The 144,179-nt window shown below is 41.5% G+C and overlaps 2 protein-coding genes and 1 long non-coding RNA gene across 7 annotated transcripts; 2 read left to right on the top strand and 1 right to left on the bottom strand.

Annotated features, from left to right (window-relative positions):
• Positions 1–41,435: 41,435 nt before the first annotated feature.
• Positions 41,436–46,751, bottom strand: LOC103279149 (uncharacterized). Its single transcript, XR_506600.3, has 3 exons — positions 46,611–46,751; positions 41,932–42,104; positions 41,436–41,807 (listed from the first exon to the last, which is right to left on the bottom strand). It is a non-coding gene; the product is annotated as an uncharacterized LOC103279149 (long non-coding RNA).
• A 1,745-nt stretch (positions 46,752–48,496) lies between these two features.
• Positions 48,497–59,631, top strand: ggct (gamma-glutamylcyclotransferase). 2 transcript variants are annotated; one of them, XM_008112758.3, is made up of 5 exons: positions 48,497–48,689; positions 51,662–51,845; positions 52,332–52,477; positions 55,997–56,132; positions 59,461–59,631. In XM_008112758.3, the coding sequence occupies exons 2-5, from the start codon at positions 51,678–51,680 to the stop codon at positions 59,605–59,607; spliced, it is 597 nt and encodes a 198-aa protein (XP_008110965.1). In that variant the 5' UTR covers positions 48,497–48,689; positions 51,662–51,677; the 3' UTR covers positions 59,608–59,631. The 2 variants fall into 2 exon arrangements, with proteins under 2 accessions (XP_008110965.1, XP_003222235.1); XM_003222187.4 differs by having other exon boundaries at positions 48,497–48,697.
• Positions 59,632–62,158: 2,527 nt separating this feature from the next.
• Positions 62,159–127,580, top strand: nod1 (nucleotide binding oligomerization domain containing 1). Of its 4 annotated transcripts, XR_009999909.1 has the most exons (13): positions 62,159–62,325; positions 76,542–76,849; positions 83,646–83,820; positions 85,335–87,138; positions 91,060–91,143; positions 91,717–91,800; positions 93,705–93,788; positions 100,010–100,093; positions 108,684–108,767; positions 115,943–116,026; positions 121,201–121,284; positions 124,466–124,947; positions 125,014–127,580. XR_009999909.1 is itself a non-coding variant. In XM_003222200.4 (12 exons), the coding sequence occupies exons 2-12, from the start codon at positions 76,637–76,639 to the stop codon at positions 124,536–124,538; spliced, it is 2,853 nt and encodes a 950-aa protein (XP_003222248.2). In that variant the 5' UTR covers positions 62,159–62,325; positions 76,542–76,636; the 3' UTR covers positions 124,539–124,993. The 4 variants fall into 4 exon arrangements, 3 of the variants coding, with proteins under 3 accessions (XP_003222248.2, XP_016849884.1, XP_008110966.1); XM_003222200.4 differs by lacking the exon at positions 125,014–127,580 and having other exon boundaries at positions 124,466–124,993; XM_016994395.2 differs by lacking the exons at positions 124,466–124,947; positions 125,014–127,580 and adding an exon at positions 123,645–124,459.
• Positions 127,581–144,179: the final 16,599 nt, after the last annotated feature.

Genomic DNA, 144,179 nt, shown 5'->3' with positions numbered 1-144,179 from the left:
GATTATCATGATGAAATGCCATGGCTTTAAGGACTGTCATCCTAACAGCAGCAAAAACAGAGGCAGCATGTGGATTTCACAGCAGTGGGAAGGAAGATGGAATCCACACTGAGTTTTTGTCCAAGCTTTCAACAAGCCATCCTTCAGCACCTTGGAGAGTGCCATTAAACTGTGGGCTAAAACCCAGAGGGATTTATCATCACCACAATGTAGGAGGCACCAGCTGCTTAGAAGACAGCACATCTTAATGCTTCTGATTCACTGGCATGGTCACATTTCTACTGTTTTCTTCTTCAGACAGAATTTCAATTGAGATGCTAAAAATATACGAGGGGGCAGGAAAAACTGGCCATGATGAAAACAAGATTCTCTGGGAAGCACGAAGGAGGGAATTTCAGTCATAATGAGGCACTAATTATATTTCATCAAGATAATTGACAAAAATCACCGTGATTCATTATTTTTGGCAGATTTGGTAAGCAGATGGCCCTCCCATTTCTCAAACACTTTTTCCTGCCTTTCCAGATAATTATGTCGATTTCTGTCAAACTGTGACATTCTTTCATTGGCAATTTCATTTCTTCTCCTATTATTTCCCCCAGAGCAATCTCAGCTCTAGTGGAATAATAACAATGTCTCCAAAAGGGTCACTATTGAAATACATATAATGTCTCTGATTTGTCTAGCTGTTTGTCCAAAAATAACAGCCAAGTTCCCATTAGCTTTCTCTCTCCAGCAGCCTCCTGTGCCGAAATCTCTAGAGGATCAAGAGAGGATGGTGATGAGTGGAACTTGAAATAAATAGCTGGACTGAAGGAAGGAGTGGGTGCTCATGTCTTGGGTTTGAATGTTTGCAGATTACAAACAATATCTCAACCAGATTCAATGAAGAGGTCCCTGAGAGGGGAAAATGGGCTTTGGCTCCATAATTCTCACTCTTATCATAGACTGATACTTTTAGGGTAATTTCACTGCACCCCGTTCCCATGGATCTCTTTCTGCTTCCTCCCAAATACAGTCTTACCTATCCTTACCTATTATACTAGGAATTTCTAGATGGAATAAAGCCTTTTCTTACTTTTTCTCTCTAAAGGATGCATCTGCATTGTAATAGGAGCTGTGCTGGCACAATGGGTTAAACCCTTGTGCCGGCTGAACTGCTGACCTGAAGGTTGGGTTGCTGACCTGAAGGTTGCCAGTTTGAATTCACGAGACAGAGTGAGCTCCGATCTGTCAGCTCTAGCTTGCGGGGACATGAGAAAAGGTCCCAGCATCTGGGCATCCCCTAGGCTATGTCTCTATAGATGGCCATTTCTCTCATTGTACAATGAATGCAGTTTCACACCACTTTAACTGCCATCACCTAATGCTATGGAAACAAGGAATTGTTGTTTTACAATGCCTTCCTTCACCAAACTACAAATCCCAGGATTCCATAGCATTGAGCCATGACATTTAAAGTGAGGTCAAACTGCATTAGTTTATTTATTTATTTACAGTATTTATATTCCGCCCTTCTCACCCCAAAGGGGACTCAGGGCAGATCACAATGCACACATACATGGCAAACATTCAATGCTATTAGACATACGATATATATAGACAGACACAGAGGCAATTTAAAATATTCCAGCTTCCGGCTTCATGAGGGTATGTTCAATTCCGGCCACAGGGGGAGCTGCTGCTTCATGGTCTACTTGTGACACCGAGTCCTTGATGGAGTACTTCTTCATTCATTTCCGCATACTGCTGGAAATTTTTATGGTGTTGTAATGTTATGGTGCCCCTGGTGGTGGCACAGTGTGTTGAAGCACTGAGGTGCTGAACTTGCAGACCAAAAGGTCCCAGGTTCAAATGAGTGCCCGCTGTTAGCCCCAGCTCCTGCCAAACTAGCAGTTCGAAAACATGCAAATGTGACTAGATCAATAGGTATCGCTGCGGCAGGAAGGTAACGGCGCTCCATGCAGTCATGCCGGCCACATGACCTTGGAGGTGTCTACGGACAACGCCGGCTCTTCGGCTTAGAAATTGAGATGAGCACCATCCCCCAGAGTTGGTCATGACTGGACTTAACGTCAGGGGAAAACTTTTACCTTTTAAAATTAGTTAAATTAGCCTCCCGGCATAAAGCAGTACCTAAATTTTCTACTCGACAGATGCAACTGTCTTTTGGGCTGCTTAGGTCAACAGCGAGCTAGGCTATTAAATGGTCAGGAGGTCAATCTGATCCAGTTTCGATCTCATGACCTCTCGGTCAGTAGTGATTTATTGCAGCTGGCTACTAACCAGCTGCACCACAGCCCAGCCCTTTAGTTGAACAGTGTTGCAGCGGCTTAATCACACCATTCTGTATCAGTGCTGGTGCAGAAGCAACACTGGAAATATGTGGAACTTTATAGACAAAATTCTCTGTCTCATTGCAGAATCACCCCACAGCAATGTTACTTTTTGAATTTTCACCTGCCTTGAAAAGTTTAATGCTTCTTGTGCCTTGTTTATGTCTTCTCTCCAGTGCAAAGGCCACACTTTGCCGCCTGCAGTGAAAGAGGAAATATTGGTGGTCCTACCTGCTCAATTCTAAGCAGAAACTGAATAAATGAGATTATCAGTTGAATCTCATTTCCCCAAATGCATGAGGCAGCATTCTGCATGGCACTGAAGGGCAGCACACTAACATAGAGCACAAATTGGTAGCATCCAGAATTATGGTTCACAGTTCCTCACATTTAAAATTGCTATTAGTACATGAGTCACCTTATGGCAATCCCATGAACTTTATAAGGTTTTCTTAGGCCAGGAATTCTCAGAAGTGGTTATACCAGCTCCTTCCTCTGAAATATAGCTGTCAGTGCCTGGTATTCCTTGGCAGTCTCCCAACCAAGTACTGACCACGGCTCATACAAAAAGTTTAAAAACAACCAAGGAGGGGATACTATTAAAAGTTCACTTAGAACAGTGTTAGTTCACCTCATTCTGCAATAGATCAGAAAATGAGGTGAAAAGGTTACGGACGAGATCAACATGAATACAGATTTATTTTAGGTAGGCACTGGCGCGGGATAAAATTAATGTGCAGGAGAGAAACTACATTTGCTGTATAAGTGGTGCTGGGAATCTGCTCCATGTCATAAAGCCGGTGGAACATATATCATGTCTTATAACAGACTTCAGCCCACAGTAAATAGGTCTGTTCTATATCACACTAGAAGCAGAATTTGCTTGATAGCGTGAACAGGTCTTTTGCTAGCTTTTAGCTGACATATTTCTACAAACAATCCAGGGACTGTGGTTTTGGCCTATAACCCAGTCAATTACATAGTTTAGGCTTCAAACTTATACATGAAGAGTATAACATTTTTTTCTGCACCTCTAAAAATTCAATTTTTGAAAAAGAATATCCACCAAAAATGACAAAATATATAGTTGCCATTGAAATTGCTACATTTATTTATTTATCAAGTCAAAAATAAACCGAGGGTACAGTTGTAATATATTTGAAAAGATAAACAAAGTTAAAAACTTGGAATTATAGTAAATGTCCTTTGACCAGTAGCTGGCCATTTGGAGCGCGTCTGGTGTTGCTATAAGAAGGTCCTCCATTGTGCAAGTGGCAAGGCTCAGATTGCATTGTTACTTTCCTGGTAATCCTCAGAACTCGATATTCTGGTCTGTTCTTAAGGTGAAAAGCACACGTCTGCATTTTAGATGGATTAGGAATCAGCAGGTTTTCCTTGTAATAGGCAGTAAGAGCAGCTAAAGTTTCGGAGAGCTTCTGTTCAACCATTTCAAAGCTCCCTGCTTGACACAATCGTCAGCCTATATACTACATGAGTTATTGCAATTGCAGTAAGACAATACAACTGATTAACACAGACAATTAACAGTCAAACAGAACCCTTGGTTTTTAGTTTTGCAAACATTTTAAAGTGTTTCTCCAGTTTACTGGAACAGGAAGCCATCAATTTGCTGTGTCTGCTGCTGCTACGTGTGCTATTTTACCACTGCAGTTACTTAAAAGTTCATGGTTTCCTATGAAATTAGAATTCATTAGAAACCCTTGGATGCCTCCAGTAAATGAGAGCTCTTGCATTCTGGGCTCTGTTCGGATGGGCTCGCAGAGTGTATGACTGGCCCAAAGTAACCTGGTAAGTTTCGTGCTTGCACAAGGACCACAACCTTGATTTCTCAATTCCCTTTCCAACATTCTAACTCAGGGGTCCCCAATCTTTTTAAACAGGGGGCCAGTTCACGATCCTTCGGACCGTTGGAGGGCCGGACTATAGTTGGCCACCAAACAATAACAACAACAACAACAACAACAACAACAACAACAACAACAACGACAACAAAAGAGTGTTGGAAGAGACCCTTTGGGCCATTTAACCTGACCCCCTTTTGCCTTTGTGCACCAAAAGCACAAGCAAAGCACCCCTGACAAATAGCCTCCCAGCCTCAATGATGATGATAATAATAATAATAATAATAATAATAATAATAATAATAATAATAATAAAGAGGGTTGGAAGAGACCCTTTGGGCCATTGAATCCAATTCCCTTCTGCCTTTGTGCAACGAAAGCACATTCAAAGCACCCCTGACAGATGGCCACCCAGCCTCAATGTTAATAGCAACAACAACAACAACAACAACAACAACAACAATAATAATAATAATAATAATAATAAAAAGAGGGCTGGAAGAGACCATTTGGGCCATTGAGTCCAATTCCCTTCTGCCTTTGTGCAATGAAAGCACATTCAAAGCACCCCTGACAGATGGCCACCCAGCCTCAATGTTAATAACAATAATAATAATAATAATAAAAAGAGGGCTGGAAGAGACAATTTGGGCCATTGAGTCCAATCCCCTCCTGCCTTTGTGCACCAAAAGCACAAGCAAAGCACCCCTGAAAGATGGCCACCCAGCCTCAATGTTAATAGCAATAATAATAATAATAATAAAAAGAGGGCTGGAAGAGACCATTTGGGCCATTGAGTCCAATCCCCTCCTGCGTTTGTGCACCGAAAGCACAAGCAAAGCACCCCTGAAAGATGGCCACCCAGCCTCAATGTTAATAATGATGATGATGATGATGATGATGGTTGTAAGAGAAGGAGAGACCCCTTGGGTCATTTAGCCCAACCCCCTTCTGCCCTTGTGCTGTGGGGGCCGGATAAATGGCTTCGATGGGCCGCATCTGGCCCCCGGGCCTTAGTTTGGGGACCCCTGTTCTAACTAATAAGGAGAGGCATTTGCTACAGATGTATATGTTGGTTGGTGTGAAAAAGTTGCAGCCATTCCACTCCGTTCAGGTACAGAGCCACGTGATCTGCTCTACAACTGCTAATGCCTCTAGAAGAGGATACTATCTCATCCCTGTTGGCAAAGTAAGATTCAGCAATAATATTCTATAAGCAGAATGAAATACTATCTCACTCCTGGAAGCAAGGGGCTGATGAATGTAGAAGAAGATCCTTGGAACTGTTTTGCAGTTTGAAAGAATTTTCAGACTTTTTTCTGGAGGCCTTTCTGATAGCTGAAAGCTATATGGTGGTATCCCAGTTTTGTGTAGGCATCTTTTATATGAAGTTGCCTCTGAAGCAAGTAGGATTATGTTTCCTGTCTTACGTGTGCCTATGATCCAGAGTCACCTGCAGAACAATAGCATGCCACTCAGGTTTGCAGAACAAAAAATACAGGAACTTTACTGATTCCAAATGATCAAAAACAGTAGTATTTACAATGATCCCTCTGCTCACTTACAGAAGTCTAGTCATAAATAGACCCTTCTCAGTTCACAAATCCGCTTCAGAGAAGAATACAGTCCTGGTTCTTCTCCCTCTTTTCTCAGCAGCAAACAGGCCTCAAAATAGCAAGGCCTCTCTGAGTACACTGCTCTACACCAGCAGTACTCAGTCAGCACTAAAAACTTATCCAAACTGGTTCTTCAGCAGCAGAACAGAAACAGTATCAAATCAATCCCCAGGTCTTTGCGGGCTCAGCCAATTGGCTTCATGCAGTTCATTTTCCAATTAACATACACAGCACAGTGCCTTTTTGCAAACCATGACACTTTGAATCAGGGTGCATTGTACCCAAGATTTTGAAGTATCCAAAAAGTTGGTTTGACACCAGAAATTTGGCACCTGAAGGAGAAAACCCCACAATCATCTCTTCCCATTCCAAGGAATAAAAATGCAAAAACAAAATTGTTCAGCCTGCTTATAGCTGCGCCAGTTATGTTCTCCCACAGTCTTAATTCCTAATTGATGTGAGTAGGTTCACATGAAATGTATATTTTTTCATAGAAACCAGATTTCAGGATGCACTGCCCCAAGGATCTACCCAGATTCCTTCCTGACCTGTTTTTAGGTGCTGGGTCATGCCATTTCCCCAAACATTTGGAATGCATATTGCCAGAAAATCATTTGGCTTTTATTTGTTGTTTGCTGCTGGTATTTGATTGATGGAGTTGTTAATGTTGTTGCTGGCTAATGTGCTGTATCAATGCATTTATGTTTGGTTTTATTATGAACACTGTGAACCATCTCAAAAGCTCTCTATGGACAGAAAGATAATAGCATTTCATATAAATATGGTTTTATAATATGCATCGTAGTATAACAAATGAGATCTGCAACTCAAATGCCGCAGTAGAGTCTCACTTATCCAAGCCTCGCTTATCCACTGTTCTGGATTATCCAACGCTTTTTTGTAGTCAATGTTTTCAATACATCATGATATTTTGGTGCCAAGTTCGTAAATACAGTAATTACTACATAGCATTACTGTGTATTAAACTACTTTTTCTGTCAAATTTGTTGTATAACATGATGTTTGGGTGCTTAATTTGTAAAATCATAACCTAATTTGATGTCTAATAGGCTTTTCCTTAATCCCGCCTTATTATCCAACATATTCGCTTATCCAATATTCTGCTGGCCCATTTATGTTGGATAAGTGAGACTCTACTGTAACTCAAAATTAAATCAGTGGGATTTACTTTTGAGTAGCTATATATAAAATTGTGCTGTCAGCCAGCCAATTTCTTTTCCAAAATACACATTTTTCTCTCTCTTTCCCATCTGGTTTTCCTCCCTCTCTCCTGTCAGAGTCAGCCTACTCAGTTTTCTTTGGCTTGTTTTGAGTGTTCCCCCACCTCTACATTTCTTTTCATATTTTATTTATATTTTTAGTCTATATGCAGCCCTGGACTTCCCAGAGCCTATCTTGTTAGGATGGTGCCATTTTGACTTTACATTAAAAAAAAACCTGAGGTTGCTCTTAATGTAACTTTGTGCCTGTGTGTATATGCCTTCAAATTGTTTGTCAATTTATGGCAACCCCTTGAATTTCATATAGTTTTCTTAGGCAAGGAATACTTACAAGGATTACCTTGCCAATCACTTCCTCTGGAATATAGCCCACAGCACCTGCTATTTTTTGACAGCCTCCCATCCAAGCACTAACCAGGCTAACCCTGCTTAGCTTCCATGATCAGATGGGATATGGTGCTTTTGGAGTATTTAGATGATATATAATATTATCCACTGTGTTTTCTCTTCTCTAGACATAAAATGCTTTAAAAGTGTGGTACCTAGTAGAGGTAAATGTTTTCCCCTGACATTAAGTCTAGTCGTGTCTGACTCTGCGGGTTGGTGCTCATCTCCATTTCTAAGCGGAAGAGCCGGTGTTGTCCGTAGACACCTCCAAGGTCATGTGGCCGGCATGACTGCATGGAGTGCCATTACTTTCCAACCAGAGCAGTACCTATTGATCTACTCACATTTGCATGTTTTCAAACTTCTGAGTTGTCAGAAGCTGGGGCTAACAGCAAGAGCTCAACCTGCTCCCCGGATTCGAACCGTCAACCTTTTGGTCAGCAAGTTCAGCAGCTCAGCAGTTTAATCTGCTGCACCATTGGGGGCTCCAATATCTACGCTTTTTAATGTTCAATTTTTACACACACTAAGACAATATACTTGCTATTCTGCACATATAACGGAAATCTGTTGTAACTTCACAGGTTAAATTCCAGGAAACTCAACTTCATCAGCATAGTACTGATGCTTGAAGCCACTTTGCCATTGGCACACTATTGAAGGACACAAAAGGACACTGTTTTTCATATTTATGGCCTGTGCAGAATTTCCCAGTAAATTGTAACTCTGGAATGTACAATCTTTAAATAGCCAAATGCTCTTGGTTTGGGAAACAGACACGTGAGAGTGGACGTGGGCAAATGCAAGAATTAAAGCCAAAAGCTGTTCTCGCAAGGTGATAAATAAATCTGCTTGTAGAAGAGATGAATAAAATGGAATATGCAGAGTTTGTGCTTTGATGTGGGAAGAAAATGTGCATTTCACCCTCGTACACTGAAGAAATGGTTTTTTGGGTGGGTGAGATTGAAAGCGGGAGAAAGAGAATGTGACCCTCGTAAAGCTGCCAAAAATGCCGAAACATGATGATTTAAGGGAACAGCATACAGTTAGCCACCTAACATTTGATTTAAGAGTCAGCGGGATCACTTTTAATTAGTGTGAAGATCAAGTTACTTCTGAAGTTGTTGGCTTTGTACTTGGACAAATTCCAATCAGCTTAGGAAATTATACTGAGACAGACCACCAATTGTGCAGCTGCTTTGAAGAAAACTCCACAGTTGTGTTGTTCTTTCTCTGCAGCCTTGTTCAGAAGCAACATGTCCAAGGTAAGCTCCAGTTATCTACCGTATTCATGATGATGATGATGATCATTATTATTATTACTACTACTACTAGCTTGTGTACCCGGTGTTGACTGGGTTATTTGAAAAAGTCAATTTTTAATTGTATAAAATACATAAGGTTGTGGCTGGACAACAACACACATCATGCCCAGTTAACCCCGAAAAGCTCCATCAGTATTTTACATTTGTTATGTTGGGCAAGTTTGCTCTAGATCAGTGATGGCCAACCTATGACACGCGTGTCAGCACTGACACGCCTAGCCATTTTTGCTGACATGCTGCCGCATGCAGATTGATTGGATGACTAATGACTTTTGTGGCCAAATTTGGTGTGATTTGGTCCAGTGGTTTTGTTGTTTACTCCATTGGAATTATGCACATTACATTTATATATACATATACATATACATATATATATACACACACACACATACATATACCATGTTTCCCCGAAAATAAGACAGTGTCTTATATTATTTTTTACTCCCAAAGATGCGCTAGGTCTTATTTTCAGGGGATGTCGTATTTTTCCATGAAGAAGAATTCATATTCATTGTTGAACAAAAAAAATGAACATTGATTCTATACTGTACAGTAGTTGTCATCACAAACCAACATAACTAAACCAGACAAACTGTAACAAATTTCTTATTACTACCATTATTTCCATATACAACTGGTATGTAAGCTGCCCCGAGTCCCTCTGGGGAGATGGAGGCGGGGTATAAAAATAAAATAAAATAAAATAAAATAATAATAATAATAATAATAATATACATTTACCAATCCTGCATGCTATGGTATTTTGTTTGGTGGGTGCCGGGCATGCTTCCAAACAAAAACTTTGCTATATCTTACTTTCAGGGGAGGCCTTATATTTAGCAATTCAGCAAAACTTCTACTAGGTCTTATTTTTTGGGGATGTCTTATTTTCAGGGAAACAGGGTATACACACACACACATATATATAATTCTATTATTATTCTATTATTATTGTAGTATATTATTACTATTATATTATTATTATATTATTCATTATTCATGACTACATTGATACTACAACCGAGAGAAATCAGCATGGAAATTGCAAGAGGTACCATAGATTGTTGTACATGGAAATAATGGTAGCAAATAGTTTTTGATTTATTAAATACAGTTATAAATTACAATTATGCATTTTTGTTATTTAAACTATATATATTGTGAAATTATGGTTTTTTTCTCAAAGTGACACACCACCCAAGTCATGCTAGGTTTTTTTTGGTGAATTTTGACACACCAAGTGCAAAAGGTTGCCAATCATTGCTCTAGATGCATCATTGGTGGGGTTCAATGTGCTCTCTGGCTGTAGGGTAAACTACAACCCCCACTATGGTAAGTCAGTCTCCTCAAACCCCTCCAGTAGGATGGGTTAGTCATTGAGGTTCTGTGTGTCAAGTTTGGTCCAGGTCCATCATTGCTGGAGATCACAGTTTCTCTGGTTGTGGGTGAACTACAACTTTCAGAAAGGAAGGTCAGTTCCCCCCAAACCCCTCCAGTAATCAAATTTCGGCATTTCAGGTATGTGTGCAGAGTTTGGTCCAGATCCATCAGTGTTTGGGTTCACAGTGCTCTCTGGATGTAGGCGAACTACAACTCTCCCAAATCAAGGTGAATTTTCCCCAGACCTGCAGTATTTTTTGCTGGTCATGAGGGCTCTGTGTGCCAAGTTTGAATCATAGAATCATAGAATAGTAGAGTTGGAAGAGACCACATGGGCCATCTAGTCCAACCCCCCGCTAAGAAGCAGGAAATCGCATTCAAAGCACCCCCGACAGATGGCCATCCAGCCTTTGCTTAAAAGCCTCCAAAGAAGGAGCCTCCACCACAGCCCGGGGGAGAGAGTTCCACTGTCGAACAGCCCTCACAGTGAGGAAGTTCTTCCTGATGTTCAGGTGGAATCTCCTTTCTTGTAGTTTGAAGCCATTGTTCCGTGTCCTAGTCTGCAGGGCTCCCTATGACTTCCCTTCACATATTTGTACATGGCTATCATGTCTCCTCTCAGCCTTCTCTTCTGCAGGCTAAACATGCCCAGCTCTTTAAGCCGTTCCTCATAGGGCTTGTTCTCCAGACCCTTAATCATTTTAGTTGCCCTCCTTTGGACGCTTTCCAGCTTGTCAACATCTCCCTTCAACTGCAGTGCCCAAAATTGGACACAGTATTCCAGGTGTGGTCTGACCAAGGCAGAATAGAGGGGTGGCATGACTTCCCTGGATCTAGACGCTATACCCCTATTGATGCAGGCCAGAATCCCATTGGCTTTTTTAGCTGCTGCATCACATTGTTGGCTCATGTTTAACTTGTTGTCCACGAGGACTCCAAGGTCTTTTTTGCACACACTGCTGTCAAGCCAGGCGTCCCCCATTCTGTATCTTTGATTTCCATTTTTTCTGCCGAAGTGAAGTATCTTGCATTTGTCCCTGTTGAACTTCATTTTGTTAGTTTCGGCCCATCTCTCTAGTCTGTCAAGATCGTTTTGAATTCTGCTCCTGTCTTCTGGAGTGTTAGCTATCCCTCCTAGTTTTGTGTCGTCTGCAAACTTGATGATCGTGCCTTCTAACCCTTCGTCTAAGTCGTTAATAAAGATGTTGAACAGAACCGGGCCCAGGACGGAGCCCTGCAGCACTCCACTTGTCACTTCTTTCCATGATGAAGATTGTGGTGGAGGAAACACATAAAATCTAGGATGAAATTGGTCCTGAAAAAAAAGCCTTCACCTGGGTGGTGGGCAGTATGGTGTTTGTGGAAGACATTGGCAGGGCTCTTGTACGTATTCATGGTGTGTTCACTATAACCTGCAATGTCATTGGAGGAAGGATTTTTCGTGTCTCCTGAGTAGTGGGAGCTATAGCTGTTAGTGGAGGCAGAGCTTCTCTGTGTAAGTGGACACTCCAGCCACATACACACATACATATTTTCACTTTTATCATGTGTATAGATTATTTATTTATACCCCACTTTATCTCTCCAAAAGGAGGCTTAACATAAAAGCATTAGCATACAATTTAAAATATGACAATATGCAAACATTAAAACAGAATTAAATATAAACAACATGTAAAATTCCCAGTTCACAACCTTTAAAACACATTCAAAGTTAAAAACCACAGCACTCCTTGAATTGATCTTAAAAACCTACATCTTTAAAAGCCTGGATTTTATTGCACTACAGACATTTCATAGTCTTCCTCTTAGATGTTGTTGCATTATTTTTAGCAGCAAGTTCCACTGTTTAAAAACAATTAAAAACAAAATTACATTTTGATGAATATTTCCTGTTCCTATCTGTTTCTTTATTGTTTAAGTGAATATTTCCCTTTAAGTATCGAAATGCTCAAAAGTAAATACAGTAGAGTCTCACTTATCCAACATTCGCGATTATCCAACTCAGTCTGTTTTTGTAGTCAATGTTTTCAATACATTGTGATGTTTTGGTACTAAATTCATAAATGCAGTAATTACTATGTAGTATTACTGCATACTGAACTACTTTTTCTGTCAAATTTGTTGTATAACATGATGTTTTGGTGCTTAATTTGTAAAATCCTAACCTAATTTGATGTTTAATAGGCTTTTCCTTATTCCCTCCTTATTATCCAACATATTTGCTTATCCAAGCTTCTTCCGGCCTGTTTATGTTGGATAAGTGAGACTCTACTGTAACAGTGCAGACAAGATATACTCATGCTATGTATGCCCCCGGTGGTGCAGCGGATTAAACCGCTGAGCTGCTGAATTTGCTGACTGAAAGATTGGTGGTTCAAATCCATGGAGCGGAGTGAGTTCCCGCTGTTAGCCCCAGCTTCTGCCAATTTAGCAGTTCAAAAACATGCAAATGTGAGTAGATGAATAGGTACCTCCTTGGCTGGAAGGTAAAGGTGCTCCACGCAGTCATGCCGGCCACATGACCTTGGAGGTGTCTATGGACAACGCTGGCTCTTCGGCTTAGAAATGGAGATAAGCACCAACCCCCAGAGTCAGACATGACTAGACTTAATGTCAGGGGAAAACCTTTTCCTTTACCTATGTATATTGTCCTGACAAATAACAAATGATGGAGGTAAGATGTTTTATTATTAAGGCCCCTTCTACACTCCCATCTAAAATCCAGATTATCCTCTTTGAACTGGATTATATGGCAGTGTAGACTCATATAATCAAATTGGATAATTTGGATTATATGGCAGTGTAGAAGGGGCCCATGGGTCCATACAAATAGGGTAAATGTATTGTGGCATTTCTTGCTGTAAACCTCTGATTTTAAAATAATCTAAATAACTTTTCTGTTGTATAGGGTTATTATTCTGGCTATTCCAAGCACCAATTGAAACATTATATTCCCATCATCAAGTCAAAAAATGTGTGAATAATACATTCCCGCCTCTTCTTCTTTAAATCCTTTTGTTAGTTGCGGTGTTATAACATATTCTCACTGTAACTATCAATGTGAAAAAAAAAACAGGCATGAGAAAATTTCATCTTTAAACTATAAGTCCAGCTCAGCAAAAACAGCCTATTTTGTTTTAAATGTGAGAAGGGCCTTAGTACAGATCCAAGAAATCATGACTAGCAGCCCACGCATAAGAAAGAAAAAACAGAAATAGAAATGTGAAGGGGACGTCATTTTTTCCTGTCACTCAAGAGAAGATCACATTCAAATGCCTACTTAGTCATGTAACTTGTGTGGCCTGGGATAAGTCATTTTTACAGCATTCCATGAGTATAAATGCAATGAATCAGCTCTTTGGTTTAAGTGCTCTGTGATTTAAAAGAAGAAAAAAACATTTGCAGAATGATGGCCCAGTAATCTTCTCTTGGAAGAAATTTGCTTAGTATTGTTTTACTAAAGGGTCTGATAGACATTTCTGGGTAATGATTATTCTAGCTTCTGGACACTGTCTTGGGCTCTACTGTATGAGTTTAGGACTGGAATTTAAAAGAGATGAATGAGAACAAAATTATGAGGATAATCTAATCTCAAAAGACTGTTGTTTTGTGAGGTATTTCTTGAGTTATGTTTTCATAGTAATATCTAGAGTTGTGCAATTTGGATAAACCATGGCCCGTTTCGTGTCCCAACTTTCAGTGAGGACCCCAATCCATTGTTGGGAGCCTTTCAAATACGGGAGGACAGACGTCTGTTTTCGCTCTGGGCATACCAAAAAATCCATTTCCTATCAGCCTATTATGTGGGGGCTTCAAGGGCTCCCCTTCCCATAATTTTAGGCATTTAAGCTGTTGGTTTCTACTCTAGAGAAGAGGCACTTAGCTGCAGGCAAGTTGTGTGCTTTAAGGAGGCTTCTCACCTGTTTATACTCTAGAGGAGAGGCATTTTAAGGAAGCTCTTTGTTTAAAGCTGTTTTTCTACTCTAGAGGAGAGGCGCTCGGCTGCAGGCAGGTATACACTTTAAGGAGGCTTCTCACCTGTTTATACTCTAGAGGATAGGGACTTTAAGGAGTCTTCTTGTTTAAAGCTGTTTTTCTACTCTAGAGGAGAGGTGCTTGGTTGCAGGCAGGCACACACTTTAAGGAGGCTTCTTACCTGTTTATACCCTAGAGGAGAGGAGTTCGGCTGCAGGCATGCGCTTTAAGGAGGCTTCTTGTTCTTAAAACTTTTTTTCTACTAAGCTGTAGGACAGGCAGACCCGCGTGCTTTCTCTCAATAACACCAGCATGCCAAGCAGTTTTCCAAGAGCTGTTTTAAGGAGGCCCAGGGAAAGAAGAGCTATGACCTGTAGCTCAGTAGAGCTATTCTTCCTGCACTATCTTAAAAATCCCATTTTCGGTGTTTGCAATCTCCTTTCTGCTTGCCGGTTTTGCTTCCTTAAAGCTGTTTCTACTTCTACTCTAGAGGAGAGGTAGGCTTCTCTTTTTGTTTGGTGGAATTGCTATTATTAATTAGTAATTAAGAATTTTCTGAAGGAGAGGAAGGAAAGGAGAAAAAGAAGGTAAAAGTGTGACTCTCTGTCTCCAAGCTCTCAAACAGAGGCATGCGCACACCACTCACCATCCCTCAGGTGCCCAACTCCCAATCAGTCCCACTAAATAAAAAGAATCAGGAAAATAAAGGAAAATCAAAAAGATTCATCTGTGATGCTAAATAGGGAAGGAGGAACCAAGATCAGCTCCCGCTTGCTTTTGTGTCAGGCTAGTTTTCGTACCGGGAGGATCCTACCAGTTATATGCTCCCAAAGGACCAAAGGTACCGAAGGAAATGGAGGAAATGAAATCCATGCACAACCCTAGTAATACCCTGAGGAAGAAAGTTATTCCCAACCAAAACCATCCAAAGCATTTAGCTGCATGAGGCCTTCCCCATGCCCTCAATTCACATATAAAATCTCACCAGTATTATATCAGTACTAGCAATTGCATTCTTCATGTGGTAGGGTTGCTTATGGAGGGCACAACAAGTTATGTAGTACATAGCTATTTTCCTTTTCTGAGCTCCTACAACATTTGCCACCTCAAGTGGCTGCTTCATTTTGTTTAATATGAATGTTAAACAAAACATTTGTATTGATTTTGTCAAGTTTTCGTGTTGTCTCCCTCTTCCCTATGGAAACTTGTTGATGCTAGCCAATGGGTCTCAACCTGTGGGTCCCCAGGTATTTTGGTCTACAACTCCGAGAAATCCCAGCCAGTTTACCAACTGTTAGGATTTCTGGGAGTTGAAGGCCAAAACATCTGGGGACCCACAAGTTGAGAACCACTGTGCTAGACCCTCGTCTTTTATTAAGCAAGTTTGAATTTAGCTTCTGAATTGAAGTGATGCAATTTGAACTCATTGGAACTGGATGCATCTTATTTTTTTTTTATTTGGAGTGGACACTATTTTTTCACTAGGGACATGGAAGAGGTATGATCTGAGAAAATGAATAAATAACACGACACACAATTTCTGTCTTTCAGAGGAGTTCTGTGCACAAAGCACACATTTCTGTGAGTGACAGAAATGATCTCTTGGGGAGTTCATTGAGAGGTTGTTGCAAAGGAAGGGACAATCTAGTGTTCTATATTTGTTCTTTTTACATCTTGTTCTGCAGAGCACATCACAGGTTTTTGTGATCATATCTTCACAATGATCTCTTGTTCACATAATACCATATTTAGGAAGGAAATAATTTTAAGAAGCTTCTCTGAGAAGCTCCCAAGAGCCTCTGCTAAACTCAGCTCCAGCTGTAAAATGCATTATGTTGAAGAGTCACTGACCCATTACAACATCAAAAGCCTGGCAGACTGATGGCCAAACAAAGGCTGCACTCTGTGCTAACATACCTGAAAATAAGCTGCACTGAATGCAGAATGCCTTCATTTTTTTTTAAAGATCAAGGTGCATCAATACTGCAGAATTAATGCAATTTGACACCACTTTAACTCCCATGGCTCACTTCTATGGAAACTTGGCAATTGTAGATGGGTGAGATACCAGACTCTTTGGCAGAGAAACAGAAAACTAGAACTTCTGTGATTCCATCTCATTGAGCCATGATAGTCAAAGTGGTGCCAAACTGCATTTCCATAATTCTACTAGGTAGATGTAACTGAGGCCACTTCTACACTGCCATATAAAATCTAGATTATCTGCTTTGAACTGGCAGTGCAGACTCAGATAATCCAGTTCAAAGCAGATAATGTGGATTATCTCCTTTGGTTGCCAAAGACTGGCAAATAGATGGGATAATGGGTAGTGTTCCCTTGGGAAAGCTTTGGGAGTTTGTACTTCCCAAATTCTGAACAGCCCAGAATCTGTTAAAAGTGTTTTGTTCGGTAGATTTCCTTGCGGTGTCAACGTTGCTTCTTGGAGAGAAGTTTCTCCATTCTAGCTCTGGTTCCCAAGTCAAGTTTTTCCAGTTCCAGCCAGGCCGTGCTGTGCCGCGACTCTCGAGTAGATCTTGACTTTACTTCAGTTGTTATTCCTCGTTCCTGTTTCAAGTTTGTCTCAGCTTCAAGAACTTTGCTGCCTTGTTTGCTACAAAGAATTTCCAGTGGATAGAACTCTGTTTCCTGCCAGCCTGGTTTCCCCGTTTAACTCCATGGACTTTGATTTCTTGGAAGAGCTATCGAGTTCTCATTGTGGATTATAATATCGGACCTTTTCCTTCACTCAATTGAAACCGTCATCAACTTTCTAAAAAGAACTATTCCTCACTCAGACTCTATACCTAATTTCCTTTGGATTTATAATTGTTATAATAAAGATATAGTGTGTTATATTGGCTCTTGTCTGGTTTTCGAGTGCTCACGCTGCCTTGGGGTGCAACACTGATGGTCTTTGGTGACCCCACTGACACCCCCTCGTGACCTCCCCCAGGGGTCCCAATCCCAGGTTGAGAAACGCTGTCCTACATGCAAGGACAGGTGGAATATTTCCAAATAAAGCATACCTAATGGGAATATGTCAAGAACTCAAAGACAGGTCTGGGAATTAACTGGCCACCTGACCTACTATTTTGTATCTGACACTATACCCAGTCACCAGTTTCCATATGTATATCAAACAGGTTCGACTAAAAAAAAAAATCACTACAGATACCACGAGCTTGAATTTCCTCCTGTCTGCACTAAAAGTTTTCAAATGGAGGTATTCTTATGGACAAGACTACACAGTATAACCAAATGAATGAGAAGACTGAACGGCTTTGAAGAAAATCTTGTTACTTAAAACTGTTGAGAGAAAAAAAGACTTATGACTGGACTGAAACTTCACACCTTTCAGCAGAATGTTTTGTTTTGGGATTTGTTTTTTTTAGCACTGTGATAAAAATAACCAGTGCACACCATAAAAAGTTCTCTCACTCAGCAGTGAGTCAACTATAATAGAATTACCATTATGCATCTCAGCAAAAGCTGTAAAAGAGAATCAATGTGTATGCAATTTCACCATTATCTTTGATCCAAGCTGCTATGTGATTCATTTATACCTTATAATGGATCCTGGATCCTAGTTATTTCAAAGCACTACAGGCAGGGGAAAGGCAGGATTCAAAGAGAATTGCATTTTCAATGAAGAGAAATCAATACTAAGGTTCTTCTTACAGCTTTTTGAAACTTTGTTATGCTTGCCAAATAGGTTCTTAAAATATCAGAATGAAGAAATATTTTGCCAGTGATATTTCTTTTGTGTTTGAAGGCTGGGAGAAGAGTATGGAACATTTCTTCAATTCAGAGCCATATTTTTGGTGTTTATTTTCTGATCCAAGCCATCCTTGATATTCTGGTGCAAACATACATCAAAACGTACACATTTTTTCCCAATCATATTCATAGGAGGGGCAGATTCTTCAACCATATCCCATATGCATGGAGTAGTCTTCTCTGTCAAACAGCTAATGCCATAGTAGATAGGGAACTCTGTCTTCAAAGCTCTTCTGCCACTAGAGACGGCTGAATAATAACATAATAATAATAACTTTATTCTTATATTCTGCCACCATCTCCCCAAAGGGACTAAGGGCAGCTTACATGGGGACCAAGCCCAACATAAACAGAATTACAAAGTAAACACAATTAAAAACATAAATCAAATAAACAACATAATTAAAACAAAGAAAAAGCATCATAAAAATACATCAACCGACATCAACAACCAGTAACCAGAAAAAGTGGGCATGTTCAGATTCGAGAGGGAGAATCCTTTGTTGAGAGGTGTTAGCTGGTCCTGATTGTTTCATGTCGGGAATTCCTCTGTTTTCTGTTGTTCTTTATTTACTGTCCTGATTTTAGAGTTTTCTATTACTGGTAGCCAGATTTTGTTCATTTTCATGGTTTCCTTCTCTCTGTTTCTCCCAGGTAGGAAGAAGCCAGACCTTGAAGCTGCAAGGCCATTAAATGCTAATCAAGGTGATTAATGACAACAGTCACACTTGCCTCCAGCAGACAAGAGTTCTTTCTCCCACCCTGGATCTTCCATAGATATATAAATCTCCCTTGCCTAGTTTCTGACAGACCTCAAAACCTCTGAGGATGCCTGCCATAGATGTGGGAGAAACGTCATGGCCATACACTCCTGAAAACTCACAGCAACCCAGTGATTCCAGCCATGAAAGCCTTGACAACACAAACCCCCAAATTTCCTGTATGATCTGGCAACCATATTAAGGCAGGTGCTTTCTTATGTGCCAGCAACTATGCAGGGTTACATCTTTATTTGTTTATATATTTAGCTTAAGGGAAGGAAATGGCAATGATCATACCTTTTATAACACCCATATTTACATTGTCAACATACATAATTAGCTGGAGCAAGATACAACTGTTGGGTGAGGTTAGCATCTTAACTGTGTGGTCTGGTGGTGAAATTCAAATTCTATGCTCAAGCAGCAAGAACATTGGAAACAACACTAGCTGAAGAAACAAAAGCCAAATTAACAACATCAGATTATATTCTTAGCAGCTTCTCTATCTTGCTTCCAATTTCTACCAATCAAGAGATTTACTGATGATTCTCTTACATTTGATATGATAAAACATAGTCAGTGCATAGTAATAGCCAAAAAAAACCCAAACAAAACACCATAGCATCACAAACCTGATGTGTATGTGTGCACATGCATACACATCCTTCACACACAGGGCCGGCCCCACTCATGCGGCAGCTGACGCCGCCGCCTCGGGCGCAGGCCCGGGGGGGCGCCGTCAGGCTGGGCGGGAGGCGGGGCACCGCCCTGACGGTGCCCCGCCTCCCGCCCAGTGCGCCCTGGCCCGTCTGGCCTGCTAGAAAAGGCCAGACGGGCGAGCGGGGGTAACGTGGGAGGCGGGGCCAGCTCTGACGCCGCCCCCCCGCCCAGCGTGCCCTGGCCCCGCCTCCCACGTTGCGTGGGAGGCAGGGCCAAGGCACGCTGGGCGGGGGGGGGGGAGCGGCGTCAGAGCTGGCCCCGCCTCCCACGTTACCCCCGCTCGCCCGTCTGGCCTGCTACACAAGGCCAGACGGGCGAGCGGGGGTAACGTGGGAGGCGGGGCCAGCTCTGACGCCGCCCCCCCCGCCCAGCGTGCCCTGGCCCCGCCTCCCACGTTGCGTGGGAGGCAGGGCCAAGGCACGCTGGGCGGGGGGGGGGGAGCGGCGTCAGAGCTGGCCCCGCCTCCCACGTTACCCCCGCTCGCCCGTCTGGCCTGCTACACAAGGCCAGACGGGCGAGCGGGGGTAACGTGGGAGGCGGGGCCAGCTCTGACGCCGCCCCCCCGCCCAGCGTGCCCTGGCCCCGCCTCCCACGTTGCGTGGGAGGCAGGGCCAAGGCACGCTGGGCGGGGGGGGGGGGGAGCGGCGTCAGAGCTGGCCCCGCCTCCCACGTTACCCCCGCTCGCCCGTCTGGCCTGCTACACAAGGCCAGACGGGCGAGCGGGGGTAACGTGGGAGGCGGGGCCAGCTCTGACGCCGCCCCCCCGCCCAGCGTGCCCTGGCCCCGCCTCCCACGTTGCGTGGGAGGCAGGGCCAAGGCACGCTGGGCGGGGGGGGGGGGAGCGGCGTCAGAGCTGGCCCCGCCTCCCACGTTACCCCCGCTCGCCCGTCTGGCCTGCTACACAAGGCCAGACGGGCGAGCGGGGGTAACGTGGGAGGCGGGGCCAGCTCTGACGCCGCCCCCCCGCCCAGCGTGCCCTGGCCCCGCCTCCCACGCTGCGTGGGAGGCGGGGCCAGGGCACGGGGGGCGGGGCCAACTCTGGCCCCGCCCCCTCACTATTCGCCCTGGCCCCGCCTCCCACGCAGCGTGGGAGGCGGGGCCAGGGCACGCTGGGCGGGGCCAGGGCGCCGGTGGCGGGGGCGCTTTTCAGCGCCCCCGCTTTACATCAAAAAATATCTCCGGCCGGCCCTGTTCACACATTACAGTTCTTGTAAGGCAATGTGTTTATGTTTACCTGTCTGTGAGACAGATAGCAAAGTAACAGGTGTAGCAAGTTTCCTACTTATCACTGCTGCTATACGCTTTGTTGGTGGTCTGAACAGTATATGGGTGAGGAGTAAAATTGATATTCACCCATATGAATGTCGGATAGCGACTTGCTGGCTGTAGGGATATAAGGAAAAATGGAGTGTGGTTATCCCAGCAAGAGTAGACAGTGCCTTTGACTGGGGGCCCTTCCAGACAGGCCCTAGTTATATGGCTGTGTGGAAGGGTCCTCAGTCACCCAGGGCCCTTCCAGACAGACCCAATATCCCAGGATCTGATCTCAGGTTTTGGTTTATCCCAGATTATTTTGCAATGGGGATTCATATAATCCAGTTTAAAGCAGAAAACCTGGGATTAGATCCTCAGATCTAGGGCCTGTCTGGAAGGGCCCCCAGTCAAAGGCACTGTCTACTCTTGCTGGGATAACCACACTCCATTTTTCCTTATATCCCTACAGCCAGCAAGTCGCTATCCGACATTCATATGGGTGAATATCAATTTTACTCCTCACCCATATACTGTTCAGACCACCAACAAAGCGTATAGCAGCAGTGATAAGTAGGAAACTTGCTACACCTGTTACTTTGCTATCTGTCTCACAGACAGGTAAACATAAACACATTGCCTTACAAGAACTGTAATGTGTGAACAGGGCCGGCCGGAGATATTTTTTGATGTAAAGCGGGGGCGCTGAAAAGCGCCCCCGCCACCGGCGCCCTGGCCCCGCCCAGCGTGCCCTGGCCCCGCCTCCCACGCTGCGTGGGAGGCGGGGCCAGGGCGAATAGTGAGGGGGCGGGGCCAGAGTTGGCCCCGCCCCCCGTGCCCTGGCCCCGCCTCCCACGCAGCGTGGGAGGCGGGGCCAGGGCACGCTGGGCGGGGGGGGCGGCGTCAGAGCTGGCCCCGCCTCCCACGTTACCCCCGCTCGCCCGTCTGGCCTTGTGTAGCAGGCCAGACGGGCGAGCGGGGGTAACGTGGGAGGCGGGGCCAGCTCTGACGCCGCTCCCCCCCCCCCCGCCCAGCGTGCCTTGGCCCTGCCTCCCACGCAACGTGGGAGGCGGGGCCAGGGCACGCTGGGCGGGGCCAGGGCGCCGGTGGCGGGGGCGCTTTTCAGCGCCCCCGCTTTACATCAAAAAATATCTCCGGCCGGCCCTGTTCACACATTACAGTTCTTGTAAGGCAATGTGTTTATGTTTACCTGTCTGTGAGACAGATAGCAAAGTAACAGGTGTAGCAAGTTTCCTACTTATCACTGCTGCTATACGCTTTGTTGGTGGTCTGAACAGTATATGGGTGAGGAGTAAAATTGATATTCACCCATATGAATGTCGGATAGCGACTTGCTGGCTGTAGGGATATAAGGAAAAATGGAGTGTGGTTATCCCAGCAAGAGTAGACAGTGCCTTTGACTGGGGGCCCTTCCAGACAGGCCCTAGATCTGAGGATCTAATCCCAGGTTTTCTGCTTTAAACTGGATTATATGAATCCCCATTGCAAAATAATCTGGGATAAACCAAAACCTGAGATCAGATCCTGGGATATTGGGTCTGTCTGGAAGGGCCCTGGGTGACTGAGGACCCTTCCACACAGCCATATAACCCAAAATATCAAGACAAATAATCCACAATATCTGCATTGAACTGGATTATCTGAGGCACATTGCCATATAATCAAGTTCAATGTGGATTTTATACAGCTGTGTTAAAGGGGCCAGAGATCCCTTCAGTCCAGTCGTGACCGACTCTGGAGGTTGGTGCTCATCTCCATTTCTAAGCCGAAGAGCCGGCATTGTCCGTAGACACTTCCAAGGTCATGTGGCCGGCATGACTGCATTATTTTTAGTAAGATAGGATAAAAAATGCCAACATATTTTAGCTTGGAAGTCTTCATTGTCATCTCACTCGTTCAGTCATTTTCGACTCTTTGTGACCTCATGGACCAGTCCACGCCAGAGCTCCCTGTCGGCTGTCACCGTCCCCAGTTCCTTCAAGGTCGAGCCAGTCACTTCAAGGATACCGTCCATCCATCTCGCCCTTGGTTGTCCTCTCTTCCTTTTTCCTTCCTTTTTCCCCAGCATCATGATCTTCTCCAAGCTTTCCTGTCTTCTTATGATGTGGCCAAAATACTTCAACTTTGCCTCTTATATCCTTCCCTCCAGTGAGCAGCCGGGCATTATTTCCTGGAGGATGGACTGGTTGGATCTTCTTGAGGTCCAAGGCACTCTCAGGATTTTCCTCCGGCACCAAAGTTCAAAAGCGTCTATCTTCTTTCGCTCAGCCTTCCTTATGGTCCAGCTCTCGCATCCATAGGTTACTATGGGGAATTCCATTGCTTTCACTATGCGGACCTTCGTTGCCAGTGTGATGTCTCTGCTCTTCACTATTTTGTCCAGGTTGGCCATTGCTCTCCTCCCAAGAAGTAGACGTCTTCTGATTTCCTGGCTGCAGTCTGCATCTGCAGTGATCTTTGCACCTAGAAATATAAAGTCTGTCACTGCCTCCACATTTTCTCCCTCTATTTGCCAGTTGTCAATTGGTCTGGTTGTTGGAAGTCTTAATGCCAGTAAATAAAAATTAGAGACCTCTTCACACAGGCTATTTTTTGGCAGTGGCAGCAGGTATTTAGCAGTTTTGCCATGGAGCCTACCAGCTCCCATCACACCCCGGAGAAGTACATTTGGGCTGGCTCCGTGGTGAAATTGCCCCAAAAAACCCTGCCGCCACCAAAAAAATAGCCAGTGGTGAAAGACAGGAGACATGCCATCTTTCCATAAAAATCTATGAGTTGAGCTGGCTGCCTGATGCTTCCCCCAATGTGATGAGGCAGGTGGGAAGCCAGGATGGTGCAGGGCATGGGGCAACATGTCCCTATGTTCTCTGGGTTGGCACCACTGTAATTGCAGCAATTTGTGGTGCGTGTGAGGTGGTCCTAGGAGATGCATTTTAACCATTTAGAATGTGGAGTGGAAGGCTCTGGAACAAAAGTTGAACTATCATAGGGAAGGGATTAAGGGCACTTCAAAATCTTGAGAGGGCCAAGAGTAGGATTCCAGAAGAGCCAGGTTAGACCCTAGGCCTTCAGATTCCCTATATGCTCTTCCTTTCCACATATCTGAATGAGGTTTCTCACTGTCCTTACTGTAGAATGTTCAGTTTCAAAATTCACTTGCTGAGAAAAATAATGCATTAAAGGGGACAAATAGTATACATATCTATTATATGTAAGGAGATACTACAGACTTCTGACTGCAGTGACCTTGAGGCTTGTATTACACACACATCTCCAGTGATGAGATGCCAATGGTTCCTTTTAAATTTGCCAGCACATGACAAGGCTTTACTCTCCAACTATGAGCTTATAATAACAATGGTCGTTACACTTTCCCCATTATGGCTCTTAAAAGTGATGTCAAAAGAAATATTGTGAGCATCTGCCCTGTAACACAAGAATTTGGGAAGTGAGGTATTGTAGGGCTAATGGTAAAAGCTTACATTTACAGAAAGTCAATGCGCCCTAGATTTTATAATTGCTTTGGTCCGCCAATCTCATAAGTGAAACATAATCATATAAAGTAATGATTCCTTGGAACGGCTAGGCGCTCTGGCAGCAACAGCAGTGCAATAATAACCCTTATTGTGATCTTTATTAGGGATCTGGGGAAAAGATAAACAGGAGATTGATTAAAGTGACAAATAATCAAGTCATCTATCCATTTATGGAAAGGCTTTGAAGGATGGAACACTCGTCTGAATCCACTGTGTAAGAAATTATTAATAATGTAGATGATATTTCTGTTCTTAATTAAGGAGACTGTGATATAAAATGTTTATAAGGTTCCTTTCAGGACTACATGATGTGAACTTACCAAAACACACACACTCTTTTCTCTGTTTTGGAAAAAAAAGAATCTACAGCGTTTCTTGGGTCTGGCATCTTCAAGATATTTTTGGGCTATAACTATTCATTTTACCAGAGCTATATAAGAAAATGGCTAATCTTTACCACTTGTTCAATACTTATTAACAATTAAAGTAATTAATAAGTGATCTATTGGCTCTACAGGCCAATGGACTCTCCACCATAGACATCAGAAGGGCTGCAAGACCAAGAACAAACCACAAGAGTAAATACAAAGATCCACCTAGAGAAAAAGTGTTCTTTTCATATACTCATAGAATCATAGAATCATAGAATAGTAGAGTTGGAAGAGACCTCATGGGCCATCCAGTCCAACCCCCTGCCAAGAAGCAGGAAATCGCATTCAAAGCACCCCCGACAGATGGCCATCCAGACTCTGCTCAAAAGCCTCCAAAGAAGGAGCCTCCACCACAGCCCGGGGGAGAGAGTTCCACTGCCGAACAGCCCTCACAGTGAGGAAGTTCTTCCTGATGTTCAGGTGGAATCTCCTTTCCTGTAGTTTGAAGCCATTGTTCCGCATCCTAGTCTGCGGGGCAGCAGAAAACAAGCTTGCTCCCTCCTCCCTATGACTTCCCCTCACATATTTGTACATGGCTATCATGTCTCCTCTTAGCCTTCTCTTCTGCAGGCTAAACATGCCCAGTTCTTTAAGCCGCTCCTCATAGGGCTTGTTCTCCAGACCTTTGATCATTTTAGTTGCCCTCCTCTGGACGCTTTCCAGCTTGTCAACATCTCCCTTCAACTGCGGTGCCCAGAATTGGACGCAGTATTCCAGGTGTGGTCTGACCAAGGCAGAATAGAGGGGGAGCATGACTTCCCTGGATCTAGATGCTATACCCCTATTGATGCAGGCCAAAATCCCGTTAGCTTTCTTAGCAGCCGCATCACATTGCTGGCTCATGTTTAACTTGTTGTCCACAAGGACTCCAAGATCTTTTTCACATGTACTGCTGTCGAGCCAGGAGTCTCCCATTCTGTATCTTTGCATTCCATTTTTTCTGCCGAAGTGAAGTATCTTGCATTTGTCCCTGTTGAACTTCATTTTGTTAGTTTCGGCCCATCTCTCTAGTCTGTTAAGATCGTTTTGAATTCTGCTCCTTTCTTCTGGAGTGTTGGCTATCCCTCCCAGTTTGGTGTCATCTGCAAACTTCTAACCCTTCGTCTAAATCGTTAATAAAAATGTTAAACAGAACCGGGCCCAGGACAGAGCCCTGCGGCACTCCACTCGTGACTTCTTTCCATGATGAAGACGACACATTGGTGAACACCCTTTGGGTTCGTTTGCTTAGCCAATTACAGATGCACCTAACTGTAGTTTTGTCTAGCCCACATTTTACTAGTTTGTTTGCCAGAAGGTCGTGGGGGACTTTGTCGAAGGCCTTACTGAAATCCAGGTACGCGACATCCATGGCATTCCCTGTATCGACCCAACTCGTAATTCTGTCGAAAAAAGAGATCAGATTAGTCTGGCATGACTTGTTTTTGGTAAATCCATGTTGACTATTAGCAATGACCGCATTTGTTTCTAAGTGTTTGCAGACCACTTCCTTAATGATCTTTTCCAGAATCTTGCCTGGTATCGACGTGAGGCTGACCGGACGGTAATTATTTGGGTCGTTTTTTTTTCCCTTCTTGAAGATAGGGACCACATTTGTCCTCCTCCAATCTTCTGGGACTTCTCCTGTTCTCCAAGAACTCTCAAATATGATTGCCAGTGGTTCTGAAATAACTTCAGCTAGTTCCTTCAGTACTCTTGGATGTAGTTGATCTGGCCCTGGCGACTTGAATTCGTTTACGGAGGCCAGGTGTTTCTGGACAACTTGTTTCCCTATTTGGGGTTGGATTTCCCCTAATCTTTCGTCCATTTCATGTTGCTGAGGTTGAAGATGTCTTTCTTTTTGTGAGAAGACCGAGGCAAAGAAGGCATTAAGTAGTTCTGCCTTTTCCCTGTCCCCTGTCGCCATCACCCCATCTTCTCCTCGCAGAGGCCCTATCGCCTCCTTGTTCTTCCTTTTTCTACCAACGTAAGCAAAAAAGCCTTTTTTGTTGTTTTTAGTGTCCCTGGCAAGCCTGAGCTCATTTTGCGCTTTAGCCTTGTGAACCTTTTCCCTACAGGAGTTGGCTATATGTTTGAATTCTTCTTTGGTGATTTCTCCCCTTTTCCACTTCTTGTGCATGTCTCTTTTGAATCTTAGCCCGGTTAGAAGTTCTTTGGACATCCATTCCGGCTCCCCCCCCCCCCCCCCCATACTGACCGTATAGGGAAGCTGATGAAGAAACACAACTTACAAGCTACAGACCCACTAAGGAAATCCAACAAATGCTATGTTCAGCAAAGAACATGAGGGATCTTCTCACCTCTGCAAGAGTCTACCATATACCATGCAACTGTGGACAAGTCTACATAGGGACCACCAATCGCATGAAAGGCACTGCAGACTAAGTCTGCCAGAGAAATCAGCCATAGCAGAGCACTTGATGAGCCAACCTGGACACAGCATATTATTTGAGAACACAGAAATCCTGGGCCACTCTAACAACTACCATGTCAGACTACACAGAGAAACTATTGAAATCCAGAAGCATGTGGACAATTTTAACAGAAAAGAGGAAACCATGAAAATGGGCAAAATCTGGCTGCCAGTAATTTTAAAAACTCTAAAATCAGGATAATAAATAAAGAACAACACTCAGAAAAGCAGGGGAATTCCAGACAGGAAACAATCAGGGCCGGCTAACACCTTCCAACAAAGGATCATTGCTAATCAAGGTGGCTAACTGCAACATTCACATTTGCCTCAAGCAGACAAAAAATCTTTCTCCCACTCTGGACATTATTCCACAGATCTATAAACCTCACTTGCTTAGTTTCCAACAGACCTCACAATCTCCAAGAAGGCCTGCCATAGATCAGGCGCAATGTCAGGAGAGAATGCTTCTGGAACATGGCCATGCAGTCCGGAAAATTCGCAGCAACCCATGAAAGCCGTTGACAACACATATTAACGATTAGTTACACCAACCTCTCACATTCCCTCCAATGGGTGGTAGATGTGGTTCCCTCCCTCTTCAGTTTATCATCACAAGAATAGTTTTGAGGTAGCTCAGGCTCAGAAGGTCATCCAGGGAATGTGATGGTTCAGTGAATGCTGAGCAGGCTTAATTTTTGCTCCGGTAGCTGCTATCACAAGGAGCAATGGAACAGAGATTCCATCTAAACTTTAAGAAAAACCTCCTGATGGCAAGTGGTGTTTGACAATGGCATATGCTGCCTTGGATGATGGTACTGTATCCTTCTTTTGAGGTTTTTAAACAAAGGCTGGATGACCATCTGTAATGAGGATTTTATCTGTTCCTATATGGCGGGGGAGAGGGGGTCAACTGAATGGCCCTTGTGGTCTCTTCTGACTGTATGACTCTCTTTATTCATGCAGGGATTCCCTAAAATATATATACAGTATATACACAGTACAAGGGTTCCCTGAAACCTCTAATTTTATAAAGGTTCCCCGAGGTTCCCCCAGAGAGAAAAAGATTGAGAAAAGCTGTTCTAAACACTTCATAAGTGCTGGTTCTTGTCTCCTGCAACTTCTCTAAATATATATATTCCAATCAAAATTATGGGAGAAGAGAAACAAATCCTGCCAAGAAAGGAAAGGAAAATGATTCAGAAGAAAATTATTCTAAAAATATGCAAACGTTTTTAAAGCAATAGCATGGGATGCCATACGGATTAAGAGAAGAAAATAACTTCTTTGCCACAATATATATAATCAACATGGGCATAGGATTCCCTCCCCCAAAATGTAGTTATGAGAAGAAAGATGCTCAGTCATCCTTTGCAGTTTTGTTTTTGTAGTCAGAGTGGCATCTAATGGTTGCAAAGCCTCATTACATTGAGGCACATTGCCTTTGACATAAACCTTGCTCTCGACAGGCATCAATATGGCACTCATAGTGTCAGATAGTACATATGTAAACACTGAAAATGGGTGCAAATCCTCTGCAAGTAAGAAAATGGAATTGCACAGAAGAAAATGGCATAACTCGCAGAAGAATTTGAGTGCTATATAATGTTGTAGTGCAGGGTTTCTTAATATTTTCTACCTGAAATTTTTTTTACATGACCCCGGCCATATAAGCATATAAAATACCGTATATACTCGAGTATAAGCCGACCCGAATATAAGCCAAGACACCTAATTTTACCATAAAAAACTGGGAAAACGTATTGACTCGAATATAAGCCGAGGGTGGGAAATGCAGCAGCTACTGGTAAACAAAAATAGATACCAATAAAATTACATTAATTGGGGCACTAGCAAGTTAAATATTTTTGAATATTTACCTTATTTCAAAGAAAAACAGTAAACTAGCTCTGTAAGTGGAAAAGTAGGATCAACAAAAACAATATGGTATTAACAATAACTTAACAACAACAACAATAAAACTTCATTTGTACCCCGCCCTATCTCCCCATGGGGACTCAGGCCAGCTTCCAACATACAGTAGTAACAGGCAACATTCAATGCCTATATAAACAATGCAAAGCTAGATATAGATCTATAATTATATATACTAATTTCACATATGCATTTCCCCCTGAAACATTTGCAAATCCTCTCTATATGTTTGCATTTCCCTCCTGCATCAATCTAGAAATATCTCTGTGTATGTGTGTATTTCCTCTGTAGTATTTCCAAGCCCTATATATGTATATTCATATATATCTATCTAGACATTTCTCTATATATAGATAATTATATCTGCATAGGATTTGCAAAGACTTGCAAACATGTGAGGCAAAAATTCATATATAAAAATAATGTATTTACACATACATACAGATATACAGGTATATGGAAATCTCTAGATACCTATATGTATATAGGATTTGCAAAGACTTGCAAAAATATGAGGGGAAAATCATATATAAAATTAATATATAGAGATATAGAAATATTTAGGTACATAGTGATTACAAAGGCTTGCAAGGGGAAGTGCCTACATATCTGTAGCAGAGATTAACAAATATTTAGGGGATTTTTTAATAAGATTAATGGGTATATATAGTCTTCTTCCTGACTTGCAAGGGCTTATTTTCCTTTTCAGAACATTCCCTTGGTTAAGAGAAAGGGAGGCTTTAGAAAAACAAACACACTGATAAGGGAGGAGATAAATATATCATATATTGCAAGCAGTGGCCTCCAGACTCCCGCTGCCAGGATTGACCTTGACCCCCATTATAAGCCGAGGGAGGCTTTTTCAGCTGATAAAAAGGGCTGAAAAACTTATCTTTGAGTATATACGGTAGGTATTAAAATCAAACATTTATTGATAATAAATAAGCATTTGCAAGGCATGCTAAACAGACTTATTTCCCTTGTGGAGCTGAAGCATCTTCTTCAGAATCCACTGTAAACACAGCACAACAGGTCCATGTAAATGTCTAAAACAGCTACTAGGTGACATTAAGAAAACTAACTGCCAATTTTTGTGGGACTCCAACGTTGGGCTAAGGTGACCTCATTTGGGTCAGGACCCACAGTTTAAGAAGCAGTGTTGTGATGGAGTGAGGACTCAAAACACTGAAATACCAAGATTTTTTTAAAAAAAAATAGTGAAGACAATGACTGCATTTGCCATATCTCTCATACTTGTTTCCTTTGAATTGAAAAACATTGGCTGGCTAGAGCTGAGAGTAAAGTAACTGTTTGGGTGACTTTGATCCAAATATACCATTACACCGCTGATATGATCAGTGAAGCAAACGTCAGAAATAGGCATGCGTAAAACACAGCTGCCAGACTGATGTTTCATAAGTCTGTGTAAAGACTTCTCTGCAGAACCCATCTGCTATTGTTACAAGCTTCTGTTTGACTTTTGGTGTTTTTTTTGGCAAGATTTATTCAGAGGAAGTTTGTCAATGTTTTCCTCTAAGGCAGAGAATCAGGACCCTTCTACACTGCATATAATCCAGAATATCAAGGCAGATAATCCACATTATCTACTTTGAACTAAATTATATGAGTCTAAACTGCCATATAATCCAGTTCCAAGCAGATAATCTGGGATTTATACAGCTGTGTAGAAGGGTTGATGAAGAGTGAACCCTTAGATGAGGGGTTAGAAGGCACGATCATCAAGTTTGCAGATGACACCAAACTGGGAGGGATACCTAACACTCCAGAAGACAGAAGCAGAATTCAAAACGATAACAAATTAGAGAGATGGGCCGAAACTAACAAAATGAAGTTCAACAGGGACAAATGCAAGATACTCCACTTAAGTTGAACAACTGAAATGTAAAGATACAGAATGGGGGGCGCCTGGCTCGACAACAGTACGTGTGAAAAAGATATTGGAGTCCTCGTGGACAGCAAGTTAAACATGAGCCAACAATGTGATGCGGCAGGGGGAAAAAGCCAATGGGATTTTGGCCTGAATAAATAAGAGTATAGTGTCTAGATCCAGGGAAGTCATGCTTCCACTCTATTCTGCTTTGGTCAGACCACACCTGGAATACTGTGTCCAATTCTGGGCACCACAAATGAAGGGAAATGTTGACAAGCTGGAAGGTGTCCAGAGGAGGGTGACTAAAATGATCAGGGGTCTGGAGAACAAGCCCTATGAGGAGTGGCTTAAAGAGCTGGGCATGTTTAGCCTGCAGAAGAGAAGGCGGAGAGGAGACATGATGGCCATGTATAAATATGTGAGGGGAAGTCATAGGGGGGAGGGTGCAAGCTTGTTTTCTGCTGCCTTGGAGACTAGGATGCGGAACAATGGCTTTAAACTGCAGGAAAGGAGATTCCACTTGAACATTAGGAAGAACTTCCTCACTGTGGGAGCTGTTCAGCAGTGGAACTCTCTGCCCCAGAATGTGGTGGAGGCTCCTTCTTTGGAGGCTTTTAAGCAGAGGCTGGATGGCCATCAGTCGGGGGTGCTTTTAATGCGATTTCTTGCTTCTTGGCAGGGGGTTGGACTGGATGGCCCACAAGGTCTCTTCCAACTCTGCGATTCTATGAATATGACTCTAGGGGTCTAGGATTTGTCCAGGGAACAGATTACAGAGGTCAAATTGGGATGCCTATACAAGGACAGAGTAGCAGGAGCCAGATCTGGTTTGTTTCAAGAAATGGGCATAGCTAGTCCAGTGGCTCAAACAAATGAACGTACTTATTTTGGAGTAAATACCACAGAACTCATTAGGGCTGATTTCTGAATAGATATACCAAGGATTACGTTCTATATAAAAATTAAGACTGTACTGGGAAGCATTGATGTCCTCAATTACTAAAATAAACTATGATAACATTATCACTTGCACATAGATGTTGGCTTCATAAATGAACAGGTGTTGTGGCAGCTGACTGTTTTACTAATCACCCATGCATGAAGACTTTGTTTTAATTGGGCATATGATGGGTTTTTTTTTAAAAAAACCTTCTCAAGCTAATTGCTTCTCTATACTTGGAAAAATGTCATTCTGTAATGAGGTTCTAAAAGGTCACTATGATGCCAATGTAAAGGGTGGATTGTATACCAGAATTTAATCTTGTTTGCAATGAGTACAAATTAAGCGAGTGCAAATTAATGCAGGGAGAATAATGATTAACGCTGCTGTAAACCATAATGTGTGAAATACAAAGCAACTTTTTGGAAGTATAGCCACCAAGTTAAATCTGCAATGTACAGCAAATACAGAAGATCTGTATAGGAGGGATAAAAATATAGAAGATAGCTCTGACGGTGTGGTGAGTGAATTAGAACCAGACATCCTGAGGAGTGAGGTTGAATGGGCCTTAAGAAGCACTGCTAACAACAAGGCAGCAGGAGATGATGGGATCCCAGCTGTTTAAAATCTTGAAAGATGATGCTGTCAAGGTGATGCATGCCATATGCCAGCAAATATGGAAAACACAAGATTGGCCATCAGATTGGAAAAAATAAATTTACATACCCATACCAAAAAAGGGAAATGCTAAAGAATGTTCAAACTTCCGTACAGTGGCACTTATTTCCCATGCCAGTAAGGTAATGCTCAAGATCCTGCAAGGCAGACTCCAGCAATACATGGAGCGAGAGTTGCCAGATGTCCAAGCTGGGTTCAGAAAAGGCAGAGGAACAGGAGACCAAACTGCCAATATCCGCTGGATGATGGAGGAAGCCAGGGAGTTTCAGAAAAACATCTACTTCTGCTTTATTGACTATTCTAAAGCCTTCAACTGTGTGGACAAACTGTGGCATGTGCTTGGTGGTATGGGGATACCAAGTCACCTTGTCTGTCTCCTGAGAAATCTGTATAAAGACCAAGTAGCCACAGTAAGAACAGACCACGGAACAACAGACTGGTTCAAGATTGGGAAAGGAGTACGGCAGGGCTGTATATTATTCAACATGTACGCAGAACACATCATGCGACGTGCGGGGCTTGGCGAATCCAAGGCTGGAGTTAAAATTTCTGGAAGAAACATTAACAACCTTAGGTATGCAGATGATACCACTCTGATGGCTGAAAGTGAGGAAGAGCTTAGGAGCCTTATCACCAAGGTAAAAGAAGAAAGTGCAAAAGCCGGGCTGCAGTTAAATATCAAGAAAACCAAGATCATGGCAACCAGACCAAATGAGAACTGGCAAATAGAGGGAGAAAACGTGGAGGCAGTGACAGACTTTATATTTCTAGGTGCGAAGATCACTGCAGATGCAGACTGCAGCCAGGAAATCAGAAGACGTCTACTTCTTGGGAGGAGAGCCATGGCCAACCTCGATAAAATACTGAAAAGCAGAGACATCACACTGGCAACAAAGGTCCGCATAGTGAAAGCAATGGTATTCCCCATAGTAACCTATGGATGCGGGAACTGGACCCGGGGCTGTGGCGCAGACGGGAGAGCAATGAGTCACTGACCAGGAGGTCATAAGTTCGAGGCCCACTCGGAGCTATGTTGTTGTTCGTCTTTGTCCTGTGTTAAAAAGGCATTGAATGTTTGCCTAATATGTGTAATGTGATCCGCCCTGAGTCCCCTTCAGGGTGAGAAGGGCGGAATATGAATAATGTAAATAAATAAATAAATAAATAAGGAAGGCTGAGCGAAGGAAGATAGATGCTTTTGAACTTTGGTGCTGGAGGAAAATCCTGAGAGTGCCTTGGACCGTAAGAAGATCCAACCAGTTCATCCTCCAGAAAATAATGCCGGACTGCTCACTGGAGGGAAGGATAGTAGAGGCAAAGTTGAAGTATTTTGGCCACATCATGAGAAGACAGGAAAGCTTGGAGAAGATCATGATGGTGGGGAAAATGGAAGGAAAAAGGAAGAGAGGCTGACCAAGGGCGAGATGGATGGAAGGTATCCTTGAAGTGACTGGCTCGACCTTGAAGGAACTGGGGGCGGCAACGGCCGACAGGGAGCTCTGGCGTGGACTGATCCATGAGGTCACGAAGAGTCAAAAATGACTGAACGAGTGAGACGACGACGACGACAGCAAATGAATGCCTACAAAGAAATACTATTAATATTCCTTACTCATGTCCTAGTTTAAAACTGACACCTGCAGAGATCTGCAAATAATGGATCCGTCACTCCCTCAGCTTTCAATGGATTACAGGAATGTTTGAGAAGTTTATAAATACACATTGAGGAAAGTTAGAATCTTGCTTCGTAAGAACACATTCTGAATAATATATTGGTTAATTTGGGACCAAATGAATAAAATAAGCATTTATCCTTGTCTCTCTCCTTTTCTCTCCCTTTGCCACCCCACAGCAGATTAAACAGAAATGATGTGGGTTTCAGAACTCAACGCTCGATAGAGCCGCAAGTTTTCAATCCCTGCTTTGAGCAACAGATCTCAAAATGTTCAGAATACCTATTCAACTGACTTGCGAAAAATAATCATAGGTGATATATAAGGGTGGGAGAACAGAAAGGACACAGTGGATTACAGAAGGAAAGAGACTTGCACAGGACAATAAAGAAATGGGATGCAATGTGTGAATAGCAGGAAGAACTGTGCAACCAAAACAAAAAGAAATGAAAACACTCTAGAGCCTTTTTAAAATATTTGGAGATGCCTATAATGTGGGACAAGGGGAAGAGAAATTCACCTAGGGATCTGCTTGGCATTTAAACAGAGATTTCCAGACTTCTACAGATATCCAGACATTGGGTGGGTGGATTAAAATATGAGTAAGAGAGGAAGGGAAGTCAGCATTTAGGCATGTGCGATCAATAATATTTCTTTTCAATACTCACTACTAAATTGGGGGGGGAGCAAATCGTTTTTAAAGTGTTTTAAAACACACACACACCCCACACACATAATTATCACTGTAACCCCCCATCCAATTTTCAGTGGATTTTACTCATCCACTGATTTTTAGGGAATTTTAAAAGTTTTTACAAATAACATTTTTTTAAAATACAAGAACCATCTCCTTGATTTAGTCTACAATGACACAAGATCCCGCCAAGTTTCAGAAAGATTTGCATGTCTACCTATTTTGGGGGAATTTGTAAAGTTTTTAAAAAGCCACAAGAGCTATATTCTTGAATATATTTTTTTTTGTGTCAGGAGCAACCAGAGTTGCTTCTGGAGTGAGAGAATTGGCCGTCTGCAAGGACGTTGCCCAGGGGACGCCCGGATGTTTTGATGTTTTACCATCCTTGTGGGAGGCTTCTCTCATGTCCCCACATGGAGCTGGAGCTGATAGAGGGAGCTCATCCACGCTCTCCCCGGGTGGGATTCGAACCTGGCAGCTTTCACGTCAGCAACCCAACCTTCAAGTCACGAGGCTTTTATCCCCTAGGCCACCGGAATGTTTCTATATGACACACAATACATACCATAGAATTTCAATTTAGGGATTTTCCTCACTGTCCAATACAGATTTACTATCAGTCCTCTTTGTAGATTCAATAATTTATTGGAACTCTGGCTGCTGCTACAGACAGACAATAGCTCTTCCCTACCTCATTTGGGGTTTTCTGGGGAATGTTGTTTAGGGCAGGGCTTTTTGAATCCTCTACTACAGGGGTCCTCACCTTCTCAAACTACATTTCCCAGAATTCTCAGTCTCCCTCCAAGCTTGCTTGCCCTCCCAATGGTGACAGGCAACTTGGCTCTCCTAAATTTAAAGAGGAATGGCCTCTTAGGCCTCGTACCACTGGTACCGTTTGCTGCTTGTGCTGAAAATGAAATTGACTTTGGAAGATTTACAAGGTTTACTGAACTGTAACAAAAAGTCATCTGCATCTTTGGTATGCAGATGATACCACTCTGATGGCCGAAAGTGAGGAAGAGCTGAGGAGCCTTATCACCAAGGTGAAAGAAGAAAGTGCAAAAGCTGGGTTGCAGTTAAATGTCAAGAAAACCAAGATCATGGCAACTACACCTTGATAAGTGGCAAATAGAAGGAGAAAACGTGGAGGCAGTGACAGACTTTATATTTCTAGGCACGAAGAACACTGCAGATGCAGACTGCAGCCAGGAAATCAGAAGACGTTTACTTCTTGGGAGGAGAGCAATGGCGAATCTTGATAAAATAGTGAAGAGCAGAGACATCACACTGGCAACAAAGGACCACATAGTGAAAGCAATGGTATTCCCCATAGTAACTTATGGTTGCGAGAGCTGGACCATAAAGAAGGCTGAACAAAGGAAGATAGACACTTTTGAACTTTGGTGCTGGAGGAAAATCCTGAGAGTGCCTTGGACCGCAAGAAGATCCAACAAGTCCATCATCCAGGAAATAATGCCCAGCTGCTCACTGGAGGGAAGGATATTAGAGGCAAAGTTGAAGTATTTTGGCCACATAATGAGAAGACAGGAAAGCTTAGAAAAGATCATGATGCTGGGGAAAATGGAAGGAAAAAGGAAGAGAGGCCGACCAAGGGCGAGATAGATGGACAGTATCCTTGAAGTGACTGGCTTGACGTTGAAGGAACTGGGGGCGACAGCGGCCGACAGGGAGCTCTGGCGTGGACTGGTCCACGAGGTCACGAAGAGTGGGAAACGACTATACGATTGAGCAGCAGCAACAAAAAGTCATAGGTGGGTGTTTTGATGCTTCAGTTTTTTGCATGGGCGCCCCTGGCATTTCTTAGTATTGCATCGTATGTATGAATCTTACAAAATAATACGGCACACAAGGCACAAACGACTTTTCTGCACAGCCCTATCAGCATTCCTTCTAGATAAAACAGAGTTGGACTGATACGGAGATATAAATACAAATATTTTACAGTGGCATGGTCTGCCTGGAGAAGCAATTGTTTTAGATGGGAGGACATTGCTGTATTACACTGCATTTTTCATGTGTTCATTCACTATTCATTATTCCTTATCCTTAGGGTAAAGTGAAACACAGTTTGTGTTTCCCTCAAAGTTAACCCAACTGGATATGCGTTAAATTACTATGGTGCTACAGTCTAAGCCTCAGCCTTTTAGACTTGTGCGTTTCTTTTTTAACCTACCTAAACTTGTTTGTACGAGGGTTGAATGAAAAGTAATGCCTCCACCTTCGTAACTCCTCAACAGATGGCAGTACTGGTATGCGGCAGGTACTGGCTTGTTCAGTAGACTCTCCTCTACGGTTCCATTTGGCGAAAAGCCTCAACATTCAATGGCTGTGTTGTTAAAGCGCAAAGTATGGAACCCTGCACAGATGGTCGGTCAATGCGACTTAAGCAACATGCAGTCATTGAATTCTTGACAGCAGAATGTGTCACCCTAAAGGAGATTCTTCAGAGAATGCAAGCTGTTTATGGTGATTGTATTGATGTGAGTACTGTGCGTCGTTGGGCGAGTAAGTTTAAAGATGTTGTGGTGGGAACATCTGACTTGCGTGACAAACGAAGAGTTGGAAGTCCCGTGACAGCAACCACTGAGTTTCACAAGCAAAAGGTTGACAGATTGATTCAGGATGATCGTCATATCACTCAGAGAGAAATGTCAAGCATAATCGGCATTTCACAAGAACGTTTGGGTCACATTATTGCTTTGCTTGGCTATCAGAAGATCTGTGCACAATGGGTACTGTGACGTTAGTTGCGGAAACAGTGTTGACTTCTTCTGTGACAGCTTCAGAAAACTTGTTCATCGTTGGGAGAAATCTATCCAATTGTCTGGTGATTATGTGGAAAAGTGAATAGTGGTAGTTAAAGAGAACATTCTAAGGTTTATTTCTGCGTTTGATTTATTAAAATATTTTCATCCAAACCGAAGTAACGAAGGTGGAGGCATTACTTTTCATTCAACCCTCGTATGTATGTTTGAGTAAATATACAGTAAAAACAGAAAAATGTTTTCAAATAATGCCTGGGCCACAGAAGTTGATGAAAGGCCTTCCTTCCATCTCAGATGGCATGGAGAGAGATAAGAGTAGGCAGTATCTCCTGGAATTAATTCCTTCCTGCATTGCAATCCTTGTGTGTCGTGTCTTATTTAGGCTGTAAGTCTGAGGGCAGGAAACTGTCAAATTAATGATTTGTAAGCTGTTCTGGTAGATTAAATAAATAATGACCATATAATGTTCCTTCCTATTGGTAACTGGAAATGGTTTTAATGCTGTGATATAGGTTTGGTGTAGGGGAAGGTCTGATGCACGCACACATCCCATCCTATATTCTTCAAAATGTCCCTCTCCCCACACACTGAAAAAGTCGTATTTCTGCTTTGGGAACAATTGTTTTGTTCTGCAAAGGGAAAAAAATAAGATAAAAAGAATTTCACAGGAGAAGAATTATCTTTCAAAGTATCTCTTAAAAACTATGCTCCAGCACAACTTAAAGAACACATGGGGTGGATGCTTTGTTACCTGTATAATAAATAAGAAGCTGAGACCCAGCATTGCAGAATCACACAAAGCCCAGAAAGAGGATGCATAATTTCAAGAAATCAAAGGGTTATAAAAATCAAACTTCAGACATCATTTGATAGAGCAGGCTTTCCAAAAATGTGATTAGAATAGCTACTGTTTTGGTCCCTACATTATTAAAGGTATGCTAACGTCAGGAGAAAACTTTTACCTTCTAACCTCTAGAAGGAGCCTTAATTGTATCTCTGGGAGTGAGAAAAAGAAGTAACCATCATAAATTACGTCCGGCAGGATCATATTTTGCTGGGCCATTATGAAATACATTAGCGTGGATAACTTTATAGGCCCCCCAAACAATAAAATAAATTAAAAATATTATGTTTGGAAACAGCAACCATAAAAGCTCAACCCACTGAAAACTGTACTGGCCCCAAAGGGGGAGAAAAATGGCTAGGAGCAGGTTCAAAAACTGAAGGAAGAACAAGTTCAAACTAAGACATCCTTTTGCCAAAGAGAAAGCCACATGGGATCAAAAAACACAAATCTGCTAATGACTTTGAATCCGAGTAAGAAGTACAATTAAATAAGGGGGAAGTGGGAACAAAAAAAGTTGAGTTGTTCTAGTGGGTTTTGATCCACTGATCAAAATTTCCGTTTTTGGAGTGATTTCTTTTTTTCCCACCAACTGGAAATTCAGTTCTGGATTGGAAAGTGACACATTGGAAGAGAAACCTGCTAATACAATTCTCCATTGTTTTAAAGGCTGATGTAAGCCTAAACCTTATCAGGCTACATGGGAATATCTCAGAGGAACCGATCCCAAGGAATAAAACACTTTGTATCTTCTTATGTGAAGCCACTGTTCTTTAGCTTCTATTGTTTTTGTCAGCAGACTATAGACAGCTACAATTTTCTGTCCTCAAGCCAGAGAGAGAGAGAAGAGAAGAAAAACAGACCTGCTTGTGAACCAAAATATATTCCTTTGCTATGTCACGATGATTTTCAGCTTAGCCTCCTATCCTCAATGGCTGAATGATATAAATTGGATTCACACCCTTCTTGCTATCTTTCTGCAGGCGGATAATGATCTTTTCATCCTGGCAGACCTTTGAATTTTTTTAAAAAAGGGAAACAAGCTTTGTCTAATGTGTCAGACTTTTATTTGTTATCCTTGTTTGCATGATTTTAATTCTCCTATAGTTTGATTGCTTTTCTATTTCCAAGACCGTATATTTTAAATCTATGTTTGTTTTTAACTCCTGTTATTCCTCTCGAGTCCCAAACTGAGAAGAAGGTGATGCAATGATAACCACACTCTTAAGTTTCATCAGCCTTAGTGGAAATAATTTCTGATTATTCCCCTGTACATGTGCAATCTGATCAGATGTAAACCCTTTTGAATGAACTAGCAAACCACTATGGTGCGTGGTTGGAAACTTTGGATTCAAATCTACACTGAGCAATGGAGCTCACTGGATGGCCTTAGATCAGTAATCTCTTTCAGCCTATCCTACTCAATAGCAGGAATTCTTAAACTTTCCCACTTATAACCCTTTTCAGCTTCAGAAATTTTATATGTCCTCTAGAATATAGGCATATAAAATAGGTATAAAAATCAAACATTTACCGGTAACAAACCAGCATTTTGCAAGCCTAGCTAAACAGGCTAGTTTTCTGTGTTGTCGAAGGCTTTCATGACTGGAATAACTGGGTTGCTGTGAGTTTTCCGGGCTGTATGGCCATGTTCCAGAAGCATTCTCTCCTGGCGTTTCACCCACATCTATGGCAGGCATTTTCAGAGGTTGTGAGATATATTGGAAACTAAGCAAGGAAAGCTTATATATCTGTGGAAGGTCCAGGGTGCGGAAAAGAACCCTTGTCCATTTGAGGAAAGTGTGAATGTTACAATTGGCCACCTTGATTAGCACTGAATGATCTTTCAGCTTCAGAGCTTTTCTGCTTTCTGCCCGGGGGATCCTTTGTTGAGAGGTGTTAGCTGGCCCTGATTGTTTCTTATCTGGAATTCCCTGTTTTTTGAATGTCACTCTTTATTTACTGTCCTGATTTTAGAGTTTCTAGCTACCAGTATTTAAAAACCCTGGATATTTCACAAATATATAAACCCCACCTGCCTAGTTTCCAACAGACCTTACAACCTCTGAGGATGCCTGCCACAGATGTGGGTGAAATGTCAGGAGAGAATGCTATTGGAACATGGCCATATAGCCCGGAAAACTCACAGCAACCCAGGCTGGTTTTCCTTTTTATGAAGTACAGCTGAAGCATCTTCTGTAGAGTCCACTATAAACACTACACAACAGATTCGTGTAAATGTCTAAAACAACCACTAGGTGGTGTTTGCAAACCTTTATTTCTGCCAGATTTTTCAGGACTTCAACACTGAGCAAAAGGGACCCCCATTTGAGGTCAAGACCAACAGTTTAAGAAGCAGTGCTCTATAGGGTTGTTGTGAAAATAGAAATGCAGAGGAAGAACACTTCTATATACAGGCAATCCCCTAGCTACAAACATCCAACTTACAAGAGACTCATAGTTAAGAACAGGGGTGAGATAACAAGAAGTGAGAGATATCTACCCCAAGGAAAGGAAATTCACCCCTGAAAGAGTTGTCATGGGGAAAGGGTCTCAACTGAAGCTCTATGGGGCAGAGATATCTACCCCATGGACAGGAAATTTACCCCTGAAAAGGTTATCATGGGGAAAGCATCTCAACTGAAGCTCTATCGCCAATCCTTGTTTCCACAACAAGCCAATTTTTTCAAAATCCAGTTAACACAGGAACAGAAAGTGAGGTGAAATCGCCGCTGTGATTCATCGCGAAATCGTTTCAGTTTATGGAGAGGATGTAATGTCAAGACAGCATGTGGAAAAATGGGTACTGAATTGGGTAAGAAAAAGTAGCTTCTTAATAGTAGTTTATTGATAGCAGACTCCCATATCTTCAATATACAAATCATAAATTACAAGTATAAAGACAAAATGACTCACACCAAGTTCTCCTGAGTGATGTTCTGCTCAGTTTGATTCCATAGCGATTTAATAGTCAACTTAATGAGGCCAGGTGATAAAGTTGTGGTGATACACTTGTTGCTCAGAAATCACATTTAACGGGCTACCTTCACAGGTTTACAGAAAGTAATGGTAGTGTTGCAATTGTTTAAAAGCTATACCCATAATTTTATTAAATAAACAATCATATGTGTTGTTGTGATTTAGTTCTTTCGGATGTTCCATTTGAAGGGTGAAAATGCAGAAAGTTTGGTGAAAGAAAAAAACAATAATCAGTATTGTGAATATAACAAACGTACGTTTCATTGTATACTATTTTTGTTGTATCTGTTACAAGCCGTATATGTTTGTGATTACTTCAGCATTCTAGGACTGCCTTCCAGATCTTGGCTGCCTCCTAAAATGGGGAGGGAAAAGGAGATACTCTTTTCCCAGTTTCCCTGTGTGAAGCCCCTTCTCAGGGCTTGGGGAGATGGGGAAGCCAGCACTCTCCTCAAAGAGACCCACGGGACAAGACTCACATGGTGGAAGAGAAGGCGGGTGACAGACAGGTGAGCCTTTGGAGGACCCGGTCTTCCTGGTGCAGCAGGGGCCCCAGCCGGCCAGCCAGGTCAAGGAACTTCAGAGTGATGTCAGTGTGGGGAGATTTCAGCCCCCTGAGGATGCCATCCAGGAGCTCCTGGAGACCCATGGTCTGCAAAGAGAGAGAAAGGAGGGTCATGTCAAAGTGCAGCCCTGCTCAAGAGGTCCCTGCAGTGAATGCCTGACCACAGGCCTCCCCACTTATTTAGGGAAGGAGCCTTCCAGGATCTTCCATATTGTATGTTCTTCCTATTTCTCAGGTGAATTTGCACTGTGAATCCTGGAGAGGGTTGGACTGCGACCCCCAGCCTTCTTCCCCAATGACCACACTGCCTGGGGCTGCTGGGACGAGCAGTCCAACAACAAAGGAGGGCTGCAAGATTCACCACTGCAAGGGAGGCCTCTTTTGCCAAGGCCTCCTAGAACTCAAGGAGTCTTGGAGTGGCCCTGACCCAGAATCAGACTCCTTAAGAAAGGGGAGAGGCATGCTCCCCCCAGCACCCTCTCTGCATAGCTCGTACTTTGGAGGAGTTGGGATTTTCCCTGAGAGGAAGCTGCTAGAAGAGCAAGAGACAGAAGAAGAGCTCAGCTTACGATCCCTAGCCACCTTCTTCCCTCCATGCCCCCCAAGGCTCCCAAGACCAGCCACATCTCAAGGACCTTACCAGCCCCTGTGAAGGAGCACACGTCCTGGGACGCCCCCCTCTCCAGGTCTCTGGGTCCCAAACCCACAGGCCCCAGCCTGCCCTCCCCCCAAAACATGGACATGAGGTTCCTCTCTGCACTCTCGGAGGAGGTCAGGCTCTCCCTCTCCACTTCCAGGCTGCTGACCTCCCAGGGAGCTTCTCTCTCTCCAGAAACTGCAGGGAAAGGACTGCCACCCTAAATAATCTTCCCCACTGACCACACTGCCTTGGGATTGCTGAGATTTGCAGTCCAACAATACCTGAGGGCTGCAGGATCCCCTCCCCTTTTCAGTGAAGGGAACCAAAGTGGCATAGCCCTACTTTCTTGGATGCCAACCACTGCCTTGGCCCAGTTTCCATGAGGGACAGGGAGCAAACGGGATGGAGGAACTCCAGGGGAAAGGGTGGCTACCTTTCTCTCGTGGTCACAGTTCCCATGGGACACCCGACCCACAACTCATCTCCTGTCCCAAAAAAGCTCTGTCTCCCTCTGAAGGTGCGCACCTCTTCTGCTTTGGTCAGACCTTGCCTGGAATAAGACTGTGTCCACTTCTGGACAGCAAAGGTCAGGAAAGACAGGGACAAATTAGACTGTGTCCAGAGAAGAGTGACCAAAGTGATGAAAGGTCTGAGAACTATGACTGATTCTGAGGAGTGGTTGAGGGAGTTGGGAATATTTGCCTTGGAAAGGAAAAAGCGGAGAAGGGACATGAGGGCCATGTTTAAATATTTGGAAGGGAGTTCCACAGGGGAGGGGGCAAGCTTGATTTCTGTGGCTACAGCCGCTGATTGAGTGTAGATTCATACATTCATAGAATCATAGAGATGGTAGCTACCCCCAAAGGCCATCTAGTCCGGCCCACTGCTACCATTCAAGAGAAGGAAGCCCTACTGGACTCCCAGGCAGAAAAAGCCCACTATCAAACAGCATTTTCCGTCAGGAATTTCTTCCTAATGTTTAGGAAGAATCTCTTTTCCTGCAGTTGGAAATCATTGTTCCTTTATGCCCTTGTCTCTAAAACAGCGGTAAACAAGTTTCCCCCTCCTCAATGTGACATCTCTTCTGATATTTAAACGTGGCTCTCATATCCCTTTTGGCCTTTTCTCCAGAATAAACACAACCGCTCCCTGAGCTGCTCCTCATAGGAATTCATGGTTTACAGGCCGCATAGAAAGTGGTTTGAAGGGCAGAAGGGAGTTGGTTTCCAGATCTCTGATTATACTAATTGCCCTTCTCTTGACATATTCCAGCTTGTCAACAGCCTTCTTGAATTGCTTTGCTGAGACCTGGACACAGAGTTATTCCAGGTGAAGAAGTCTGACCAAAGCAAAATAAAATGAGCCTACGACTTCCCTGCATCTCAGCACTGTGCTATTGATGCAGTCTAGAATCACGTAGGCTTTTTTAGCTGCTGCATCACACACAAACTCGTGTTCAGTTTGCGGTCTATTAAGACTCCTAAGTCCTGTTCACATTGACTGTTTTCAAGTCAGAAGCCACCCATCCTGTATCTGTGCATTTTATCTTTATTGCCAAAGTCTAGTACTGTACAGTTATCCCTGCTGAATCCACTTTGTCATTCTTGGCCCAACTTTGTAATCTCTTACGGCCCCTTTGGTCCCTTTTTAATGTGAATATTTAAATTTTATTGCATACCAGTAACAAACAAAAACAAAGAACAAATAATGAAATAACTAACAAAAGTTGTACCGTTACATCATACCACACCTGTTTCCTCCATCCCCACCCTCAGGAACCCACAACTTATAACTTCTGTCACTACTCACTGTGAATCTTATACCTATTTAAACCTACCCTTATGTCTGCAGCTACTCTAAAATCTACATTTGTCTTTCTACATGCGGACTCTTTATGAGTAGTTCTTTTTTCCCCTACCAAGATTTCACTATTGTTAATCTAGCAGCAACAAATCTATATTGACAAATCTCTTCACCTCCTTTGCTAATTCTCTCTCTAAATTGCTCTAAAAGACACTTTTCTGGGTTTTGCTTAACCTTATTAAGTCATTATTATCCCTCCCCCGGCCAATCACCTCCCACATGCAAATCCCCCCTACCAGCCAATCCCAACTTGCCACACTTTGCCTATCCTCCCTCTATCCCAGGGGACCCTCCATCCCTCAGCCAATCACCTCCCACATGCAAATTCCCCCCTACCACACAATCCCCACTTGCCACACTTTGCCTATCCTCCCTCTATCCCAGGGGACCCTCCATCCCTCAGCCAATCACCTCCCACATGCAAATTCCCCCCTACCACACAATCCCCACTTGCCACACTTTGCCTATCCTCCCTCTATCCCAGGGGACCCTCCATCCCTCAGCCAATCAACTCCCACATGCAAATTCCCCCCTACCTCACAATCCCCTCTGGCCAAACTTTGCCTATCCTCCCTCTATCCCAGGGGACCCTCCATCCCTCAGCCAATCACCTCCCACATGCAAATTCCCCCCTACCAGACAATCCCCACTTGCCACACTTTTCCTATCCTCCCTCTATCCCAGGGGACCCTCCATCCCTCAGCCAATCACCTCCCACATGCAAATTCCCCCCTACCACACAATCCCCACTTGCCACACTTTGCCTATCCTCCCGCTATCCCAGGGGACCCTCCATCCCTCAGCCAATCAACTCCCACATGCAATTTCCCCCTACCTCACAATCCCCTCTGGCCAAACTTTGCCTATCCTCCCTCTATCCCAGGGGACCCTCCATCCCTCAGCCAATCACCTCCCACATGCAAATTCCCCCCTACCAGACAATCCCCACTTGCCACACTTTGCCTATCCTCCCTCTATCCCAGGGGACCCTCCATCCCTCAGCCAATCAACTCCCACATGCAAATTCCCCCCTACCTCACAATCCCCTCTGGCCAAACTTTGCCTATCCTCCCTCTATCCCAGGGGACCCTCCATCCCTCAGCCAATCACCTCCCACATGCAAATTCCCCCCTACCACACAATCCCCACTTGCCACACTTTGCCTATCCTCTATCCCAGGGGACCCTCCATCCCTCAGCCAATCAACTCCCACATGCAAATTCCCCCCTACCTCACAATCCCCTCTGGCCAAACTTTGCCTATCCTCCCTCTATCCCAGGGGACCCTCCATCCCTCAGCCAATCACCTCCCACATGCAAATTTCCCCCTACCAGACAATCCCCACTTGCCACACTTTGCCTATCCTCCCTCTATCCCAGGGGACCCTCCATCCCTCAGCCAATCAACTCCCACATGCAAATTCCTCCCTACCTCACAATCCCCTCTGGCCAAACTTTGCCTATCCTCCCTCTATCCCAGGGGACCCTCCATCCCTCAGCCAATCAACTCCCACATGCAAATTCCCCCCTACCTCACAATCCCCTCTGGCCAAACTTTGCCTATCCTCCCTCTATCCCAGGGGACCCTCCATCCCTCAGCCAATCACCTCCCACATGCAAATTCCCCCCTACCAGACAATCCCCACTTGCCACACTTTGCCTATCCTCCCTCTATCCCAGGGGACCCTCCATCCCTCAGCCAATCACCTCCCACATGCAAATTCCCCCCTACCACACAATCCCCACTTGCCACACTTTGCCTATCCTCCCTCTGTCCCAGGGGACCCTCCATCCCTCAGCCAATCAACTCCCACATGCAAATTCCCCCCTACCTCACAATCCCCTCTGGCCAAACTTTGCATATCCCCCCTCCATCCCGGGCCCCCTCCTTCCTCTCTTTCACCAGACAATCAACTCCCACATGCAAATCCCCCCTACCCTCAAAGGGACTCCATGAGAGTCCAATTGGGACCTAAAGGGACAAGGCAGGCCTCTCCTCTTCTGAGGGCCCCTTCCCTCTTGGGCCAGGACTTCCCTTGTGGGTGGGGAGGAGAGGGGCGACCCCTGATGGAATGGGGGCCCAGGGCTTACCTTGGAGGAGTCCTCTGTGCTTTTGGGGCTGGACCTGCCTAGAGAGTCCTCTGCCTGTAATGGTGGCCAGGGAGGCAATCGTGGGGCCAACTGCCTGGAGGCCCCTCGGAACTCCTAGTCTCCATGGCAACCAGGTATACACCACCGGCCCTGGAACCTTGACAGGAATGGAACCTTTTCAAAGGAAAACAACCACCAGCCTGGAGCTGCTCTTGGGAGTGAGGATGGGGGCCCAGCAGGAAGGAAGGCAGCAAGAAAAGAAGGGTGGTCCTGCGCATCTTCCCTTTTCCACTCTGTCAGTATGTTATGTTCCCTGGTATGAAAATTGCTTATAGTTTAAACAAGGATTAAAAACAATAGAGATGAACAGAATGGGTAGAGTGCCCCTTTTGGAGTTTCCTGTTCCTGCTGGAGTAGAAGCTTCTAGAAATGCAGTGAAACTTCTGGAATGCAAAATGGCTTCTGTGAATGCAATGTGGCTTCTGTGCAGGCAATGTGCTTATGTGCAGTGTACTGAGATGTAACCAGATATTACCGGAGAATCCAACATAAATGAGCCGGCAGAACGTTGGATAAGCAAATATGTTGGATAATAAGGAGGGATTGAGGAAAAGCTTATTAAACATCAAATTAGGTTATGATTTTACAAATTAAGCACCAAAACATCATGTTATACAACAAATTTGACAGAAAAAGTAGTTCAATACACAGTAATGTTATGTACAGTAGAGTCTCACTAATCCAAGCCTCGCTTATCCAAGCCTCTGGATTATCCAAGCCATTTTTGTAGTCAATGCTTTCAATATATCATGATATTTCGGTGCTAAATTCATAAATACAGTAATTACAACATAACATTACTGTGTATTGAACTACTTTTTCTGTCAAATTTGTTGTATAACATGATGTTTTGGTGCTTAATTTGTAAAATCATAACCTAATTTGATGTTTTATAGGCTTTTCCTTAATCCGTCCTTATAATCCAAGATATTCGCTTATCCAAGCTTCTGTCGCCCGTTCAGCTTGGATAAGTGAGACTCTACTGTAGTAATTACTGTATTTACGAATTTAGCACCAAAAAATCACGATGTATTGAAAACATTGGCTACAAAAATGTGTTAGATAATCCAGAACGTTGGATAAGCGAGTAAGACCAATGCAGTTTGCCACCACTTCAACTGCCATGGCTCTGTGCTATGCAACCTGGAAGCTGCAACTTCCCCTCCAGTGCTGGTGCCTCATTAATAATAATAATAAAAAAACTTTATTTATACCCCGCCACCATCTCCCCGCGGGGACTCGGGGTGGCTTACATGGGGCAGAGGCCCAAACAACATAGGACAAAATATAGGCAACATAATACAAATCACACTATAAAAAGATAAAACAGTAATACAATATATCAATTAAAACAAAAATACAGGATAAAAATTGCATTTAAAACACATAAATGGTAAAATCATTGAACTACAAGTCCCAGGATTCCTTAGCTTTGAGCCAAAGCAAGTGATGTGGTGTCACACTGCAGCATTTCTAGTGTAAATGCATCCATATTTTCTGGCAGCTCAGTGTACATCAGCTTTGTTTCCTTTGAGTTATGTACCTCAATGAGATGTCTGTGAAACAGAAATCAATGTCTCCTTTAGACTTGGGCCCCATCTACGTAGATACTGTATATCACAATGTAAAATCCAAAAACATCTCAAACACCTCTGGTCCCAGACATTTTGGATAAAGGCAGCTGAAGGCAGCCTGCCCTCTTTACTCAGCAGCCTTCTAAAGCGCCTGCGCCTGCTTTCGCTGACCACAAGGGGTACGCGGGAGAGGACGCTATGGCCCGTTTTAGCCAATCAGAGGCGACGGCGGCGCTGGCTGCGGAGCTCTTAGCCAATCGGGTGGCGCCTTCGAGAAGGTTGCCGGCAGGTTTTGGCTGCTAGTTGCTGGAAGCGATTTCTGTACCGAAGAAGGAAGAGGCCGATTCAGGGGAATCGAGGAGATAAGGGCGGTCGGGTCAGTTTGGGCCCAGAAGAGGACTAGGACCTTATTCTGGGCTAAAGAAGGAAAGAGGTTTCAACTCCGGTAAAACGGTTTGTCTGGGCAAGAGAATGAAATAGCCTGTGCCTGAGGGAGGGCTTGTGTTGCAGAACTGGGAAGTCATGGGGTGCATCTACACTGTACGATTAATGCAGTTCGATACTACTTTAACTTCCATGGTTCAGTGCTGTGGGATCATGAGAGTTGTCGTTTGGTGTAGTACCAGTACCCTTTGGCAGAGAAGGCCATAATAATAATAATAATAATAATAATAATAATAATAATAATAATAATAATAATGCAAGGAAGCTGATGAAACCATTGATCATCTCCTCAGCTGCTGTAAGAAAATTGCACAGACAGACTACAAACAGAGGCATAACTGTGTGGCCCAAATGATCCATTGGAACTTATGCATCAAGTACCACCTGCCAGCAGCAAAGAACTGGTGGGATCACAAACCAGCAAAGGTCGTGGAAAATGAACACGCAAAGATACTGTGGGACTTCCGAATCCAGACTGACAAAGTTCTGGAACACAACACACCAGATATCACAGTTGTGGAAAAGAACAAGGTTTGGATAATTGATGTCGCCATCCCAGGTGACAGTCGCATTGATGAAAAACAACAGGAAAAACTCAGCCGCTATCAGGACCTCAAGATTGAACTTCAAAGACTCTGGCAGAAACCAGTGCAGGTGGTCCCGGTGGTGATGGGCACATTGGGTGCCGTGCCAAAAGATCTCAGCCGGCATTTGGAAACAATAGACATTGACAAAATTACGATCTGCCAACTGCAAAAGGCCACCCTACTGGGATCTGCACGCATCATCCGAAAATACATCACACAGTCCTAGACACTTGGGAAGTGTTCGACTTGTGGTTTTGTGAAACGAAATCCAGCATGTCTGTCTTGTTTGCTGTGTCATACAACATCGTTGTGTCAATAATAATAATAATAATAATACCAGTGCAGGTAGTCCCGGTGGTGATGGGCACACTGGGTGCTGTGCCAAAAGATCTCAGCCGGCATTTGGAAACTATAGACATTGACAAAATCACGATCTGCCAACTGCAAAAGACCACCCTACTGGGATCTGCACGCATCATCCGAAAATACATCACACAGTCCTAGACCCTTGGGAAGTGTTCGACTTGTGATTTTGTGATACAAAATCCAGCATATCTATCTTGTTTGCTGTGTCATAATAAAATAATAATAATAATAATAATATGATCTTGTTTGCTGTGTACTAATCTTGTGTATCAAATAATAATAATTTTATTACCTGCCGCTCCTCGTGTAAAACTCCCAAAATTCCATATCATTGAGCCATGAAAGTTCAAGGGGCATCAAACTGCATTAATTCTACAATGTAGATGCACCCATGGACAACAGAAAGCCCTAAAAGCAAAGGGCATGTTGTAGACTGGGACAGAGAAATTGGGGAACACGTGGGATAATTTGTTATTACTAAAAGCTTGAGGTCTGGATAATGTTTTTATCCATGGACTGAGTCAAAAGCAGTACTTGCATAGTAGAATTGGCAGGTTCAGGAAACTGAAGTACTAGTTATGTGGCATTGTTGGAGGAGGTTGGATGTAGGCATATAATGGTATTTTCTGGAATCCTGTAGTTTACAAAGGTAACAGCAGTTTGCTAAAGTTACAACTCATTGTACTAATAGCAGACAATTCTGTATGGGACGATTGTGAAAGTGTCTGTGACCTATTTCACAGAGAGATTGTTTCCAATATCAAAGGCAACCTTGACTTTGAACAGTACACAGTACTAGAACATGCATTCTATCCTTAAGATTAAGAGCTTCTTTGAAACTAATGTTGAGCAGAAGACTTTTTTTTGTAAATTCCCTGCTCTGTTTCTCTGATCATTGTCTGGTGTGAAAATGTGCAAAATACCTCCTTTTTACTTTGTGTTATATTCTGCAAAAATGTCCCCTAAACTGCTACAGTAGAGTCTCACTTATCCAAGCCTCTGGATAATCCAAGCCATTTCTGTAGTCAATGTTTTCAATATATCGTGATATTTTGGTGCTAAATTCTTAAATACAGTAATTACAACATAACATTACTGCGTATTGAACTACCTTTTCTGTCAAATTTGTTGTATAACATGAAGTTTTGGTGCTTAATTTGTAAAATCATAACCTAATTTGATGTTTAATAGGTTTTTCCTTAATCTCTCCTTATTATCCAAGATATTTGCTTATCCAAGCTTCTGCTGGCCCGTTTAGCTTGGATAAGTGAGACTCCACTGTACTTTGAGAGATTTCCTTGTCCAGGAATGATTTTTGCAGGAGAGGTTCAGCCTAAAATGTAAACAGTTTGGAGAGAACTGTAGGCCACAATCCCTCAAACCATATGCAGATGTGGTGGTTTAGGTTGACAGTTCTTAAAACCTGCCCATAAAAAGGACAGAAAATCAGGCAAAGTAAAGCTGGAGATGATAAAGCATCACTTCCAGTGTGTCAGAACACATCCAACTGCAGGTTGCAATTAAATAGCCCCCTCCTTACATGCAGTTACCTGGCCCAGAGGCCAATACAACAATAGGAAAAGGATATACAGTAGAGTCTCACTTATCCAACGTTCTGGATTATCCAACACATTTTTGTAGTCAATGTTTTCAATACATCGTGATATTTTGGTGCTAAATCCGTAAATACAGTAATTACTATGTAGCATTACTGCATACTGAAATACTTTTTCTGTCAAATTTATTGTATAACATGATGTTTTGGTGCTTAATTTGTAAAATCATAACCTAATTTGGTGTTTAATAGGCTTCTCCTTAATCTCTCCTTATTATCCAACATATTCGCTTATCCAACGTTCTGCGGGTCGTTTATGTTGGATAAGTGAGACTCTACTGTACTGTGTATTATTTTTTTCTCTTCATAGAATCTGGGTAGGAGCAAATGCTATGGTACATAGGGATGCCACTCTGTTTTATTTTACTTTCTAGCTCCTTACTAATTTCTGATTTCTTTGATTAGGACTCCTTCCTAAGAGATGGAAACTTTACAGACCTGTGCTTGTTCTGGACCAGGTAGAGATTTGGGCATCCAAAACTGCCTAAATGGAACCTTCCTATATTTTGCCTATGGTAGTAACTTGTTGCGGGAGAGGATAATGTTAAGAAACCCGTCTGTGGCTTTTCTCACACTGGCACATCTTCTGGTTGGTATTACATTTTGATTAATTTTTAAAAATCCAAAGACATTTTTAAGATGAAGATGGGACTCTTGCATGTAGCAGATGTGTTGTATGACGCCTTTTGCTTCTACTGAATTTCCTTCTCAGATTTTTTTTTAAATACGGAAAGTCATTAACAAGGTATAGCTTTTTCCATTTGATATTTAGGCATCAACAGCAATGAAAAAATGGCTCTGATGTAATAAAAATATGGGGCTTGCACGAGCTGTTGGATCTTGGAATTATGGCTCATCTCAACTTGAAATCTGTTTCTTTTCCTGCTCCTAGTTCTTTCTTTCTACTTGAAGTTTGTCTTTAAATGAATTTTTAATGTAGACAAATGTTTAAAAAATAACATTTCTTTTTCTATATTTTGTGGATTTAATGAACAAACTTATAAATTAATTGTGTTATGTTAGTGCCAAGAAGTGTATAAATGATGGTTAATCATTTTTCTGTTTTAATTCATAGGATTATAAACTTGCTTTTGGCTCTTATCAAGGCAAACCAAGTTCGTCTTGGCATGGAAGTACAGCAACTATTGTTTGTTCTCCGGGTGATGAAGTCTGGGGAATAATATGGAAAATGAACACTACTGACTTATGTTCTCTTGATAAGTGAGTGACTTTATTCTGTTGCCTTTTCTCATTTTATTGAGGTGCTGTTAGGATTTGATTCTGAAAGTTTCATTGGGCAGTGTGAATACTTTGCCAAAACTTTTAGCAAACTGAAAAGGAAGATCAAACTATTTCCTTATAATGTCCTTTCTGATTTATGACTACCATATCCCAAGGTTTTCTTGACAATATTTTTTTTTCGGAGTTGCTCTGCCATTGCCTTCCTCTGTGGATGACAAAGTGTGACTTGCCCAAGGTCACACAAGGATATAAAACACAATCTCCAAAGTTCTAGTCCAACAACTAAACCATTATTCCATGTTGGCTGTAAGGGGATAATGTCAATATGTTACATTAAATTGACAGTGGAGCTGCAATGGCGCAGTGGGTTAAACCCTTGTGCTGGCTGAACTGCTCACCTGAGGGTTGGGTTGTTGACCAGAAGTTTGATGGTTCAAATCTGCGAGACGGGGTGAGCTCCTGTCTGTTGGCTCTAGCTTGGGGGGACATGAGAGAAGCCTCCCAGTGAACACATCCCAGCGTTCCCTGGGTAATGTCTCTGTAGATGGCCAATTCTCTCACACCAGAAACCACTTGCAGTATGTTCTCAAGTCACTTCTGACACAATAAAAAAATTAAAATGACACAGTGGAAGTTATAAGACATCGTAATACATTTTCCACTTATAGCTGGGGTCCTCAAACTTAGGCCCACAGGCCGAATGCAGCCCTCTAATGTTGTTTACCTGGCCTCTACCCTAAACCTTAGATTTGGGTTCACCCTAAATCTGATACAGCTTGAAGACTCACAACAACAACAATACTAATTAACTTGACCATCTGGTTGAAGAATAGTATGGTTGGACCCAAAATGTGTAGCTGGAAAAAGACAGGCTGTTAGGAAAAATAAGAGCAGGGGGGAGCCAAAGTTATGTTTATGTACTTATTAAAAGTTTAAAAAGCATGTAAAAGGCAAGTTTAAAAGTGTCAGTGAAGACATGTAGAGGATAGAGTTTGTATATAATTGTCAAATTTAAAGCAAACCTTATAAATCAGATTAAAACAATCATTTCCCCATCATCAGGCCAGGTAAAGCTTTGTCGCTTTCTTTTAAATACTTTTATAACACTCCTGTTGTCAAACCTTAGACCTGCCTCACTCTCTTCATTCTAGAGCTTTCCAAACCATGTGTTGCAGCAGGTTAGTGTGTTGACTGCAGTGTGTCACACTAATGTAACAAGTCTAAGTAATAAATCCTATATTTAAAAAAAATCAATGAAAGTTTTTCATGAGATATGTTGTGTCCCCCATTCATTTCATCATTAGAATGTATTTATGTGTCTATTTTTTCGAAGGGGTTGGTTTAATCTTTGGTTTGCTAGTAAAAACGAATTACTGTGTCATGAAATGATGCATGTCTAAAAAAGTGTGTCACCAACAGGAAATGTTTGGAAAACTGTGGTTTGTTATCTCTTGCAGCCAATAAGGGACAGCTGATGTGAAGTCCAGATAAGTCAGTGGTGGCAGCTCAAATTCAATGAGACAGCAGGAATAGATGGCTATGTCATTGAACTGAGTCATGGGTCATTACTGTATCCTTGCCATACAGTATCAGGCATCTGTAGAGAAACTGACATGCGTAGGAGCAAAAAAAAAAGCATGCTTTGTACTTGGCCATTTTCCAAGATGCTGCTATCTGACCTAGTAGTGAAAGAATCTGCTTAAATAAACCATACTAATAAGACTTGGGGCCTCTGGTGGCGCAGTGTGTTAAAGCGCTAAGCTGCTGAACTTGCAGACCAAAAGGTCGCAGGTTCGAATCCGGGGAGCAGAATGAGTGCCCTCTGTTATCCCCAGCTTCTGCCAACCTAGCAGTTCGAAAACATGTAAAAGTGAGTTGATCAATAGGTACCGCTCCGGCGGGAAGGTAACGGTGCTCCATGCAGTCATGCCGGCCACATGACCTTGGAGGTGTCTACGGACAACGCTGACAATGAGCACCAACCCCCAGAGTCGGACACGATTGGACTTAATGTCAGGGGAAACCTTTACCCTTTACCTTTACCTAATAAGACTTGGGCAGTTTTTGTAATTTGATTCGCATCGTATTTGCAAATTCTCCCTATTATGAGGATTCTCCAAGGGCATTCCCACATAACATCACAGATCTTGAAACCATGTTGTGGTGTAAACTAGCAGACAATTTGATACTTGCTTTCCTGGGCAAGAAAAAACTTGAAAGGAAATGAAAGGTCTTTAGGAGGCAGGAGTTCTTTTTTACAGACAAGGATGCTGCTGTCATTGTCTTGTGACTTGCTTTTTGAAGCAATTACCCTATATATTCAGGTATAAGGTAAAGGTTTTCCCCTGACATTAAGTCTAGTCATGTCTGACTCTGGGAATTGGTGCTCGTCTCCATTTCTAAGCTAAGAGCCGACGTTGTCCAGAGACACCTCCAAGGTCATGTAGCTGGCATGACTGCATGGAGCATTGTTACCTTCCCGCTGGAGCAGTACCTATTGATGTACTTACATTTGCGTGTTTTTGAACTGTTTGGCTGCTGGAGCTAACAGCAGGAGCTCACCCCGCTCTCCAGATTTGAACCGCCGGTCTTTTAGTTAGCAAGTTCAGAAGCTCAGCGGTTTAAATCGCTACGCTACTGGGGCTTCTATATTCATATATCAGTAAAAAAAAATCAAGCCAAAAAACTTTTGTTGACTTTTTCACGAGTCAATGTTAGTACCGTACGTTAAATCTTATCAAAAAAGGGACCATCCCTTTGTCTGAGGAAGGTGGCAAAAGGCAAGGGTTTAGTCCATCGCAGGAAAACCCAACAGTAGCACTGATCCCCTCTACTGTGTTTACTATTAGACCACTTACATCCTTTTTGAATGCAAAAAATGGTCATGGTAGCCAGGGATAGTTGCCCCTCCAAGGAAACATTGGTGCTTTGCTTGTCTTGGTGGAACAAACCTTGACTTATCTACAAGTCATATTAAAATCTATAATTTTGGCCTCAAAACCTGTCCGTGACTTATATATGAGTATATGCAGTAGTTGTGTTGATCAACTTACTTCTCTGAGTGTATTTTTTTGTGGGGATTATACTGTGTGGAACAGGTTTTAGACAGCTTTAGCGATGCAGAAATGGTTCTGATCCTAATGCAATTCAAACGGGGAGTTAGCAGGACTATTATGTGGCCTAGACTAATGAGCAATTCTCTAGGAATGCTATGTAAATTGCCACATTATTTTCTACTTCCTTTTGTAGTCCTGTTTAGCTTAGTACCAATTTTTTGCAATTTGCAGCTCAGAAAGCGCTTAATCTAGATGTAGCCATCACTACACAAAGATGAACATTCCCGACATTCTGAGTTTCAAAAACTACTGAAAAGAGATGCAGTAGTTCATTATTTATTTTTATGGTTCAATATTTGATGGTGTCTTGCTTTTGAAAAAACCTCTTTACCAAATAAATTGTTGAACTGTTTTTATTTGAAAGGCTTGTCTTCTATTTCAGACAAGAGGGCGTTGAAAATGGTATCTATGTCCCAATGGAAGTGACCGTTACGTCTCAAGAAGGGAAAGTATTTAATTGTCGAAGTTACCAAATGGATAATTATGTTTCTGGGCTTCCTTCTCCACACTACAAAAAGGTAAAATTCCTTTGTGACCCTACTGAGATTGTGACGTGAAAAGGCACCCGAGTCTTTAATGTATAAACAATTTGTAACACTATATACATTCAATGAAAAAGAAACATCAAAATCAGACAAGAAGCAATGCTTTTGGGTTGGAAAGATTAGCCGTTTACAAGAAACGTTGCCATGGGGATGCTTGACTATTTATTCAGTCTTCGAGGAGGCTCTTTCCTTTTCTTCCTGTGGGCAAGCATACATATGTTTGCCCGCTATACCCTGCCTCGTGTACAGAGGAAGAATCATTGAAAGCTACAGACAATGTGGTCGCTGTTGCCCGTTTTTGGTCAAAAATTATTTAGCCGCATGTGTTCCCTCTATTTTGATCAGTTTTATACTTATTTATACAATGCTTTTGACACAAAGTAAAGACAAGAAGCTTGTAGCATGTCGTGCTAGTGACTTGTCTGAAGCATTTTCCCCTTGAATATAAATCATGGTATAGATGTAAACAGATAGCTCTTCTGTGAACTTGTGTTTCTTGCAAGACTCTCAACTTTCTGATAAGAGCTTTGTAAACAAGGTAATAAGCAGCTCAGTCTTTATAGGAGTTTGACATAAAGGCTGCTGGGAAGATCTCTTGTGGTTGGGGGAACTAAGAAGAGGGTGCACAATATTAGGGACTTCTAAATGTCATTTTGTTGTTTCTCATAGCAACTCCTGCCTATAAGAAGTACAATCAGATGCTGCAGTCATGTATTCAACCAACCAGAATATATATTTTTAAAATTACAAAAAAATCATACTTTGATTTTGCTATTTTATATAAGGGATGCAATTTTAATATGTCATAGTATATAATGGAACTTTAAACTGAACTATAGGCAAAGCATGAGGAAGAACGGATCTGATTTTATGTTTGAAATGTATATTTTTAATTCATAATGTATTTTAATAGTTTTAACTGTTTTATGTGCTGTTTTATATTGGTTTGTATGGGCATCTAATTGTTGCCACTGTTGTAAGCCGCCCTGAGTCCCTTCGGGTGAGAAGGGCGGGATATAAATGTGAGAAATAAATAAAATAAATAAACTTGAGCACCTGTGGATTTTGGAATCCACAGGAGACCTGGAATCATACCACAGGGAATATCATTTTATTACCAATGGAGCAAGGAATGGTGAATCTTCCCACCTTCTTAGGCAGGGTTCTTTTTCCTTTCCCTATACTGCTGGCTTATTATCCGGGTGAATCCAGGGAGCAGGGCGAGTTCCCATCTGTCAGCTCCAGCTTCCCATGCGGGGACATGAGAGAAGCCTCCCACAGGATGGCAAAACATCAAACATCTGGGGGTCCCCTGGACAATGTCCTTGCAGACGGCCAATTCTCTCAACCCAGAAGCAACTTGCAGTATCTCAAGTCGCTCCTGATAGGGGAAAAAATTAAAAACCCAGGTGGAGATGAGAAAGTTGCATCCAGACATTTCTGGAAGCAGAGATTAATGCAACTCTGTAGATATGTGAAATATAGAACAAGCTGAACCGGCAAAGCCTGCAAGATCTGGGAAGACTCCAAATTCCAGAAGTGTTTCTGCTTGTCTGGAATAGTTATGCGACACCTAACTTGCACAAACAGCCTCCAGCATTTGTAGGTAGTGCATGATGCCTGGATTTAATACTTAATATATTTCCCAATTCATGCATTTGAATTTTTCCAGTTTTACAGATTCCATTAAAACTAGTTTAGCTGTCAAAGTAGATGAAATGTTCTGTTCTTCCCTGTATGCTTTATGACAGTTCTTTTTGAGTACAGACTCTATATTGACATCCTCTATGGCTAAATTAAATAAACTTCTGTTCATTGCCTGCAAAAAAACTAGTATTCTGAAAACTAGTAATTCGGTTAGGTTTTGTCTTTCCTCAGCTGCATATTATTGATCTAATACCAACATGATTCTATTTGTCACTATATCATGAAATGTGTATTACAATCCAAATAACACAGGCCAACACAAACTTTGGTGCCACAGATATTAGACCTGTTTCTGGGTATATGTGACCTGCGGAGTCCAAAAATGGCACAAGCTTCTTCCTATCATCTCTAATTTTGAGATACAGAACATATGCCATAGACCAGTCACTATCTGCTTGCCCATAAAAAAAATATGATAACCATATCTTAAGAAACTACAGCTGATGAAGTCTCTCCAATGCAATTTTTTAAAAATCAATGCCTCAAATAACTCCAGGAACAAGCCTAAAAACAAAGGCATCAAGAAAAGTTTTTTGTTGCTCTCGTACTGCAACCCTCTTTGTATGATATAATAGGCTGTTCTTTTTGAAGTCAGAGGCCACAGGCTCTTGTCTTACCACATTGAGGACAAAAAATTTAGTAAATAAGTCATACAGTAGTTCCTTCTGCTTTTGCTACTCACTCTGACTTTCATTGTGGATTTGATTGTCTCTCTTTCCAGAAGTTTACAGTTGCAGATATTGCATCTTCATTTGTGTAGGACAAGTTTTGAAGAAGAAAAAAGATTAAAAGGATAGAACTGCATACAAAATTATGAAAACAGATCTACTCATACTGTGGGACTTTCTTCCCCTTTTATTACTGTTTGTGGTTGGAAGCCCATCAGGAAATATCTTGGGCTACTGCCATATATTCCACTTTCTAGGGGCCGTGGTGGCGCAATGAGTTAAACTATTGTGCCGGCTGAACTGTTGACCTGAAGGTTCAAATCTGCGATATGGGGTGAGCTCCCATCTGTCAGCCCTAGCTATGCAAGGACATGAGAGAAGCCTCTCACCAGGATGGCAACACTTCCGGGCGTCCCCTGGGCAATGTCTTTGTAGACAGCTGATTCTCTTAACACCAGAAGCGACTTGCAGTATGTTCTCAATTCGCTTCTGACACGATTAAAAAATCCACTTTCTGAATCCAGATTATCTGCTTTGAAACTGGATTATATGGCAGTGTGGACTCATATAATTCAATTCAAGGAAGATTATCTGGATTCAGAAACTGGATTATATAGAAGTGTAGATCCAGCCTGGGATGTGAAAACAGAATTAGCAAAATCAGTCAAAAGCACCTTGGTAAAAACCCAGCATTAATATCTGAAGACTGCTTTGTGCATGATATGGCAATGGTATGAATAGGCTAGAACATATACTTACAGACAGAACATTCTGTATTATCTTTTCATGTGAGTCAGTTCAAGCAATTTTTGGGGATTCGGCATCCAGAAATCGAGTTACTGTATTCACTCCATCTAGTTTCCAAGTCTTTTTTTATACAGATCTAATCTAAGCCTGGCATTTTACATCTGTTTATATTCCTGTAGGTCATCTGTATGGGTGCCAAGCAGAATGGTTTGCCAGTCGACTATCAGAAGAAATTGGATTCTATAGAGACAAACAACTACGAAGGACCTGTGCCGGTGTTTGATGAAATTAAAGCTGCTCTCAGTGCATCAGGGGCAGTAGAATAAATAACGGAAAATATTTAAAAAATATTTTAAAAAGTAGTGTTTTTGTTTTGTGGAATTTTCTAATATGAGGATAAAATTACCCTTTTTTGGTACTTATATTCTTGATATCCTGCTACAAAATAGGTTGTGTTTATTCAACAGTTGGCTTCTGTCTTTTGCCTCCATAGTTTATACAACAAAGCCAAATCGGTGATAGCTCACACATTTTGTTTTCATTTATGAGTCTGTCTACACCAACTCAGTCTGTTGTTGAAAATAGCACACCAAGCTGGTTTTGTCTTCCTTCTGGATCCTGGCATGAATTTGCTTTCAATGGACAGCTGTCTTCTTTTTTCTTTGTCATGGCTAGTATCTTTAGCTTCTGTTTCCACCATTGTGTGCTGCCTCTCTGATTTCCACTCAAAAGTAGGTAAATATATATATATATATTCACCATAAATATTTCAGGTACTGATTAACTGTAATTTCCTGTGTGTAGAGTGGAATTGTGCCTACTTGTATTTTATACCTTTAGGATTATTATTTTTTTACACCCCGCATTAAACACTATACCCAGACTCTGGGAAGTTAGTCCCACAATCGGCATAGAAATTGCCAAATCAGGATGTTTTGCAATCATAGGATCTAAAATACACAGCAAAAAAGCAGCTGAGGGGAAAAAGGAAGGGGCCTGAGGCCAGGAATTGTGGGAGCTGAAGTCCAAAACACCAGGAGGGCCAAAGTTTGCCCATGTCTGCTCTAAGCATACTTTTTCTAAAATGGAGTCTGAGTCCTGAACAAGCCCAGATCTGGTCGTATTGCCTGCAGCCCCTCCCACAACAAAGAGTTCAGGAAAACTGCATACCAATGCACACATATACAATACAGTAAGAAATCTGAATTATATACATAACAAATAATTAATGGAGGCTTGAAGAAGGTTACTATTTCCAACAGTTTTCTTGTTTTTCTGTCCATCATCATTAAGTCCTGGTCAGTCGTGGATGTGTTTCAATAGCAGATTCCCAGATTAGTGTTTACACCTTATTTTATTTTTTTTGGTTATTTAATGTTTATTTTACTTAAGTGATATTTGTCTTTACTGTTCTAATGTAGTGCAAATCTTATGTAAAATCATACTATGTATTTTTGACATTAATATTGAAATCTGAAATATATACCGAAAGTCGTTATCTTGATCGGAGTACCGGGTGGCAACTTGTGCTTGACGGGATTACACTCCCCCTGAGGGCACAGATCTACAGCTTGGGAGTCTTTCTGGACTCAGCACTGATACTTGATGCTCAGGTATCGGCAGTGGATACAGAACCTTGGATAATTGAGACTCTACTGTATTATGATTATTATTAACATTGAGGCTGGGTGGCCATCTGTCAGACATGCTTTGCTTGTGCTTTTGGTGCACAAAAGCAGAAGGTGGTTGGACTAAATGGCCCAAGGGGTCTCTTCCAACCCTCTTTATTGTTTTTATTGTGATTGTTATGACTTATTATTATTAACATTGAGGCTGGGTGGCCAATAATAATAATAGTAAAGCAAAGCGAAGAGCCTGTTTGAGTCAAAAATCAGAAACTCCTCAAAGCACAGCAGACAAAAAAACCAGTACAAGAAAACCGCACTACAAACTAGAGATGACAGCTGGCACAACAAAACATTGCATGGAAGGTTCCTTGACAAAATTGAAGGAAAAGCTGATAAGGAGAAGACCTGGCTCTGGCTCTCAAATGGGACCCTGAAGAAGGAGACAGAAGGCCTGATCCTTGCAGCCCAGGAGCAAGCCATCAGAACAAATGCAATCAAGGCCAAGATCGAAAAATCAGCTGATGACCCAAAATGCAGACTGTGCAAGGAAACCGACGAAACCATTGATCATAGCTGCTGTAAGAAAATCGCACAGACAGACTACAAACAGAGGCACAACTATGTGGCCCAAATGATTCATTGGAACTTATGCCTCAAGTACCACCTCCCAGCAGTAAAGAACTGGTGGGATCACAAACCTGCAAAAGTATTGGAAAATGAGCACGCAAAGATACTGTGGGACTTCCGAATCCAGACTGACAAAGTTCTGGAACACAACACACCAGACCTCACAGTTGTGGAAAAAAAGGTTTGGATCATTGATGTCGCCATCCCAGGTGACAGTCGCATTGATGAAAAACAACAGGAAAAACTCAGCCGCTATCAGGACCTCAAGATTGAACGTCAAAGACTGGCAGAAACCAGTGCAGGTGGTCCCGGTGGTGATGGGCACATTGGGTACCGTGTCAAAAGATCTCAGCCGGCATTTGGAAACAATAGACATTGACAAAATTACAATCTGCCAACTGCAAAAGGCCACCCTACTGGGATCTGCATGCATCATCCGAAAATATATCACACAGTCCTAGACACTTGGGAAGTGTTCGGCTTGTGATTTTGTGATACGAAATCCAGCATATCTATCTTGTTTGCTCTGTCATACAATAAGCGCGTTCTCCTCCTGGGCCACTTCCTGCGGCCGCCCTGCAGGGGGCGCTGCGAACTACAGCGCCCGTCCCTTTGAAAAGGCAAGCGGGAAGGCAGGAGGGAGTCCTGGCGCTCTCTGCTCGGGCTCTGGGGGCGGCGGCTCCGGAAGATGCGATCCGGGGCGGGGAGTAAAAGCAGAAGCAGCCCCGCTTTCTCCTCGTGCCCCTTCGGCCCCTTTCGCTTTTCTTTTCACCCTTTCTGGATCCGCGGGTAAGTGGGGCGGCGATCCTCGGGGGGCTGGAAGGGAAGGCCTTACTGGAATCCCAACTTTGTAGGCGTCGTGGGTGTAAAAAAAAGTAACTTTTCCTCCAAGTTCTGCTCGAGAGTGAATTCCCAGAGGCAGCGGGAGAGGAGAAAGATTCAGCGCAATTCGGGAGAAAAGTGGCTTTTGCCCGAGAGCATCTACATTGGAGAATTACCTCAGTTTGCTACCACTACAACGGCTCAGTGCTGTGGAATCCTAGGAATCGCAGTTTGGTGATATGTTAGCACTCCTTAGCAGAGAAAGATAAACAGCTTGCAAGATGACAACCCCTAGCATTGAGCCCTTGCAGTTAATGGGTGTCAAACTGCGTTAATTCTGCAGTGTAGATACTCCCCCGGTTCCCTCGCCAAGACTTGAGGAATGGAAAGAACGCGCGTGTGTTTGTGTGTGTGTAAACTAAATGACACGCAGGCATCAAAGAAAGTTGGGTTGCTGTGAGTTTTCTGTGCGGTATGGCCATGTTCCAGAAGCATTCTCTCCTGACGTTTCCATTTTGCAATTAATTACCTTGATTAGCATTTAATGGCCTTGCATATTCAAAGCCTGGCTGGCATCTTCAAAGGATGTGGAAACTAAGCAAGTGGGGTTTATATATATGTGGAAAGTCCAGGCTGGGAGAAAGAACTCTTGTCTGTTTGAGGCAAGTGTGATTGTTGCAATTGATCATCTTGATTAGCATTTAATAGTCTTGCAAATTCAAAGCCTGGCTGGCATCTTCAAAGAATGTGGAAACTTAACAAGTGGGGTTTTTACTATATCTGTGGAAAGTCCAGGCTGGGAGAAAGAACTCTGTTTGAGGCAAGTGTGATTGTTGCAATTGATCACTTTGATTAGCATTTAATGGACTTGCAGATTCAAAGCCTGACTGCTTCCTGCCTTGGAGAATCCTTTGTTAGGAGGTGTTAACTGGCCCTGATTGTTTCATATCTGGAATTCCTCTGTTTTTTTTTTTTTTACTGTTGTTCTTTATTTACTGTCCTGATTTTAGATTTTTTTAAAAAATACTGGTAGCCAGATTGTGTTCATTTTCATGGTTGAAATTGCCCACATATTTGTGGATTTCAATGGCTTCTCGTCTGACATGGTGGTTGTTAGCGTGGTCCAGCATTTCTGTGTTCTCAAATAATATGCTGTGTCCAGGTTGGTTCACCATCAAGTGCTCTGCTATGGCTGACTTCTCCAGTTGAATTAGTTTGCAGTGTCCAACTAAGGATTCCCTCAGGCAGGAAGCAGCCAGGCTTTGAAGAACACGAAAGTGTGCCCCTATCGCTTTTCATTCCAACACTTTGCACCTTATTGCTATACCATTCCATTAGAAATTATAATGCATTGCACCTTGTTAACCTTATTCCTCGCCCTTAGTCTGAAGATTGAAGTACCAACTATAGCGCTCCAGGGCATTGAACATGTTTTAATTGTTTTTACATTGTTGTTATGGTATGCTTTTTTGATGTATTTATTGCTGTGTTTGAATTTGTTTTTACTGTTGTATTTTTATATTCTTTGGGCATGGTCCCTTTGTAAGCCGCCCGAGTCCCCTTGGGGAGATGGGGTGGAATATAAGAATAAATTATTATTATTATTATTATTATTATTATTATTATTATTATTATTATTATTGTATGACACAGCAAACAAGATAGATATGCTGGATTTCGTTTCACAAAATCACAAGTCGAACACTTCCCAAGTGTCTAGGACTGTATTAGGGTTTTTTATTATTTTTATATTATTTTATTATTATTATTTTATTTTATTATGACACAGCAAACAAGATAGACATGCTGGATTTTGCATCACAAAATCACAAGTCAAACACTTCCCAAGTGTCTAGGACTGTGTGATGTATTTTCGGATGATGCGTGCAGATCCCAGTAGGGTGGCCTTTTGCAGTTGGAAGATCGTAATTTTGTCAATGTCTATTGTTTCCAAATGCCGGCTGAGATCTTTTGACACGGTACCCAATGTGCCCATCACCACCGGGACCACCTGCACTGGTTTCTGCCAGAGTCTTTGTAGTTCAATCTTGAGGTCCTGATAGCAGCTGAGTTTTTCCTGTTGTTTTTCGTCAATGCGACTGTCCCCTGGGATGGCAACATCAATGATCCAAACCTTTTTCTTTTCCACAACTGTGATGTCTGGTGTGTTGTGTTCCAGAACTTTGTCAGTCTGGATTCGGAAGTCCCACAGTATCTTTGTGTGCTTCTTCTTCTTCTTCTTCTTCTTCTTATTATTATTATTATTTGAATCTGCAAAGCCATTAAATGCTAATCAAGGTGATCAATTACAACAGTGGTTCTCAACCTGGGGTCCCCAGATGTTTTTGGCTTACAACTCCCAGAAATCCCAGCCAGTTTACCAGCTGTTAGGATTTCTGGAAGTTGAAGACCAAAAACATCTGGAGACCCCAGGTTGAGAACCAACAAAATGATATTTGGAATTCCCAAATGTTGTGCATCCACTTTCCTAGTTTCCAACAGATTTCACAACTTCAGGATGCCTGCAATAGGTGTGGACAAAACATCAGGAGAGAATGCTTCTGGAACATGGCCATACTGCCTGGAAAACTCACAACAACCCAGTGATCCTGGCCATGAAAGACTTCGACAACACAAAGAAGGAGTTGCTATAGTGTCTCCCAGGGCGCATCTACACTGTAGAATTAATACAGTTTGACATGACTTTAACTGCCATGGCTCAGTACTATGGAATCCTGAGTGTTGTAGTTTGGTGAGCCATGTGGAAACTATTAACTATAAGTGCCAAAAGAATAGCACATTCAACCCCCCCCCCCCCCCTTCCTTTAGATCAAGTAAGATTTTGGTTAGAGACTAGGGTAATTTATCTCTATTATCAAGAAAACTGGATAACAGAGTAGAGAAAAAAATGCTAGTTAGAGGACAGGCAGGGAAAAGTGTGCAAACATTTGCTACAAAAAAGTAATGTCCAATCCCTGCCTATATTTTGGAGTGCAACTAAGGCTGGATCTACACTGCCATATAATCCAGTTTGTGAATCCTGATTATCTGATTTGAACTGAGTTACACGGTGGCGCAGCGTGTTAAAGCGCTGAGCTGCTGAACTTGCGGACCGAAAGGTTGCAGGTTCAAATCTGGAGAGCGGAGTGAGTGCTCGCTGTTAGCCCCAGCTTCTGCCAACCTAGCAGTTTGAAAACATGCAAATGTGATCAATAGGTACTGCTCTGGCGGGAAGGTAACAGTGCTCCATGCAGTCATGCCAGCCACATGACCTTGGAGGTGTCTCCGGACAATGCCGGCTCTTTGGCTTAGAAATGGAGATGAGCACCAACCCCCAGAGTTGGATACAACAGGACTTAATGTCAGGGGAAAACCTTTACCTTTACTTACACGAGTCTTCACTGCCATTATAATCTAGTTCAAAGCAAATTTTCACTGCATCCCTTTTCACCTTACTATCACTGATCTAATCTTGCATCTGTAAGCATACCTTTCTATTTTTTTCTTTTGGCCAACTTTCCAAAATTTCCTGATAGCCTGATAGAGGTAATAGTTATAGATGATTACAGTTATCCTGGGAATCCTATTCAGGAATATGTACAGTAGAGTCTCACTTATCCAACGTTCTGGATTATCCAATGCATTTTTATAGTCAATGTTTTCAATACATCGTGATATTTTGGTGCTAAATTCATAAATACAGTAATTACTACATAGCATTACTGCGTATTGAACTAGTTTTCTGTTAAATTTATTGTATAGCATGATGTTTTAGTGCTTAATTTGTAAAATCATAACCTAATTTGATGTTTAATAGGCTTTTCCTTAATCCCTCCTTATTATCCAACATATTCGCTTATCCAACGTTCTGCCAGCCCGTTTATGTTGGATAAGTGAGACTCTACTGTATTACCTTTCCGCAGTTTTCCTGGAGTAGATTCCCTGCTGAGCTCTTTTGTTATAGCAAAGTTGTTCATTGACACTGCAAATTTTAGTAAAGCTGACTGTGGTTTCCCTCAAATTGGATCTGGAATGCAAGATGTCAAGTGTTTTTTGAACCTTAAGTTATGATAAACTGTAAGCAGTCTTAAGTGGTTAGTGTTGGTTTGAATAAATTGGTTTACTGGGAGGGAGGTCATTGCTGAAATAAGGAAATGCATTTTCCTGAGGCTTGAACTCGGTTGGTGAACTGCCTGTTGTGAAATGCACCTAAAGCAGTGATTCTCAATCTGGGGTCCCCATTGCCTTAATTCATTTGGAAATAATTTTGTAATTTCCATTTTTTTCTCCTCCATCTCTCTGGTTGATAGCCAAAAAGTAAAACCTCTAAACAGGTCTCTTTTACTTTATTTTTATCTCACCATTTTCCTGAATATGGACTTTTAAAATATTTTGCCTGTAAAGTAACTTTTGTAGAACTTGTTTATCCTCTGCCTTTTTCATTTCATTATCATAGTACAGTAGAGTCTTATTTATCCAACATAAACGAGCCAGCAGAACGTTGGATAAGTGAAAATGTTGGATAACCGGGGATTAAGGAAAAGTATATTAAATGTCAAATTATGTTATGATTTTACAACTTAAGCACCAAAATATCATGTTTTACAACAAGTCTGCCATTTGTTTGGGAACGTGGCTGCACTTGTGTTGTTGTTGGGCATGTTAGCTCGCTGCGCGTTGCTGCCTAGAGAAACAGCAGGCGGAAGGCAGATTGCATTGGATAATACAGAACGTTGGATAAGCGAAGGTTGGATAAGTCACACTCTACTGTATATATTTTCAAATCAAGCAGCACTCCTGTATTGCAGTCCTGATGTTTCAAGCTTCTTCTAAAGGAGGAGGCACTCCCTTGTCTCAGGAATTTGTGACACATTCATGTTAGGCAATTCCTGGGAATGAATTGTGTCAACCAGAAACTCGGAATGAATTGTGTCAGCCAGAGCCTAAGAAGCAGAGACTTATATGGAAGGCTTCCATTGCTGAATCCTGTTGTAGCATCATCATCATTTGGGCCACATAGTTGTGCCTCTGTTTGTAGTCTGTCTGTGCAATTTTCTTACACCATTGATCATATCCTCAGATGCTGTAAGGAAATCACACAGACAGACTACAAACAGAGGCACAACTATGTGGCCCAAATGATTCATTGGAACTTATGCCTCAAGTACCACCTGCCAGCAGCAAAGAACTGGTGGGATCACAAACCTGCAAAAGTATTGGAAAATGAGCACACAAAGGTACTGTGGGACTTCCGAATCCAGACTGACAAAGTTCTGGAACACAACACACCAGACATCACAGTTGTGGAAAAGAAAAAAGTTTGGATCATTGATGTCGCCATCCCAGGTGACAGTCTCATTGACGAAAAACAACAGGAAAAACTCAGCCGCTATCAGGACCTCAAGATTGAACTTCAAAGACACTGGCAGAAACCAGTGCAGGTGGTCCCGGTGGTGATGGGCACACTGGGTGCCGTGCCAAAAGATCTCAGCCGGCATTTGGAAACAATAGCGATTGACAAAATTACGATCTGCCAACTGCAAAAGGCCACCCTACTGGGATCTGCACGCATCATCCGAAAATACATCACACAGTCCTAAACACTTGTGAAGTGTTCGACTTGTGATTTTGTGATATGAAATCCAGCATTTTCGGATGATGCATGCAGATCCCAGTAGGGTGGCCTTTTGCAGTTGGCAGATCGTAATTTTGTCAATGTCTGTTGTTTCCAAATGCCGGCTGAGATCTTTTGGCAATTTGTTGTTTTGTTGTTATTAACCTGAGAACATGTTTCTAGGAATTTCTCGGTCTTCAGCATGATTCTGTGGTTAACTTCCACTTTCATTCTGTATGTGTGCTGAGTACACACCTAACACACTGGAAGCTGAACATAGAATCACATTGGAGCACCTAAAGATTTCTAGAGAGAACATCTCTTTAGGAATCTCTTGGTCCTCCAGCGTGATTATATATTCAGCATCTCTATAGTCAACTTCCTCCAGTCATGCTGGAGGATCTAGACATTTCTGGAGAGAACTTATTTCTAGGAATCTCCAAGTCCTCCAGCATGACTGGAGCAAGCTACATTGTAGATATGCTATTTGCTTTTATGTTAAGCCGCTTTGAGTCTCCTTAGTGAGAGATAAAGCGGGATATAAACAAATATAATAATGATGATGATGACTGGTTTTTAATATAGATTTTCAAATGCTAGCCTGCTTCAGTTCTATAAAAAGACATTGTATACAGGTGGAGCTGATGTTCTTCTAGGTCAGTTTCACCCAGTAACAGGAACAGTAAACTTGTCTGAGTGCAAGTGGTGATTTTATTACTGAATTGCTCTGATGTCCAAACAGAAGTTATAACACATTTTTATTGAAATAGACCTTGTGTTCACAGCTCTGTGGTATCCTGATATTGACTTGGAAATAAAACTGTTTTGTCAGTAATGCTGCTTATTGACTGCTAAATGGAGGCAAATTCTCATCTATTGATAGTTGTGGGCTTTTAGAAAATGTAGTTGGATTACCGTAAATTCTGAACAATATCAGCCTGTATGCAGTGTGTATGAATTATGAATTATTCTTTTCTCACCCAGGAGTCAGTTCCAAAACTGAGGAATTCTACCCAGATCATTTAGATTTATATGTCACATGCTTTCAATTTTTCTTACAATAAACAAGGAATTGATACAGGAGAATAATATTCCAACTTTTTTCTTGAGGTTTAGATATCGACACCATACCTCTATACCTGTGGATATACCTTTGAGAATTAGATATAAGTGTATAAGGAGCCCCTAGTGGCGCAACAGGTTAAACCCTTCTGCTGGCTGAACTGCTGGCCAAAAGGTTGGTGGTTCGAATCTGGGGAGGGGTGAGCTCCCATCTGTCAGCTCTAGCTTCCCATGCAGGGACATGAGAGAAGCTTCCCATAGGATGGTAAAAACATCAAAACATCTGGCTGTCCCCTGGGCAACATCCTTGCAGATGGCCAATTATCTTACATCTCAAGTCACTCCTGACACGAAAAAAAATCTTATTGAAACCTGCGGCTTAAGATAGCTGCTTCTCTCTTGCTAATTGCAGTGTGAATACCAAACCTTAATTGTTGTTTGCTGTCAAGTTGAATTTAACTTATGATGACTATGAATGAGAGATCTCCAAGAGCCCTGGTCACCAACTGCAATGCTTAGGTCATGGGAAACTTGGAGCTGTGGTTCCTTGACTGAATCAATCCACTTGTGGTTTGGTCTCCTTCTTTCCCTACTGCTTTCCACAGTGGCATTACTAGTGTTGCTGTCACTCAGTGGTGTCACCCTGATGGACCTTCTGTACCAAACCATACCACAGTGTTGTAGCTAAAATATCAGGAGACAAAATCAGCGACAATTAAAAAACCACTGCAACAAAAAGAACAGTGTGTGGTTGTAGCATATGCATACAAAACCACATGATTATAATTGGGTAGTAATATCCTCTCTGTTCAGAGCAGATGTGCATTAGAAGGTTAAAAAATATATTAGCATAGGTAGTGATACAGTACATGTAAGATGGGCTTACAATAATGTTTTTGTAGTTATATCTAACTAAGGATAGTTGTATAAAATATTTCGTTCCTGCTGAAACACTGCACAAATATTTTATAGACAATATAGGGTTGCTAGGAGCCCCGGTGGCGAAGTGTGTTAAAGCACTGAGCTGCTGAACTTGCAGACCGAAAGGTCCCAGGTTCAAACCCTGGGAACGGCGTGAGCGGCTGCTGTTAGCTCCAGCTTCTGCCAACCTAGCAGTTCGAAAACATGCCAATGTGAGTAGATCAATAGGTACTGCTCTGGCAGGAAGGTAATGGGGCTCCATGCAGTCATGCCAGCCACATGACCTTGGAGGTGTCTACGGACAACGCTGGCTCTTCAGCTTAGAAATGGAGATGAGCACCAACCCCCAGAGTCAGACATGACTGGACTTAACGTCAAGGGAAACCTTTACCTTTACCTTTAGGGTTGCTGTGAGTTTTCCAGACTGTATGGCCATGCTGCCGAAGCATTCTCTCTGGACGTTTTACCCACATCTATAGCAAGCATCCTCCGAGGTTGTGAAGTTTGTTGGAAAGTGTGGTTTATACATCTGTGGAATGTCCAGGGTATGAGAAAGAACTCTTGTCTGTTAGAGGCAAGTGTGAATGTTGCAATTGGCCACCTTAATTAGCATTGAATAGCCTTGCAGCTTCAAAGCCTGACTGCTTCCTGCCTGGGGGAATCCTTTTTGGAAGGTGTTAGCTGGCCCTGATTGTTTCCTGCCTGGAATTCCCCTGTTTTTGAGTATTGTTCTTTATTTACTGCCCTGATTTTAGCATTTTTTAAATATTGGTAGCCAGATTTTGTTGATTTTCATGGTTTCCTCCTTTCTGTTGGAATTGTCCACATGCTAGTGGATTGCAGTGGCTTCTCTGTGTAGTCTAACATGGTGGTTGTTAGTGTGGTCCAGCATTTCTGAAATAATATTTTGTGTCCAGGTTGGTTCATCATGTGCTCTGCTATGGCTGACGTCTCTGGTTGAATCAGTCTGCAGTGCTTCCATGTTCCTTGATTCGTGTTTGAGCAATACTGCGTCTGGTGGTCCCTATGTAGACTTGTCCACAGCTGCATGGTATACGGTAGACTCCTGTAGTGGTGAGAGGATCCCTCTTGTCCTTTGCTGAAAGTAGCATTTGTTGGATTTTCTTAGTGGAGCTGTAGATAGTTTGTAGGTTGTGTTTCTTCATCAGCTTCCCTATGAGGTCAGTGGTTCCCTTGGTGTATGGCAAGATCACTTTTCCTCTGGTGGATCTTTGTTTTTACTTTCGTGACTTGTTTTTGGTCTTGCAGCTCTTCTGATATCTGTGGTGGAGCATCCATTGGCCTGTAGAGCCCAGTTTAGGTGGTTCAGTTCATCTTGGAGGAGGTGGGGTCCGCAGATTCATTTATTTTATTCCTGCTGAAACACTGTGCAAATATTCTATAAGCATTCATTTTGGTGTCCCCCCCCCCCCCCCCGAATAGTGTAACTTAATGCAGTTTACGCCGTCTTAGAGACACCACTGTATTTCCACCAAGCGTTGTCTTTTCTGATTAATCATGTCTCATGGTGTTTCCAAAGCCCTTAAACTTAAGAGATCTAATGTATTAGTTACTGAGTTTGACAAGAGCTGGGGAAGTCCATCTTCCAATTTTCCCCCAAGACTTGAGCCAGTCACTCTCTTTCAATCTACCGCTGCATCACAGGCTCCTTATGAGGATTGGGGAAAGAAAAGACAGTGAGTGAATGCTCCTTGGAAGAAATGTGAGTGGAAATGTAATAAGTAAATCAAATGCCTGTCGATTACTCCTAGTCCATGGCTAGATGAAGAAAAGCCACAGGGGCTGATTTTTACTTTCTCTAACCTTTATGAAGAAAGAATGGATTGCATATTAAATATAATTTATATTGTGTGTGTTTTTTTTCTTTAGGCTTCAGTCATGAGGACGGGGAATGTTTTTTTTTTCTTTCTAAAAAAGAGAACTGAGATTTTGCCCAGTTATTTGAAACCCTTCGAAGTGTGTGTTTTACTTAAGGCAGTGCTTTGTTAATTCCCAAATCTTTAAAAGAGTCTTACATCTGTCAATGTGTTTATTTCTGCACATTTGTGCATTATTGACTTCCTGCACGGTCTCAATTAAGAAGGTTTATAATGAGCTTTACTACAGCTTCATTATTACCAAACAAACTTGAGCTATTTTTAAACCTTCCTCTTTTCTCTTTTTCCTTGGCTTAGAAAGTGGACGGCCAACAGTAACAGGGAAGACTGTGAGTGATTGAGACTAAACTAATGTCAACAACTGGTTTAGGTTGGGACCGATAGTTTCTCTGTTGGGAATCAAGGGAACATTTTTAAAAACCTAGAATTTTGAAATATAATACACCTTGAGTATCCCTTATCCAAACTGTTTGGGACTAAAAGTGTTTTGCATTTTGTTTTGTTTTTTCAAATTTTGGAATATTTAAGCTGTACCTATTGATCTACTCACATTTGTGTGTTTTCGAACTGCTAGGTTGGCAGAAGCTGAGGCTAACAGCAGGAGCTCACCCCGCCCCCCGGATTTGAAAGGTCGGTGGTTTGAATCCGGGGAACGGGGTGAGCTCCTGCTCTTAGTCCCAGCTCCTGCCAACCTAGCAGTTCGAAAACATGCAAAATGTGAGTAGATCAATAGGTACTGCTTTGGTGGGAAGGTAACGGCGCTCCATGCAGTCATGCCGGCCACATGACTTGGAGGTGTCTACAAACAACGCCAGCTCTTTGGCTTAGAAATAGAGATGAGCACCAACCCTCAGAGTCAGACATGACTAGACTTAATGTCAGGGGAAAACTTTACCTATATTTGTGTAGGCACAGATGATATCTAATGTCTAAACCAAAAATTCATTTATAATTCATATACAATAGAGTCTAGCTTATCCAACATAAATGGGTCGGCAGAACGTTGGATAAGCGAAAATGTTGGATAATATGGAGGGATTTAGAAAAAACCTATTAAACGTCAAATTATGCTATGATTTTACAAATTAATCACCAAAACATCATGTTTTACAACAAGCCTGCCACTTGTTTGGTAGCGTGGCTGCACTTGTGTTGTTGTTGGGCGTGTTGGCCCGCTGCGCATTGCTGCCTAGAGAAACAGTTGTCGATCCGGGCAGGAAGCAGACTGTGTTGGATCATAGAGAACGTTGGATGAGCGAAGGTTGGATAAGTGGGACTCTACTGTATATTTTATACACCTGGCTTGAAGGTAATGTAAGGCAATATTTTTAATAATTTTGTGCATGAAACAAAGTCCGTTTACACCGAACTACCAGAGAGCAAAGGCATCACTATCTTAGCCACTCATAAAGACAATTTTAGATTTTAGAGTATTTTGGAATTCCGTACAAAGGATGCCCAACCTGTAACTGGTTTCCATGTCATCTCGTTTTTCTTTTCTAGCTTTTTATTATTGCAGTGTTACAATGTCACAATGTTTTAGAAGACTCTAAAAGCTATTATGGTAGCACTGTGTTTGCAATACTGTATAATGAGTTTCTTCCAGTGAATGAGTCAGCAACAGCTAGATACTCAAGCTGCATGGTTACATCTGGGTAAGCATCATGAGAGTAACGTAAGTCTGATTAACATCAGACGAATTATGAAACTGTTTCTGAAATCGGCTGAGGTACATTTTAAAACAACACTGTGACATTGTTCTTATTTTTAGAGTTTGTGAGAATGTGCAGATCCTTATGTAAACAAAACAATACTACACACACATGTGAGAGATGAGCAGGTTTAGAGGAACTCCAAGATTCGCTCGAGTAGATTTGAAAAGTTTAGGAAAACTAGAGGCAGAGGAATTAACCTCAATTGTAACAAAGGGTCTCTTCTTTTTCATAGGAAGCATGATCAAGTAGAGTGAGTCCACGGACTGAGTGAACTCTCTTAATCGTCTGGTGCACACTTGCAATATTCCGTGCTCATAGTCTTCACTAGTATCTCCTGAATATCTGATAGCTAGAGGATCCTTTTTGTGATGCTTTCCATTAGATGTGTGCACCCTCTCTTTTCTCTGGGTAAAAGGTAAAGGTTTCCCCTAACGTTAAGTCCAGTCGTGTTCGACTCTGGGTTGGTGCTCATCTCCATTTCTAAGCCGAAGAGCTGGCGTTGTCCATAGACACCTCCAAGGTCATGTGGCCGGCATGACTACATAGAGCGCCGTTACCTTCCCTATTGATCTACTCACATTTGCATGTTTTCGAACTGCTAGGTTGGCAGGATCTGGGGCTAACAGCTCATTCCGCTTCCCGGATTCGAACCTGCAACCTTTTAGTCTACAAGTTCAGCAGCTCAGCGCTTTAACACATTGTACTACCGGGGGCTCCATGTATGTTATTACAAATGGATAATTAAAAAAACAGAAATGAATCAAGCAGCCAAAGGCAAATGTGTAACCAGTGTCCTCACACTGGGTAACAAACCCTCTTTCAAACTGTCTCGAGCTCTGGAAGGGAATAATAATAATAATAATAATAATAATAATAATAATAATAATAATAATAATGTTTATATCATGCCACCATCTTCCGAAAGGACTCGGGGCAGCTTACAAAGCACATAATAGTGCAACAAGGTATACAAAATATAGTAAAATACATAAACATTTATAAAACAATGTCAATTGTTTTAACAATGTCAATTAACATAAAACAATACTGTATACATAAAATGAGGCATCCAAAAAACCTACTAATTTAAATAAAATGCTCAGTAAAACGCAGCACTATCTATGGGTTAAAATGGGCATCTTACTTTCAGTCACACTGAAGTGCCGGAGTCAAATTTGCTTGGTCTGATGTTTCAGTCATGTTCGAAGGCCTGCTTGAAGAGCAGCTTGAAGTTTCTCCGAAAACACTGGAGTGTGAGGGCTAGCCTAATTTCTTTAGGGAGGTCATTCCAAGCCGAGGCGCCACCACTGAGAAGGCCCTTGTGATGTCTCAGGCACCTTTGGCCCCTGATCCCACAGCCATTGCGGATCAAACTGAAGAGAATTTGGAGTTTTTCCCACCTCAGCAAGATTCAAGCCCTTTCCAGATGTCTCCTGTTGACATTGCCGAGCCAGAGCCAATTAGGAATGCCCTTGAAATGTTGCCGGCTCTTCCCGGATCTCCGGAGAGTTTAGAATTTGATAGAAGGGCTACTTTCCAAACAGATCGCTCTCAAAGACAAAGTTTAAGGAGAAGTGTGAGATTAGCAGAGCGAGGAGATTGTGGCTAAGCCAGTTTTCTTGGGAAGAACTGGGGAGACAGGCATCTGGCACCTCGTTGTTAGCAGCTCGTTTCTCTTGGGAAGATTTGGGGAGTCACGCACCTGCTTTGGGGGAGCTCTTGGACTTCAATAAAAGTTCTGCGCAGAGAATCTCTGTTGCGGTGTCAACTGAACTTCTGGTTGAAGAATACATCATCTCTTGATCCTGAGCTTCCAAGCAGCCTGCTGGCGCGCTTACTCTCGAGTAGACTGGGCATTGTGTCTCGTCCCTTGCCAAGTTTGGACTGTGTTTCAGATCCATCACAAACAGCCTTAGCCTTGCCTTGAAACCTTGTTTTGGACTATTACTTCAAGTACTTTCCTGAGGAACTTTGCTCCTTTCCCCACTCAAACTTCCAATAAGTTTGAGTGTGTTTCGGTTATTGGAATTTGGACTTTGGGCTCTAATATTGGACATAAAACTTTCATTCTTTGGACTAATTCTGATCTTTTCTAAAAGGTCAACTGCTTGACTATCTATTCTGCTTATTTTTGTTTGAAACTTTTATTGCTTTAATAAAGATGTGTTGGTTCCCAGTGTTCGCGCTGCCTAAGGGTATTACAGCCCTGTCAGTTGTTCCCACCAACCACACTTGAAACAGTGGGGCTGAGAGGAGGGCCTCCCCAGCAGATCTTAGAGCTCACCTTAGTTCATGGAGGAGGTGTGGTCACGAAGATAGATTGGGCCTAAACTGTATAGGGAAAGCCCTAGCTCCAACCAAAGTGTGTATTATGGAATATTTTCTTCATATGTATCTTCATGTTGCCTGCCGACTTATGGTGACTCTTGTATTTAGCCCTTTGCCTTTGTTTACCAGAATCTCTTTTCCCATAAAGAGTATTAATAGCAATGGAAAATGAAGATTGGTTTTGTCAGTGTTTAGAGGAACCATCCTTGAATGATTGTTTTAATAAGTAGCAGGCTTATTACTCTCCCTTTCATTTCTTCACTGCATATAATGTGGCTCTGGCAGTTCCTAGTAGATATATCATTTCTTATCGTCAGGTTATTACACAAAGGACAATGCCCAGTATTTGAGCAACTTTCAGTTTACAAAATAATGGTCTGATCTAGAGTTTTTCATTAACAAAAGGCAGCCAAAGTACCTTTACTGTGTTATCTACAAGAATACATTTGAAATGGTGTCTTAACAGTCACAAAGAAATGCTTGCCACTGAGTATCTGCAGCCTTGAGGTTCCAAACTGTACTGCCAATGGATATAGCCTTCTCCACCCTGGTTGTGGATGATAGGAGTAGTCAGTCAACACTTTGGGAGGATGCCAATTTAAAGAAGCATGGTTTAATGGATGTTGCATATTATTTCTTTCACAGGTTGCTCAAAACCAACACCAGGTGTGATCATTCTGCTACACTTTGCAGATCCCCAAAAATGAATTTGGAAGACATAGCTTCTTACAGTTATTGCAATGGAAAATCAACGTGGTGGTGAGACAACGATACAGCAAACGGCTACAGCAGCCTGTCGGTCATCCTTTGTTAGCCTGCTGAAAGTACACAGAGAACTATTAGTTAGCAAAGTTCGTAATACCCAGTGTTTGATAGACAACTTACTCAAGAACGAGTATTTCTCAACCGAAGATGCAGAGATTGCTGCACAGTATCCAACCCAAGCTGATAAGGTATTTGTGTCTCTTTTTGACTTCAGGCCTGCCCTCAAAAGTGTGTTGGATGACTTAATGAGATTGGGTGTAGTGGTTTAAGGGTTGAACTATGGAACGAGAAATGTTTTGTTCCAATCTTGCTTCAGCAATGAATTCATGTGGTGACCTTAGGCAAATCACTGTCCTCTCTCTGATCGCTCTCATATTTCTCAGTTTATCATTTTAACTGCCGTTTCTGCATTTTCCAGAATGTTGTGGTTGAGGCACAAAGCAAAGACAATGTGTTAGTTGAGTATTAGAAAAACAAAAATTGTGGCTGCAGGAAATGTAATTTTTTTCAAAATGGATGGTAGAGATATTGAAACTATGAAAGATTTTCTAATTCTTGCCTCAAACATTAACCAACATTGTATAAAGAATCTGAAAATTGCTAAGACATGGAAGGGCAGTGGTGAAGGAAGTAGATAAGATTCCTGCCTTATAATGATATATCTTTGAATGCAAAAGTCAGGATTATCCATTCCATATTATTTTTGATTTCTTTGTATGAACATGTAAGGTATAAACAGTGAAGAAATATGATAATAAAAATCAACTCCTTTGAAATGTCATTTTGGATATTATTCTCCAAAATCAGATATTATTGACATCCAGAAAGTCATATACAGTGCATGAGCCTAAAAGGAAAATCAGTACAAATACTCACTAGAAACCAAAATATCTAAACAGGCTTTTGTATTAAGTCAAAGCTGACTTGATAGCATATAACAACAACAACAGCAACAACATGTTGTGTAAACATATGGATATCTATTCACACAACAAATGGGGAAGCTGAATTTCAGTAGATAACTGGATCTTAGAGTCCTCCTCTTAGCCTTGAGGGTTATTCTTTCACAAACTGAAATGTGTCCTTCTTATGCTGTTTCTCCAGTATTGTTAGTTTTGAGCTAAGCTTTAACTGATCATCTTGATAAACCAGTTAGGCAGCATTTGGAGATGCAATCCTCCATGGTTTTCAGCCAAAAAATTGGTGGACCGAGGAATACTTTAGGACACAGATTCTTCAGGCATTGAATGACTTCTATTGTTTTATGGAAATGCATTCATATTTTTCAGCTGTTGCTTAAAAAGCTTCAAAATAAATAGTGGCTTGTTGACCACTTTTAACAGTGTTTTTATTGATACCATGGAAGGCAGGGCAGCTTAATGTAACTGTATTCATTTTTCCATTTCTTCTTCGTCGTCGTCTCATTCGTTCAGTCGTTTTCGACTCTTTGTGACCTCATGGACCAGTTCACGCCAGAGCTCCCTGTCAACCGTTACCGCCCCCTGTTCCTTCAAGGTCGAGCAAGTTACTTCAAGGATACCGTCTATCCATCTCGTCTTTGGTCGGCCTCTCTTCCTTTTTCCTTCCATTTTCCCCAGCATCATGATCTTCTTCAAGCTTTCCTGTCTTCTCATGATGTGGCCGAAATACTTCAACTTTAGGTACACTCATATTCCACCTTTCCTTCACTGAGTACAATGCAATATACATGGCTTTCACCTTTACATTTTATTGGTCCTCAAAACATTGAATGTAGTATGTCAGGCTAGTAGGATCAAGGTCACATATTAAATTTCAAGGTTCATTGTGTACTTCGATCTCCCATGTCTTACTCCAGTATCACACTGGTGGTCACAGTAGCCATCTTACTGGATATAATTGTCTTGAACCATACTTGTATGGTAGAATTACTTTACAAATTACTTTTTGGAGAGAGAGAAAGAAGTCATGAGAACTATTTGTAGCCTCATACTTGGCAACTTTCGCATTGCTGCTATCTGTGATTGTGTGGACATCTTAAGGCAGGCATGGGCAAACTAAGATCGGGGGGGGAGAGAGAGATGTGGGCCCCTGGGTGCTTACCTCAGGCCCTTCTTTTTTCCCTGTCCTCTCGGCATAAGTACACGGTATCCCACTGCATCCTTATGCAGAAAAGACAGGGGAGAAAGACACGCAGCAGCTGAGAGCCCTCTGGAGCGCTCTTGACCATTGCCTGTCTCTCCCTCCTCCTAGCATAATGCTGAGTGAACAGCCAAAGATCAGGGAAGGAGGATTGGGGAGGAGGATGGGGCAGTTGCCGTATGTCTCGTTTTCCTTCTGGCATAAGGATGGCCCTGCCCCACCCCTTCCCAGCCCCATTCTTTCACAGGCCCTGTTCCTCCAGAGCCCATCCCACCCAGTGCATGCCCTTCCTCCTGGCCCAGCCCTCTCAGGCAGGCCCACAATGTGGCCCCAAGGCAAAAAAGTTTGCCCATGCCTGTCTTAAGGCATCAAGGTCTTCCCATGTTGCCTTCATCTACAGGGGATTCCCCCTGCACAGTTACGATTCCATAAAACATGGGGACTTCTATGCGCAGTGGTGTTACACCCCAAGGCTGCGAGGGCACCCTGAAAACCACACTGGAGCCAGTATCACAAGCGAAACAGTTTATTGAGGAATAGATATATATAAGCAAGCAAGTAGCGTAAAAGTCAATATAAAGAATAGTCCAAAGTATAAAGTCCTTAACTGTTCAAAACAAGTCCAGTAAAGTCTCTCAATTGTAATCCGCAAATGGAACTCGTTTGTTCCAACAAGAAGTCAGAGTTAGTCCATAAATGCTGTCCAAATAGGGTTAGCCAGAAGTTGCAAGGAACAGGAACAAGACGCTGCAACTCCACAAACTGTGATCCACATGGGAAACAGCCGCTGAAGAATCGTGGAATCAAGGTTAGCAAGGCAAGGTTTACTCGAGAGTCACAAGGCACAAACAAGACTTGGAGATCCGGGAACAAGGCAGGGAGCAAGATACTGGAACATGGAGTCCTCTCCAAGGATGGCAAAGTTGACACCGCAAACAGAGCAGGGAGAGAGGCACCTTTAAGGAGTTCTCAAGGCTACAAATCAATGAGAGTTGGAATGCGCAGAACTTCACATGGGAAAGTTAGTCATTAATACGCCTGAGGGCCAACCTTCGACTCCATCTCACCCCCTCCCTTTGACTCCTTTCCTTTGCAAAAGATTCCCTCCGATTAAAAGCAGTGTCCTCCCCTGCGTTAACAACATCTGGTAAAACCAAACTTGACTGAGGGTCGGAATGCTCACCAATTAGTGGATTCTCTGGCTCCACAACTTCAGGCACCTGCAAAGGCATTGAGCTTTGATCCAAGTCCTGGATGGGTCCAAAATCCGAGTCAGACTCTGAATCAAACTCTAACTCCTGCTGAAGAACCGGCCGTGACGACTGAGTTACAACAGTGGTGTGCACAAGAAGATTTCATTTCAGCTATTGATGCCGCAGATGTCCATACAAGCAAGTGGACAGTGGGGTCCAGAGAGATCACTGGAGTCAAGACTAGAAGTGAGGGCCCTCACTTTCCATCTTCACACAGAACACACGACAAGTAGATCATGCACAATGGTAAAATGGGCTAAGGATGTAGGACACAGTTTAAAAATAGATCAATGGGAAGAAATTTGGAAGAAAAAGTTAAAATACACGGCAGCAATTGACATTCGAGAAAATTGTTATAAAATGCAGTATAGGTGGTATTACACCCCTGATAAGATTGCAAAATTTAATAAGAGAAATTCAAAATTATGTTGGAAATGTGGAAATGAAGTAGGGATATTTTATCATCAATGGTGGACCTGTAGAAAAGTTAAAAGTTATTGGACAACAATACACCAAATGACACGGGATATATTGAAAACCAAATTTAGAATGGAACCAAAAATTTATTTATTAGGCTTCATAAACATTTTTTCTTTTATTATCTCTCTCTCTCTCTCTCTCTCTCTCTATATATATATATATATATATATATATATACACTAGCTGTGCCCGGCCACGCGTTGCTGTGGCTTTTTTAGGTGGTTCTGTGTCTTAGAGGGGGGAATCCTTTGTTAGGTGGCCCTGATTGTTTCCTGGATGGAATTCCTTTGTTTTCAGAGTGTTGCTCTTTATTTTGTGTTTTGAGATGAAAGAGTGATGAGTACCGAATGGGTTTGGACCTTCAAAGAGTGGGTGTTTCCCTGTTTTTTTTTTGGGGGGGGGGGGGGGAGAATCCTTTGTTGAGCGTAAGAATGTAGAGACGTGGATGAGGGGTTGTGTTGTCAATTTTCTAGGTTGGGGGGCCTTTAGTTTTGTTGTTTTGCCCGGTGGAGCAACACCATTATCCTTTTATATATATAGATATATATTGTCTTTTTTCTCTTCTCCACTCTTTTCTTATTATAAACTTTCAATGTACTCACATCAGCAAAACAAATAAAATTATTACAAAAAAAGAAGTAGATCATGCACAGATTGCTGAGCACCATTTCATGTTGCTTGAACTTGGCCTGGCATAATATTTGAAGAGAACACATCTAAATATCATTTTCATTTAATTGTCAGCAGAATTCAATAAAATGATTGTGGGGCTGGAGCAACTCTCATACGAGGAAAGAATACAGTTGGTCCTCCACAAGTGTGGGTTTAACTTTTGAGGATGTCATTCATATGTTCTCTCTAGGACCTCCCGTATGACTCTGAAAGTTAACCATAGAATTGCATTGAAGAACCTAGCGATTCTAGAAAGAATCCCTCTCTAGGTATTTGTGTTAGCAGGGAGATGGGCATATCAAGATGAACTATGAGATACCACAATTTTGAAGCAACACCAGTAGTTAAAGTTACAAAAAGCTGTATTTAAGAGAATTACATAACTGATTGAAAAAAGAGACTAGAATCCTTCCTCTAGCTAGGCTAAGCTGTGAGAACAAAAGGAATGGAAAATCCCAGGAAAGGGACTGGAGACTTGAGAAAGGGATGTGACCCTAAGAGCATCAGTCTAAACATCAAAGATGGGGACAGGACAAATAATTTGGGAGGGTTAGTCAGATATGGGCTTCTCTACAAACTTACCAAACCCTATCTACTGATCTATCATTTCCCCATCATGACGCTTATTTTACTTATGTAGAGCATTGCAGAATTCCAACAATTTGTAGGCCCTCCATTATGATTCGGTGGTCAACCTCTGGCAAAAAAGTGACCATGTAGTCATGTTGGAGATCCTAGAATGTTCTAGTGAGGTATTATCTCAGGGAAAAGGTAAGATTTTTTAAATTCACATTTTCTCCACTTTCTCAGAGCTGTTGCACCTCTAACCCCAGTGCAGTGCAATAATAGATTTGAAATATGTGCCATGACAACGGAATGGCCTTGGACTTCAATTTCTGGATGGCTTGATTTTAATATTGAATGTAATGTTTTAAATGTTTAACATGTATTAATTTTTAATTCAGTGTATTTTAAGCTTAATGTTTTGTATGTGTTTTAAGGCATTGAATACTGTATATACTCGAGTATAAGCCTAGTTTTTTAGCCCTTTTTTAGGACTGAAAATGCTCCCCTTGGCTTATACTCAGGTGAGGGTCCTGGTTGGTTTATATTTGGGTCGGCTTATGCTCAAGTATATATGGAACATTTATTATTTTTCTGTATTATTATTGGTACAGTAGAGTCTCACTTATCCAACATAAACGGGCCGGCAGAATGTTGGATAAGTGAATATGTTGGATAATAAGGAGGGCTTAAGGAAAAGCCTATTAAACATCAAATTAGGTTATGATTTTACAAATCATAACACCAAAACATCATGTTTAGCAACAAATTTGACAGAAAAAGTAGTTCAATATACAGTAATGCTACGTAGTAATTACTATGTTTACGAATTTAGCACCAAAACATCACAATGTATTGAAAACATTGACTACAAAAACATTGACTACTAAAAGGCAGACTGCGTTGGATAATCCAGAATGTTGGATAAGTGAATGTTGAATAAGTGAGACTCTACTGTATTATTACATTTATTATTTTACTCTATTTATTATTAATAATATATTTATTATCTCCCCCTATTATTGTTATTACATGTATTATTTTACTCTATTATTACATTTATTATTTTACTATAATAATTATTAGTATTTTATTATGACACAGCAAACAAGATAGATATGCTGGATTTCGTATCACAAAATCACAAGTCGAACACTTCCCAAGTGTCTAGGACTGTGTGATGTATTTTCGGATGATGCGTGCAGATCCCAGTAGGGTGGCCTTTTATTATTATTATTATTATTATTATTATTATTATTATTATTATTATTATTATTATTACATTTATTAATTTTACTCTATTATTATTAAAAGGATACATAAGCACATTTACATTGAAGAAGATGAGAGTGATGATTTAATTAGAGTTGGACTGTCTTATCTTAAATTACAGTTTTGTGTAAATATTCAAAAACATTTATCCTACCGATGCCTCAATTAATGTAATCTATTTTTATTTCTGCAATTTACCACTCTCGGCTTATACTTGAGTCAATGTTTTCCCAGTTTTTTGTGGTAAAATTAGGTGCCTCGGCTTATATTCGGGTCGGCTTATACTCGAGTATATACAGTAATTGCCATATGTAAGCCGCCTTGAGTCCCCTTCGTGGTAGAGAAAGGCAGGGTATAAGTAGAGTAAATAAATAAACAAAAACCTTGCAAAAGTTGACATCCTACTGTACAACATTTGGGTCTATTGGCTTAAGAGGGAACAGCAAATAAGGAAATATTGGATAAAAACATATCAAAGTATGCATTCAATACAGCCTGGTTCAATCATTCTGCAAACTAAGGAGAAATAGCAGACATTTAATAGAAAATTGGATAGTATTCCAAGTATTAAACTACTCATAGCCTCAATCTATCTATGACATTTTGTGTGACCTTTTCTCAGGTTCGTAAAATTTTGGATCTAGCTCAGAGCAAAGGAGAAGAAGTTGCAGAATATTGCATCTATGTCCTGCAGCAAGTCGCTGATGCTTACTATGAGCTGCATCCATGGCTGGAAGAGATTGGATTTCATCCTTCAGAGGTCATTAGTAGTAAACCTGTGGAAAATACTGATCCAGGTACAATTCCAGCTTTGAAATCTCCTTATTCTTTGTGGGAAACAATTGCTCCTTTCTTTAATGTTAATCAAAATCATTTCCCATAAGAAATGTGTTTTCCTCACAACGTATCCAAAGCTTGGAAAAGTTAGTTTATTGACTAGAACAACGGTTCTCAACCTGTGGGTCCCTAGATGTTTTGGCCTTCAACTCCCAGAAATCCTAACATAACTTTGTCAGTCTGGATTCGGAAGTCCCACAGTATCTTTGCGTGCTCATTCTCCAATACTTTTGCAGGTTTGTGATCCCACCAGTTCTTTGCTGCTGGCAGGTGGTACTTGAGGCATAAGTTCCAATGGAATCATTTGGGCCACATAGTTGTGCCTCTGTTTGTAGTCTGTCTGTGCGATTTTCTTACAGCAGCTGAGGATATGATCAATGGTTTCATCGGTTTCCTTGCACAGTCTGCATTTTGGGTCATCAGCTGATTTTTCGATCTTGACCTTAATTGCATTTGTTCTGATGGCTTGCTCCTGAGCTGCAAGGATCAGGCCTTCTGCCTCCTTCTTCAGTGTCCCATTTGTGAGCCATAGCCAGGTCTTCTCCTTATCAGCTTTCCTTCAATTTTGTCAAGGAACTTTCCATGCAATGTTTTGTTGTGCCAGCTGTCAGCTCTAGTTTGCAGTGCGGTTTTCTTGTACCGATTCTTTGTCTGCTGTGTTTTGACGAGTTTCTGATTTTTTACTTCAATCAAAGCAGGTTCTTCACTTTGCTTTACATATTCTACCAGGGCATGTTCTTCTTTTTTGACTGCTTGTTTTACTTGCAAGATTATTATTATTAAGATTACCAGGTATGTCTGTGAGTTTCCCTACTCCCACTGAACAGAGGTGACTGTGCAGAATAGCTATAGGGGTTGAGATGATATGAATCAGTCTAGTTATAGGTCCACATGCACATCTTAATAGATTGCATCCATTGTCTGAGATCTACTTTAGACATACCAAGAATATTCATTTATAAAGAAACTTGTCAGTTTCTTTCCTTCAGCCCAAGTGAAACAACACCATTTACTCTGAATTTCTCTGAAGAACAAAAATTATGTTTCTCTTTGAGAAACACAAGCCTAAAGCTCGCTTTGGGTGCCAACTATTAATTTTATATTAATTTTATGCAGTGCATAGTGGCCCTTTGTAGTTTTTTTCTGGCAGCTCACTATAGTGTTGTTATTATTATAATTGTTGTCATTATTTAAATAAACCCATATCCTATCTTTCCTTGAGTGAACTCAGAATGGTATAAATAGTTTTCCTTTTTCCTACTTAGTCCTCACAAAAATACTTTAAAAGTTTTGGTTGAAAAAGGGTCCCAAGATCACCCCGTAATTTTCTCAGCTCATTAGGAATATAATCATGGATCTTCCAGGTCTCAGCCAGCATCATGATCTCCAACCCATACTAGATGCCTTCACTCTTAATTTTATAATTTTCAATATAATTTTATATTTCTTTTAGTAATGCTAAGTTTTATCTTAGTCAGCAGGTATCATCAGAAACTTAAAGATGAATTGGGCCGAGACACAAAGTTCATCGTGTCATATACCCAAAAGGAGGACATGTTGCTTGAAGAAACTTATTCAGCCAACATTATGGAGTTTATCAAGCACAACAACGAGAAATTTGGTGATGTGAATGCCCTGGAAGACCTTCTTAGTGACAACGTCGGCCTAGTTAATGAAAATGGAGAGACCGTCTACATCTTTGGGGATGCGGGGATTGGAAAATCTATGTTGTTGCAAAAGATGCAAAACCTTTGGTCCAAGGGTGAATTCAGTGTTGGGGCCAAATTCTTTTTCCGTTTCCGGTGCAGGACGTTCAGCTGTTTCAAGCACGATGCAGCTATCTGTTTGAAAGATCTCCTATTTAAATACAATTGTTTTCCTGACCAGGACCCAGAGGAGGTCTTTGACTTTATTGTGAAATTCCCTCACACAGTTCTGTTTACTTTTGATGGCTTTGATGAGATCCATTCTGACTTTGATCTCAACAGCATTCCTGAGACCTGTTCTCCCAGTGAATATATTCACCCGCTTGCTTTGTTAGTGGGCCTTCTCACTGGGAAGCTTCTGAAGGGTTCCAGGAAAGTCCTGACAGCAAGAACAGGGACTGAAATTGACAAAAACATTATCAGGAAGAAGGTGCATCTCCTGGGGTTTTCCACCAGCAACCTGAAAGAGTATACCAGAATGTTCTTCAAAGATGAAGGGTGCCGGACTATGGTTCTCAACGAGCTGGAAGCAAACCCAAATCTCTGCAGTTTATGCTCAGTGCCTTTATTTTGCTGGATTATCTTCAAATGCTTTGACCATTTTCACTTCACATTTGACAGCCATGAGCTCCCAGACATCAAAGTTACTTTAACAGACATTTTCTTGCTCATGACTGAGGTCCACTTGAACCGGACTCAGAAAACAAATTTGCTGAAGAAGAACACAAGGAGCCAAGTGGAGACATACAGGAACAGCAAAAACATTTTGTTTGCTCTGAGTAAATTAGCACACAGGGGAATGAAGAAGTCTATTTTTGTCTTTGACCAGGATGAAGTTCTCAACGATCTGTCTGAACAGGATTTACACTTGGGTTTCCTCAGGACGGTTCCAGATTACGGAAGCTGCACTGACCAACCTTCCTATGAATTCTTGCACTTGACCTTGCAGTCCTTTTTTACAGCTTTGTTCCTGGTCATGGAGGAGAAAGTGGGTGCAAAGGAGTTGCTGCATTTCTTTGCTGAGTGCTCTACTCTCGATACCTCTCTGTCCAACTGCTTACCAATCGCCTGGTTGAAAAATCACCGTGCGACAGGGGAGGATCCTTTCCGGAATAAGGAGCACTTCCATTTCACCAACCTCTTCCTTTGTGGCTTGCTTTCCAAGGGACAGCACAAACTGATGAGACACTTGGTTCCATCGTTGACCATTAAAAAGAAAAGGAAGGTGCTCCTTGCTTATTTCTCTGGAAGCATGAAGTCCCACCTCAAGGGCCTCATCCGAGCGAGGCTGAAGGAATATAAGCAGCTTCAAGTCAGGCCCAATTTTGTGTGGATGTTGAGGTGTATCTACGAGACACAGAGTGAGAAAGTCAGCAAAGGGGTTGCCAAGAATATGCGGGCCAACTACCTCAAGCTGACCTATTGCAATGTCTATTCTGCTGACTGCAGTGCTCTCTCTTTTATTCTGCATCATTTCCAGAAGCACCTGGCCCTTGACTTGGACAATAACAACATCAACGATTATGGAATAAAGCAACTTTTTCCTTGTTTTAGCAAGTTGACAGTACTGCGGTAAGTTCTTGAACTTTATACTTGCCTCTTTATTTTATGCAGCCAGTCTACTATGCCTTTTGAAAGCAGGCGAGTGCTTCAGTGCTTCCTCCAATTCTCTTGAGTGCCTGCCTTGAGAGCAGACTTCCTGATTTGTGAAGTCACGGTTTCCTGCAGTATCCACATCAGGAAACCAAGCATAATCTATGATGCTGGGTTGCAAGCCACAGTTTGGACCTCATTGGAAATCATGCTTTAGCAAACTGAAATGGGTTTAAGTTAAGAGGGAGTACACTGATGCATTGTTTTCTTCCTGCTTCAAGAAAGTAGTTTATATATACTGTATATACTCGAGTATAAGCCTAGTTTTTCAGCCCTTTTTTGAAGACTGAAAAAGCCCCCATCGGCTTATACTCGGGTGAGGGTCCTGGTTGGCTTATATTTGGGTCAGCTTATATTCGAGAATATATGGTACATTTATTATTTTTCTCTATTATTATTGGTATTATTACATTTACTATTTTTCTCTAGTGTTGTTGCTACTATTACAGTTATTTTACTCTATTTTTATTATTAATCATTTATTATTTCACTACGTTCTTCTTCTTATTATTATTATTGCATTTATTTATTTATTACATCACTTCTACCCCGCCCTTCTCACCCATCAGGGGACTCAGGGCGGTTTACAATATAAGCATACACGTCAAAAACAGTTTTCATCAAATTTAAAAATCCATCAAGATTAAAAATTACAATAAAATTAAGAATATACATTAAAAATATACATAACTATACATTTTAATATACATTTAAGGCACTTTCCATGTCCAGGTGGGGTCTGTCAGTAGGTCACATATTCATATCTCATTTTTGCTGCTACTCATGCTCAAATGCCTGGTCCTGTATTTTCCTGTATTTATTATTATTATTATTATTAGTAGTAGTAGTATTAGTATTATTTTACTGTATTATTATGAAAAGGATACATAAGCACATTTACATTGAAGAAGATGAGAATAATGATTTGATCAGAGTTGGACAGTCTTATCTTAAATTTGAGCTTTATGTAAATATTCAAAAGCATTTAACTTACTGATGCCTCAATTAATGTAATTTTATTGGTATCTATTTTTATTTCTGAAATTTACCGCTCTCGGCTTATACTGGAGTCAATGTTTTCCCAGTTTTTTGTGGTAAAATTAGGTGCCTCGGCTTATATTCGGGTCGGCTTATACTCGAGTATATATATACACACACATATATATGTGAGTGTGTGTGTGTGTGTGTGTGTGTGTGTGTGTGTGTGTGTATATATATATACACACACACACACACACACACACACACACACACACACTAGCTGTGCCCGGCTACGCGTTGCTGTGGCGAAGTATGGTGTTATGGGAAATAAAGTATTGAGGAATTGGTGGTAGTTAAGGTAAAGGGTCATGTTTATGTTGGATAAGTGAGAGACTACTATATATTTATAATCTTATATTATCTGCTTAGAACTGGATGATATGAGGCCCCTTCTACACAGCTGGATAAAATGCACACTGAAGTGAAATATGGCAGTGTGTACTGAAGATAATCCAGTGCAAAGCAGATAATATAAGATTATAAATGGGTTATATAGCTGTGTGGAAGGGCCTTGAGTCTATCCTGCCATATAATCCAGTTAAAATCTGATAATCTGTATTTTATAGGCTGTGTGGAAGAGGCCTAAGTGAGGCCTAACTCTGCCTGTCCCCTGAGCTGAGTGGGTTGCTAGGAGACCAAGTGGGCAGAGCTTAGCCTTCTAACTGGCAGCAATTGGATAAAAACAATTATTCCTCTCCCTCTAATTAGGACTTTATTTTTCTTTTCTTTTTGTTGTATGAACGTAGAGGCATGGATGAGGGGTTGTGCTGCCAAGTTTAGCGTTTCTGGGATGTGTAGTTTTGTTGTTTTGTCCTAGGCCGAAATTTCATTACCCTTTTATATATATAGATATATAGTGGCATCATATAGTAAGCTGCCCTTAGTCCCTGTACTGGGTGAGAAGGGCTGGGTAGAAATGCTGTAATAAATAAATCATTAAAGGTAAATAGGGCAATTGTATAACCTGACTATTATGACTGTAAAAAGGGATGTGAATGCTCTGCTCTTGCAGTAGAAATCTACATTCGATAATAACAACAACAACTTTATTTTCACCCTGCCACCATCTCCCCAAAGGTACTTGGGTGGCTTACGTGTGGGACCAAGCCCAAGGCATACAACAATATATATCAACTAAGACTCAGTTAAAAACATAATACATATAACAATCTAATTAAATAATTAAAAAAGCAGGGTATAAAAACATAATTAAAACATGTCAAAACCAATCTTCAACCAACTAGTAACCAGGGATATGGTGGGCATGATCAGACTTAGAAAGGCTGGGGAAGGACTTTTGCAAAAAGCAGACTATAGTTCCCGGACTGGGGGTAAAGTGCTGTGTACAGTCTATCAATTTATTAAAGCTGGGTGTTTATAAATAGGGCCTAACTAAAGTGTGTGTCAGGTACAGCTGAATTTTATATCTAGAGATTTTTTTCTCTTTTTTTCTGGTTTGGAGAATGTGTTCTGTTTCTTTCATGGAGAAAAATAAGGAGTTATATAAGGCATGAGGATCACAATCTCTGATCATTTAGAATCCAGTGGACTCTGGCAATCTTTTTCATTGAAATTTCAGTGGGAACTTCTGAGATGAGAACTAGAATCATGGTCTTTTATATTATCTATATATATAAAAGGGTAATGAAATTTCGGCCTAGGACAAAACAACAAAACTGCACATCCCAGAAACACTAAACTTGGCAGCACAACCCCGTCATCCATGCCTCTACGTTCATACAACAAAAAGAAAAGAAAAATAAAGTCCTAATTAGAGGGAGAGGAATAATTGTTTTTATTCCAATTGCTGCCAGTTAGAAGGCTAAGCTCTGCCCACTTGGTCTCCTAGCAACCCACTCAGCCCAGGGGACAGGCAGAGTTAGACCTCACTTAGGCCTCTTCCACACTGCCTAAAATACAGATTATCTAATTTTAACTGGATTATAAGGCAGTGTAGACTCAAGGCTCTTCCACGCAGCTATATAACCCATTTATAATGGACTTAATGACAGGGGAAAAGGTTTACCCTTTACCTTAACTACCACCAATTCCTCAATACTTTATTTCCCATACCACCAGACTTCGCCACAGCAACACGTGGCCGGGCACAGCTAGTATTTTTATATATTTATATTTTTATATTATATCAAAACTAATATCTTTAAGATGCTGCTGAATTCTGAAATAAGTACCAGATGTTTATTTATTTATTTATTTACAGCATTTATATTCCACCCTTCTCACCCCGAAGGGGACTCAGGGCGGATCACATTACACATATAGGCAAACATTCAATGCCTTTTAACATAGAACAAAGACAAGACAAACATAGGCTCCGAGCAGGCCTCAAACTCATGACCTCCTGGTCAGAGTGATTCATTGCAGTGATTCATTGCAGCTGCTCTCCAGCCTGCGCCACAGCCCGAGCCCACTTGACACTTATCTGGCATTTGACAAGAATTTCTGGTTGAGTATAGTCTTATTCAGAAACTTTCTAAGGCCATGTCCACACTAGAATTCTTTGGGAAGATGGAGGACGCATTCCTACTTGTTGAGCTTTTAATAGAGATAATTATCCTAGATATAGATTTTTATATTGGCTGGATTTACTTTATTAGCTTCTGTATTAAGAAAAGAGTGTGTGTAAGGCAACACGAGTCCTTAAAATGTTATGCAGCATGCCTTAAAGAAATATAAAAGAAATATGTTGGTTCCTATTAAAATGGGGACCAGCTGTTTCCATTGTATATATACCAACAAGTCATTTGTTTTTTCACTTACTTCTGTTTGTTTTTTTAGGGTGAGTGTTAACCAAATAACGGATCAAGCAATAAGAGTACTCTACGAAGAATTGTCCAAATACAAAATTGTGACTTATTTGGGGTATGTATAAGTTATGAGTTGCAGCGACTGGGTTAAAGACCAGTTCTTTGGACCAAAGAGAGGGTTGCAAATTGGCATTGACTTTGTTATGTAGATGCAAAATTACAGTATGATGGTTTCATGAGGAAGAGAGTATGGCCTTCTAGGGCCAGATTGCAATCCAGGAGGGCCACATTTGGCTTCAGGCCCGGGCTGTGGCGCAGGCTGTTGAGCAGCCAGCTGCAACAAATCACTCTGACCAAGAGGTCATGAGTTCGAGGCCAGCTCGGAACCCGCGTTTGTCTTTGTCTCTGTTCTATGTTAAGGCATTGAATGTTTGCCTTATATGTGTAATGTGATCCGCCCTGAGTCCCCTTCGGGGTGAGAAGGGCGGAATATAAATACGGTAAATAAATAAATAAATAGTTCCCCACCCTTGTCCTAGTGGAAATGGTTAGTGCTGAAATGTTAATGCTGTCTTTCAGTTGGATAAAAAGAGGACCTATATATTTAATATAAATGATCCTAGTCAGTTTGTTTAAAAAGTGAAAAATGTATAAACCTGTGTTCATGTATTCTCTTTCTTCCCTACAGCTTGTATAACAACCAAATTACTGATGTTGGAGCCAAATATGTTGCAAAACTCATTGTGGAATGTCCAAGCCTCATTTATATTAAGTATGTATTTCTATCTCATCTCATTATTATAGTTTATGGAGCAACAAAAGCATGAAAAACATAGGCAATTTTTTTTTAGTAAAAGCTGTTGGAAATAGCAACCTCCCAAGTCTCTCACTATTTATTTATTAATATATATTTGCTAAACTGTATTCTATGTGTATGTTTATTTACACCTCTTTGATGTGGGTTATAGACATGTGATTGTACTGAGCATGTTCAGACTCAGGACTCCATTTTGTATTCATTTTTGCATCAGACCTCAGTGGAAGTGGATGCATGTTGCTGTTTGGACTTCAGTAGAGAAGTATGATTTTAGAGACTTCAGTCTATACAACTATATCTAAAGGCTGTGGACTATTGATTAAGAATGATACCCTGTGTACTCTACACACAGAGAGAACTGCATCCTATCTATAATTTAACTTTAAATAAGAAATGTGCCTGTATGGTGAATTAATACAAGGTGTTTGTGAATAAACAAGGTAAGTCATTTTTCAGAGATGACTTTGTTTTCTATCTCTGAGTTCATATTTTAAACTAAGAGGTTTGAAGGAAGTGTATATCTTTTGGGCAACTGCAACTGCAATTTAACTTCAATAAACAACCATCCTCTGCTAACCAAATATATATTTTGTAGTGGCATGTCTTTGTCTTTGTCTTTGGCAGTTCAAAAACATGGTTCATCAGTTTAACAGCTGAGTTACCTGTGTGCCATCACAGCCCCCTCACTGAGTCTCACATAGTCCTTTTGTTTCAAAACCCTTTTTATATTCCCAAGGGTCTTGATAACTGTTTTCTGTTGGATGGTTTAAATGCTCCCTTAATGCTTAATTTGTTATGATTTCCATTGGTTTTCTCACTTTTTGTTGTAAACTGTCATATGTTTTTATAAATAGAAGGGCAGTTTGAATGTTTTGAAAATGGGAAGATAGTATACAATATTTTTAATATCATCAGCAGAGGTGGGTAATGGTGATGGTGATTATGATATAGAAATAGAAGTTGTTGCAGTCGTACTATGATGAACAACTCACCTCATGTGGAGATTGTGAAGTAAAATAGGAGATTACAGGTGGCACAGAGTCTCTTTTCCTACTTGATTCAATTTTTTACTTACATTTAAAAAAATGGTATGTCTAAACGGCAGTCGGCAGTTGTACACCCCATATTGCCACTACATTCTACAGTATGTATAGACTACACTTGTCTGATCATTTGTGGCAGCAAAACAATGATAAAGAATTCAGTTAACACCTGAGTTTTCCTGAGCACTGTTGTTCAAGCAACAACATGATAGGTTTAGATTGACTAAGTCAGAAATCACCTGAAGACTTGTGCACATGTGCACATACGTCAGCTACTCATTGCTTCTAGAAATTGATAGGCAAAAATATTAGCATCAGGGCCATATTGCCCCTCGAGTCTATGGTGAAGAATCACAAAAGAAAGCGAGCAAGTGCTTTTCATATTCTCTGTATGGAGAGGAATACAAAGTCAAGCCAGGGACTCATTGGCATCAGATGTTATTTATATATAGGCAGGAAATTGGAAAGTATTTGTCCTTTTGTACCATCCAGTTTCTTCTGCATTGATTAAGTGTTGTCTCAATCCCAAACAGATCTTAATGTTGCCTACAAACAAGCTCAAAGTTGGCTTGTTTCTACTAACCATGGTTAACGTTAACCATGGCTTATTTGGGTTTGTACAATACAACAATCTGTTTAAATGCAAACAGAAGTGACAACTTCCAGTTTCCTCCCTACAGCCACACTGAACAATATATCTGTTTATCAAGTGATGAATTGTGGCACAGATTTTGACTTTTGAAAACACAGAAATAAAATTAACAGCATTTGAAAGTTTTGTTGACTTGATTTCTAGCACTGTCCCTTTGGTTGCAGAATAGGAGCAAACAAGATAACAACTGAGGGAGGGAAAAGCCTTGCTTATGCTATTCAACAGAGCAAAACAATGTATGAAATTGGGTAAGTGAATTCACTTCTTTTTGTTGCTGGTTTGTTTGATTTAAATACCTTCCTTCAATATTTAATCATCTCAACCATGCTGGCTCTGGATTATGGATCTGGCTCTGGATTTACATTCAACATATCTACAGGGCTGTAGACTGGAGAAGGTTAGGCAAGAAGGAAATACAGTAGAGTCTCACTTATCCAACATAAACGGGCCAGCAGAATGTTGGATAAGCGAATATGTTGGATAATAAGGAGGCATTAAGGAAAAGCCTATTAAACATCAAATTAGATTATGATTTTACACATTAAGCACCAAAACATCATGTTATACAACAAATTTGAAAGAAAAAGTAGTTCAATACGCAGTAATGCTATGTAGTAATTACTGTATTTACGAATTTAGCACCAAAATATCACGATATATTGAAAACATTGACTACAAAAATGTGTTGGATAATCCAGAATGTTGGATAAGTGAGTTTTGGATAAGTGAGACTCTACTGTAATTGTAAATTTCTAATCCATATTACCTATTGGTTTGTCCATCTTAACCCTCTCTTCACTTGTAACATCATTTGCCCTTGCTTTTTTTGTAGTTCCCTACTACAGATTTCAAATATTCTTCACATAATCACTTTTTGATCCATAAATGTGAGAAATGTTTCCTTGCTATATTTGTGAGAGACAGATTTTGTACTGGATTACAAAAAATGGTTTCGATTTGGATTTATTTAGTTGGTCTGAACAACTAGAACAACCCACTAAAAACAGTGGGATCACAGTTCACTGAAATTCTATTGATTTTAGAATCAAATAAGAGTATTGTAAGTCTAAATTGTCAAAGACCAGAGTCAGGTGGGGCAGGGTGCGTGTGGGTGGGTTTCTTCAAAACCATTGATCAACAGCTCCGGACCAGCACCCTGACGAATTGGCGAACTTCTGCCCTCACCAATTCCTCCAGTGTCAGACTCAAAGACATCTGCAGTCTGAAGTTCAAACACTTATTTAATATTTAGAAAGCATATTTACAAAACAAACTCCATCGCTAGAAGCCGGCATTCTTCGGCACGGCACGGCTCACACAGTTCAACAGAGAGATAAGGAAGCACATTCCTTAGTCCGAAGGAAGTACCAACCTCCAAGGCCGGAAATCATGCCTTATAGGTCACAGCAGGCTGTCAGTCAAACTGGCCTGTTGTTAGCTGTTTCATTGCTGAAACACACACTTGCAAAACAGCAGAAACACTTGATTTACATTTCATATACACACAACCAAAATCCAACAAAAATCCAACTGAACTGTTTTTGATGTAACATTTAATAACAGCAAACATTAACAATCACATGGGTTTACCAGGCACAATATTTTTTCTTTAGTGTTTAAGACCCCATGTTTCTTCAAGCACCCGCAGATCTCTGAATAACGGCATTTATGGACGTGCAAAGAAATTGAGATTTATTTTTTTTTGCATTTCCATAAATCTTTTCTAAAGTGTTTAATCATTTGTTTAATCATTTGTTGTTCCCCATGAAGACACACACTGTTTCTCCCTAGCTAAGTCCTTTAGAGGGATTAATATTTTGTGTACAGTTTCTGGGGAGTCAATCTAGACAACCTCTTTGTATTTGAGGCCTCCGTCACCTGCTCCTTTAAGAATCTCCTCATAGGAAGAACCTCTGGGAAGGCATTTCTGGTTCTTGGAAGAGTCAGCCTTTTGGTGACTAGAAGGTGAAGAGAGAGGAAGGCTGGAGGGTCTACAAAATAGCATATCTAGTTGGAACTGTATGAGCTGTATTCAAGTCCAGTCAGAGTTAAATATTGACACCATCTTAGAGACAGTTGAACACCATACAAGAAAGAGATAATAATAAGAAATAAAGATTTAAGAGCCTCAGTTCAGCTAGAACTATCTCTCAAAGACCTTACCTCTCTTCATAAAGACTTTATAGTAAGACTTAGGAGGAGAGAAAGTCTTAAAATTTTTGTCCGTAAATAGATTCCTGTTTGATTCAACTATATAGTCTTTGATCTGTTCCCTGCACATCCAGTTCACCTTCCAAGTAGTTAAGATAGCATGGAGGCATAACATCGCTGTTACTATCATTTTATTGTTTTGTTTTCGCAACAGATTTTTTAAATAGTTCCACTGTATACCTCAGCATTTCAGCTTTAGCATTTTTGGTTTTTTAATGGTGTTGAGCAGGGGTCCCCAAACTAAGGCCCGGGGGCCGGATGTGCCCCTCCGAGGTCATTTACCTGGCCCCCGCTCTCAGTTTTATAATATAATATATTGTATATACATATAATATTGATAATATTATAATATAATACAATATAACACTAATAATAATACCATATGATAATATTAATTATATATTCTATATTACATATAATATTACTAATAATATTACAGTATAGTTCAATATAGTAATATATAATGCTAATATTGTGCTATGCTAATAATATAATATATTGTATGTACATATAATTTGTAAGCCACTTTGAGTCCCCTTTGGGGTGAGAAGGGTGTGATACAAATGTAGTAAATAAATGCAGTAAATAATAAATAAATACATTTTAGACTTAGGCTCGCCCAAATTCTGAAATGACTTGAAGGCACACAACAACAACAACAACAACAGCAACAATCGTAATTAACCTGACTATCTCATTGGCCAGAAGCAGAAGCACACTTCCCATTGAAATCCTGATAAATGTATGTTGGTTAAAATTGTTTTTATTTTTAAATATTGTATTGTTCTTTTGTTGTTGTTGTTGTTGTTGTTTTGCACTACAAATAAGACATGCGCAGTGTGCATCGGAATTTGTTTGTATTTTTTTTTTCAAATGACAATCTGGCCCCTCAACAGTCTGAAGGATTGTAGACTGGCCCTCGGCTTAAAAAGTTTGAGGACCCCTGGTGTTGAGTGTTTCTTCGAGTTTCTGTTCAGTTCTGCTAAACGATTTTTTCCTTCAAAATGTTATATGGATAATTAGACTCAATTATCATTGCACAGAGGGTCAATAAGGCCATCTGGTGCTCCAAAAATGCTATTTTGACTATCAAGGGGATCCTGATGAATTTGGGATGGAAGGAGGAGGAGTGTCCCCAAATATTGGACAGAGTACATATGTAGGAATAACTTTAATATGTTTGGGATTATTTTTTTTTTTGCTCTCATCACTCCACTTTGGTGCTACTCAATTTGCTAGTATGCAAAGGTGTATGTGGAGCATGATTCAGCATTAAAGTTAGAAGAAATTGTATGGTGGAATGGTTTTGTTTCTTTGAAATTTGGCAATGGCTGTAATGGGGTGGGATATTTCACTGAGTTGGGAAGTAATACAGCTCCACCATTTGACATTGCCCTTTCTTGTGTTAGTGTGAGGTAGATCCCGGACCAAATCCATTATATATTACTAGCTGTGCCCGGCCATGCGTTGATGTGGCAAAGTGGTGGTGGTATTGGTTAAAAATTGTTGTGTAATTTTTATTTGATGTTATTTGCATTTTTTATTAATGTTATTGTAAGTTATATTTTTATTTATTATATTTTATTATTTTCTTGTATTATTTTTAGTTATTTTCTGTTATTATAGTATTTTATTGTATTAATTTTTTAGTGTTTTTTATTATTATTTTTTGGGTTGCTAGGAGACCAAGTTGGAGGAGCTTAGCCTTCTAACTGGCAGCAATTGGATAAAAGCAATTATTCCTCTCTCTCTAATTAGGACTTTATTTTTCTTTTCTTTTTGTTGTATCAACCTAGAGGCGAGGTTGGGGGGCCTGTAGTTTTGTTGTTTTGTGGGTCGCCGTGATGCCATCACTCTTTTATATATTTAGATGTATTAGAAATCCCATTTGAATATTCAAGTCACAAGAAGAAATGAATAAATTAGACAAAAACATATCTTGGTTCCAATACTGGCAGATAAAGGAATATTACAAAAGAGATAAGGAAATAGGGTTTGCTGAACAAAACAATTGGTGGGACAAAATAATGCAATCAGACAGAAAAATAATATCCAAAATATATAAAAAGCTGATAGAGTGGGAAGTAGAGGAAGATAAAGAAAAGAATTATATGAAAAGATGGAAGGAAAATTTGGGTAGACAAATCAAACAACAAGAATGGGAAACAATTTGGAATAGAAAATTAAGATATTGCTACACAGTAGACTTGAATGAAAATTGGTATAAAATGGCATACAGGTGGTATATGACCCCCAAGAAATTAGGGAAATCTTACAAGAACGCAAATACAAATTGTTGGAAATGTGGCAAGAAAGAGGGATCATATTTCCACATGTGGTGGACATGCGAAAAGGCCCAAAAATATTGGAAAAATATACAAAAGAAATTAGAACAAATATTAGAAATCAAAATACCATTTAAAGCAGAAATATTTCTGTTAGGGATACATGACATAAAATTAGAAAACAACGAAGATAAAATACTGTTTTTATTAACAACAGTGGCAAGAATTTGTTATGCCAAACTATGGAAGGAGAAAGAGATTCCAGAGGATGATGCTTGGATGATAAAGGTGCTTGACATAAGAAATATGGACAGACTGACTTTTCTACTAGCAAAAAAATAAAGGAATCCCAATTAAAGAAACAAATTGGAATAAAGTGATGGAAGAACAAAAACAGACTGAGAAGAAAAGAAAAGAAAAGTAGAAGGAAAAACAGGGACAGAAGAAGAGAAAAGGAAAGATAACTCCAACAGAAGGGAAAAATAAAAAAGAAGAAAAGGAGAATAGAATTAAAAGAGGTTTAGGAATGGGAAAAAAAGATAGGTGAACCACCCTGATGAAACTGCCAAGAAGTCATTTTTTAAAAAAATTCTTTCTCTCTTTCCCTCTTCATGTTTTTTTTTCTTTGGTTGTTTTTTTCTTTTTTCATTTCTTGCTTTCCTCTCCCTCTTATTTTCTCTCTCATGCTGGGAGGATACTTTTAATGATTTGTAAAACCAATAAAGATTATTTTATAAAATAATAATAATAATAACAACAACAACAATATATACTGCTGGCATTATAAATTGGACACAGGCGCAACTGGACAATTTGGACAGAAAAACAAGAAAACTCATGACCATTCATCATTCACTGCATCCTCGCAGTGATGTTGACCGGCTATATCTGCCTAGAAGATCAGGTGGCAGAGGACTCTTACAAGTAAAACAAGCAGTCAAAGAAGAAGAACATGCCCTGGCAGAATATGTAAAGCAAAGTGAAGAACCTGCTTTGATTGAAGTCAAAAATCAGAAACTCCTCAAAGCACAGCAGACAAAAAATCAGTACAAGAAAACCGCACTACAAACTAGAGCTGACAGCTGGCACAACAAAACATTGCATGGAAAGTTCCTTGACAAAATTGAAGGAAAAGCATATAAGGAGAAGACCTGGCTCTGGCTCAGAAATGGGACACAGAAGGAAACAGAAGGCCTGATCCTTGCAGCCCAGGAGCAAGCCATCAGAACAAATGCAATTAAGGCCAAGATCGAAAAATCAGCTGATGACCCAAAATGCAGACTGTGCAAGGAAACCGACGAAACCATTGATCATATCCTCAGCTGCTGTAAGAAAATCACACACAGACTACAAACAGAGGCACAACTATGTGGCCCAAATGATTCCATTGGAACTTATGCCTCAAGTACCACCTGCCAGCAGCAAAGAACTGGTGGGATCACAAACCTGCAAAAGTATTGGAAAATGAGCACACAAAGATACTGTGGGACTTCCAAATCCAGACTGACAAAGTTCTGGAACACAACACACCAGACATCACAGTTGTGGAAAAGAAAAAGGTTTGGATAATTGATGTCGCCATCCCAGGTGACAGTCGCAAAGGGATGGGCGTACTCTGCGATGCTTCCATATATTTCAGGTTTACCATCACACTGGGAGCCTGTTGTACTCGAGTAAGCAGTGTTTTTGCGAAGATATTGACACAAACTTTCCCTTCCACCTGACTCTATGCTACGAAGAACCAATTCTTAATACCTACTGAATTACTTTTAAAAGTCTAGTGGCAAAATCTCATGCCCAATTGCAGATACATACGGGAGAGCAGAAAGGGAAGTGCAACAGTTCTGCCCCTGCATTGCAAGCCTTGATGAACATGTTTTGCAAGGGACCCTTAGTATTCAAGTAGATTTTGTATTTGATTTAGAATCCCAATTGTCCAGATTTCTAAATCTCTGGTTCTTTCTCTTTAATAGAATGTGGGGTAATCAAGTAGGGGATGAAGGAGCCAAAGCTTTTGCGGAAGCCCTGAGGAATCACCCCACCTTAACAAACATCAGGTAAGAGTTTGTGTAGGCAGAAGATTGTTGCTTTAGTCTCCGGGTTGACCATATTTTGAAGGAATCTGGCAGAAGATTTCAATTCATATATGACCCTGCAGGCACCTGAATTTTCACCATCCAAATACTAACCCAAACTGTAACTGCTTGTCTTTAAGACCAGGTGGGTTCTTGTACTTTCAAGTAAAATGCTGTTCTGCATCTCAGAGCCTGCTGTTAATGTCAGCCTGGGCCTTTATTCTCTGTCTTATGCGCACTACCAGCCTGGCATAGGGGTTGGATATAAATGTCCTTTTAATTTTGCACAGTGTCATGCAAATGTTGTTGTAGTACATTATAGAAGATGAAAAGGATAGGTAGAAGTCAGCTGCTCAATGGCAACTAGAAGGCTGCCACTGAAACCAGAAAAGCCCACCAGGATCCATTCATAGAAGAGCTCTACCAAAGCACGCTTTGCCCCAAACACCTATAAACATTGGGGGGACCAGCTCTAGGACATTGGCAAAAATAAGTACAGTAAGACCTCAGTAACCAAGGAACTCATTTATACAATTTCACTTACACAGGGGAAAATGGTCACTGTAGCACAGTGGTGCTCAGCCTGGGGTCCCCAGATGTTTTTGACCTTCAACTCCCAGAAATCCTAACAGCTGGTGAACTGGCTGGATTTTCTGGGAATTGAAGGCCAAAAACATCTGAGGATCCCAGGTTGAGAACAACTGCTCTAGCATATTTGCTCTGAAAGTTACCATAAAGACACTGGAGCGGGGTTTCTTAATTTTTTTTTATTCATGACCCTTTTTGGCCTTGGAAATTTTCATGTGCCCCTGGATATTTAGGTATATATAAATAGAGGTCAAAACCAAACATTTACTGACAACAATTCATCATTTGCAAGACTTGCTAAACAGGCTTATTTCCTTTTTTGTGGAGTACTGCTGAAGCATTTTATTTATTTATTTATTTATTTATTTACAGTATTTATATTCCGCCCTTCTCACCCCGAAGGGGACTCAGGGCGGATTACAATGAATACATATATGGCAAACATTCAATGCCAACAGACAAACAACATATATAGACAGACACAGAGGCATTTAAAAAATTTTTCCAGCTTCACGATTCCGGCCACAGGGGAAGCTGTTGCTTCACTGTCCACTGGTGGCTGTACTTCCTCATTCCTTTCCTCGTGTTTTGCTGGCAGTTTTATGATGTTGTAAATTAGTTAAATTAGCCTCCCGCATAAAGCGTACCTAAATTTCCCTACTTGACAACTGTCTTTTGGAGCTGCATAGGTCAACAGCAAGCCGGGCTATTTAATGGTCGGGGGCTTAACCCGACCCGGGCTTCGAACTCATGACCTCTCAGTCAGTAGCAATTTATTGCAGCTGGTTACTAGCCAGCTGCGCCACAGCCCAGCAGAGTCCACTGTAGGCACTGCATGGATTCGTTTAAATGGGTGACATTCGGAAACATTTTGCTGTTGCCCAACATTTGTGACCTCAACATAGAGTTTTATTATTTTTTTATTTTGTGTCAAAAGCATTGCATTAATAAATAAGTATAAAACTGATAAAATAAAGGGAGCACAAGCAGCTAAATCATTTTAGACCACAAATGGGCAACAGTGACTGCATTATCTGTAGCTTTAAACAGTTCTTCCTCTGTGCATGAGGCAGGGCATTGTGGGCAAGCACACAGATGCTGAGTTGTTTGTTCTGCTCCACAATCGCACAAGGTGGAGGATTCTTCTAGGTAGTATTATTATTTACCGCATTTGTAGCCCGCCTTTCTCCACCCCAAAGGGGACTCAAATACCATTTAGCCAGGTTGTCTTTTGATCTGCTCACTCCACTTCTGAGTCTGTTCAAGGACAAAGTGTTGTGGTAATCTCTGAGTGGTTAGACTCAATTTAACCCTCTCTGGGGGAGATTCCACCAAAATCAGCAGAGTAGCAAAAGCAAAGCTTTCAAATACAACAGTTACTTACACGGGGTGAGCAAAGAGCAGCCTTTGACCATTTAGGATTGCAATAGACTGCAGAGTCTCAATAAAAGTTCAAAAAGTATTTATTCAGGTAAAAAGAACTCCATTGTAGATAGAAAGGCTTGGGAGCTGTCTAGTCTACTCTAGACTAGTTTCTAAGGAAAAATAAGAAAGGAAAAATAACAAACATCTAAATAGTTACATCTTGCCAGGAGAGATGGCAAGATGCTTCTTGTTAGCTTGAAGAACAAAGGGAGAAGAGAGAACCAAAATGGTTCCAACCTCATGGTCCAGTTTATTGGGGCCATAAAAGACATTCTGACCAATGGGAAGTTAGTGTCCTTAAAGATTCACATTTCTACTAACTTCAAAGTAAGGGATGTGACGTACACAGGATAGAGTGAAACACAGTAAAGCCTGTCTAGGCATGCTTTGGAAACAGGGAAAGGATTCCCTCAATCTAACTCTATCATCTGTCTAACTACATCTAGACTTGAGTAGTCCAGGATGATTCCCAACACAAAGTTCGCCATTCTTGGTTTGCCCCGGAAGAAGACCCTCATGGAGGGGCCATCCAGTTGGAATTGGCTGATTTTTCTGCCCACAGGGACAGTCTTGCTGGTGCTGAAGGAACATTGAGAGGAGTGGTGGTTCTCCTTGAGTTAAGAGAACCCCATTTGTGGTCGGGACCTAGAGTTTAAGAAGCAGTGCCCTAGAGCAGTGGTTTTCAACCTGGGGTCCCCAGATGTTTTTGGCTTACAACTCCCAGAAATCTCAGCCAGTTTACCAGCTCTTAGGATTTCTGGGAGTTGAAGGCCAAAAACATCTAGGGACCCAAGGTTGCAAACTACTGCTCCTAGAGGATCTAGTAAATTCCTAGAGAGGACACCTCTGTAGAAATGTCTAGATCCTCCAGGGTGACTCTGGCATGCAGGGACCAAAAGTCAGGTAATACAATGATGTGTATTTGTATCTCCAGTTTCAATTAATCATGGTCTGGACAAGAACCCGGGCCCGGGCTGTGGCGCAGGCTGGTGAGCAGCCAGCCAGCTGCAGCCAGCTGTAACAAATTACTCTGACCAAGAGGTCATGAGTTCGAGGCCAGCTCGGAGCCTATGTTTGTCTTGTCCTTGTTCTATGTTAAAGGCATTGAATGTTTACCTTATATGTGTAATGTGATCCGCCCTGAGTCCCCTTCGGGGTGAGAAGGGCGGAATATAAATACTGTAAATACTGTAAATAAACATGTCTTTTGTGAATACTAGTGTCTTACTGTAAATGGGGGTGGACTTTTTCAGGGACCTGCTTTGAACAGGAACCATATTCAAGTCACAACACAGGAAAAATATTGTTTAGGCAAATTCCAAAATCCCCAAGTAGCATGGTGGCTACTAATGCTAAACAAGGGATCCTGGGAGTTGTAGTCCAAAATAATTTATTCCAAGCTCTTGTGGATTGTACTCTCAAATTCTGCAGTTCTTATACATTCTTGGCAGAGACACTGAGAGCCTAATTTAGAACAAAGGTCTTTTAAAAATCGAACGTGATTGATGTTTTAAAATGTGGTGCCCTGGTAAGAAAATGCCACTGTCAGTCCACATTTGTCTGTGAAAAGCACTATAGAATAAAATTGGCATGGGCAGCCACTCAGGATTGAGAGTAAAGCTTTTAAGACCCAAAATTTCCTTTGGGGAGGAGTTTTTAAAGAGGTTGTCAATCCCTTTTCATTCATCCAACAAACAATGCCAGTAGCCTTGTTTAAGGAGAACAAACAGGACATTTTCATTCCCACCACAAGATGGCATACTTTCTTGGTTTGTAAAAATATCAAAAGTTGATTAAAAAGTTTGTTGTGAAAGTAAAAAAAGAACTCTGTTTTTCAATCTTGGGATTAAATGGGTTGCAAATAAAAAACATTCATTGTAACATTCTACACTGTAACAACAGTATTCCAGCATTCCAAAATAATGTAGTGACAACTATTAGTGTTCAATGTGTTGTCGAAGGCTTTCATGGCCAGAATTACTGGGTTGCTGTGAGTTTTCCGGGCTGTATGACCATGTCGCAGAAGCATTCTCCCCTGATGTTTTGCCCACATTTATGGCAGGCATCCTCAGAGGTTGGAAACTAGGCAAGTGATTAATTGCAACATTCACATTTGCCTCCAACAGACAAGAGTTCTTTCTCCCACCCTAGACCTTCCACAGATATATAAACCCCACTTGCCTGGTTTTCAATAGACCTTACAACCTCTGGGGATGCCTGCCATAGATGTGGGTGAAACATCAGGAGAGAATGCTTCTGGAACATGGCCATACAGCCCAGAATACTCACAGCAACCCAACTGTTAGTGCTATTTCCCCCACTTAATAAGCAGTGTGTATTTGTTAATTTTTCTCATTACTTTTTCAACAAACTGCTTTCAGAGCAAGGGCTTTCCCAACCCTGGCCAGCTTTGAGGTCCACAACAACCAAAAAGTGAAAATGTATAACAAAAAAAATCCATGCTAGATCATATTTGTTGGGTCAGCTATACTGTATTTTGGTTTCTCATTTTCACTGAAGGACACTCAGGTCTACCTTGGCAAAGGGAGGCAGCCATCAGGCACCACATTCTGGGAATCAGGAATGGCAATCCATTGGCCATTCCTTTTTTAGAGAAAAAAGCTGGATGAAAATCTGTTTGCTGCAATCAGGTGTAAGGCAGAATGGTATTTATTTGCCGGTGTTGTTCTGGCAGTATGGTCAGCTTCTGAATGTCAAATGAGAGAGAGGATGCCATCTTGTCTTTCATTTCAGATAACAAAATGAAACTTTTAAATGCATTACTCGATGTATGACACACTGCTTTTGAAACTCATCTTGGTTGCAAACGTTAATAGCGCCTTTAGGTATGCAGAAGTAGTTCCTCCATCGTCTTAATCAGGGGTCCCCAAACTAAGGCCCGGGGGCCACATGCGGCCCTCCAAGGTCATTTATCGGCCCCCGCCCTCGGTTTTAGACTTAGCCTCGCCCTAAGTCTGAAATGACTTGAAGGCACACAACAACAACATTAACAACAGCAACAATCCTAATTAACTTGACTATCCCATCAGCAAGAAGCAGGCCCACACTTCCCATTGAAATCCTGGTAGGTTTATGTGGGTTAAAATTGTTCTTATTTTTAAATATTGTATTGTTCTTTCGTGTTGCGCATTGTAGATGGTAAACAGAAACTCTTATGTGTGCCTGTGAGCCCAGAGTCACCCTGCAAAACAATGATGCACTGCTCAGATTTGTAGAACAAATAATACAAGAACTTTACTAATTCCAAGAGATCCAAAGAACAATGGTATTCACAATGGTCCCTCTGATTGCTTACAGAAACCCAGCAGTCACAAACAGTCCTTTTTCAGTCCATAAATCTGTTTCAGTGAAGAATACAGTCCTGGTTCTTCATCCTCTTTTCCCAGTAGCAAACAAGGCCTCAGAAATAGCAAGGACTCTCTGAGTACAGAGCCATCTTCCCCAGGCAGTGCTCACACAGACTCACACTGAACAAAAATTTGTTCAAACCGGTTCTCCAGCAGCAGAACAGAAACAGTTTCAAATCAAATTACAGGTATTTGCAGGTTCAGCCAATCGGCTGTTCCAGTTAACACACAAATATAGCACAGTGCCTTTGCAAACCATAACATTTCGTTGGCTTTTTTGTTTTTTTGCACTACAAATAAGACATATGTAGTGTGCATAGGAATTTGTTCATATTTGTTTTTAAACTATAGTCCGGCCTCCCAACACTCAGGGACAGTGAACCGGCCCTCTGCTTAAAAAGTTTGGAGACCCCTGGTATTAATTATCAAAGATCTACCAAAAGTGTCTCTGCAAAATCTTCACCTCTACGATGCTTATTGCTTGAAAAGTTCCTGACCAACCTTTGTGTTTTTGGACTGGAGTGTTCTCTCAGATGTATGGATTTGAGGAGGAAAAGAGCAATGGGTGGGTTATATATTATCATCTCAAAAGCATCTTGAGAACACTTCTGGAGTGAGAGAATTGGCCGTCTACAGAGACGTTGCCCAGGGGACGCCCGGATGTGATAGCTGGGAGGCTTCTCTCATGTCCTCACAAGCTAGAGCTAACAGACGAGCTCACCCAGACTCGTGGCTTTGAACCGGCAACCTTCAGGTCAGCGGTTCAGCCAGCACAAGGGTTTAACCCATTGTGCCACCGAGGCTCAATGGGTGGGTAGGGGGGGTAAATGTCTTGTCAATGACTCCCTCTTTTATACAGTTGTCTCATTGAAAAGCTCTTGGTTTATTCTTTTTTTTCCTTTTCAGAAATAAAAATACCCATTAACAGCAATGTGAGAGTTTTGCAAACCTCTAGGGTACTCTAAAGTAGTAGTAAAACACATTATACAGGTGGTCTGTTAATGGACTTCATTAGAACAGCTGTTATCACTGGCAGCTGAAACTGATCATTGTATCTATGTGCTGTATAATGTCTGTGTATCAGCCTTGTATGGGCAAATAGGGCTTTCCTGATGTTGGCAATGGCACCATGGAGAGCATTTTGCATTGGAGAATGTCATTCAGATTGGGCTTCTTTGTCCAAAGGGCATCTGTGATTCTGTCTGTAGCATAGCAGTAATCGAAAGTTGGCTTGGCCAATCGTTTTCCCAGAACTGTGAAATGCTAGTGTTTTTAAGTCCTCAGCCAACCTGGCCAATGAATAAAAAATAACTCTTTCAAGCTCTCCTTTTCCTCCCTGAGGACTGCAGATCAGTGATGGGAAAAGTCAGAGCCCTAAGTTAGTGAAATTACACTACCACTCTTTCCATCTGTCACCCCATTCTCATTCTTCCTCCTTCGTTGAATATTCAAAAGAGCTGTACTTCTTTAAGAGGGTAATTGAACACACAGTATCACCTAACATTTTGTTGTTGTTGTTGTTATTGTGTACCTTGAATGAACCTGGATTTATGCTCGCCCTGTTCGTGGGTTTTCTTGGCAAGAAAAGGTTTATCATTGGCTACCAGTAAAGCTGAGAGTGATTTCCCCAGGGTCATGCAAGTGAGTTTCCATAAGTAACCCGATCTCCAATAGCCAAACATTGAAGATTATAAGATTTAACAGAAATAGGCCCAGAATTATCCTTGCTTTTGAGGAAGTGCTACAAACCTCAGCTTTCCCTACTGGCTTCTTCCTCAAAACGAAAAGCGATTCCTTCTGCTTTTGCTCCCACAAGGTCCACTAGCATTGGCCACCGCTGGGCTGTCTCTTAAAGAGCTAGAACACAGTAGAGAATATATCTCTTCTCTGCCTAGTCATACTTGGGATAAAGGACAGGATGCTCACAGAGATGTTTGAACCCTTTGAGTTCAGTCTCTTAACCAATTGCAGATCCACCTAAACTCCACCAGTGTTCACATTTGGGCATATTGAGTATTTGTGCCAAGTTTGGTTCAGATCCATCATTGAGTCCACAGTGCTCTCTGGATGTAAGTGAGCTACAACTCCAAAATTCAAGGTCAATGCCCACCAAACCCTTTCAGAATTTTCTGTTGGTCATGGGAGTTCTGTGTGCCAAGTTTGGTTTAATTTCATCGTTGGTGGAGTACACAATGCTTTTTGATTGTCAGTTAACTACAACTCCCAAATGACAAAATCAATCCTTCCCCAACCCCACCAGCATTCAAATTTGAGTGTATCAGGTATTGTGTCAAATATGGTCTAGGGCTGTGGCGCAGCTGTCTAGTAACCAGCTGCAATAAATCACTACTGACCGAGAGGTCATGAGTTCGAAGCTCGGGTCGGGTTAAGCCCCCGACCATTAAATAGCCCGTCTTGCTGTTGATCTAAGCAGCCATGAAAGACAGTTACATCTGTCAAGTAGGGAAATTTAGGTACGCTTTATGCACGAGGCTAATTTAACTAATTTACAACATCATAAAAACTGCCAGCAAAACACGAGGAAAGGAATGAGGAACTACAGCCACCAGTGGGCAGTGAAGCAACAGCTCCCCCTGTGGCCGGAATCGTGAAGCTGGAAAAAAATGTTAAATGCCTCTGTGTCTGTCTATATATGTTGTTTGTCTGTTGGCATTGAATGTTTACCATATATGTGTTCATTGTAATCCACCCTGAGTCCCCTTCGGGGTGAGAAGGGCGGAATATAAATACTGTAAATAAATAAATAAATAAATAAATAAATGAAATACATCCTGCATATCAGATATTTACATTACAGTTCACAACAGTAGCAAAATTACAGTTATGAAGTAGCAACGAAAATAATTTTATGGTTGGGGGGTCACCACGATATGAGGAACTGTATTCAGGGATCGCGGCATTAGGAAGGTTGAGAACCACTGGTTTAGAGGAACACTATTCCTCTTAACCGGCTGCCTTGAGTCATTCCGGGGTGAAGAGCGGGATATAATTAAAGTAAATAAAATATTTTTGACATTTTGTCATTTGTCCAGTCTTGTGACTGTCCTGTGTCAACTCCCACACTGCTCCAAAACATTGAATTTTTTCTGAGATGACATAAAAACATAGTGTTAATAATTCTTGATGTGTCTTTGTTGTTGTTTCTAACTGTCTTACCATTCTCGTTACAGTCTTGCGTTTAATGGTATCACCACAGAAGGAGGCAAGTGCCTTGCAGAAGCCATGAAGCACAACAACACTGTGAACATATTTTGGTAAGGAGATGGTTTTGAAGAGATCTTGATGGATTGGAGAGGCATCCTTACTGGCTCCAGAGTTCCCACTTCTCCTTAGTCCCATGAGAAGCATAACCCAAAAGCAGTAGTTCTCAACCCGTGGGTCTCCAGGTGTTTTGGCCTAGAACTTCCAGAAATCCCAGCGAGTTTACCAGCTGTTAGGATTTCTGGGAGTTGAAGGCCAAAACATCCGAGGATCCACAGGTTGAGAACTACTGCCCAAAAGAGTAACTTGCCAGCCGGCTAGGAGAATTTGGAGACCAGCGGGTTTTTACTGTGTGTATTGGAAGAGCTCTAGCAGTGCTCTTTAAAATGAAAGCTCTCTGTGTGAACCTGAGATCCAGGAGAGAAACAGGAGAGTGTTACCAATGCAAACAGAAACAGTCTGAAGTCCTGTCCCAGCAGGTCTGGCAGCTGGGAAGGGAACACTTTCCACCCAATCTTGTCAAGACAAGCAGATATGCAAAGAAGAGAAGTAGCTTAGGGGCTTTTAAAGGGGGAATGAAATGTACTTTTAAAAATACCCCTCTTTCAACCGTAAGCAGTTGGGGACAGGCAGAGGCATACTATCCCATATGTACACAAAGTTGGTTTAAAATATACATTGGGAAATTACTACTTATCAGTCACATCACAGGGGTTGTGCTGAAGCTGTCCTTAGACCTTTGCTTTCTGAAACAGATGAGCAAATGGCATACTTCCCTGTCTGTCTAGCCAATTATAGGAGCCCGAGGCCAGCCAAGTTGTTTTGGCATATGCTGTAGAAAATCTCGAGCATCTCCCCTTCTCTGGCTATAAAAATTATCCTACAATTTGCTAGCCTTTAATACAGCCAAAATGTATGGTTTCCTCATTCTGTCTGGTGATGAGTCTGGTCCAGGCATGGGCAAACTTTAGCCCTCCAGTTGTTTTGGACTTCAACTCCCACAATTCCTAACAGCCTACCGACTGTTAGGAATTGTGGAAGTTAAAGTCCAAAACACCTGGAGGGCCGAGGTTTGCCCATAATGGTCTGGTCATTGTTTACATTCATGTCTTCAAGTTGTGGAGAAGTATCAAAATATTCCCAATCCTATTAATAGTATACTCTGGGAATACTATAACAATAATAATAATAATAATAATAATAATAATAATAATAATAATAATAATAATAATAACCACACTACAAACTAGAGCTGACAGCTGGCACAACAAAACATTGCATGGAAAGTTCCTTGACAACATTGAAGGAAAAGCTGATAAGGAGAAGACCTGGCTATGGCTCACGAATGGGACCCTGAAGAAGGAGACAGAAGGCCTGATCCCTGCAGCCCAGGAGCAAGCCATCAGAACAAATGCAATCAAGGCCAAGATCGAAAAGTCAACTGATGACCCAAAATGCAGACTGTGCAAGGAAGCTGATGAAACCATTGATCATCTCCTCAGCTGCTGTAAGAAAATTGCACAGACAGACTACAAACAGAGGCACAACTATGTGGCCCAAATGATTCATTGGAACTTATGCCTCAAATACCACCTTCCAGCAGCAAAGAACTGGTGGGATCAGAAACCTGCAAAAGTATTGGAAAATGAGCACACAAAGAAAAACAACAGGAAAAACTCAGCCGCTATCAGGACCTCAAGATTGAACTTCAAAGACTCTGGCAGAAACCAGTGCAGGTGGTCCCGGTGGTGATCGGCACACTGGGTGCCGTGCCAAAAGATCTCAGCCGGCATTTGGAAACAATAGACATTGACAAAATTATGATCTGCCAACTGCAAAAGGCCACCCTGCTGGGATCTGCGCGCATCATCCGAAAATACATCACACAGTCCTAGACACTTGGGAAGTGTTCGACTTGTGATTTTGTGATATGAAGTCCAGCATGTCTATCTTGTTTGCTGTGTCATAATAAAATAAAATAATAATAATAATAATAATAATAATAATACAGTAGAGTAAACGGGCCGGCAGAATGTTGGATAAGCGAATATGTTGGATAATAAGGAGGGATAAAGAAAAAGTCTATTAAACATCAAATTAGGTTATGATTTTACAAAGTAAGCACCAAAACATCATGTTATACAACAAATTTGACAGAAAAAGTAGTTCAATACATAGTAATTACTGTATTTATGATTTTAGCACCAAAATATCATGATGTATTGAAAACATTGACTACAAAAATGCGTTGGATAATCCAGAACATTGGATAAGCGAATGTTGGATAAGTGAGACTCTACTGTAACAATAATAATAACAACAACAACAACAGCAACAACAACTTCATTTTTGTACTCCGCCTCCATCTCCCCGAAGGAACTCGGGGCGGCTAACATGGGGCCAAGCTCAGATAATTACAAAAGGACGAAATAAAATACAGTAGAGTCTCACTTATCCAAGCCTCGCTTATCCAAGCCTCTGGATAATCCAAGCCATTTTGTAGTCAATGTTTTCAATATATCATGATATTTTGGTGCTAAATTCGTAAATACAGTAATTACCACATAACATTACTGCGTATTGAACTACTTTTTCTGTCAAATTTGTTGTATAGCATGAAGTTTTGGTGCTTAATTTGTAAAATCATAAGCTAATTTGACGTTTAATAGGCTTTTCCTTAATCCCTCCTTATTATCCAAGATATTCGCTTATCCAAGCTTCTGCCGGCCCGTTTAGCTTGGATAAGTGAGACTCTACTGTACATACATAATAGACTTCATCAGCAGATAAAAAATACATCAAGATAAAAACACAGTTATACACAGTAACATAGTAAAAGTAAAATAGTGACAATAGCATAGTTAAACATAATTTAAAACCGGAACAGGATCATAGAATCATAGAATAGTAGAGTTGGAAGAGACCTCATGGGCCATCCAGTCCAACCCCCTGCCAAGAAGCAGGAAATCACATTCAAAGCACCCCCGACAGATGGCCATCCAGCCTCTGTTTAAAAGCCTCCAAAGAAGGAGCCTCCACCACACTCCGGGGGAGAGAGTTCCACTGCCGAACAGCCCGAACAGTGAGGAAGTCCCTCCTCCCTATGACTTCCCCTCACATATTTGTACATGGCTATCATGTCTCCTCTCAGCCTTCTCTTCTGCAGGCTAAACATGCCCAGTTCTTTAAGCCTCTCCTCATAGGGCTTGTTCTCCAGACCTTTGATCATTTTAGTTGCCCTCCTCTGGACGCTTTCCAGCTTGTCAACATCTCCCTTCAACTGTGGTGCCCAGAATTGGACACAGTATTCCAGGTGTGGTCTGACCAAGGCAGAATAGAGGGGGAGCATGACTTCCCTGGATCTAGACGCTATTCCCCTATTTATGCAGGCCAGAATCCCGTTGGCTTTCTTAGCAGCCGCATCACATTGCTGGCTCATGTTTAGCTTGTTGTCCGCAAGGACTCCGAGATCTTTTTCACATGTACTGCTGTCTAGCCAGGTGTCCCCCATTCTGTATCTTTGCATTCCATTTTTTCTGCCGAAGTGAAGTATCCTGCATTTGTCCCTGTTGAACTTCATTTTGTTAGTTTCGGCCCATCTCTCTAGTCTGTCAACGAAAACGAACTGGACTAAAGTGCGAGGAGTGTATTTTGTAAAGACTTTCTGTATATATTTCAGATTTCAGTATTAATGTCAAAAATACTATAATACATTTGTTGCCACTTATTTTTTCCTTCTCCGCTGATGAATCTGCTCTGAAGTGGGAATGTGAAATGCTCCATCTGACGCACTGGAAAGCTAGACTTTCCCCAATCTTTTCTCCCATTGTCGTTCTAACAATGCACGGTTGGTCGTGACCAAATTTCAAGATACACGAAATGATTGTATTCTGAGAACAAGAAGTCCTGGCACTGACAAAAGAGGAAGCGGCCTTGGATTCTGTCCCAGGTGGTGCCTGGGGTCTGGCGCAAGATGCTTGGAAACTTTAGCCACAATGCTATCAGTGGCTTGAACAAAACTGAACAAACAGTGCCAGAATGCATTTGTTCCAGGCTGCATTGCCCTTGGTGCAGGAACACTCACTACACAGTTAGCATCTGGACAAATACCCTTATTCTGTAATGATTATGAATGAAGGAATAAAGCAAGGAAGGAATTGTATTGCCACCCCATCCCCAAAACAAGTCAATGCTGACTGAGCACACTCAGGAAACAGTGAATATTTTGAGGAGGGAGAAACAGTGAACACTGAGAGATGAAGTATAGAAAGGAAGAGCCTGCTGTAATACAGTTTTCTGGCTGTCATCGGTTGTTGGAAAATGAAAATGCATAGATGCTTTTTAAAAAGAACTACTGTATTCTCCAGCAGTCATTAGTGGTGGAAGGAGCAGAAGTAGAGATTAATACAGAGATTTGTTGTGTTGGAAATAACTGTACCCAGTCCCTGGACAGATATCTCTTTGGAAATAAATGACAAATGTTTGGCAAATGTGAATCTCCATTAACATGTGGAGACTACCTTTTGAAAACCACTAGTCAAGAAAAGCATGACATTGTTAGAAGTCAACCATTTGAACCAAATGATATTCACAAATATTCATGCAATGGCACACAGGTAACTCAGCTGTTAAACTGAAGAGCCATATCTTTGAACTGCCAATGACAAAGACATGCCACTACAAAAATATATTTGGTTAGCAGAGGGTGGTTGTTTCTTTGAAGTTGCAGTTGTAATTGCCCAAAAGATATACACTCCCTTAAAATCTCTTAGTTGAAAATATGTACACAGAGATAAAAAAAAAAAGTTTTCTTTACTCACAAACATCTTGTATTAATTCAGCATACAGGCACATTTCTTGTTTAAGTTCAGTTATAGATAGGATGTAGTTATCTCTGTGTTGAGTACACAGAATATCATTCTTAATCAGTAGTCCATAGTCTTTAGGTATAGTACTCTCTGAAGTCCATAAGTCATACTTCTTTTTAAATTTTTATTTATGCTTTTAAAAGTACATTAAAGAAAATATGAGAACAATGAGAGACATATTAGAAGAAAAGAGAAAAAAAAGAAAATAGAGACAGAATAAGACATAAAAGACATAAATTAACACTCCCCCAAACAATATAAAGTTTCCCTTCCAGATCCTTTGCACATCAAATCATGTTTTCTACAGTTCTGAACATTTGCCTGCAGATTCCATCCATATTTTAGGGTCTAGGATTTTTTCCTTCCTTATTTTACCAATTTACAATATTTTCTTTTTGCGTGTAATCTTTCAGTTTGGACCAATTTGTCTCTTGCCTTGGAGCATTGTCCTGTGATATTATTTATGTTAGTAAATCCATATTTCTAATGTCCAATAATCTCAGAAGCCACTGTTCTATAGAAGGAATTTCTTGTGTCTTCCACAGTTTTGCTAGGCATATCCTGGCTGCCGTCATCATATATGTAAAAAGCTTATCTGTGTTTAGATCCATCTGGAAATCTGTCATCCCTAGTAGAAAGTACTCAAATTCAAATTTTGTTTGAATTATTTTTTCCATTTCTTTATTCATAAGTCATACTTCTCTACTGGAATCCAAACAGCAACATGCATCCACCTCCACTGAGGTCTGATGCAAACATGCATCCACGTCCACTGAGGTGTTAAGCAGACTGAATACAAAATGGAGTCTTGAGTCTGAACATGCTCAGTACATGTCAGTATATCACATGTCTATAACCCCTCCCACACCAAAGAGGTACAGTCAACTGGCAGATCAACATACACATAGAATATAGGTTAGCAAATATATACATTAACAAATAAATAATGAAAGGCTTGGGATGTTGCTATTTCCAACATGTTGTAACTCTTGGTGCCCCACCAATCCGTTATGAGACGGGGCTGGATGTGTCATCCTCCTGCACCCCACACACCAGCTCTGTAAGACATTGTCAGCTATCACAGCTGGCTGAATTTTGAGGTGTGTTTGGGGAGACAGATAGTTATGATGCCTCCATGGCTGTATGCCTAATGCAGGATCTCTTGCAACAACTGGAGCTACTCTGCTCAACAGCTCTCTCTAGTTTGCTTTGATATTTTCTGTAACTGATCTGGAATTGTGAGTTCAAAGCTCACCATATGATAGCCGTATCTGTCTGGAAGGTCACAGGACACCACATGATAGCATTTTTTTCTGTCTGGAAATTTTCTTTATCAACCCATGTGAGCCCTCTGAAAGATGGTTTGCAGTAAACCATCAAGGACTTCTGACTCTTGATTGTTTTAAATAGAATCATAGAATTGAAAGAAACCTCATGGGCCATCCAGTCCAACCCCCTGCCAAGAAGCAGGAAAATCACATTCAAAGCACTCCCAACAGATGGCCATCGAGTTTCTGCTTCAAAGCCTCCAAAGAAGGAGCCTCCACCACACTCCGAGGCAGAGAGTTCCACTGCTAAACAGCTCTCTCAGTGAGGAAGTTCTTCCTGATGTTCAGGTGGAATCTCCTTTCCTGTAGTTTGAAGCCATTGTTCCTCGTCCTAGTCTCCAGGACAGCAGAAACCAAACTTGCTCCCGCTCTCTTATGACTTCCCCTCTCATATTTGTAGTGGCCATCAAATATAGAAGCCACAAAGATGTTTCTTTTTCCAGCTTGACACCCCAGCATACTTCTCAAATGAAAATTATAGATTTGCGTGTAACTCAGTTCTTTAACTGATTTTGTGTATGTGACCTATGGCTCTCATTGAATCTTGAGGTTCTCCTAAAACTGGATCAGACCTTGTAAACCTGAAGTCTGCCCAGCCCTACTCTTAGATCCAAATGATTTTCTGTGGGTTTCGGAACTCTTCATCTCTCAACTGCACTCCAGGCACCTCCCAGAATTTGCGAAAATCGGTGGTGGTGAGATATATATTCTCTTTGTGCATGTTGACGTGCCTTAGGCATGCAGGTGGGGTTCTTTGGATCTCAACTCCGATAGATAAGATCTTATTTTTTCAACTGAATGCTGAGATTTCAACAAAATGTGCTTTAACGCAACAATGTTCATGGCAGCTCTGCACAGGTCCTGCCAGCAGTTGGTTGCCTTTTTAAAAAACATTCTTTTTTAGACAGGACAAAACTGCACCGAAGTTGGAAAATAAGACATTAAGTAACCTGAAAGAAAATGCTTCATGCCTTTGAGTAGCAGAACTGTCTTGTGACTGAAACTCTTTTTTGTTTTTGTTTCCCCAACTAGGCTCACAAAGAATGACTTTGATGACGAAGCGGCAGAGTGTTTTGCCGAAATGCTAAAGGTCAACAAGAGATTGGGCCATCTGTGGTGAGTTATGGTGGCTCCTGAAGCCAGAGCTCTTAGTCATTCCTTGAGGCTGTGAATCCTATTCTGGGCATTGTAAACATTCTGCACAAGGACCCAGACCCGTATTTGCCTCATTTGGACAGAAGGTCATCTCAAGCACCAGGTCATCTGATTAAGGCTGACTAATATTTGGAGTGTGTGCAGAGCTAACTAAGCGCCATAAGACAACCCCTGTAGGCTGCTCCACCTTTTAAGAATGCAGTTTTCCTGCATTTTTTCCAAATCAAAGTTTATTTTGGGTTGCCAAACACACACACACATCAAGACAGTGCCCTTTAGAGAATAATTACCACTTTTGGATATGCAGCAATTTCCTATTTTTGGATATAACTTTTCCAAATTCCATTTTCAGATGTCGGGGAAGATGTATAGAGGCGGCTGAAAGCCCCCACAGTGATTTTGGAATAGATATAACCTGTGGGCTGCCTGTTTCCTGCCCTTGAACTATGGGTTTGAATGAGTGCTTGTACTCCTTGCTGTATTGACTAGGATGTGGCAATAAGTAAAGTCAGATATGCCTGACTTTTGTTCCTGTATGTTGAATTTCTATCCAGATAACTATGTGATCAAAGGGATACTTTTTGTTATGTGCCTTCAAGGCAACCCTGACTTACAGCAACCCTACTATAGATTGTAGCAACCCTACAGCCACTATTCTCATAGCCCGCTGGGTTTTATAGTATTTTATATTAATAGGGGTTTTTGTTGCTGTTTTAAGTATAATTAGGTCAATTTTATTGTTATTAATTTATATTTTTCTGTATTTTGTTGTATTGTCGCATGATGTGTTCTGCGTACAAGTTGAATAGGGAGGGTGAAAGTATGCAGCCCTGCCGTACTCCTTTCCCAATCTTGAACCAGTCTGTTGTTCCATGATCTGTTCTTACTGTGGCTACTTGGTCTTTATACAGATTTCTCAGGAGACAGAGAAGGTGACTTGGTATCCCCATACCACCAAGAACATGCCATAGTTTATTATGATCCACACAGTCGAAGGATTTAGAATAGTCAATAAAGCAGAAGTGGATGTTTTTCTGAAACTCCCTGGCTTCCTCCATTATCCAGCGGATATTGGCAATTTGGTCTCTCGTTCCTCTGCCTTTTCTGAACCCAGCTTGGACATCTGGCAACTCTCGCTCCATTTTATTGCTGGAGTCTGCCTTGCAGGATCTTGAGCATTACCTTACTGGCATGGGAAATAAGTGCCACTGTATGGAAGTTTGAACATTCTTTAGCATTTCCCCTTTTTGGTATGTAAAGTGAAGGCATTAGAAAAATATGAAAAGCACATTGTCAGTATTTCAATCAAGGCCGTACACTGAGTTTGCAAGACCAGAACAGGGCTGTTGATGACCAGGGTTCAGCTTGATCTCTCATTTGTAAGACTGTCATAAATCAAAGCCAATTAAAGAGCAAATCACAATTGCTCACATACGGACCTTGTCTAATGTATCAAAGCCACCCCCTACATGAGAAGGTTTGTACCAAAGTGTCCCACAGCTACATACAGTCCAGCCATGCCTCCCCCAAAATATCCCACCTGTTGAGATGTCCCCTTCAGGGTGAGAAAAGCAGGGTACAAGTGTGGTAAATAAAAAAATAAATAGTAGGAATGGGCTCTTCATGCACAGAGGTGTACATAGACCCTTCTCCATTTTCTCCATACATCATCTCATGCAGATGTATGGACACAACCATGTAGTCAGCTAGGGCTCAGCTAGACTACGTCATGAGGATTCAGTTATCCAGCTTCTCCATTTCATGCATTCTCTAAAGTTGTGTGAATGGAGAGACTAATGAGCCTGAAACATATCTTTCTGAAGGACAGCCAATAGCAGAGGATTTTGTTATTTCACTTCTGCCTCTAACACAATCCTAAAGAGTTGGAGCATTTTTTTAAAAAACAACAGTTTGATGAAGCCTGCACCCTGTCCACAGAATGACCTCAAACAACATCTATGGAATTTCACCTGTGCCCTGAAGCCAATGAATATAATAAGAAGATATTTGCTGAATCAGACCAATTCAGTCTTGCAACCTATTTCCCAAGAGGCCAGAGCCCCATTCGGTATTACATTATAGCCTGTTCTTTAAAGTTTCGAAAACAGTTAACTATGTTGAGCTGAGTGGCCATATGGAAAGCCTTTAAGATTTGTCTTGAAAACTTAGTTCCTGTTTACCTAAATTGTCCCACTATTGCACTTGAAGGCCACCTGTGTGCTGATGTGCATTTTGTATTTTTAAACTTCATATTCCGAGATGGCTTTCCGTCCAGAAAAAAAGATTACTGCGTAAACCTGTTTTGCATGTAACGTCCCTCATCCCTTACATAGGAGAATGTATTGAATTACAAGAAGAACATGGGAGACACTGCTATTGCTCAGCCGAGCTGACTGATTGTCAACCATTATGTCAACAGTGATAATTCTCTTAACTGGAGAGTGCATTTGCTTACATCAGATTCCAGCTTGGCTTGGTTTCCACAGCCTTTTCTAGTCTAACGAGAATAATTCTGTTCTGTTTTTTCTTTCCTTGTGGCACACAGTCCACCAATGCAAATAGGATCAGAGTCATTCTTGTCCATTTCCAGCAAGCACAGTTCCTCTTTTTGGGTCTTAGCTGACATGAAACCACAACTATTTAGAGTTTTCTGCATTTTTAATTCTGCTACTTTAACATCTCTGTGGCTATGTTGATTTAGGCTACGGAGAAGTCTAGAGAAGTGGTTTTCAACCTGTGGGTCCCCAAATGTTTTGGCCTTCAACTTCCAGAAAATGGCTGGGATTTCTGGGAGTTGTAGGCCAAAATCATTGGGAACATACAGGTTGAGAACCCCCAGTCTAGAGGGCTTCAAAATTCCCACTCTTGTTCAGGGCGTATGGCACCCGGTGTGCTTTTGAAACCCTTAGACCAGCAGTCTCTTTTCCTTCCCAAATAAAGAAGAATAAGAAATTACTGCTCCTAACAGCCTCCAGAAACAAGCCACCCTGAGTTCCATTTAGGAGATGGTGGTGGGGTATAAAAATAAAGTCAACAACAACAATAATAATAATAATAATAATAATAATAATAATAATAATAATAATAATACCACCTGTCATAAGATATACTGCTGGCATCATAAACTGGACACAGATGGAACTGGACAATTTGGACAGAAAAACAAGAAAACTCATGACCATTAATCATTCACTGCACCCTCGCAGTGATGTTGACCGGCTATATCTGCCTAGAAGATCAGGGGGCAGAGGACTTGTTTGCTATGACATAATAAAATAACAACAACAACAACAATCTTTTCTAAAGCAAGATGTCTGTGTGGAGTGGCTTTTCTGTCCCACTCTCATCAGACTACAAGTGAACTTCTGGTCCTTTCACATTTTGGGAGGAAATACAAAATGTGCTTTTGGAAGAGGTACAGTCTTAGGCATGTCCGGAGGTGGGAAACCTTACCAGATATACTGGAGACCCCCTTGATTAATCAGATATCCTGCCTGGCTTCCCTTCCCTCAGCTGCGCATGTGCTGTGCTCAGCTTCCCCCACGATCTTCCTGGATTGCTCTTCTTTTTTGCAAATACTTGCAAGGAAGGTTTTTTTTGGACAAGAAAGGTGTGCTTCTTGCAAAACCTTAGAAGAGCGCCTTCCTTGCAAGCATTTGCAAAACAAAAGAGCGATCCAGGAAGATCGTGGGGAAAGCTGAGTTCAGCACATGCGCAGCTGAGAGAAGGGAAGCCAGCCTGGTTCAGGAGGCAAGCCAGGCGGGAATGTTGGGGGAGGGGGGCTTTCCAAACACTTTTATCGCTATGACAACTGCCTAGATTTCAATTGGGAATAATAATAATAATAATAATAATAATAATAATAATAATAATAATAATAATCATAATCTTCATTTATACCCCGCCATCATCTCGCCGTGGGGACTTGGGTATTTGGGTGAGAACTGGTATTTGGGTCTGGATTTCAATTGAATATGGTAAATGTTTTCTCCTGTACTTTGTTTATTTTTAATTCCAAAACGTAATGAACTTTCTGGATAGCCCTCGTACCATATACCATGCAGCTGTGGACAAGTTACATAAGGATCACCAAACGCAGCACCCAAACACGACTCAAGGAACATGAAAGGCACTGCAGACTAACTCAACCAGAGACGTCAGTCATAGATGAGTACTTCTTGGACCAACTTGGACAAAGCATATTATTTGAGAACACAGATATGCTGGACCACTCTCACAACCACCATGTCAGACTACACAGGGAAGCCATTAAAATCCACAAGCATGTGGACAATTTCAACAGAAAGGAGGAAACCATGAAAATGAACAAAATCAAAAAAGACCAAGAGGGAACACCAGGAATTTCGCAAGGATAGCTAAGAAAGGATGCTACAGAAAACCTTGCCAGATCTGTTGTCGAAGGCTTTCATGGCCGGGATCACAGGGTTGTTGTATGTTTTCCGGGCCATGTATGGCTATGTTCTAGACGTATTCTCTCCTGACATTTCGCCCACATCTATGGCAGGCATCCTCAGAGGTTGTGAGGTGCAACCTCTGAGGATGCCTGTCATAGATGTGGGTGAAACGTCAGGAGAGAATACATCTAGAACATGGCCATTCAACCCGGGAAACATACAACAACCTTGCCAGATCTGTTGCCAGGCTTAGTGCAAGGCTGTCTGGACCAGTTAACTGGCTAAGTATTAAGACAGCTTCCTAATTGCCTTCCTCCATCAGTAGGCAGGATCCAGTCTGAAAAATCCCCCAGGCAGCTGCTCTCCTCCGATCAGAGACCATCTGTGTGGTCAATTGTGCCATTCAGCTCAATCAACCTGGAAGCTGCCCATGCACTTTAGAGTGAAGAGGCTTGGAGCCTCTTGGCCGCACTTCTATGGCGGGGATTGTCTGATGCCAAAGAGGGCAGCCGTGCAGATGGAAATCAGAAACCACCCGTTCCTGGCCAGCGGCCAGCCTTGTTCAGCAAAAGAAGTGTTGATTTTCCATCTCAGCCACACCGAGCTCCAGCCAAGTGCGTGACAGACGGGATGCTGCAAAGCAGGCGTAAACATAAGAATTTGTCCGGTTGCAAAGTGCTTTTCTTTCTCTTCACTCTTCTTTCTTTCTTTTTTTTAAAGGCTTATCCAGAATCAGATTACTGCGAGAGGAGCCAAGTGTCTAGCTGACGCTCTCCATGACAATACAGCTATTAAAGAAGTCTGGTAAGGACAGCCTGGTAGCTTTCCAACACGTGACAGCCACATTCGGAGAGGCCGCTGAGCTTTCAGCCACTTACTTTCAGGCAGATTCTGAGCACATGGAACAAGTGTCCTGAAAAAATATTAAGAAGGAGCATGCCAGTATTTTCAGGGCCATCTTGCCCATTGGATCACCCTACGCTGGCTGATGGCCCTCCAGATGAATCAGATCATCACTCCTATCATCTTCCACCAGCATGGGATAATGTGTGTCAGTATCCTATTGCATCTGGAAGGAATTAAGAGTGGCTGTAATAATATGAAGTCAGGCAGATTCTATTCAGATGTTGTTTGACTCCAGTTCCCAGCATTCCTCACCATTACCTGTGCTGGCTCAAGCTGCTATCACTTTCAACCTAACAAAATATAGAATGCCAGATGATTCTCACATCTGATTTGCAGGATAAATACACTTTCACAACTTAGGAAGAAATCTGTTGGTGGGTTCCAGGGGGTTGTGGAGTCTCATAACCTCACTTTTCATCAACCTCATTTACTTATTATTATTATTATTATTATTATTATTATTATTATTATTATTATTATTATTATTATTATTATTTATGACACAGCAAACAAGATAGATATGCTGGATTTCATATCACAAAATCACAAGTCAAACACTTCCCAAGTGTCTAGGACTGTGTGATGTATTTTCGGATGATATGCGCAGATCCCAGCAGGGTGGCCTTTTGCAGTTGGCAGATCGTGATTTTGTCAATGTCTATGGTTTCCAAATGCTGGCTGAGATCTTTTGGCACGGCACCCAATGTGCCCATCACCACCGGGACCACCTGCACTGGTTTCTGCCAGAGTCTTTGAAGATTATTATTATTATTATTATTATTATTATTATTATTATTATTATTATTATTAGATACACAACAAGATTAGTACACAGCAAACAAGTTCACTGTGTTGGCTGTTATATTGGATCACACGTCGGACACTTTCCAAGTGTCTAGATCCTATGTGATGTATCAGTGAATAATGCCTTCAGATCCAAGTAGGGTGGCCTTTTTCAGCTGACAGTTGGTAATTTTGTCAGTGCCGATTGTTATTAAGTGCTGACCAGGGTCTTTAGACACTGCATCCAATGTGCCAGTCACCACTGGGACCACCTTTATTGGCCTTTGCCAGAGTCTTTGCAGTTTGATCTTTAAATCCTCATATCGTGTCAGAGTTTTCAGTTGTTTCTCGTCAGTTCTGCTGTTACCGGGGATTGCAACATCGATGATCCATACTTTATTTTTTTCCACGATCGTGAGGTTAGGAGTATTGCGCTCCAAAACTCTGCCAGTCTGAATTCGGAAGTCCCAGAGTAGTAGTTATTATTGTTATTTTGTTTATGTTTAGTAATACTCAGTTTTTTCTCTCCACAAGGAGACTCAAAGCAACATATATGAAAAGCATTTCAGTACAATTTAAAATTTAAAGTAAACATTAAAACAGATTTAAATATATTGATATTTTAAAAATTACATAGAGCCATCCTTGTTTAGACCCACAGTCCCTGATCTAGAAGACAACTAAAATGAGTAGTATTTTCCATTTGGTTGGTGATAGAAGCTACCTGAATGTTCATGGAGGAAAATGTGTATGTTGATAATAGTTATGGTACCAGAGCTAAAATTTATGCTAGTATTCAAGGCCAAACAGGATTTTCCTTATTTTAATCAGAATTATTATGTTTTTTAAAAACCCAACTACAGGTATATGTTCACACCAGACCTAAGCTACTAGATCAGTGGTTCTCAACCTGTGGGTCCCCAGATGTTTTGGCCTTCAACTCCCAGAAATCCTAACAGCTGGTAAACTGGCTGGGGTTTCTGAGAGTTGTAGGCCAAAAACACCTGGAGACCCCGGACTGTGGTGGAGGCTCCTTCTTTGGAGGCTTGTAAGCAGAGGCTGGATGGCCATCTGTCGGGGGCGCTTTGAATGAGATTTTCCTGCTTCTTGCAGGGGGTTGGACTGGATGGCCCGTGACGTCTCTTCCAACTCTACGATTCTATGATTCTAGGTTGAGAACCACTGCACTAGATTTTTATTGTATTTGTAACTCCTATTATTCCAAAGTGACATAAATTTATTACTTTTGGGCTTAATTTAAATTCTATTGAGCTGAATTCACAGCTGCTCCCTGAAAGTACAAAAATGACCCTCAAAATTGAAGAATGCCCATTTCAATATTTTTAGTATCATCATGGAATTGGGGTCAGCAACTGCTTGTACTCCAGATGTTTTGGATTACAGATCCCATTAGGCTTAGCCAGCATTTTGTTTATTTATTCTTGTTTACACGTTTTGCCTACTTTTCACCACAGAGACTCCCTGAACGCCTTATAGATAACACAAAGAGTAGTGTTGGCGGCTTACGGTCTAAAAAACATAACAGAGAAGAAAACAATTGGGAAGGAGGAGAAATAATTTACAATCCAGGGTTATAAGTAAAGGTAAAAGTTTCCCCTTGTCCAACTCTGGGGGTTAGTGCTCATCTCCATTTCTAAGCCGAAGAGCTGGCATTGTCCATAGACACCTCCATGGTCATGTGGCTGGCATGACTTCATGGAGCGCAGTTACCTTCCCACTGTAGCGGTACCTATTGATCTATTCACATTTGCATGTTTTCGAACCGCTAGGTTGGCATAAGCTGGGGCTAACAGTGAGAGCTCATCCCGCTCCCCGGATTTGAACTGCTGATCTTTCGGTCAGCAAGTTCAGCAGCTCAGCGGTTTAACCTGCTGCACCATCACGGGTTACAAAAGTCTGCCAAACATAGGTTCTTTAGCTCGTAGAGTTGGATTTAGATGTAATGCAATAAACTTCTCATAGCTGGAGGGGGCATATTGGCATGGATTGTTCAGCTTCCTTTCTCTGTGAATATATCTCATTGTATATCAGCCTTTAGGGTTTATGGGAATTCAGAAGATCCAGAAGGTTATTGCTAGCTTACCGTGAGCAACGGGTGGAAAGTTCTAAGATTTTTGCACAATCCTTAAACACACCAGGGACTACCTCTGCCTCTACTTCCCAAAACAAACAGGCAGTGGGGAGGGCTCACGAAAAGGAAAAACACACAACTGACCCTGCTTGAAACAGCTGCTTCATTTTTAATTTCTTTTTTCCCCTTCTCACCTCCCAACAGCTTAAATGGAAACCCAATAAGCCAAGAGGAGGCCAAAGCCTTTGAAAACGAAAAGAGACTCATTTGCTTTTGAGAAACTTCTTTCCGGGTTGGACGGCTGTCAGGATGCCAAGGCTTATTTCAGCAGCGGCTGGAGCCAGAACGACTCCCAAAATCTGAACGGGATGTGCACTTGACTACAGAAGCATGCCTTTCACTTGCGGTGGAAGCGTGCCTGTAAATTGTGTCTTTGAACATTGCAGGCTCTCCTGGCTGCTGTTGTGCCATTTTGGATCACAAGTGCAAACAAAGACATTATTTTAACCATTAACTATGTATATACTCAGATGTAAAGAATGTGCATGAGAAGGAGGGGGAACTTTCCAATTGTTGGGATCTTCTTTTTTAAACTGGAACTGTTAGAATTAAGAAAAAATTGTTGTCGAAGGCTTTCATGGCCAGAATCACAGGGTTGTTGTGTGTTTTCCGGACTGTATGGCCATGTTCCAGAAGCATTTTCTCCTGACATTTTGCCCACATCTATGGCAGGCATCCTCAGAGGTTGTGAGGTATATACCTCACAACCTCTGAGGATGCCTGCCATAGATGTGGGCGAAACGTCAGAAGAGAATGCTTCTGGAACATAACCGTGCATAACATAACCGGAAAACACACAACAACCCTTAAGAAAAATTCTGGGCCAAGGCATTCACCCTGAGTATCATAATTGAATGAGTGTCAGTCTTTCAACAATATATTTTTGGTTCTCTTCTTTACTCCCATCTCCTTTCTTCTTTTCGACACTCTACTTTGAGTGTAGCTTTGTCGTTGGCACTGCTAAAAATTTAGGAGCCCATCTTTCTTTCTGATCTACTTAAAATCACCAATAGATCTCCCAGTAGATCCCAAACTACCTCCACCCCAACCGAAAATCATCCCTATCTGGCATAGTATTTTTTTCTTTTCCCAACAGCAAATTTACAAGGTTATGTATAGGAGTTTTCCTCTCCAGAACTGCCTGGCATAGATGTTTTCCTCTCCAGAACCTATGAGGATGCCTGCAATAGATGTGGGTGAAACGTCAGGAGAGAATACTTCTGGAACATGGCCATACAGCCCGAAAGACATACAACAACCCTGTGATCCCGGCCATGAAAGCCTTCGACAACACACTGCCTGGCATTGTTTGGGATTGAACCTGGGGCTTTCTACACACACATCAAGCTTTCTATGGTTGAGCTGTAACCCTGAACAACCGGCAAACCATATTTTTGTGTCTTATTTTATGTACACAGATGTAAATAAGTTGCTCTTTAACTTATCTGTGGACAAGCCAGGTCACAGTGGTTGGTTGAACATTCACAAGGCAACAGCTGGGCTGCCTACTGTTTTATTAAGAGATCTGGCTTTACCAAGGTGTGCACCATCTGTTTCCAATCCCGCTTTCTTTTTCTTGCCATCAGCAGTGATACCTTGGTTTGATTTGCAAAGATGGATTACGTCAACACTTGATTTGTCTGTGAGCTCCTGTTGACATTTACACAAGATGAGGGCAAAGTCTGAACCGAAGAGCATTTGGTAGAAAAACAGTGTGGTTGCTATTTGATCGTTGTATTTTGAGTGGCTGGACGGATGCAGGAAAAGTCTGCAATTCTAGGTACACATATGAAAACTTTGTGTGAAAGTAAAGATAAAGAGTCAAATACATAAGAAAGGAGGTTTCTTTCTATAGATCCTTTTGCAAATGTTACTTTAGATCAAGAGATAGTTTTCTAAGATCTTGTAACACTCCTAGGCAGCGCGAACACTGGGAACCAATACGGAGGCCAATAAACAATCTAATATCTTTATTAAAGCAATTAACGTTTCAAACAAAAATAAGCAGAATAGCTAGTCAAGCAGTTGACCTTTTAGGAAAGATCAAAATTAGTCCAAAAAATGAAAGTCTTATGTCCAGTATTAAAGTCCAAAGTCCAATAACCGAAACACACTCAAACTTAATGGAAGTTTGAGTGGGGAAAGGAGCAAAGTTCCTCAGGAAAGTACTTGAAGTAAAAGTCCAGAACAAGGTTTCAAGGCAAGGCTATGGCTGTTCGTGATGGATCTGAAACGCAGTCCAAACTTGGCAAGAGATGAGACACAACGCCCGGTTTACTCAAGAGTAAGCGCGCCAGCAGGCTGCTTGGAAGCTCAGGATCAAGAGACGATGTATTCTTCAGTCAGAAGTTAAGTTGACACCGCGACAGAGATTCTCGGCGCAGAACTTTTATTGAAGTCCAAGAGCTCTCCCAAAGCAGGTGCTGGACTCCCCAAATCTTCCCAAGAGAAACGAGCTGCTAACAATGAGGTGCCAGATGCCTGCCTCCCCAATTCTTCCCAAGAGAACTGGCTTGGCCACAATCGCCTCAATCTGCTAATCTCACACTTCTCCTTAAACTTTGTCTTTGAGAGCGGTCTGTTTTGAAAGTAGCCCTTCTATCAAACACTAAACTCTCCGGAGATCCGGAAAGAACCGGCACCATCTCAAGGGCATTCCTAATTGGCTCTGGCACGGCTATGTCAACAGGAGACATCTGGAAAGAGATTGAATCTTGCTGAGGTGGGAAAAAAACCCAAATCCTCTTCAGTTTGATCAGCAATGGCTGCGGGATCAGGGGCCAAAGGTGCCTGAGACATCACAGATCTACAGAAATACTCGCAGGAACACCTCAGCAAGCGAGAGTCCAAAAGTGGCAGGCTAAAACCTCAATCAGTGACTGACGCCAGATGAGAGACTCCCTCCTGGGCACACAGAGGACTGGGCGACTTGGAAGGTACTGAACAGACTGCGTTCTCGCACCACAAGATGCAGAGCCAATCTTAAGAAATGGGACTACAAAGTGGAGTCCACGACATGCGAGCGTGAAGAAGAGCAAACCACAGACCGCTTACTATAGTGCAGTCTGAGCCCTGCCACATGTACAATGGAGAACCTTCTTGTAGCAACACCAGAAGCACTCTTAAGTGGCCAGCTACTGGTCAAAGGACATTCAGTATAATTCCAAGTTTTAAAATTTTGTTTGTGTTTGTGAATACATTACAACTTGTGCCTTCAGTCTGCATCTGACACAATAAATTAATAAATAACATAACTGAATATTGAAGTCCAATTATATACAGTGGCATAGCAAAAATGGTGTCCCTTCTATAAAATGGCAAAATCAAGATTTGTTTTTTGGATTTTTTTAGGAGAATATTTTCAAGCAGTACCTGATGGAATCTGTGGCTACAGTGGGGCAATTGTGTTAAAGAACTGCAAGGTATAGGAACATTAATATGAAGAACACAGCAATGATGAAAATTATCAAGGGCCACGTCACTCTAGTTTTGGTAGTCAAGATCTAAAAGCAGCGAGTACGACTGCCAGTGTAGCCAAACATCTCAAAACAAAACTTCAAAAATAATGGGGAACTTTCATAAATGTGGAAAAGTCCCTGTCTTTCAAGCCAAGCAATTTATTGGCTTGCAATTTATTTATTTATTTGCAGTATTATATTCTGCCGTCCTCACCCCGAAGGGGACTCAGGGCAAATCACAATGCACATATACATGGCAAATATTTAATGCCATTAGAGAATACGACATATATAGACAGACGCAGAGGCAATTTAACATTCCAGCTTCCGGCTTCATGAGGGTATGCTCGATTCCGGCTACAGGGGGAGCTGCCGCTTGTGACACTGAGTCCTTGATGGAGTACTTCCTCATCCTGCACACTGCTGGAAGCATTTATGGTGTCATAAATTAGGGAGCCCCGGTGGCGAAGTGTGTTAAAGCGCTGAGCTGCTGAACTTGCAGACTGAAAGGTCCCAGGTTCAAATCCCGGGAGCCGCTTGTGAGCCCGCTGTTAGCTCCAGCTCCTGCCAACCTAGCAGTTCGAAAACATGTGAAATGTGAGTAGATCAATAGGTACTGCTCCAGCGGGAAGGTAACGGCGCTCCATGCAGTCATGCCGGCCACATGACCTTGGAGGTGTCTACGAGCAACGCCGGCTCTTCGGCTTAGAATGAGCACCAACCCCCAGAGTCAGACATGGCTGGACTTAACGTCAGGGGAAACTTTTACAATTTAAAATTTGTTAAATTAGCTTCCCCGTAAAGCGGTACCAAAATTTCCTACTCAATCGATGCAACTTTCTTTCAGGCTGCATAGGTCAACAGCGAGCTAGACTATTAAATGCTCGGGAGCTCACTCCAGCCTGGGCTGGATTCGAACTCGTGACCTCTTGGTCAGTAATGATTTATTACAGCTGGCTACTAACCAGCCTGGTCACAAGCAACCTAACATCTCTTCTGATAGTGTATTTTGAGTAGAGTTGATGTGATCCATTTCAGTATTCTGGTAAGTTTGGCTCCAAATGTTAGGGGGAAAAAACGTTGCAGTGAATGCAATAGTATCTTGCTTGACCTCTTGCACAGCAATTGGAAACAAGCTTGAACTACAAGTCATATTTCCATTTGACTGCAGCACACATCAACTTGGTGAGAAACTGAGGATCTAGTAAGCAGACCTTCAGATTTCTGCAACTCCTAGAAGTCATTGGCTAGCCAATTTTGGGCTCAACTACAAGTCTCTCTTACAGCTAGGAAAATATACTGTATATACTCGAATATAAGCCTAGATTATCAGCCCTTTTGTAGGACTGAAAAAAACCTCCTCAGCTTATACTTGGGTGAGGGTCCTGGTGGGCTTATTTTCAGGTCAGCTTATACTCATGTATATATGGTATATTTATTATTTTACTCTTAGTTATTATTATTACATTTATTATTTTACTGCGTTTATTATTATTACATTGATTATTTCACTCTTTTATTATTAAAGGATGCATAAGCACATTTACATTGAAGAAGATGAAAATAATGATTTAATCAGAGCTGAACAGTCTTATCTTAAATTACAGTTTGATGTAAAGATTCAAAAATATTTAAACTACTGATGCCTCAATTAATGTACAGTAGAGTCTCGCTTATCCAAGCTTCACTTATCCAAGCTTCTGGATTATCCAAGCCATTTTTGTAGTCAATGTTTTCAATCTATCATGATATTTTGGTGCTAAATTCGTAAATACAGTACAGTAGTCTCTCGCTTATCCAACGTAAATGGGCCAGCAGAACGCTGGATAAGCGAATATGTTGGATAATAAGGAGAGATTAAGGAGAAGCCCTGCAATTTTTCTGCTGCGCCATATTGCCTGCTGCTGCGGGCGGGGTGGGCTTTCGTTTTTTATTAGGAAACTTCTCTTTTTTTCAACGCTAGTGAGATTCCAGGCACTGCAGGCAGGCAAGATTGCTGCGTCACAGCTTCCTTGGCTGAGCTACAGATTATAAGACCGGGAGAAAAGGGTGGGTGGGTGAGGTGGGGTGGGAAACTGTTGGGTGTTTCTGCAGGGTGTTTTTCCAAAGGGCCTGTGGCCTTTTTCCCCCCACAAGCTTGGTGTTTGCCATTTGCCCACCAGCCCTGCAATTTTTCTGCTGCGCCGCCATATTGCCTGCTGGTGCGGGTGGGGTGGGCTTTCGTTTTTATTAGGAAACTTCTCTTTTTTTCAACGCTAGTAGCAAAGTCTGGCCAAAGGGTTGCACATCCCATTATCCTGCGTTGCATCCCACCTCCTTTGGGAAAAAAGGGAGCCTGTTTTTGCTTCCTGCTGCTGTGCTGCTGCTCTATAGGCCTTGCGGTCAGTGCCAGGGCAGCCACTCCAACAGTGATTCCATAGCGCAAAGTCTGGCCAAAGGGTTGCACATCCCATTATCCCTGGTCAGTGGAGCTTGGGACCCCTTTTCACTAGCTGCCTCAAAGGCGCCACGCCCTTCCCCTTGGGTGGTGGGGTGGTGGCATGGGGCCGTCCAACGGTGGCCGGCTCCCCAGGGGAGTGGGATCCAAGCCCCCATTTTGCCATCAGGCGATAAATCAAACCAACGTCGCACAAATCTTACATTTTTTGGGAGGGGGAGAGGCTTGACCACTGTGGTATAATGGCCTCCAATATGGATGCCTGGGGAAAGTCATTGCGCATTGTGGCAGGCAGCACAATGTGTCTCTTGGCCAATGGCCCCCAATGCCCTAACATTTTGACAGATTTACGGGCACTGAAACAATGTTACACAAGTAGAAGAAGGACTTTCACAGTGAAGGAACCCCTATTGAACAGGAAATAACAATTCAAAAGCAGGAACAGATTTTTTGCAATTGGTAAATAAAGATTTTTTTATATGAACTATAAAATTGCGCAATAAATCTTAGGAAAGGGCAAACGCTCTGCAATTTGGCGAACAAGCAGGGTGGATTGTGTTCTCCCACTGTACCAAATTTGATCAGTATAGCTGAAAAAATGAGTGCAGGAGATCCCCCTAACTCCCCCCCCCACCGGGCTGTTTTTGGGCCACTGCGCATGCGCGTCCGCCATTAACGAATTAATTGACAGACTAGAGAGATGGGCCAAAACTAACAAAATGAAGTTCAACAGGGACAAATGCAAGATACTTCACTTCGGCAGAAAAAATGGAAATCAAAGATACAGAATGGGGGACGCCTGGCTCGACAGCAGTGTGTGCGAAAAAGACCTTGGAGTCCTCGTGGACAACAAGTTAAACATGAGCCAACAATGTGATGCGGCTGCTAAAAAAGCCAATGGGATTCTGGCCTGCATCAATAGGGGAATAGCGTCTAGATCCAGGGAAGTTATGCTCCCCCTCTATTCTGCCTTGGTCAGACCACACCTGGAATACTGTGTCCAATTTTGGGCACCACAGTTGAAGGGAGATGTTGACAAGCTGGAAAGCGTCCAGAGGAGGGCGACTAAAATGATTAAGGGTCTGGAGAACAAGCCCTATGAGGAGCGGCTTAAAGAGCTGGGCATGTTTAGCCTGCAGAAGAGAAGGCTGAGAGGAGACATGATAGCCATGTACAAATACGTGAAGGGAAGTCATAGGGAGGAGGGAGCAAGCTTGTTTTCTGCTGCCCTGCAGACTAGGACACGGAACAATGGCTTCAAACTACAGGAAAGGAGATTCCACCTGAACATCAGGAAGAACTTCCTCACTGTGAGAGCTGTTCGACAGTGGAACTCTCTCCCCGGGGCCATGGTGGAGGCTCCTTCCTTGGAGGCTTTTAAGCAGAGGCTGGATGGCCATCTGTCGGGGGTGCTTTGAATGCGATTTCCTGCTTCTTAGCAGGGGGTTGGACTAGATGGCCCATGTGGTCTCTTCCAACTCTACTATTCTATGATTCTATAATTTTGAAAATAACGAATTTTTGTTAATTTCGAATTTTTTGGGGGGCAAAATTCGGAAATGTCTTCAGAAACGAAACGCTACCCCCCTCTGCTTTTGAAACGAGTTTAGAATCAATTTTTTCGGGGATCGCTCAAGCCTAGTAATTACAACATAACATTACTGCGTATTGAACAACTTTTTCTGTCAAATTTGTAGTATAACATGATGTTTTGGTGCTTAATTTGTAAAATCATAACCTAATTTGATGTTTAATAGGCTTCTCCTTAATCCCTCCTTATTTTCCAAGATATTCGCTTATCCAAGCTTCTGCCAGCCTGTTTAGCTTGGATAAGTGAGACTCTACTGTAATTTTATTAGTATCTCGGCTTATACAGGAGTCAATGTTTTCCCAGTTTTTTGTGGTAAAATTAGGTGCCTCGGCTTATATTTGGGTCGGCTTATACTCGAGTATATACGGTAATTTACTTCTTACCCATACCTTTGTCCACCTGCTCACCAGGAAAACAGCTTCTTCCCATGTTTGGTCATTGCAAGAGCCTTGGATACAATACTGATACTTAACATCTCTGGATAACTAAATACTGTAGTAACCTAGAGATAATTGACAATCAAAGATAAGAGATTGCTGTGGGCTACTCTTGTCTAGCCAGACATTGACAAGTGCTTAGGTTTGCCAGAATACGGGGTCTTCCCATCTTTCCCAAATATGTACATTTCCTATACCTAATACGATCTACAGCATTTGTCCTACTGGTGTAAAATATCCTCAGGCTTGGTGGTGCAACATGGCTAAGATTACATGGCACATGATGCCATTTGCTGGTTCTTTTAGCATGAGCTTGGTGTGTCAAGCTCCAGTTCTGGGCAAGAGTTAAATTTATCTATCTATCTGTCTATCTATCTGTCTGTCTGTCTATCTATCTATCTATCTATCTATCTATCTATCTATCTATCTATTTATTTACAATATTTATATTCCGCCCTTCTCACCCCGAAGGGGACTCAGGGCGGATCACATTGCACATATAAGGCAAACATTCAATGCCATAACATAGAACAGAGACAGACGCAGGCACAGGCTGGCCTCAAACTCATGACCTCTTGGTCAAAGTGATTTGTTGCAGCTGGCTGCTATCCAGCCTGCACCACAGCCCATCAGGGGTTAAAACCATATTTTGTTAAAAGTCACTAAGCCAAAGAGGTTCATGGCAGAAATTATTTGGTCATCTAAGCACTGGGCATCTTGGAAAATACATCAGGAGCTCTCGAATAATTTTGAATTGCCTGGTATCTTGGCATAACATCACCGCGGAACAGGCTCTTTCCAATGAACTAAGCTTGGCAGCTTACAATGAAGGCCTTGTTCTCTAAAATTCAGGTCCTGGAAATAAAAATAGGATTACATTCCAAGTTAAAACAGACCAGTGCATTGCGAAGTCCAGTCACTTGCTTAAAAACACTTTCCATGGTGGTGAACTGCTTTCCTTGGAGCTGTGTCCGTCCCCGTCTCCGTAATTTCATCTGAGAACTTTATGAAGCTAATGGGTTTACATTTGTAACTATGCCAGAAAATGAATCAGAGCAGAGCTAACATTAGTAACTTGTTGACTGGTCTTCCTGTTGCCTTCAGTTCGAGGATGTGCCAGTTGTGGGATGGAGTGCCAGTGGTAATATTCTGCAAATGTGTAGGAATAGGAAAAGTGCTCAAAGACTTTCCCTAGTATGCCTGAAACAGGATAGTAAAGCTCTGATACTTCCTTGGGAGCTAACCTTTTGATGCTAGCACACTGATATGATTGTAGTAAAGACAGGCCACCAATGTAGACTGCTTCAGTAGAAGTTCAAGCTAACTTACGGAGTATAAGACCACCAATGGCTATAGTCCTAGCAATGGATGCCGGGATCATAGGCCGCATCATTGAATAGAAATAGCAGGAAAACAACCATGGGAAAGAGATGTTGATCTTGGCTTGGATTCTTCTGGTTAGTCTCAACTTGAGTGGAGCCGTTGAATCAATAGTTGAATGGTAGGTCAACATTTTGTTTTTTTATACCCCACCTTGGATGCCATGATGGGAAAAAGGCAAGATATAAAAATAAAAATAGGTAAATTCAATTGATTCGTGGACTACTTTAACAGTCTTGTCCTTGTGCCATCATGATTTGATATCAAGTTGACTTTGACATATGTTGATCCTATCAATGAGGCAGTTCCAAGAACCCTGGTCATCAACTGCCCTGCTCACCTTCCAGAGCTTTGCTTGTTTATAATGGCATTTTAATTATTATTTAATATATAATTAATTATTAAGGGCTGCTTTGCTAGTGCTTTTGGTGCACAAAGGCAGAAGGGGGTTGGACTAAATTTCCCAAGGGGTCTTTTCCAACCCTCTTTATTATTATTATTATTATTATTATTATTATTATTATTATTATTATTATTGACACAAAGACAAAGTATAACACAGCAAACAATACACACACACACACACACACACACACACACTAGCTGTGCCCAGCCACGCATTGCTGTGGCGAAGTATGGTGGTATGGGAAATAAAGTATTGAGGAATTGGTGGTAGTTAAGGTAAAGGGTAAAGGTTTTCCCCGGACATTAAGTCCATTATAAATGGGTTATATAGCTGTGTGGAAGGTTCTTGAGTCTACACTACCATATAATCTAGTTAAAATCAGATAATCAGTATTTTATAGGCAGTGTGGAAGTGGCCTAAGTGAGGCCTAATTCTGCCTGTCCCCTGGGCTGAGTGGGTTGCTAGGAGACCAAGTGGGCGGAGCTTAGCCTTCTAACTGGCAGCAATTGGAGAAAAACAATTATTCCTCTCCCTCTAATTAGGACTTTATTTTTCTTTTCTGTTGGTTGTATGAACGTAGAGGCATGGATGAGGGGGTGTGCTGCCAAGTTTAGTGTTTCTGAGATGTGTAGTTTTGTTGTTTTGTCCTAGGCCGAAATTTCATTACCTATATATATATATATATATATATATATATATATATATTGTCAATACACACATACACACACACACACACACACACAGTAAAGTCTCACTTATCCAAGATAAATGGGCCGGCAGAACCTTGGATAAGCAAGTATCTTGGATAATAAGGAGGGATTAAGGAAAAGCCTATTAAACATCAAATTAGGTTATGATTTTACCAATGAAGCACCAAAATATTCACGATATATTGAAAACATTGACTACAAAAATGCCTTGGATAATCCAGAACCTTGGCTAAGCGAGTCTTGGATAAGTGAGACTCTATATATGCTGGATTTCGTGTCACAAAATCACAAGTTGAACACTTCCCCAGCGTTTCGGACTGTATGATGGATGATGATGATGATAATGCTAAACAACATTGAGGCTGGGTGGACATCTGTCAGGGGTGCTTTGCTTGTGCTTTTGGTGCACAAAGGTAGAAGGGAGTTGGAATAAATGGCTCAAGGGGTCCCTTTCACCCCTCTTTTTATTATTATTATTATTATTATTATTATTATTATTATTATTATTATTATTATTATTATTATGTGTTCTTCTCTCCCTCTGAAGACAATGGCACTAGGGATTGACTTGCAGTGGTTCTCAACCTGGGATCCCCAGATATTTTTGACCTTCAACTCCCAGAAATCCTAACAGCTGGTAAACTGGCTGGGATTTCTGGGAATTGTAGGCCAAAAACATCTGTGGACCCCAGGCTGAGAAGCACTGGGATATTGGGAGACATTTGCTCTCGGAGGCGAAGGCAGTATATCCCACCACCATTCAATGTATAGTATGACTCCCATACTTGTGAGACCAGTACTTGTGGTTTTCTCAATCTCTCTAGGATTTTTCTAGGTCCTCCAGCATGACTTTTATGGTAATTTCCGAGGTGCCATTCATTTCAATGGGGTTTGATATTATCCATGGTATTATTCAGGAACCCCTGTAAATATAGAGTTCTACTGAACAGAAGTTGACTTTGGCTGTCCATAGAAACCTCTTCCACGTTGCCAATGATAAATTATTCTTTTCCTTTCCGCAGTAGGTCGATTTAAGAATGAAAGGATAATATGGCACCCATATTTCCACCCTCCAAGAGAGGAATGACTGGGAAGTTACTCAGACTCAGGATATGCTGGGGGTTGACACTGCTGTCCCTCCAGGATTTGCCACCCAAAAAGTTTTGCAAGAGTGGAGGCACTTCACAATAAAATGCTGTAGTTTAGCATGTGGTTTGCCCTTTAGACCTACAAAAGCTTGGTCATTGGGCACTTCATTCTTTTGCATTTTTGCCCAGCCCGAGCCAAACTTTCCCTGAACGGGAACAAAGACTTCCTGAGGGTTATTTTGATAACATTAATTAGCTCACCCGGCAGCATCACCCGACTGCTGAGTCAGAGGTTAAAAAATAGCCTGGTGTACAAAGGCACCACGGGTTAAGAGAGAGATATAAGATGAGCTAAAGATTACTCGTGAATTAATCTCTCAGTCAGTTGGTTAAGAGCAAAAGCAATGTGGAGAAATGTTCTTGCAGGATTGAATGAGGAAGAGAGGCTTTCTGCCACACTGAACCTTTGGTGTTCATTTTTGATCTTTTGATTTCAACTCTCCTCTGCAGCAGCAGTGAAAATGCATGAAGGGCATGATCAGAAAGATTTTTTTGTTCGTGTCAGGAGCAACCGGAGTTGCTTCTGGAGTGAGAGAATTGGCCGTCTGCAAGGACGTTGCCCAGGGGACGCCCGGATGTTTTGATGTTTTTACCATCCCTGTGGGAGGCCTCTCTCATGTCCCCGCATGGAGCTGGAGCTGACAGAGGGAGCTCATCCGTGCTCTCCCCAGGTGGGATTCGAACCTGGCAGCCTTCAGGTCAACAACTCAACCTTCAAGTCACAAGGCTTTTATCCCCTAGGCCACCGGAGGCTCTTTCAGAAAGATGAACCACTGGTTTGGTTAGTACTCTGTCCTTTTAAAACAGGCCCACCGAATAGCATGATATGTAGCTCAAGAACCAACACAGCCAGCATGGTATGGTGGTTTGAATACTGGACTAGATCTGGGTGACTTTGGGCAAGAAAGGCATCTGCCCACTTCCTCCAAGCAAAGCCAAACAGCTGCTTCTGCTTCCTCCTCTTCCTCTCTTCGTCTTTCTTTATTTGTATCCTGCTTTTATCCTTGTGACTGAAATGCAAAGCAGCTCACAACAATCAAAACAGGCTTTACTTTCTCATTATATTACCCTTTTAGGGAGTCCCAATTAGTTTGGGGAAGTTGCTTTTAAAAACACAACTACAACCTCTCAAGGATGCTTGCCATAGATGTGGGCGAAACGTCAGGAGAAAATGTTGTAGATGAAGGGAGAGATAACGCAAAGAGAGATCCTTTTGAGAGGCAAAGAGTCCGGTTTATTATTTCAGCTGAGCCCCTGGAAGTGGAATCTCTTCCAAAAAGCAAACCAGAGAGAGACGATCAAGGCGTTGACTTGCCTTTTATACATTTTCAGACAAAGAACATGCTTCTATATACATCTCGTCATTAATACGTCACTTCACATGCTTACATACATGGACATAAATATGCACAATCAGCATTTTCCTATCTTAAGTACTCTTAAAAGCGTATAGCAAGTCACAGACACCAAAAGAGAGATCCATCAAGAGACCACTCTTGACCTGTCAAGCTGTACTAGGAACCAATTCACACTGGAATGTATAGAAAACTGGCCCCCCTTCTCCCAGCTTGTCCTGTCAGCTTGTGCATCCCTAAAATCTAACACAGAGAGAGTCTGATTTTTCTACATTTCACTGCTTCTAATGTGCCTACAATATATGTCTAAAAATCCATATTTTTCAGTTCCTCATCAATAATACTTCTGGAACATGGCCATACAGCCCGGAAAACACACAACTACAACTACAATGCCCACAGGCACACAGGCACCCACATAAGTTGGACGATTCTGGGAGTTGTTCATTTTTCCAAGCTTTTCCCAACACAAAGCTACGGTTTTTAAGAGTCACACACAAACACTCACCATCTTTGCCCTAGTAATAACATCCAGCACATCTGTTTTTGTTGTTTATTCATTCAGTCCCGTTCGACTCTTCGTGACCGCATGGACCAGCCCACGCCAGAGCTCCCTGTCGGCCGTCGCCACCCCCAGCTCCTTTAAGGTCAAGCCAGTCACTTCAAGGATTCATCCATTTTGCTCTTGGTCAGCCCCTCTTCCTTTTTCCTTCCATTTTCCCAGAATCATTGTCTTCTCCAATCTTTCCTGTCTTCTCATGATGTGGCCAAAATACTTCATCTTTGCCTCTAACATCCTTACCTTCAGTGAGCAGTCAGGCATTATGTCCTGGAGTATGGACTGGTTTGATCTTTTTGATATTTAACCGCTTGTGCTCCTTCTATTTTTATGGGGTTTATATTAATTTATGCAATGCTTTTGGTACAAAATAAATAAGTTGACACACAGTGGCTAAAATCTCAGTCCACAAACACAATTCTGTGTCTCCCACCCTCCTGGAGCTGGACGGCTTCTGGGAAGGTTTTGGGATGGAGCACCCCTTACAAAAAGAGACATGTGTATGCAAATCACATGTGCATGCGTACACGTGCCACTAACAGGAAACCCAGCTAAAAAATCATCCTTCAGGCAGGAAAGGTTTGAGAAAAAAGGGACAGAGAAGTTTCTCCACTCTGCCTCCCTTTCCTTCCCCCCTTCCGCATCACAGATTCAATTTGTGCCCTCATTGTGTTGGGCAAAGCAAGATCATCATATGATTTATTTCCTGACAAGAAAAATTTACCGATTTCAGGACCACGCTGCCTTCCACATCCAAGGTCCGTTAATTGAATTCAACATTCTGCTGGATGCCAGGTCCCTCAAGTGTGCCAGGGAGTAATCTGGACATGCTGTTTGTCTCTCCCTATATAAAACGACCTTTCCTCTAACCACATTATTCACTGCAAAGGCAATGATGAAGTACCAGTTTGAGGACCAATTGCAAAGGCACCCAATCTAGAAGCTGTCAGGATGGCTTGCCTGCGTAGCACGATGTCTGTGCTTCACTCTGACAGGATTTACCACTTTAGCTCTTTCCTGCCTTGAATCAGGCAACTGAAGCTGCAGGTTAGCTGACAAGTTCCAGTCCTTGAGGACAGCTTGACACTGTGGTGTAGTAGTATATTTTGAAATGTTGGCATTCCTCGGGACAATCTCCATAGCTATGCCCTCAAGGAGACCTCTCTCCATCCTACAGGCAGCTGTGCTGACTCCGATAAGATAGCTCTAGCAGTTCAATCCCCGTCCATAGCAGATATTTTGCAGAACTAATGAATCCACGTAAGGAGACCCGGTGGCGAAGTGTGTTAAAGCGCCGAGTTGCTGAACTTGCAGACCGAAAGGTCCCAGGTTCAAATCCCGGGAGCGGCTTCAGCGCCCACTGTTAGCTCCAGCTCCTGCCAACCTAGCAGTTTGAAAACATGCAAATGTGAGTAGATCAATAGGTACCGCTCTGGCGGGAAGGCACAAACACCTTCTTTTCTGATAGCACAGCAGAGTGATTTCTTTCTGTATAGAATGAACCCCTGTATAAATCAAGAGGACAAAATATCCTAAACCAAGGGAAATATGATATGAACCCATTTAGGAAGGAATGCAATAATGCAATAGCCTCTTGCTGGCATTTGCATGTCTTTTCATTGGCTCATGATATACAAACCTTTATCTTGAGCCAGGCACTGCTCCTGGGCCCTGCAAGGTTTTATATAGTATATTACTGAATTACTGGAGTTAAATTTGCAAAATATAGAAAACAGTGCTTGACATGGATGCCGAATTGCATACTTATTTCAGACTGTGAAATATTTATTTCATCCAGACAGAAACGGTTCTAAAAGGCTGGTGCCAAACTTCTCTTTGCTCTGCATCTATTTAAATGCCATGAAAAAATCGCTATTTGGAAGAAATTATATTCAGCTCGTAAAAGGTCATCTCATGACATTAATATACAATCAATCTACCTGCATTATCTGGATTGACAGAATATTCCCTCCTCAGAATAACTATGACTCAGAGTGACCATGTAAGACTATTTAACCAGACAGATATTAGTTGACTCCCATTCAGGCATCACTGGCTTATTAAACCATAACATAGATCAGCAACATTCTCATACATACAGCTTGTCATTTCATCCTCTAAACCAGGGGTCCCCAAACTAAGGCCCGGGGGCCGGATGCGGCCCTCCGAGGTCATTTACCTGGCCCCCGCCCTCAGTTTTATAATATAATATATTGTATATACATATAATATTGATAATAATATTATAATGTAATACAATATAACTAATAATAATACCATATAATAATATTAATTATATATTCTATATTACATATAATATTACTAATAATATTACAGTATAGTGGTATATTTCAATATAGTAATATATAATGCTAATATTGTGCTATGCTAATAATATAATATATTGTATGTACATATAATTTGTATGCCACTCTGAGTCCCCTTTGGGGTGAGAAGGGTGTGATACAAATGTAGTAAATAAATGCAGTAAATAAATAATAAATACATTTTAGACTTAGGCTCACCCAAAGTCTGAAATGACTTGAAGGCACACAACAACAACAACAACAACAACCCTAATTAACTTGACTATCTCATTGGCCAGAAGCAGGACCACACTTCCCATTGAAATCCTGATAAATTTATGTTGGTTAAAATTGTTTTTATTTTTAAATATTGTATTGTTCTTTCATTGTTCCTGTTGTTGTTGTTGTTGTTGTTTTTGCACTACAAATAAGTCATACATCGGAATTTGTTTGTATTTTTTTTCAAATGATAATCCGGCCCCTTAACAGTCTGAAGGATTGTGGACTGGCCCTCGGCTTAAAAAGTTTGAGGACCCCTGCTCTAAACCTCTTGCTCGTGACCCTATCCACTACCTCATCAAAGTCCACATACCAGATTTGTGGACAAACCATGCCCCAATCAACACAATTCAAAGTACTGTTTATGACCTTTAAAATCTTACATGGCTTAGATCCAGACTAAAAGACAATGGCCGAAATCCTGCGTTATCAAGCACAGCTACAATGGGGATCTGTCACCGTAGCTATGTCTGATAACGCAGGATTTTGGCCATGATTACTCCACAAACACATACCTCTTATCCCAGGCAGCACTCCATGAAAAGTTTCCAAGGTGCTGCAGGACACGGAACTTCAGAAACTTTTAAGATCTTTAGGGAAGGGCTTTTTTTCTGTCCTCGCAGGTGAAGACATGGGAGAGATGTGAGGATTTGTAAAAGAGACGCCTTGATGTAATGAGTTGACTGGAAAAGGCATGTGGTGACAGCTGATTGGCTGAGCCAGCCAGGAGCCAGAATTCTGATTGGCTGCTGTATCTAGCTTGGTGCTGAGACAAATGGTTTTAACTGCCACTTTCATCTCAGAGAGTGAGGAGAGCAGCTGACTGAAAATGGTCAGGAAGGAAATGGCTGCCATACTCTCTGAAGCCTGATTATTTATAAGGCAAATGAGGCATATTTAAGGACTGTTTAAAGGAACTGTTTATTCCCTATGTTCTCTGTGTGAATTCAGAAAGACTGCTATATATATTGTTGCCATGTTTGATCTTTTGAACTGAAGATTCAGTTCAGGAAGGAATGCAATAATGCACTGAGCGGTGGCTCAGTGTGTTAAAACGCTGAGCTGCTGAACTTGCAGGCTGAAAGGTCCCAGGTTCAAACCCGAGGAGCGGAGTGAGCACCCGCTGTTAGCTCCAGCTTCTGCCAACCTAGCAGTTACCTTCCCGCCGGAGCGGTACCTATTGCTCTATTCACATTGGCATGTTTTCGAACTGCTAGGTTCCATGCAGTCATGCCGGCCACATGACCTTGGAGGTGTCTACGGACAACGCCGGCTCTTCGGCTTAGAAATGGAGATGAGCACCAACCCCCAGAGTTGGATACGACTGGACTTAATGTCAGGGGAAACCTTTACCTTTACCTTAAAGACACTGTTACTTGTTGCACAAGCTTGAGTGACATTTTATTATACTGCAGGCTTCATCGTGATTCAGAAACAGTGGTAAAGCTTCTATTTATTTATATGTACAATACCCTACAAGAGAGATCTTCTCAATAGCTGACCCAAAGCTGTGGAACTCCCTTCCACAAAAGCCTGGGTTGGTCTTCTGTCCAGTCTCTTTTGGTCAGCAAGGAAATCATTTTGTTTTTGGTTTTTTTGGTAATTTAGACATGCCTTTTGGTTCTTAAGTTACTGTGGCAGAAAGTTCTATTAATGGGGTTTGCCCTGCTTTTATCCTTTTGACAATATTTTAAAAGTACAGTAGAGTCTCACTTATCCAACACTCGCTTAGCCAATGTTCTGGATTATCCAACGCATTTTTGTAGTCAATGTTTTCAATATATCGTGATATTTTGGTGCTAAATTCGTAAACACAGTAATTACTACATAGCATTACTGCGTATTGAACTACTTTTTCTGTCAAATTTGTTGTATAACATGATGTTTGGGTGCTTAATTTGTAAAATCATAACTTAATTTGATGCTTAATAGACTTTTCCTTAATCCCTCCTTATTATCCAACATATTCGCTTATCCAACCTTCTTCCGGCCCGTTTATGTTGGATAAGTGAGACTCTACTGTAATTCAGAGTTTTTATAGAATTGTTTATTCAGTGGTTTTTAGGCTTTTGTACCCAATATGTTTTAATTGTACTTCGTAATTTGGCACACAGACCCAAAATGGCCAACTTTCAATACTGGCAAGGTTTGGGGAGGATTGACCCACAATTCTGGGAATTATTATTATTATTATTAAACTTTATTTGTACCCCGCTAGCATCTCCCGAAGGACTCGATGCGGCTTACAAAGGCCAAGGCCTCAACACACAATATAACAATACAAAACAAAAAGCAAATTAAAAACAATTAAAACAGTATAAACAACAAGCAATAACAATACGCTAAAACACAATAGAACTGGGCCGGGCCAGAGTAATGGGTACAAGATTAAAAGTGCTGATGTGACAGGTGATATATAAGGCTTATAGGGCAAGTGCAGAGTGCGGTATGCGATCTTAATTCTAATAAAGTGCTTATGGGACTTGGTATTGGCGATTTCCTATTAATCTGGGAAGGCACATTGGAACAGCCAGGTCTTCAAGTTCTTTCTGAAGACTGCCAGTGTAGGGGCCTGTCTGAGATCCTTGGGGAGGGTGTTCCAGAGTCAGGGGGCCACCACAGAGAAGGCCCTGTCTCGTGTCCCCACCAACCGCCCTTGCGACGCACTTCAAACTGATAAATACTTAACATCCGAAAACAAACCATGCCTTTTTCAAATAACCCGGGCACTGCCAGGTCCCATTGGGTTGTAATGTATTCAATGGGACCAGTAGCAATGATTTCTTTTACACAAATTTGACAAAATATGTCATTTCTAGGCATTTTCTAGATCCACCAATGTGAATTTATGGTATGCGTCCACTAAATGTTGATCACAGAGTTGCACTAGAAGACCTTGGGAATACACTTCTATAGGCATTTCCTAGATACTCCAATGCCATCCTATGGTATCCTTTCATTAGAAGTCATTTGTTTAATAGTGTTTACTATTATCCACATTTTTTAGTAAAGGTAAACGTTTCCCCTGACGTTAAGTCCAGTCGTGACCGACTCTGGGAGTTGGTGCTCATCTCCATTTCTAAGCCGAAGAGCCAGCATTGTCCGTAGACACCTCCAAGGTCATGTGGTGTTGTCCGTAGACACCTCCAAGGTCATGACTGCATGAAGCGCCGTTACCTTCCTGCCGGAGCAGTACCTATTGATCTACTCATACTGGCATGTTTTCGAACTGCTAGGTTGGCAGGAACTGGGGCTAACAGCGGGCGCTCATTCCGCTCCCGGGATTTGAACCTGGGACCTTTTGGTCCGCAAGTTCAGCAGCTAAGCGCTTTAACACACTGTGCCACAATTTTTACTAACTGGTAAATCCAATAATGTTTTCCAGGCAGATATTGGGGGGAGGGCTCATACTATATATCTAAGTCCTTTTTAAAATTAACTCTTATCTTTCATTCATATCCCTAACACCAACTCATGTTTATTGAAACTTATTCTCTCACATTCATAACTAGCTCTCCTAAATATTCTGAACTCTGACAAATTCCTAATTCTAATTTTGGAAGGCTAAACTCAAACTGAAATCCATCCATCTTTTTAAACATCTCTTCCAGCTCTCTGCCATTCATATTCCACTTCCACCCCCTTCCAACATATCCTTATCTTATTCAACATATTATATTTCACATAAATAACCACATTCTACCATCATTTTTCTAATAAATTCAACAACACCCCCCTCACGCCCCATAACATCATAGTATCCAAATCAGCAGAGCCTCTCTATGACTCATA

Source organism: Anolis carolinensis, chromosome 6 (genome assembly GCF_035594765.1).
Source record: "Anolis carolinensis isolate JA03-04 chromosome 6, rAnoCar3.1.pri, whole genome shotgun sequence".
Lineage (NCBI taxonomy): Eukaryota > Metazoa > Chordata > Lepidosauria > Squamata > Dactyloidae > Anolis > Anolis carolinensis.
The sequence above is the reverse complement of the archived record's forward strand: the minus strand, read 5'-3'. Positions and strand labels throughout refer to the sequence as shown.

What these genes read in the sequence shown, in the direction of transcription:
- ggct (XM_008112758.3), top strand. Translation starts at nt 51,678, where the DNA reads ATGGAAACTTTACAGACCTGTGCTTGTTCTGGACCAGGTAGAGATTTG. An exon ending in TCACACTGGCACATCTTCTG is followed by an intron (nt 51,846 to 52,331) that starts GTTGGTATTACA and finishes TTTAATTCATAG; the next exon opens with GATTATAAACTTGCTTTTGG. An exon ending in CTTCTCCACACTACAAAAAG is followed by an intron (nt 56,133 to 59,460) that starts GTAAAATTCCTT and finishes ATATTCCTGTAG; the next exon opens with GTCATCTGTATGGGTGCCAA.
- nod1 (XM_003222200.4), top strand. Translation starts at nt 76,637, where the DNA reads ATGGAAAATCAACGTGGTGGTGAGACAACGATACAGCAAACGGCTACA. An exon ending in AGCAAGTTGACAGTACTGCG is followed by an intron (nt 87,139 to 91,059) that starts GTAAGTTCTTGA and finishes TTGTTTTTTTAG; the next exon opens with GGTGAGTGTTAACCAAATAA. An exon ending in ACAGCTATTAAAGAAGTCTG is followed by an intron (nt 121,285 to 124,465) that starts GTAAGGACAGCC and finishes ACCTCCCAACAG; the next exon opens with CTTAAATGGAAACCCAATAA.